The 121896-nt window shown below is 42.9% G+C and overlaps 1 protein-coding gene and 1 non-coding gene across 6 annotated transcripts; one reads left to right on the forward strand and one right to left on the reverse strand.

Moving 5' to 3' along the window:
* The first annotated feature begins 15103 nt into the window (after nt 1–15103).
* PRICKLE1 (prickle planar cell polarity protein 1) lies at nt 15104–110826 on the forward strand. Of its 5 annotated transcripts, none has more exons than XM_087814715.1 (8): nt 15104–15207; nt 100339–100522; nt 102164–102277; nt 102955–103092; nt 103709–103912; nt 105229–105415; nt 106218–107081; nt 108918–110826. In XM_087814715.1, exons 2-8 carry the CDS (start codon nt 100391–100393, stop codon nt 109784–109786), a joined length of 2508 nt encoding a protein of 835 aa, XP_087670841.1. In that variant the 5' UTR covers nt 15104–15207; nt 100339–100390; the 3' UTR covers nt 109787–110826. The 5 variants fall into 5 exon arrangements, with proteins under 5 accessions (XP_087670841.1, XP_087670842.1, XP_087670844.1 ...); XM_087814716.1 differs by having other exon boundaries at nt 15118–15207; nt 100342–100522; XM_087814718.1 differs by lacking the exon at nt 15104–15207 and adding an exon at nt 90422–90468.
* Nucleotides 85316–85422, reverse strand: LOC148093873 (U6 spliceosomal RNA). The gene has a single exon (XR_015714176.1). It is a non-coding gene; the product is annotated as a U6 spliceosomal RNA (small nuclear RNA).
* Nucleotides 110827–121896: the final 11070 nt, after the last annotated feature.

Genomic DNA, 121896 nt, shown 5'->3' on the forward strand with positions numbered 1-121896 from the left:
CCATATTAAGTCATTGATACCACAAACCCTAGAACATTATTACCATTATTATCCCATTTTACAGATGAGGAAATGATGGGGAACTCAAGAAGTTAAAAATATTTTAGCTTTAGATATATAGTTAATAGGCTTAGTAATTAACACATGTAGAAAGCTATTGTTCCAGGAGCTGGAATGTATGACTGGACCTGCCCTGACTTCAGGAGGCCTGCAAGCAATTCCACCCTCGTGCCCCAGGAGGACTGCAAGTGACCAGGACAGTATCTGAGCTATTGTGCTCCAGGGAGAGAACGTCTGTGGCCCAGGATGCAGATAAAGAATCACCGGTCAGCAGATGAAGGGATGCTCGGAAAATCACCGGTCTGCAGTTTTTATCTGATTGACCTTTTCCCCTGAACTCCAAACCTCTTACCTACTTTCCCCTGAACTCCAACCCCCTCACCTACTTTCTCCTGACTCCAAACCATTTACTTACACTTTTCTTCTTACATAAAGGGTCAGCTGGAGATGAGATGTAAGCCCCCCTTTTTAGGTTACATAGCCCACCATCTTCTCAGACCACCGGCCATGAAGATTCAACCTGTCTCTACACATTGGTCCCGGTAGGGACACGCAGCACGAACACTGACTTTTCTGTTTCAGGAACAGACAGAACTGGGGTTTAAATGAGGGCAGTGTGACTGCTGATCCCACGCTTTATAAGTACTATGGCCTGTTGCCTCTGCTATTAGTAGCTACCAAACAGGGCTCAGTTAGTCGTCTTCCCTTCACTTTGAACAAATACAGTTTTAGAAAATAGAAATCCTTTTACAAATTCACCCTAAGAAAATAATGGATGAACACAAAGAGTTCACTAAAGAATGCTCATCACTCCTTAAGGACGCTTATAAAATTTTTTTTTAAATGCTAATGTCCAACAAATGTATCATATAGCCACAGAATAATGGTTGCAAAATAATATTAAATTATTTTGTTCATTATGAGAAATGTTCGTTATGTATTAACTGAAAAGCAACTTTCATGGGGTGGGGAGGGACCAGAGAATACATTTTTTGTGCTTTTCTAAATTTTTCAAAAATTTTATACTTGAACATGTTCTTTCAGTACAAGAACAATAGAAAGGGAAGTTATCAAAACACTACTCCTTTTTAAATGGCCTACTCATCTCTGTTTACTCATATATTTTTCCTTGTGGAATAATACTTCTATTAACAAAGATAAAGCATTCCAACCATACATTGCGTTCTCGGAAGATTAATGACCACAGGTGGACAAATATAGACTCGACTCAGGCATTTGCAGTGTCTCCCAGTTTGTCTCCAAAAGGGTGCCTCCTCCAGGAAGCCCCTCTCACCAAGTTAGTTGTTTTTCTCAGCAGGGTCTTACCCATCCCTCCTCTCTGAGGAAACAAGAGGGCCGCTGGACTGTGTGTTTCTCAAATGGACAGGTGGAGCATCTGGTTCCTTACTACTTAAAACAATGCAATGAAAACATTGGTCTTTAGTGTGGAACAGAGCTAAAGAACGGGTTGCCGGAATGATGTTAATTTAAAGGCCGTCCTGCCACGGTTCTGAAATCAGACTTCATTTTATCCGAATTTAACTGGAAATCTCATCAGCATTCTTCCGACTACAACTACAAATGCTGCCCTTTTGGTTAGAGAGCCCCATAGCGCACTAACCTATAAAACAGATAAATTCCGGGACGCGTTTCTCCATCACAAAAGAAGATGCTTTGCTTTACAAAAGATTGACCTCAGAGCTTTTTTAATATATGGACCCCTGTGAACAGCTGTTTGTTTCTTTACAGGTCATTAACTATTTGGCTGAAAGATGAATTGAGGCCAAGGTGGGCTCCAGAGCCAGTGCCACTCGGCACTAGAGGTCAATTAAACTTGGAAACTGAGCTTTCTGGTGCAGGACCCCACCCTCTTTTTCCTGCCCTGTGTCTGGGAAGGAACTGCTAGGGAGCCAAGAAAAGACAGGCAGATTAGCAAGACTAATTTTAGTATACTTCTGAGAAAGCTACAATGGGTTTACATGTCTGGGGGAGGAGGAAAGGGAGAGGAAGAGCGGGGAAGGAGGGGGCTCCCCGCAGACCTCAGTGGGAGGCCTGTCCCTCAGCCTGGAGAGGTGGCTGGGGCTTTGTTGCTCGCGGCAGGATGCGGTGGGAGGAACTGTGAATTACAGATCCCTGTCAATGCCGGCTCTGCTCCTGCAGCTTTGGGCCAAGGGCTCTTGTTCTGCAGATTAAGAACACGCCCTAAAACATGCCTTCTCTGGAAGGGCCCTAAGGAAGATCTGTCCTGCGGGCTGTTGAACCTCTACTTTAATAACAAGCCCTGTTTTTTGTTTTTTGTTTTTAAGAAATCTGTACCTCCATTAACTGGATGGACCCAAAGACCATTCAAAGCAACAATAAGATGTACCCAGTTTATCTCATCTGATTCCCTCCGAATTCTATGCCCACAGCTTTCTCTTCAACAAACTACAGTCCTGGACCTCACAGTCTCTCAGCCCCCCCGCACCCCCGAAAAGCAGGCTGGTTTTAGGTTTAACTGCTCAAGCATTGCTTTCTGTTTCACTTAATGAAAAATTTCATTTTTCTGGCAATCATTGATCTGGTGTCAGTCCTTCATTCTACGGGCAATGATTTATGGCCAGATTGCATGATGTGCATTGATCCAAGGCGTTTAATTCTCCTTTACAGCATTTATTTTCCACTAGTCTAGGAACCAGAGCCACAGGATCCGCTCTCTGACAACCATAGCATCGTTTTTAATAGACCATACGGGAGTCTACCGTAACGCTCCTCTGATTTTAACTTGCACCTAGACTGTTTAGTACCAGCTTCAAATCCAAGGTGCCTGCTTGGGCCAACAAAAGATAAGGATCCCTTTCCTGCTGATTACAAGGTGCCGTGTTCACATTCCAGGAGTGGCCTCCCAAAGCAGTTGAACCTGTTGACCAGTTACTGCCGAGAACAGCTAAGTAGTAATTACGTCCAACCAAACTCAGCTCCTTGTTCAGAAGCACTGTCACATATGAACAATTTTATCCTAAAGATATCCCCATTTGGTTATACAAGGCTCCATTCTGGGGGTTGAATTATCTTGGAATCCAATCAGGTTGCAGCCCCATTCAAAACGAAACATGATTCAGAAGTGAAATTAAGATTTCTGTAGGGAGGAAATAAATAGGTTTTAGGTAACCTCTTCCTTCAAAATACTCTGCTTTTTTTTTAATGGAGGCCTTCAACTGAGTATTTCTTTAAATTCTTAAACAATGAAGAGCTCAGAAATTAGAAAATCCTCTATGTTGTCCACAGATTTTACTGAGTTTATTGTCCTTTGTGTAGGTATCCTTTTGACAAATTTTTTTAAGAGCTTATGATTCCCCTCTTTTCAAAAAACAACACCACCCCCAAAAAACTTGATCCTTGAAGGCTTTGTAAATTGTCATATTTCCTACCTTATTTTGGCAGCTAAAATGTATATAGTACCTGGCGAGGAACACTGGGTGCCAGGAGAAGGGCTGAGAAGGAGACTTTTTTTTGTATGTATTTCTTACCTTTTGGATTTTGAAACTTATGCATGTATTACCTATCCAAAAATGTATAAATTTTAGTAAGACAGCACAGTGGCAACTTAGAAGACTGTCCTTTGTTCTGCTATTATTATTCCCCTCCCTGTTTTTGGTGAGAATCCCAAGGTTGCTTTGATTTGTTTATTTTTATAATACCCTTATTTGGAAAAATTTAAGTTAGCAACCCTATGCCATCCATCTCCACTCTATACATCTTGACTTTTGTCTTCTAGTCTAGGTTTAAGGTTTTGACTTACTGAATCAGTTGCCTCAGATTCTTCATGGAATTAAACTAGGTATAAATATGCAAATACAAACACACACAGAGTCACACACACACCCCAATCTTAGTGCTGAAAGGTCCCTGGGAAGCTCTTGTTCCCATCCCCTGACCTGACAAATGAGGGAGTCAGGTCAGGGAGGATTCCTACCGTCCCCTGTTACTGCTGGACCTGGACCCAGACCCAGGTCTCCATAATTCCCAGCCCAATGCCCTTTCCATTAACATCGAAAATACATTTTAAATCAACACTTTCTAAAAGGTATTGCATACCATTTGGAATCAACTAATCATTGCAAAAGGGATCTCCAAGAACTAATATTCACCTTTATAGAAAAATGATCCCAAATATATGTATTTTATTTATTAGCAGTGCTATTTATATTCAGCAACTTGTGTTACTCTGAGGAAAAAGGACATTAGTGTAGTCAGTTTCTGTTCTGCTGGTTTCTTCCTCCCCATCGTCATAAACTAAAATATACACCACTTAGCACAGCATGCGGGGTCCTTTAGATTTCCACTTTCCAGCCTCGGCTTTCAGCTCGTTCCTCTCCACCGTACCTAACTACTTCTGGGTTCCTGAGCATGCCATTTCCTCTCGTGTTTTCATGTGTCTGCCCAGCTGCACCCTCCACCAGGGACATCTCTCTTCCACCAAAGCCACCCCTCCCCCCATATCTCTTTGGTAAAGACTCAGTGTCACCTCCTCGAAAACACTCACCTGGCCTCACAGACATCATTAGCTGTTCCTTCCTCTAGTTTCCCACTAACACTTTGGAGATGTCTCTTCCAGCATTTGTCTCACAGTTGGGTGAATATTTATGACATTTGTTTCCCTAATAAGACCGTGAACTCTAGAGCAGGCCAGCTCTTTTTCATAATTCTCTCCCCCTTGTCTACCTAGCATTATGCACAGCATATAATAGGTGATCAATCAGTATTCTCAAAAGGAAAGAAGGGACAGAGGGAGGAAGGGAGGCCGTCATTTGGGATACAGAAAGAAAAAAGCCCTGCTGTCCTGGCTGGTGTAGCTCAGTTGGTTGGGTGCACTGAAAGGTTGCCGGTTCTATTTCCAGTCAGAGCACGTGTCCAGTTCGTGGGCTCAGTCCCTGGTAGGAGGTGTGCAGGAGGCAACCCAGTTGATGTTTTTCTCTCTCTCCCTCTCTCTAAAAATCAATAAAAATATTTTTTAAAAAAAGAAAAGAAAAAAAGCCCTCCTGCATATGCCCTTTGGATTGTAGTCTAAGTAAAGAACATTTGCCCCGAGGCTAGTGGCCCAGAAATAGCTGCTTAAAAAGAACCTTTACAGAAAACAGTGCATCGTGGGCCTTGGGTAAGAAGGGAGCAGGCCCGCTCTTCGCTGCCTCCGTCTCTTTATATCCAGGCACATGCCTGGGGCCCTGCACCGAGGCGGAGGAGCACGCCTGTTAGCCTTCAGCTCTGAGTGACATGCAGGACGCCTGGCGCTGTGCTTACATGATGGTTATTATACACAGAGTGAGGGAGCAGTGACTTTGCAGCCCCTGTGTGATGTAGGCCACCAACTCATTTTACCACCTGGTCCCTAGTCTCCTGAACTTAATGACACCAGTTTCTCCAACAGGGAAGGAACAGAAGAAGAAAGTCAAGTCTGACGGCCGAGTTCTAATCCCCACTGTGCCATGTGACCATGAGCATATTATTTTCCTCTTTCTTTTCATTTCCGCCTCTATAAAATGAGATGTTTGCACTGATGGCCTCCCACAGCTCTTCTTGATCTGAAAACTATGATCTTGCGTCCGAGCCCATTGAAGATCCGGGGTTACACACTTAGTCGGTGGAAGAGTAGTCGATCAATATTTATTGCATTCAGATGATGAGCGGGCACAGTACCAAGTACAGCGGCATATGTGAGGGACATAAAGAAGTCTCAGAGTTGACCCCTGCCCTCAAAGGGCTGGCAATCTAATCAGAGCGTTAAAACACGCAAAGTATGACAGATATTATCAGGACAGATGTATACAAAGTGCCAGATGAGGGGGAGAGATGGTAAAACTTTGATATGTTAGCAAACCTCAGTCCTCACAAAATAGGGAGAGAATGAACCACTGGAACACCGTCAATAGTACATCTTTACGATGCTCATAAATCGGTGAATAATCTACGGTTTTCTGTGAGACATTTTAAATCAATTTCAGCTTCAAATTTAAAAAGAGAGAAAAACGCAGTCCTCCAGTATTAACTACCAAGACCCTAATAAAAATAATGCCAATAACAGCAAGAGTAACAAGAAGCTGCCAAGGGCTGGTCACCGAGTCCATCGATGGGCATTGGGACTATGAAAAGTGGGATGACTTAGATCTGTTTTCAAGGACTTAGCCCGACAGACCGCCTCATTCGAGGGGCGGGGGAGGTAGTGTGGGTGCGTCCTGCTGCGGTTGTGACCCGAGTTCGTTTCCTCCGGCCGCGCTTGAGAGTTACCCTCCTTCCTCTGCGGGCCCTCCTCACGCCCTTCATCACACACCCCCTGATGCCCGCAGAGCGAGTCAGGAGGAAAGACACCAACATCCCACTGCAGGCGCCCTTCTCTCAGGCCCCGCCGGCGGGACTGCCCGCCCCCTCTACCCTGTTTAATGAGATACTATGAGAACTAGAGCTGCTTACAGGCTGCTCCAATTTCAGGTCCGACGAGTGTTCGTCCAACGTGCAAGGCCGAGCCTCGCAGGAGCACCGGCTGGATCTCAGCGCCTTGGGATCTCGCCGTACATTCGGGGGAAATGCACTCCTGATTCTTCGAGTTCATTTTCAGCTCCTTATCTGTGAGCTGGGTTGGGTTTTTTCTGCTTTTTGGTGTGGTTTTTTTTTTTCTCATATTGAATTATTCTGCTCTGGTGGCTGAAATAGCACTTTTTCACAAGAGTGGGTTGTAACTGAAACTCTAGGAACAGGATGAAGCGTGCAGATGCACACAGCTCCCGAACTTCTTCTGTTTGTCCATGAGGCTCCTTCCACTTCATTAGAAAGCTAAGTGAAAAGAGAACCCTGTCAGATAACTAATCCTGAAAAATTAAAATATTACCATCTGATTATAGTGCCAACCTCCCACTTGCCTTTTAACCCAATGGGAGTTAGTAACCTAATCTCCTTGGTACATTTTGTGTCACCCAATCCCATCACGAGTGACACATAGCTTTGCTAATGCTTTAGGACAGTAATGCAGGGGAGAGTGTGCTCTAGCCACAAGGTCAGCACATTCACATAAAGGGCTAATTTCTAGGCCCATCCACGGCTCTCACTGACCAGAAAACCACATCCTGGGGGAGGGTGCAGCCCCGGGGGCCGGTTCCCAGGGGATCAGGAAGGCTGCTCCAAGCCGCCCCCACCCCTTCCTACCTTGTGACCGCCTGTCTGGATTTTCAGAGTTGCTAAGCAAAAAGCAACAGTTTCCTTTTCTTCTTTTCCTGCTCATGAAATGGCACGTAGCCACCCTTTCACTAGGTTCCCTTCCTGTCTTCAACTCCAGAAGAAAATGGACTATAAACCTGGCAGTCTCTCCTTGAAAGCTGTTCCTTTCTTGTACTTGCAGCCCATAACCACACTATTGAGCGTGTAATTTTTTTTCGTATGCTTGCTTGAGCTTTGTTTTATTTTAATGCCCCACAAATCCTGGGCTCAGGGCGGCAGTTGGGTCATGGGGTGGGAGTATGACTAGGAGTTATGGAATTATTTAAGCTCTGACGTCTGGGAACTTCTGCACCAGCCAAAGCACTCGCGAGGGGCAGAGCTAACGCAGACGGTGCGGGTCATACCTGGGGATATTTATGGGACACCATGGGCTTTCTATAGGAGATCTTGGAGCCTGGGGCCAAAGGAATAAGCAGCCTTCTGAAGCAGGTAGTGCTCCTTTTCATCAAAAGGAGAGAAAATGTAGTAAAATCTAAGATCTAGAGTTTGAGAGGCAGAGGGCTGATTTTAGTCTTCCTTCAGCGGTTCATCTGCATGTCCCTGAGTTCCTTTCAGATGAAAAAAAAAAAGAGAGAAAATAAAGCACCCTTTAACCCAGGATATTTCCAGAAAGGGCATTAGAAACCATCATGTCACTCTCTTCAGCTGTCAAAGGGAATAAATTAGTCTTGGGCATGTGCACATTGCCAAAGAAGATCTGAAATAAAGTCAATACGGTTAATAGCTGTGAGCAGAAAGGACATTGTTTTTTGTGTTTTTTTTCTTTCTCTTTTTTTCTAGGACTCAGATATGTGCCATAGATAGTATCTGGTTTGAAGTATAAATGAGGAAGCCAAAATCAGAGAACCAAAACAAACAAAGCACCCAGCCCCACCAGTCTGGAATGGGAGGTCTGGAATTAATCTTGTTCCCTGATGTTGGGTGTCTCCATGGCTCCTGCACACAGCAGCTGTGCCCCTATCGCGTACAGACATCACTGGATCTCACCCTGCCTTCCAGTTTGGCCACTGGGACTCTGGTCCCCACCTGACCCTCAGCTCCTTTGGTTAAATGCTGACAACCTGACACTCCCTCTTCCCGGGAGCTTACACCCTGCCCCTAAACCCTAATGGCTGCTTCGCCTGGCCCACTGCCTCCCGCCTATGGCTGTCTCTACTGCCCAAATGTCTGCCCCTGAGCTCTCCAGACGTGCACCGCGCTAGCCTTGGCTGGGTCACATTCTCACATGGGCTGGCCAGTCCTCCCTTCATCCACCTCACTCCTTTCTCGCTGGCAGCCCTCCTTTGAAGCCCCAGTGGTCATTTATCATTCTATATATATCAGCATCTACTCTGGTCCAGTCCCCATGCAAGGCACTGGAGTCACCACCGTGAATTGGGCAGCACTCTGCCCTCGAGGAGCAGACTAGCCGAAGAGCCAACAAATCAGTTATTACAAAAATTGCTGTGACAAAGGGATGGACCCTGACCTTCCTCTACTCACCTTTGTAATGGCCTTCAATTCTCACATATGTCCTAGGCAGGCTCAGTTTTCACAAGAAGTGATCAGTTTGGCTCAGTTGACTGTTAAAATATTCAGTAATTCATTTTTTCATGAGCAACATGGAATAGCTGAGTATTACCCAGAAATTATGATTTCAAAATCACTGCTGGCCAAACTCCCAAAAGCCAGATGCACATTACTCATGGCGGACTGACTGCCTGAAGGCCATGCAGATCAGCCAGTCCGCCTTATAGAGCTACACTAAACTGCTGAGCCCTCCTGAGGTCCCCAAGGCCCTCTGAGGGCCTCCATCAAACCTCTTACCTTAGGGGTTTGATGGCGCTCTTAGGGCTCTAAGGAACGCAGTTTGCTCTGGACAGTCTAAAACTTCACAGAAGAGGTTAGGTACCACTCTCTTCTGGAAATACTTCCTTTCTTTGAAGTCTTCCACAGCACTTTCTTCCTCGCTCCTTTCTGTCTATCAATTTGGCTACTTCTTTGTCCATTTTGAAGGCTACTTTCTCTTGTCATCTCAAACTGAACTCACCACACCATCTTTTTCTTTTTTTTAAATATATCTTTATTGATTTCAGAGAGAGGAAAGGAGAGGGAGAGAGAGAGAAACATCAATGATGAGAGAGTCATTGATCGAGCCCACAACCCAGGCATGTGCCCTGGCCAGGAATCGAACCCCAATCACCTGGATCCCAGGTGGACGCTCAACGGCTGAGCCACACCCGGCCGGGCTCACCACACCATCTTCTCACACTGAACCTGACCCTGCTTTTAAACTTATTTATGATGCAGCCTCTGTCCATCTCTCCAGGCTCATCCAAGCCCCCACTACCACTCTGCCCTTGCTCCCCATACTGCACACTCACCTCCTCACACGCGAGTGCACGCACACACACGCATACATCTTTCCCTAGGTTAGCTCATCTTTCACGCGCCTCCTCTCACGGGAAGCCTTCCCTGCCTGACTCCACCTCTGTCCCCTCCAACCATGTGGCTTGCCCCTGCTATGCAGTACCAGGGCACTCCGGACTGCTTCCTTTACTGTAATTGTCGTACACACTGTGAAGTGCCTGTCACAAAGTGAAGTGAATTAAACTGCTCCTTCTGAAAAACAAATTTTCTGAAAAGCGAATCGAGATATGCTCCGAGAAACAGCCCAAGAACCACACTGCTGTGTCCTGGGTAAGGATGTTGTCGAGGATGTTCTCATCATTTTTCTAGAGCCTTCTTCATGATGACCCAGGGACGGGTGCTTCTTTATGCTCTTCCATTTAGCTAACAGTCGTACTTCTTCAAATAGAATTGTTTTTATCTTAGACACATTCTCAGTTGTGTAAGAATTATGTAAGCCTTGCTATATTGGCTGCTAGAAACAGGAAAGCTAAATTGAGGCCCACTCTTTATGGGATAAATTTTATGAATTTGTCTCATTTCTGCTTCACATTTCATACTGACTTTCAAATTACAGTTTCAGGTTAAATTTCGATATGTTCTTGTTGCATAATTGTAAGTGGACTTAAATCTTTTTTTGGAATAAGTTCAGGTATAATCAATCAAATAAACAAATGAAGTGATAAAGGACTAGAAAGCCAAACAGAGAAAAGTAGCATCTAAATGGGGAAGGGTTGTATCAGTCAGTATTCTTTAATTTGGAAGTCACTGAAACCTCTAACAGGCTTAAAATACAATAAGAACAAAATATTAATTTAATATGAAAATTTCAGTGGTAGTTTGTTTTTAGGTTGGGTTTGATCCAGGGGCTCAAAGAAGATCCAAAAGGGTAGAGACTTTGGTTTACTATTGGATTTCTGGCAGAGAGGTACATAAGTGCTCAATAAATATCACTTGGATTTACTGTTGTGAGATTTCTAAAAGTTCCTGCAAAATCCTCGGGACCTCATCTGGGTCACATGCCCATCCCTGAGTCAATCTTTTGATCAGGGGGATCCAGAGCTCTAATTTCCCAGGATTGGGTCACATGATCCTTAAATGCAAAATAAGGGATGTGTCTCCAAGGAAACCCATGACAGTGGGGGAAGGTGGTTCCCCAAAGGAAATCTGGGGCATTACAAAGAAGGAGAAACAGATGCCGGACAGACAAAACAACAAATAAGCACATCAATTAGACTATCAAGAGGGGGATGCTTGATTTGAATTATAAAGGATAAGAGAGAGCTAGCTAAGAGAGCAGTTATCAGTGGGTAACATTCTAGGTAAGTTCAAAGCACACAGCGATAGACTAGCTTGATGCTTTTGAAAAACTGTAAATAATTTATATGGTTAGAGCAAACAAGGGTGGGGAGTCATAGGAAAATAAATTAGATAGGCAGAATGCAAATGTGAGGCACCTTTTAGGCTAATCCAAGGAGGGTGCGTGCACTAGATCCAGAAAGCCTTGGGAAGCCCGTGTGAGATTTCCAGTAAGGGAACATGCCATAAGGCGAAGACTAAGCAGGTCATAACAAGGTCAAGACTGATTCACCCTGGAAACACTGAGCGGGGCTGAGTCTGCAGGTTGGGAACGGAGTCCCAGATGTGGGCAAACTAAGGAAACAGGGACAAAGCAAAGCCTAGGAATCAAACAGGCCTGGGACTCAAACAGGGCCTGCCACACCATCAGGTTCTTGCTTTTGTAAGTCCCAATCTTGTGGCCTAAACTGTTGTGGACTCTTCACCTTCATGTGAAAGTTCTCTTCAACAGCCAAGAGGCATTTACAGCATGACTAGGTTGGGTGTTGCACTCATTTGCTGGGGTTGCAATAACAAAGAACCACAGATTGAACCACAGAACTTCATTGTTTCACAGTTCTGGAGGCTAGAAGTCTGAGGTTCAGGCGTCAGCAAGGTTGGTTCCTTCTGAGGGCTGTAAGGAAGGAGGAAGGATCTGTTCCATGTCTCTGACTAGCTTCTGGTGGTTCCTTGGCTGGTAGACACATCACCCTGATCTCTACCTGTTCTTCCTGTGTGCGTGTCTATTTCCAAATGTCCCACCCCCTTTTTAAAAAATATGTTTTTATTGATTTCTGAAAGAGGAAGGGAGAGGGGGAGAGAGAGATAGAAACATCAATGATGAGAGAGTCACTGATCGGCTGCCTCCTGCACGCCCCCTACTGGGAATAAAGCCCAAAACCTGGGCATGGGAATCCAACAGTGACCTCCTGGTTTGTAAGTTGACAGTCAACCACTGAGGTTCCAAAAGTCCCCTTTTTATAAAGATCCCAGTCATATTGGATTAAGGCTTATCCTAGTGACCTCATTTTAACCTGATTACCTCTCTAAAGGCCTTATCTCCAAATAAGGTTAAATTCTGAGGTACCAGAGGAGATTTCGAGATATGAACCCTTGGAGGACACAATTCTTTTTTTAAAACAAGATACATTTGTTATAAAGGCCTTAAAGGAAAAGTAGACACTACCTAAGTGAATTCATTTATTTACAAAAGGTATGGTGCCATGTTGGTTTGTAAAGATTAAGAAAATAATACTGTTAATATAAAAGACCCAGAAGCAACCAGAAGTCCACAATGACGATTTTTATTTTTTTATTTTTTCAGATTAAATTTTAAAGTGGTTCTTTTCTAACTTGTAGGATTTCACATGGAGCCTAGTGTAGAGAAGGGTGGCTGTGAGATGATGTCTTATAAATTGTCACTATATAAACTTTCCACCTACAAGGTCTTTTCTGCACACCTAGCATTCAATTCTCCCAACAGTTCTCTGGGGTGAATATTATTATTTTCCCTTACAAATGAAGAAATTAAGCATCTCCTCAAGGCTAGCTTATTCTAGGCTACATTGGGTAAGTAGTGGGGCTGAGATTTCATTCAGACTGTTCTGGTCACGAATCACGATATGATGGTCACTAGTCATTTGGTCACTAGCCAAAGTCATTTTGTGAGAGTCCTGGCTGAAGACCAAGGGTCACATTTGCATTGAATCTGTAAGATGCTGCCCCCCAGTGCACCTGTCCAAAGAGGCAATAAGCCTCTTGTGGGAACACTGCGCATGCCCTAGAGTGCCCAACATGTTCGCTCCACGTATAATAGATGCTCATTAAACACAACCTTTGTGAAGTCACCACAGAGCTGTTTCTTCGGATATCAGTCTTACCACAAGAAAGTAGCACTTTCCACAATTAACAGAGACCTAAGTGCAGGAGCACCATCTTCTCCTCGGGAGCTCCTCCACACCTACCTCTGCCTGCTGCCAATGCTTCCTGGTCCCCTGGAGAGGACGCTCTCATAGAGATGGGCTGCGGGAACTGAGCGATGCCATCTTCCACTCCACACAGCTTGTTGGGAAACTGCTTTCACTGGAAGGTCCTGATTGGGACCAACAGATAGGCAGGCACCCAAAGATGCTAACAAGGAGAGTGGGGTTCTTTGCCCTTGCCCCTGAAAATAGCGCTTTTCACTGCCTCCGGGGCTGGAATAAATCACGTTGTCAGTCTTCATGGGCATTTCTGGAGTTTAGACGCTAAAAATGCACAGCTTAATGAAAGCATTTGTAACTCTGGCAAGATAGACAGACACAACTTACAAAGCAAACTCCAGTAAAATGCTGAGGCGCAAGACCAAGACAGCCTAGGATGTTTTGCCCAGATTCCCATCAGTCACAACCACCACTGAGCAAGTGGAGTTGTTTCAAAGGCAGCAGCTTTGTTTCCCCAGTAATCTGTGTTCAGTGGATTAGGAACTCAGACCCTGTTTCCAGAGGGGGAGAGTTTCTACCGAGCCGGGGAGATCTGCGTCAGAGCACAGCCCTGAGGCCAGACACTTCCCTAGATCTGTAGCCGATTGTCCTCCTTTTGCCTTTAGATGTTATTTCCGTACATCTTCTTTTTCATCTGCTCAGTTTCTGCTGAGAATTCCCTATTTCGCTCTCAATGAAAATCAAGGAGATGCGGCGCCCTGGGGGCGAGTGGGGTGGTAATAAATAAATAAATAAATAAATAAATAAATAAATAAATAAATCTGAAATTGGCAGTTTTGATTTTTCTTAAAAGAAAAAAACGGCCTGAATCAACACCCCCCCCCCATTCCCGGGCCCCCGCACATATATATACACACCTCCCCACCTTGCTGGAAGGAAAACCAGTCCCCGAGAGGGCTGCGGAAGGATGAGGGGCCAAGGAGCCCCAGCTCTGCAGAGCCTCTGTCCGGCTGGGGTTGGCGGCTGCGGGGGGCTCCGCAGCCTCGGCGGGAAACGGTGCCTGCGCCCCGAGGGGCTGCACTGACGCGGAGCGCGCACGAGCCTGAGGCTCTGAGGACACGCAGGTGTCGGGGCAGAACTTTGGCACCGGCTGCGTCCCGGCTTCGGGCGAACGTGCCCGAGGCCGGCTCTGGGGGTCGGGCAGGCTGGCAACACCGGGAGCAGCTTGACCGACGGAAGAAAGTGGCCGTCGTGGTGGAGGGAATACTCTGAGCAGCCCTTGAAGGGCGCCACGCTAACCTGGCCTGGCTCTGGCCCCCCGGGGGGGCTGAGGTGTTCCTGGACGTGAACGGGGCCGTCGAGGAGGGAAGGGCGCGGACCACAGGCTGAGCCCGCAGCTTCTTGCTCCGCAGGGCGACGGCCCAGCCTGCGCGGCTCCACCGATGGGCCCGAGTCCACGTGGGTCCCCAGCGAGGCCAGGCGCGCGGGAAGGAATCTGAGCGTTTAATTAACTACCCCCCACCCCAAAACACACTCACACCAGCCGAAGGAAAGGAGACTCAAGCAGGCAACCCCTAAACCGTTTGATCTGAGGAAATTGGCTTTCTCCCCCCCCCCCCCCCCCCCACGTCTTTCAATCCTTCAGGAGTGTTAGTTTAAAAAAAAAAAAAAAAAAAAGGCATAAAATCAGGGGCGGGGCCGAGGAGACGACCCAGCCGCACTTGAGAACCTGGGCTGCGCGGGGGTGACCTTCTAGCAGATAACCCGCCCCCTCAGCCCCGCCAGCCGCGCGCAGAGCCCGCGCTGCCCCGCGGCCGCAGCTCGCCCGCCCGCCTCGCGGGAGGAGCCCGGCCACCACCTCGCCTTCGGGGCCGAGCCCGGGTGCGCGTGGGCGCGCCGAGCGGCCCGGATCCCGGGGCGGCGTCCGCGCTCCGCGTTTTCGCTGCCGCCGGGGCCGGGCGGCCGAGGGCGGGGTGCGCGGCGGCGCGGCGGCGGGGCGCGGAGTCGGGGCGCAGTCCGCTCGCAGCCGGCTGCCAGCGCCGCGTCCCTCCAGCGGCCGCCGCCCGACAGCGCGCCCGGGACGTGCCAGCCCCGCGCCGCCTGGCTCACTTCCCCGAGGGCGCCGCGGCCGGCACGGCGACTTGCCGCGCTCTGGATGGTCCGCGCGCCGCCCGCCCGCGCCCACCCCTGACGCCGCGGCCCCCGCGCGGCCCCCAGGACCGTCCCCCGAGCTCTCCTTCCTCTGCGCGGGGTGAGTGGCCGCCGGGCTCCGGGTGGGCTCTGCGGAGAGAGGGGCTGCGGGCGCGGCGCTGGGGAGCGAGCCCCGCAGGGGCAGGGCCGGGCGCTCCGCTGTCCCCGCGGGGCGCCTGTGACACCTGGACTGGGTCGCTGTGACAGGACAGAAGGGAGAAGGTCGCGGTGGGTGCGGGGGGCCGTGTCGGCGGTGAAAGCAGATGCTGGGCTGCAGCGCCGGGAGGGCTGCGGAGAGGCTGCCCGCACGGCCCCGTTTGCTGCATCACAGCCAAGTCTCCCCTCGCTTCTCTGCTGCGTGGAGCCCCGCGCAGGGGCCCCAGAGTTGGGGCGATGCTGGCGCAGGGGGCCGGGGGCGCGTTGGCCGGCGTCCGCCGCTTAGGGTCGCCTGTCACCCACTGGCTTCGGGAGGGAGGGTGGCGGTGCTCCCCTCGGGCTCGGTCGGGGGAGAGGGCCGGTTGCTCTCCGGCTGGGGCGCAGCGGCTCCCCGCCCCCTGCCGCCCGGGCGCTGGTGTTTCCCGAATGTGGCACGTAGCTGGGGAAGAACGGGAGCGTCTTCCTTCCCGCGAGCAGGGAAAAGTTAAAGAAACTGGGCATGTTAATGATTAGCAGGACCGGGACTCGGGATGCAGCAGAAAGCTGTTACGTTTTCATTGCCCTCTAAGAAAAACAAACGGCGTCGCCGCGGACCGTGGGCAGCGCCGTGTTGTTTGGGGACTTGGGGGAAATTGCCCACAGATTGCCTTCGGGAGGGCGAAGCACTAGGTGTGGGGAGGGGGGGCGGCGGGCCGGCCCCGCACTGAGCTCAACCCCCCCCCCCCCCCCCGCACCCGAGGATTCGGAACCGAGCCAAGCTCGCTGGCTGGCGGGGCTCAAGGCGCAGAGCTGCAGCCAAGGCCGAGGTGAGGAGCGCGCGTGGGAACCTGCGTGCGGGAAGAGCACCTTGCCTCTGCGCAGGAGGGGACGCGCTGGCGCTGTAAAAAGCATGCGTGTGCGCGTGTGCGTGTCTGTCTGTCTGCCTTTCAGGGTGAACTTTAGGAAGGCCAAATTATACTCCCTGAGATGGTCTCTGTGCACGCCGGACAGCTCTGTCTACCTTCTCATTTTAATCAGCGCCTCAGAGGGCTGCGTCTGCAGCTGATGTTATATAATTGATGGGGTTCGCCATCAGGTATTTTTTTAATGGACTTGGGGAGTGAAAGGAACTTCCATCTGTCCCTTCAGACAGGCCCAAGGTGTCGATGGGCAAGGGTTGCTGTGTGCCCTGATCCGGCTCCAGATGTGTGAGCTCAGCTGTTGCCTGTCACTTAGGTGACAACTGGCTTTTCCCCACTAAGCCTTTGCTGTCTCCATTATCCTCAGTGAAGTGTCAGTGTTCAGCCGCCTTCTATTATCAAGAGTGGACTCCAGCCCCTTGGGAGACGGCAGCCTTGTTTGACCATCCCCAACAATGTGTCTGTTTTCAGAGTCTAGGAAGGAAAAAAATAAATAATCCCATGACAGCAAGATAGATACATTTTGAATTAAGCACCAACTTAATCCAAAGATTCTGCTTTAATCAAGACAGCTCTGGAAGGATGATGCAATATTTGTCAGGCCTTTTTCTCTGGAACAATATTTACTCCCACCAGGGGATTTTAAACTTAAACAGCAGCCATTTATCTTGCTGTCTGGTGGGACCCGGTTCAGTTTGCCTCCGATGTGGTCCTAGCCGAGGTGGCTGGGCTTGGCCTGGGACAGAAATCTGTCATTGTAGCCCAGCTGGGGCCTGAAGAAAGCAAAATACAGCACCTGCTGGTACCAGAGGGTTTCTAAATGCCATCAACTGGTGAGTCAGGAAACACAGAAGGAGATATTTTACAAGCTCTTCCAGAAATGTTTATACAAAGGATTTAAAGGTTAACAATGCATGTGCTCTACACATTAAAACTAAAAGGTGCTAGAAATAAGTGGACGTTACCCACAATTAAGAGTTAGCACACTTGATGATGAACTTGAAAATTCTGCTTTAATACATCATGGCTAACAGTAGTGACTCATTTTTGTGAATAAGCCCAGGGGGAGGGGGGGAGGAGAGGAGGGGGGGACTGGCTGGTACATAGAGGTAGTCATATTGATGTAAACTAATGGTTTTCCATCCTTAATTTGGTACCAATTACTGATTTTTCACTCTGTGAGCCTGTTGGTTCGTAGGTTTTTAAAAGAAATGTGATATATTTTACTAAAGTGACAGATTTAATTAGTTCTGCCAGCAAAACCAATGAAACTTTAAAAGTTTATCATGTTTTTATAATCAAGATCCATGGAACCACCGTTTTTTTCTATAATAAAGGAGGCTGTAATGAGTCAGCTTGGGTCATCCAAATAAAGTCTAATATCAGCCAGGGTGGAAAAATTCTTATAGGGTTAATAGCTAAACTATTAAATTAAGACTCAGATGTGGGTAAAAGTCTGGTGGTTCATACTATCCTCTCCTTTTGATAACTGAGAAGAAGAAAGAAAAAGTTAAAATTTGAAGTTTTTTAACTAAGGATTTTAAAATATAAGCTTAAATCTAAGTTTTAAAAAGTGACATTGTAAGATGATTTCTCTAAAATCTTTTGTAATGACTTAATAATAACAAAGAGTTGAGTATTATGAGCAACTGTTCATAATACTCATGGAATGGAACAAGAGTTTTAAAAATTATTTTCCAGTAATTAAGGAACTCTTTTAGTGGAGTTACCTATACCTATAGTTTGGGTTGTCCAACATTATGGGAAACTATCTTCAGGAAAGATTATCATTGCCAGTATTCTAGTTACTGGGTTTAATTTCCTCATTAAAGTCATTTATAAAGAGTAAATTTTTCCTTTTACACAGGAAAGTAACTTTAAAAATAAAAGTGGTTCTCTTTGGGGATAGAAATGTTGACGATGTCACTTAACCAGGATAGAGGCCTTCCTCTTAGAAAAATAGCTCGCTCTTGTGTCCCCTTCATTGTATATAAAATAATATCAATTATTGAGCTCTTATTAATGTGAGAATATTCAACTTGCTTAAATCCAGGTGTAATTATTCCACAATAAAGAGGAGCTAGGAAAGTGAATGAGCTACATTTCTTGGTTGGTTGGTTGGTTGGTGTATCAGTGAACCATTACTGCTTTGTCTTGTGGTCACAGAATAAAACATGACCCTATTTCACACTAATATCTTTAGAAAGTTGGTGTGAGCAAACGAGTTGGGAGAGGAAACTACAATAGTCCGGGTGCCAAGCGGTGCACTGGTGCAGTTCCTCGAAACCTCAGGCAGCACATGGAGCCAGGGCTCCCAAAGTGCCAGGGACTGAGATGACATCAGGGAAATTGCATCAGCTCCCACTTCTGGACTTATCGATAGACACATGTTAAGTGTAGCCCCTCAGCTCCCCCAGTAACCAGTATCCACATGTTGTTTATGGCCCTGCTGCAGTGAAGTCAAGGACATTAACTACATGTGTGTTGGTGAGGCAGCACTTGGGAGCAGTGGAAAAAGCCTGGCCTGGCTTTGCGTAGGGATCCACCTACACCTTCGTTTCCCCCACTCCCCTCTCTGCCGAAGGAGAGACGGTGGGAAGAGACATGCTTTACAAGTTGGAGCACGCTGATGTCATGACACTTCTGGCGCGGAGATACGACAGAATAATCAGATCACTTTCCTGCGTGCCAGAATGACACGATTTTTCCAAGAACCATTCCCAGGCCAGTGGTCCACCAGTGCTGACTCTTTCCAGTTCCTAGGGGGGATCAAACCTCTCCACGAGAATGTAATAATTCTTCCCGAGTCTCGGTTTTGTGCACGTTTTAAACTAAACTCTAAATGCATTTTAGTCACTTTTGAAGGGACCTCTCTCAATAGGAACAAGAATGATTGCCCAGCCTGAACTGATTAGACCCTTTCGGGTTCATTTCCCTATAAAGAGAGATTTTAAATTTCAAATAAAAATGATAACATCAGCAAGGCAGAAGCAAATGTAAACATTTTTGAACTTAGAGCAGCAGCTGTCATTTACCTTTACTTAACTTTGTTCCCACCTGTCCCTAAGTTTGGTCCTAAGTGATCCTAAAATACAACCGACCAATTAAACTGAAGTTGCATTTTTCGCACTGGTAGATCTGGGGTAAACTCTTGGGAGAGATGCCTTTCGTTTCTGGTGGATTACACTCCAAGAGGAAAAAAAACCGAGTTGTGTTATTTCAGTTGTTCTAGCGCTGAAGTCATGTGCTCCTTTCTAAGAGTTTTGTCCCAATTGCTGATTTATAGCACCCACCAGCTTTTACTGTGTGTGTGCTTCTCTCCGTTTCCTTCTTTTGTCTTTGGGTCCCTGGAAAGAAAGATTTGTCAATAATACAGTGAAAATATTGCAGTCAGATGCAGGCCTGTAAGTAGACTCCTCCGTGCAGTGTGCTCTCACTCAGCTGCCCTTCTTTTATCTGAGGCTCAGATCCCACAGCTTGGCAATTATGGTCTTTGACTTCGGTAACAATTCTGTTTGAAATGTTTCCAATTACACACAATATTGGCGGCATGTAGCAGCTGCATGCCAAAAAGCATTTCGAAGTATGTTCCAAGAATCAGGCTGTGATTGCTTTTAATTTAAATAAAGGCTATTTGGTTTCCTGTGAAGTTTTTTATAACCACCTTCACACCACACCCTCCATTTTTGTTACCTTTAAAAAAAAAAAAAAGTCTGATAGAAAGTAGCCACCATGTGATACGGTATTGGCCCCCAGTTTCTAGAATGGCTCTTTGCTTTGAGCAGACAAAACTGAACTGTTCAATAAAGGAAACTTGAAAAAAACATTGTACAGCAGTTTGGATTTCCCCAAAGGAGGAAAGGTTATCTGATAGCATATTATAAGTAGCCAATGTTTTCAAGTTTTTCTCCCTCCTTTTTTAGAGATCTGTCATAATAATTATCTTTATCTTTGTAGATCACTGCAGATTATCTGGTATACTGTCTTTCCTTCAAATTCCTCTGGTTTTCTTTTTGTGAGCCTATGAACATGTGTTTAAAACTCATGAAAGGGTAGAGAGAGGTCAATAAGAATATTCTTAAAATGGGAGATAGGGGGAACCAAACCCCCAAGATTTGCCCCCTTTGTAGGCTTGAAATCCCTGAACACTGAAACCTTTTAAAATGGTCGTGGTTTAAATCTTTTAATAGCTACCAGATATACTTGACTTATTAAATCTGAAAATAAGAAAATATACACTCTCAAGACTTGGAGTGAAGGAATTGGTTACAGGACTGGGGGTTTTCTGTTTCCAGGATGGTTTGTTGGCCCATTTGAAACATAACACCTAGAGCTAGAGGCTATCCAATAGCAAGGTGCTAAGATGGTCCTAATTAAGGTGTTTTCACATAGGCTCTTTCAATCCTGGCAAAAACATTCAATAGAATATAGTGCTTCTTTGGGTTGAACAGTAGTTGACTTGCATAAATGCCAACATCTCTTCTGGCATTTTTGGAACTCCTCCATCGTGTAATAAATAGTGCTGTATAATCCAAATTTGTAAATGCCATGTTTCATGTAGCCCCTGTAGAGACAGCTGAAATTAACCCAGGCTGCAGGGATCATTGAGATCCTGGAGGTTAGGTTACTGCCTAGATCCAAAGAACTACCACTAATGAACCGTAGTGGAGGCCTTTGATCAAATCTAGGAGGAGGTGTGAGGCTGGCCTTAGTATAGCAGTGTACTGTGAAGCAGTGCCCACCAACCACTGCTTAGACATTTCCTTTATCCTTGGAAACTGTCTTTGAATTAAGCAAACCTTCTTAGAGGAAATTTGCTCAGCTCAAGGTAAAATGAGGTTTATGTTGCTTTACCAGCTGAGCACCCCAGCCTGCCAGACACCCGCCCCACACAGGCCCATTGCTATAGTGACAAAACCCACAGTAACTATGGTTGAAATAGAATGTCTATTAAAACCCTTTTCTATATTGGCCAGCTCCTCTGCCCTCATTAAAATGCTGTCTTCTGGATACACACAGACGCTCTCAAGTTCTCTCTCTCTCTCTGTCTCTCGGGCACACACACACACCACTCTTTCTGTCTAATAATAGTAAACTGACTTAAACCATGTTATAATTTCACCAAAGGTATGTATACTTCTTTTTTCGCTTATCTCACTGATAAGCAAATAATATGGTAATCTTCTGAAGAAACTCATAACTCGTTAACTGTAATTCAAATTTCCAACTCTTACATACTTGAATAATTGAAGTTCCTTAGTTAGGATCTGAAAAGGGGCTAGAGAGAGTGGCATTCGTCTTGCTTTACAACATGCCTTCCAAACAATGTAGGGCATGGCTGGATTTTATGCAAGAAGACCGCTTAGTGCTCTAGTGTTGAAATACTTGTTATAATGTGTGTCAAAAGAGACGGCATTTTAAATTCTTCTGTGACTGTGTAATTAATAAGTATGTTCAGTGCTTGAAGTATATGCATATTACATAATTTCTAGCAAGAGATAAAGTGAGGTCTGAAGTGCATTAGAGAGTCACAGATGTTTCTTGTAAGGAAATACATATGCTCCAGAGGAATTTTGAACTGCTTTCCGATGCTTAGCTTTGTTCATTGCGAGGGTCACATGAATAATTTCATTGAGTTGCCGTAGTTCTTATTTACACAAGCCTTGAGAAAGGAGCCCGAGTGATAAATAAGCTGCCCCCCCTCACCTAGCTCTGTAATGCTTTAGCCTTTTATGTTTTTGTGACTGTGGAGGAAGGGAATGAAATATACAGAGAAGATGTTTGTGTTTAACTAACTTAATCATATATGTTCCCTTTGTGGGCCTTCTATAAGCTTAAACAGCTTGGCAGGCTAATGGCCAAAAACACATCCTCCAATGCTGCCAAACGTGTCAAAAGCAGACCAGGCTCTCTGCATATTGAGGTACTGGGAACGGATTTTTTTAACCTTTTGAATTTAAAGGAATAAACCAGAAAAAAATCACACTCTTCGTTTCCCCTCCTTACCCACAGAAACCAAAATTATTATTCACTGCCGTGCCGAAATGAGACATTGATAGGAATAACGATATTTGTGTGGGAGTGTTTTAAACTAGCTTGACTTGGCTGGTTAGGCAGGAAGCAGCCTGGTTACTACGGTATATGACGGCTCTTTCTTTGTTATGTATATGTTTGTGTTGCCTGTAGACGCTGGCTTTTTAACTTTGGTTCCGTAATTTTTGGCCCAGTACTTGTCCATTTATCCTGTTTCTGGTTTGAGCAGAGATTCAAGAATAGACAGTAGTGATGTGGTATAATAAATAGTACAGAAAAAGGCCGTTTTGCTATAGTCTTTTTCTGAAAATCCGAAAACTTGGACTTGAATGTAATAGCTGTGTGATTTCGCGTCGGCCTCTCAGCTTCTCTGGGCCTCGGTTTCCTCATGTATAGAGTGAGGGAATTAGGCTAGATCAGTGCATATTAGCCAAAGGTTTGAATTGTAGACACATATAGAGCTTTTTCAAAATGCAAATAAGCAGAGGCAGTGGGTTTGGGGTGGGGCCTTGCAAATTTAAATTGAAAGAGTTCCTCAGGTAATTTGATGCACTGAAGAGCCACTAAAATAGATAATCTCTAAGATTGCCTTCCAGTCCTAAAATGTTATATGTACTTCTAATCTTATAGGCTGAATGCTCGCCTGCCCTCCTCCCTCCTTCCCTCCCTGCCTTCCTTCCTCCCTCCTTCCTTCCCCTTCTCTCCTTTCTTTCTCTTTAGTTCATTTGTTCATTCATTCATTCATTCATTCTAACAGCTATGTTCATCCCTAATGCTTCTGTTAAAATATTTTAGATAACGACTGGCTGATGTGGCTCAGTGGTTGAGCGTCAACCCATGAACCTGGGGGTCACAGTTCGATTCCTGTCAGGGCACATGCCTGGGTTCCGGGCTCGATCCCCGGTAGGGGCCGTGCAGGAGGCACCCGATGGATGATTTTCTCTCATCATTGATGTTTCTGTCTCTCTCGCCCTCTCCCTTCCTCTCTCTAAAATCAACAAAAACTTATTTTTTAAAAATTATAGATACCATTTTAGCCCAGCTCTAGGAAGATCCTTGTTCTGCTCCTGTGAGCAGATGGTAATTACTGTGAGGGAGGAACTGTGTTTGTTCACCTTTGGGTACCCACCGCCTTACACAATGCCTGACACATAGTAGACACTAACATCTACAAGAGAGCCCCAAAAGCAGGGAACTTTTTGAAAATGTAAAGTTAGTTATGTTTTCTAATAATATGCTCAATATTTTTTTTTGTCAACCTCCAGATACCTTTTAGGTAAAGTGCCTCTGAATTGAAAACAACAGGTATAATTGTTCATCTGGAAAACAACATTAGAAATACATTATTTTTCTTATGTTTCCAGACTTTTGAGATACTCTATGGTTTATTGATTGTATTTTTTTTTTCAGATTAATAGTTGCTTTACATTTGGAGGTACGTTACCTGAAAAGATAGCTAATAGCTAGAGGTTTACAAAAAAAAAAAGATAGTAAGCATATCAAACATATTATATGAAAGTATAATTAATATACTGTTGAAAAATAACTTATCCTACGAAAAACATAGTTTGCTCTATGTTTCCTTACCTTTTGGGCTCCTGAATTTGTTGAATGAATGAATGTCCAGTTTTCTGTTGTCATCTTAAAGTGTGTCCATTTTAGAAATAGACCCAGCCACATCACCATAAAGGTTTTCAAAGCTTATCTGACAAATTTGCAACTTTATTATAATTTTAAGTCTTATTTTTTAATATTTTGAATTGCAATGATAAAGAATTTTCAATAGCTCTTTACTGTTAATGAAAGTTTCTTAATAAGTGTGTGTGTGTTTGTGTGTGTGTGCGCATGAGTGTGATTAAGCCCTTTGTCATTTTCAGCAACACAAAGGCCAATTTCCGTTTTTTGGGGGTTGGTGAGGCAATCTTACACTAGTTAATTATAAATTATTTTTTATAGCCAGCATTTTGTTGATCCTTCTACAGTCAGGATTCAACATCATATCTTTCATGCCATATAAAATGCTTTAAAACAGTTCCTATCCATACCATCCAGAGGATCATTTCCACAGTGCATGTGTAGGTTTTTTTGTTCTAGATAAGTTAGTTCAGAGAGTCTCAATAAAATATAAGCACACTCAGTTTTTCTCATGATAGCTATGATATATCTGAAAGTTTTTATAGAGCATTGAAAAATTCTGTTGCAGTTTTGTAGAAATTAAGAGGGTTTGTTGTCCATTGTGTTTCTCTGATTTTTCTTCTTCAGTCTTTGAAATTTTGGGTTATTTCCTATCTTTATCCCTTATTACCATTACTGTAGAGCATAAAAAGACTAAATAAAAAGAACTTAAACTGGCCCTGGCTTGTGTGGCTCGGTTGAGTGTCGTTCTGTGCACCAAGAGGTCACCGATTTGATTCCCAGTCGGGGCACTGGCCCAGGTTGTTGCAGGTTCAACTGATCAGTGCTTCTGTCTCACACCGATATTTCTCTCTCCCCCACAACTCCCTCTCCCTCTCCCCCTCCCCTTCTCCTTCTCCCTCTCTCCCCCTCTCTTTCCCGTTCCTCTCCCTATCCCTTCCTCTCTCTCAAAAAAAAAAAAAAAAAAAAATTTTTAAAAACAACAACAAAAAGAACTTAAACCAGTCAATATTACTACTGGTTGTGTCCTACATAGTACAAAGTAAAGGAGAAATTTGATACTTATCTAGTTTATTTGATTTTTTGTTGTTGTTGTATGTGCCATTCTTGGAAGGGGGGCGGGTTATTTTTAATTAAAAGAAGAACCTTAAAAACCCACCATTCTAAAACCTGGATAGCTGTCCAGTTTCCTTTTAGCTTCTTCACTGTGCAGGCATGGCCAGTAGCAAAGTCTGTTAGCTTTAAGCATTATTGTTTATCGTGTATGCCCATTGCCAAATCAAATAATCAGGGCCTCAGAGTAGAAATTTCTACCTGACTTATCTACTTATGTTGTTTGCACAAGGTAACTGGAAAATTCTCTCTTTTGGATATGTGAAGAGATACCGTGAGGAATTTTAGTTAGGAAAAAAGATTAAGTCATATATTCAAGGTTTAAGGGTCATTGGAGATAAATCGAGAGCTGGTTCAAGTATTGTATAAAGCCGTATTATTTGTACATTTCACTTCCCTGAAATTTACAGCTGATCTCCCTGTTTGTGCTAGACTTCAAGCTAATGCAAAAGGACACTGTAGGTTTTTCCAGTAGGCTCATGGCTCACTCCAGCCTTTTGGGTCTCTGCTGAAGTCATCTGATATCAGGTAGGCCTTCCCTGTCACCCCATATAAAATAGCACCCCTGCCTTTCCTCAGACACCACACAGCATTCCTGAAACCCTTTAACCTGCTCCTCCATAGCATGTGTTATCTGACAGGTATTTACTTATGTAACTGTCTGTTCCATGAAGAAGTCTGTAAGCCCTCTTGTCTACTGCTTTATCCCTAGTCTTAGAATATGCCTGACACATAGTAGGTGCTTAATAAATGTCTGCAAAATAAATTACTACAGCTATATAGGAATCTAGCTATGCTTCTAATTGGAGCACCCCCTCCCCAATCTAATAATATGTAGTGCTAAGCAAGTTAGAGAGTTTTAAGCTTATATTCTCATTCTTATAACAGGACTATAAATTAGCAGATGGCCACCCTCATTTTAAACAGTAAGCATTTGTGGACCATTTTAATGTTATATGTAAAAATAAAGACAAATAGAAACCGGTATTCTGTTTTTACCTAAGCGAAAATTTCCAGAATAGAGATTTTTGTTGTTGTTTTTGGGGGGAGTTTGTGGGATTTATTTATTTATTTTTTTGCAACGAGAGTAAAGCTTCTGAGCTGTTTCCCCCCTTATCTGAATAAAGCCGGAGAAACATGCTAGAATATGAGGAAAGAGACTGATAAATAAATACCCCTCTCCCTACTCTCCACCACAAAGTGATCAATGAAATGTAATCATATAGCAAACTGATGCCATATTAATAGAAGATAGAATATTTGCAACAGGAAGCTGTGTGACTTTCTAACGTACCCTACACTACTTGGTAACCTTTAAAAAAATAGAGGCAAGATCATAAGACAGCCTTGTGATGTTGCTCTGCATGTTAAAACAGAGTCGAGCCTTTCACTCAAGAAATCCTGAGTTAAAGGCCTGGCCGGGTAGCTCAGTCAGTTAGAGCATTGTCCTGATACACCAAGGCTGTGGGTCCAACCCCTGTCAGGGCACATACAAGAACCAACCAATGAAGGCACGAATCAGTGGAACAACAAATTGATGTCTCTCTCTCTCTCCCTCTCTCTCTCCCTTCCCCTTCCTCTCTCTTTAAAATCAATAACTAAAAAATTGCAGCGAGCTTTCCTATTAAGGAGCTAAGCCCACTTATTAGCCAGAAATTATCATGTTTTTACTCAGAGGTTCTTTATTAAAAATAAGACTAATACCTCTGGAGTACACAAAGCACTTTCAGATTCCTCTCATTTGCCTACACTGCATTTTGTGTGGAGGTCTCACCAAGGTTATCCCCGATTTACTGATGAAGAAGCTGCCTGTCAGTTCAAGTTGCAGCTTCCTAAGGAGTTTTGGTTTGGCAGTTCCTAAATAAACTAACATTTGCTGTTATGTTTTTAGAAAGAAAAAAGAAAAGAAAGAGAGGGAGACCCTGGCTGGTGTGGCTCAATTGGTTGAGCTTTGTCTCCTGCACAGAAAGGTTGCCAGTTTGATTCCCTGTCAGGGCACATGCCCCAGGTTGCAGGCTCCATCCCCAGTAGGGGATGTGCAGGAGGCAACCAATCTCTGTTTCTCTCTCTCTTTCCCTTCCTCTCTCAAGTCAATAAAAACATTTTTTTTTTTTTTTTTAAGAGAGGGGAAATAAGCAAGCCCTTGTAACTGATATAAAACTGTGTAATGATGTTTTATTGTTTTGCAAATATTACTGTGTACGTTTGTTCTAAATTAAATGCTTTTAGATAACCTCGCCTACTAACTGACTTGCATGTATCTTGGATAAGTCATTAAATTTTCTGGACTTTTTACCCACTGCAGGCCCCAGTTTCTTCAGTTATAAAGTGAGGGACTTGATGAATTTTTAGGCTCAATATTTCCTAATTCTAAAATACTCTACTGGATTTGGAGACTATAACTTCAGGGGGATATATAATAAATTGGAGCTGATATTTTTTATTATTAATTATCACTACCTCAGTATCTGACTAGAATTATTTAATGATCTACTCAAAATTATTTATATTACCCAGGTGCAACTTTAAAAAATGGTCTCTTTATTCATGATTTGGTGTGGCCAATTTAAAATTCAACAATAGCTGTATTTTAAAGACTTAAGAGAATATACACTTTCCCTTACCAGAAGTCTGTCTTAATAGGTTACATTACAGTTTAACATGAGGAGCTAAAAAAAAAAATACAGTAATATTAAGAGCAAATTATTAATCTGATGTAGTTACAACAATGGCATACTTATGTTCAGTCTAAAACTTACAAATGTGAGGTCCATGTTTATGCATAGGAAATATGGAAGATTTTTAAAGTAGAACTCAAGTATGTTCACTCACTCATGTAATCAATAGCAATTGTAACTTTGTGTAAAATGTGTGTGTTCATTGACCAAATTGGAATTAATTTGGGGAGCTTTAGAGAGAGTTTGCTGGAAAAGAAAAATACCTCAACGTCCATTTTAGTTACATTCCTAGTATTTTTTTTAAAACTGTAATAATATTCTTATCTCCCCCACTCTCCAAATAAAAGCTGGTGTACATACCCAATAAATGGTGAAACTCTCTCTCTATTATCCTTAAATGCTACATATTGGCATATGTCTCCATACCTACTCGGGTGTTCCAGTTTTTGCAGCACTGTGATTAATTAAATCACTAACTTTCTAGCAAATTCTCAGGACCTTGGATCTTACTCACATTCTAATTGAGTTGAGCCTGAAGCCACAAGCGGCCCACCTTGAAGTATTAGAGCATCTGTCTCACATCTAAGAAGATGGAGTGTGTGAGCGGTTGAGGTGAACACAGCAGTGGGCCGTGGCACATCCCTTGCAGGTTCCTAAGGGACCGAGGTGCTGTTCCAATAGGAAGGACTGTATAAATGTGACATTAATAATCACCAGTTTGAATCTGGGTCACTTCAGCCATGACTCAGAGATCAAACGCTATCAGATGGTAATGAGTGTGTGAAAGTACTGCAGGAAGACATTCCATTCCTTAATGACGCCTCTGTGGGCCTCCTCGGTGACTGTTAGAGGGTGGAATCGAGGTAAAGCTGCACTGCATGCCCCTCAGTCTGGAGGAGAGCCCGCCAGGTTCCAGTTGGCACACTTCTGCAGAGATGCTTTAGGAACCATTCACGGTGGCTTCTGTTGTTGTAGCCGTTTAAGTGGATATTCAGAACCTTTCATCTTCTCTCTCCTTTCCTGACCATTTATTCACTTCAAAGTGATGGCAGCTCTTTGGCATAGTGTCTGCTGTCTTTTCTCTTCCTGCAAAGTAAGGAGAAATTGCACTTAACAAATAAATGCGTGTTAACCATTTCATGTTAAATGTTCCTGGTCTTGTTTCAGTTTGGGGATGTCATTTTCATTTCGACGCGCCTTTATGGAGCCCCTGTGGTTTGCCAGGCCCTGTGTTAGGCTCTGGGAATACAGATGTTAAAGAAAAGAGGTCCATGTCGGGAAAGAGCTCACCGTTTTGTGGGGAAGGAGGCATGTAAGCGCTCACTTGCAAAATATTGTGGTAGAGGCAGGAATAGAGAAATGTACTAGATCTAACAGTGTCACAAAGGCAGAAGTCATTTGATATGTGTGGATTGTTGAGGAAGGCTTCCAAGAGGAGGAGATGATTGAGCTGGGTATTAACTACTGAAAGTAGTTGACCAAGCCCTTAACTTGGAGAATGAATGACCCCGTGTTAGCAGAAAGAAAAGTGCGGGCAAAGGCAGGAAACGTGAGACAAGCATGATGCTCAGTGCATTGCAAGACTTTCTATTTGGCTTTAAGATTAATTATGCTCTTAGTCATGGACTTACTGCCACCTTCATAGAGCTTCAGTTTCAGTCAGAAGGTAGATATGAATTTTGACAACTTTAACTGTGATTCTGTCTTTTTTATGTGGTTGACTTTAAACTTCTGAGTAAGTACTCCCTGTTCTCCCCCTTAAATGTTGCCTCTACCTGGCCAGCCTGCCAGGTATTTACACTTGTGTCCTCTTATTGTTATGGTGACACAAATAAATTTATTTACTCTTCAGTTTCACTGCCAGGTTTCACTTTTGGCCTCAAGTGTTTAGACAACATTGTATAATGAGTGTTATACTTTTATGACATTTGCTTTAGTACTGTAGGAGCTTTCCATGAAAGCTAATGGTTGGAAAAAAGAAGCGTGAATGTCACCAAGTGGCTCCCATATGTGTTTTATTGTGTTGGTGTATCAGTTTTGTTTTTGTGAAAACTTTTGTTAAGCTTAAAAAAACCTTACCAAGCATAAATAGCAGACAATAGAAAATGAACTATTTTCTTCATTCCCTGATTGTTATTTCTTGAACTCCTGTTTTAAAAACTATGATTCAGCTGGAAAAAAAAGCTATAGCAATATAATTTTAAAATATTGTACTTTTAAAAGCAAATCATGTATGTTTGTTTTTCAAAGCTATACTCAGTTTTTCCGTTGGAAGGCTCCCCTGTGGTTCAATATGTGGTTCTTCAATGTGGTGATATTAAAATCGTGATTTAACATCTTTGGGAGTTTCTGCCGTCTAATTGTTCATTGAGCAATCAGTACGTTTTCAGGCAGTCTGGCGTGTGATAAATATTTTGCAGCATATGTGGCTGAACATGCCAATTTCAAAGGGCTTTACAAGCTTTAATTAATTTTCACAACCACCAGATGCACTCTGCTCTATTAATGGGAAGTCCACAGACAGTACAGTGCAGACTGTAGCTCGGATTCTCCCAGCAAAGTAGTTTGCAAACTTTTTTGGGGTACCTCACCACTTTTCTCAAACACATTATTATCTGGAACCCCAGCATGGAAAGTAGGACTGCTCTTGTTGGGAGGCAGAAGAGGCTGGGGCTGTCCGATTTACTGAAATAAAAAAAACCCACAAGATGCAAAATTTGAATTTCAGATAAACAATACTTTCTAGTAGAAGTGTGTTTCAAATATTACAAGTCCCTAAACAAATTCTGAAGTTCAGATTTAACTGGGCATCCCGTGTCTACCTGGCAACTCAAAGCTCCTGCCTGTAGCCCCACCATCAGCCATGCGGGGGGGGTCCCTGATTCTTTGAACACAGTTTGAAATCCACAGATAGGAGAAATCTATACAGCTGCTGAGAGAGAACTAATAATACAGAATAGTATCCCTTCCTCGGCTGTGTTAGAGAATCTCTATGATCATGCATCCATCGCTGCACATGAAAATTTCAAGGAACGGTTGCCTTTCTTTGCCTTTCTTGTTTCTTAGGGTGAAATACTTTAGTCTCCCAATCTTTGGGAGCCATGTTTGTTAAGTCACCTATTCATAAAAGTCATTTAACTCCTGTGAGTAAGGAGGACTGATGGTGTAATCAGAATTTCAAGCTGCCAAATAGAGTCCATATGCCTAAAGAGAAAAATGGGTAGGAGCTTATGAGTGTGAGCCTGAAGCAACCCAGGGGAAAGATGTCTCACATGGCTTATTCTTGTCTTTTGGTCTAGTTGGCATGGACATGTTTTAGTGACCCTGGCTTGATGGCAACACCCATTAAAGTAATTGGGTTACTTTGCTCCAGTATTTTAAAGCAGTCCTTGGCTATCACTCTCATTTCTCAAACCAGCTCATCCATGGAGTCTTACTTCTTCAGCCATTCAAGTTCTCAGTGTAACTGAGTATAGTCTGATTAGCAGTCAGAAGCTGTTACGTTTATTTAGGGTGAAACAGTGCGCTGGTACTCAAGGGACTCCCAGATTAACTGATGAAAAATATACAAGAAACTGAGGACTCTCTTCTGGATCTGTGGAAACCCAGGTGCTTTGGGTTTGATGCCCTGGGTACTTCCCTATAGTTTTATATTTGTGAAATGTTAGGAGTGGTTTATTTCATGGTAGTTAAATTAGGAATGGGTATGATTTTATTCTTTGTCCCTTTTTCAATTTTTCCAAAATTTTTGCTCTAATGTGTTACTTAAAAATCAGAAAAACAAGTATTAGTAATATACAGAGTGGGGCAAAAGTAGGTTTACAGTTGTGAGTGCGTAAAACAGAGTTTATTCTTGTATTATAATTTAGTAATTATAGTATTATTTTCATACAAACAGCTGTAAACCTACTTTTGCCCCACACTGTATTGTAAACATTTTTTAGAGGGAATAAAAGCTTATAAACAATGTTTCCATTTTTAAGTGTTCCAAAGCATAGATCATCCAGGATTTAGATAATAATTTTTTAATTTGCAAAGGTTTACATATCTTTGAAGGTTAATTCTAATGTGAAACCTACCCAAATTGTTTGCACTTAAAATTTATCTCTCATTCATTCATGCATTTGTCTGTTCATTCAACAATACTTATTAGAGAAACATAATGTAGACATACTCCTATATATCACAAGAAAGGCGGCGGCAGGTGGAAGAAGGAAAGGGAGACCCAAAGATGGGACCCATCATGTCCATCCTTCAGGACTTGACGACCTCGTGGGGCGGCTGGGGATGTGCTCCTACAGGTCATCTGAAATGGGGAGGAAAGGTGATTGGCCTCAAGTAGCAAATGAGCTCACTCATGTTCAGGAGGTTGTGTGTCACCGTCAGTACCCGAAGATTACCCCCCCCCCCAAGTCCGGTTCATACTCTTGCACCATAAAAATAAGTGCAATCTCCCAGCCCAGGAGCTGGATCTGCAAAGCCATCAGAATCCCTAGTTGTTTCTACACAGGAGGCCTGGGACCCAGGATCTGCTTCTCACTGCTGACTTCAGATACAGGCTGGATTTGTGCTGGGTAGTTTCATCCTGCCCTAGGCTGGTTTCGGGGATTTTGCTTTTAATGAACTATATAAGCTACAGGGACATTTTCTTTTTTCTATTAGCGTCTTTTTTGAATTCTCATGGAGCAAGAAATAGCCCATAATTTTTTATTCTTAGAATACCTCTTCATAAAAATCTTTTACTGGTCTTTTTATGACTCTGAAGCTCATATGAATCTGTAATATGGAAAAGCCCAAAATATTTGTATTTTTTCTTTTAAAATATTAACACGTGCACAAAATTACCCATTCATTATGTTTACCTCCTTTTCACAGTTCAGATAGGCTACATTTTACTCTGCATTTCTCAGTGACTGATGAAGGTGGAATTTAACAGGCAATTTGAGGGGATTTGCATGATAAAGCTTAGGAAATTAAAGGTTTTGTATTTGGTAAGGGAACTTTTGAGGTTAAGGTTAAATTCACACAGACTATTGCATATTAAATTAACTCAGTTATTGTTGGCATTAATATGTAAATGTTTGTGAAAATAATCTCCCAAGTATACAAAATAGTTGCTTTAAAATAAAGCGAAATATTTTCTTCTTTAACTATATGCATTAAAGTTTATATAATAATTTTTGAGAACTTACTAAATATGGAATTTTTCACCTCTTAAAATGCACATTTGGATTTGGAAATCCACAGAAATAAATAGGGAAGAACTTTTAAAGTCTTTTATTTTTCTTATGAATCAACTAGGTGTTTTTTAGAAAGAAAAAATATGAGTCCCTTTTGGAATTGCCTAATTGTAATTCTGGGAGCTGTTGAAATCAAACAAATGTCTTGATCAGTTGAGCTGCCAGATGGAATTTTATCTCAAACCAGTACAACTTCTTTCATACTTTAGGACTCCTGTGATTTTTATCATGAAATCACGTCATACCCGATTTGGAAGGCAGCCACTTAAGCGTGGAATATGACAATTGTTTAACAGTGCATAGTAAAACTTTCATAATTTATGACTCATGGAAGGGAACAGGATCCAGTTGAAACTTCCAGGGTAATTCAGGTAGGTGGACATAACCACCCAGGTGTCTTGAAACTATTCCAGTTTAAATTGGCTAATGAGCTCATAAGGCTGAGGCCTCCCTCCTTTGCTGGTTTACTTGTCCATTAGCTCAGTGCCACCAACATCCTGCTGGGACATTGATTTCGCTTTGATTCACAGAGGAATGCCTTGGGTCACACAGTGGCTGTCTGGTCTATGCAGGTTGTCCTCCGCGGGACTCCGATTTCAGAATCTGGGTTCAGCAGATGACCTCATCTCTCAGCCGTACCACCCAGAGCAGAATGTCCAGTGCCACGTTGTTCATCTTAAACGAGAACCTTGGTGGAGTGCTGTGGTCCCGTTATCGATCCGTCTGTCCCAGGAATGACATCACCACCAAAGAGTTAATTTGTCTTGTTTTGAGGGTCATGTTTAATTGCATAGGTCAGCGAAGGATGACAAATGACTGCTTTTTACTTTTCTTCAAGTCTGTGTCTCACTTTTTCTCTGAGACTGCTGAACAATACAGTCAGTTTCCTTAATCAGCACAGCTGGTACCTTAAGAATGACATACAAGCAGAAAAAAGTTATTGCTATCTAAAATCTGAGCTAACCAGCCCAGAAAGCTAAATCCAGCACACACTTAAATGAACCTGCTCACAGAAAGCCTCCTGAGTCCAACGGGCGCTAGATGGCAGTCTTAAACAAACTTGAAATGACCTTTCCTCTCGTAAAGCAAATGGATTCTCTAAAAGCAGTCAGTTTTGTTCCGGATGAACTTGGAATTGAACTCCTCTTCCTAAAAATTGCAAATCTAAGGGCACTATGAAGTTTATATTGCCTTACAGAATTTTATTTTAACTAAAATAATTCCATACATGCTTTAAAGGACCATTGCTGAACTGATTTATGAGTTATTTTCATGCCTATTTTAACTTTACATTTAAAATGTTGTCCGAAAGCTTTTTTTAGATTTTAAAAACTAGAAAGACTGATGGTGGAAAATTATGCAGCTGTTAAAAATAAAGATACAGAGGTAAGTCGTATGCAAAGCTATTCAGGATATATTTAAGTAGGAAAGGTAGATTATAAAATAGTAAGTGGGGTGTGATCATTCTCTGGAGAGAACAGTATATGCCTGTGTTAGTGTTTGTATGTCTGTGTTGATCACCAGAGATGGGATTATGGATTTTTTTACTTTCTGCTTATTATTTTTCTACCAAAAACTTTATTTCTTCTGCAATACAATAGATTTTCTAAATGCACACAATAGAGTTAAATTGTCTTCCTGATCTAAGATGAGCTTCTTGGAAATACTGTCATTTCCTTTTTTCCATCAGGTATATTTGCCACGTGACTTTGTAGGCTTCCCCTTGTTATATATTGTTATTTACACTGTGGGATTTTTGTCATTTAAAATAATGCAAAAAGTGTTCCTCATGTTCCAAAGTATGGTGAAAACAGATACTACACCTGTCAGCAAATTCTATACAGATCTCAAGGATGATTTATATGTTTAATTAACTTATTTGTTTTAGTTTCATCTCCAGGTGGGTGCTTTTTGGACCAGATTCCATTCACAATGAATACTTATTAAACACCAAATATGAGCAAATCACAAATTATAAATATTGGGTTTTAAGGTTAGAGGTGAAGTTTTGTAGGGGTTATAACCAGTTTATCTTTGTGTTGTTTCTCATCTGTGTGTGTGTGTGTGTGTGTTTAAAGATGAATGCATGACCCAACTAAAGATAATAAATAACCCTTATACTTCTTACCTACCTTCTGTCTTGGACCTTGATGTCATGTGGAGTTAATGTTTTTTGTAAGATGAAGAAAAGTGTGATTAAAAATAATTGAAGTTTTGTTTTTTTTTTCCATTTACAACAACAATACACCAAAAATTAATTCCATTTGGGAAATATTCAGAAACAATCTGGCAAAACTGAAAATTTCTATACCAGACTGTATCCCAGTAACTTTTATAAAGAAAGCTAGTCAAGGGCCATTCCGCTTAGGAGGGGTCAGCGCAGACTTTGGAGACATTAAAGATTATGCAGATAAAGAGTGCATCCTACCCTTAATAGAATGCCTGGCACAGGATGTGTACCCAACATACAGTCTATTTGTTATCAGTTGTGTCCATCAGGAGCATTTTTAGTATATGACAGATCACTTGGATAGACAATCTGTATATATTTGATTTTAAAGGCTTTAGAGAAGAGTTTTAGTCTAAATCTGCTGGACATTTCATGATGTTGATTCCCCACAAGGACAGTTACTTCCATTGCAGATACTTATTTAAAATAGTAATAATAATCTCTCTGCCCCTCACCTACAGAAATTAGAACAGTAGGGAGATTCGCTCACCCTTTGGCAAGGGGGATGGCAGGTGTAGTTGCCCGGCTCCTTCAGCCTCGGGCCTCCATCACACGCTGAAGACAATCTAATTCACCGCTTTTTATTTTCTCCTCCGAACCCTGAACTTTGAGGTCCTTGAGGAGAGTAACTGTGGGCTACTCATGTCTCTATTTTTTAAACAAATAGAAACCAAGTAATATGGGCTTTAACCTTTTTTACTTGAGTAAATAAAGGTTTCTCAATGAGGAGCAGAGTTTGGTACACCAGATCTTGATGAGTATCAACCCCGGTGACAGTCACTGTTCGTTCCTATGTCTCTGGCGCCTGGCTGAAGACAGCACAGAATGTTTGATGAGTAGAAAGAAAGGGATGGGTTGGGGCTCGGGGTTCTTAAACCTAATTAAAGCTCCAGAGCTGCAGATTGCTTGTACAAGCACATCCTCATTTAATCCCGGTAACAAACTGTGGGTCGATTGTAAATGAAGAAGCAGGTTCCCAATGGTTGAGAGAATCGCTCTGGGTCAGTGGCTAAATGGCAGCACCATTAGCATCCAGGTCTTCTCACGCAAGTCCAGTGCACTCTGCCCCAGTTTGCTTAGATCAGCTCTTAGAGACGCGGGTCATACAGTCGCCTCCCCCCTCCAGCCCCTCAGTTTGCCATTGACTGTCCTCAAACTTCTACATCTATCCTTCTGGGTTAGTAGCTTCAGAAACCACCTAGCTATCCAAACTGGACACGTGGACATTATCCTTAACTCTTCTTTTTCACATTCAGCCAGAAGTCCCATCTGATTTACCTCCTAGACAGTTCTGGGACCAGCCATCCTCTTGCCTCCAAGGCTCTGTCTTGTATCTTAGTTCACTGATCCACCAGCTGGGCCTCTGGCCCGCAGCCTTGCCCCCTTCACACGCAGAGTGATCGATCTGAAATGCAGACTGTGCTCCCCCTATGAGCCCTCCATGGCCCCTCAAGCAGCTTCCTCTAGCCTCTCCCTTGCCTTTAGCCATCTGGCAACACAGGCCAGATTGGAGTATCCCACATAGCGTGTTTAAACGGTCTCTTTCCAGGGCAGAGCCACATTCTCCCCCGCCCCATCCCCTGTGCCATTCCGGCCAAGGCCTTGCAAGGGGATATAGAAGCCACAGAATCAGACTCTAAAAAGCAAGAGACTTGGAAAAAAAACTTCCCAGAGGGTAGTTGTCATTTGTCCATCAGTTCCTTTAGCTGAGTCCTCCACCACCCTCTCCTCACGAGCCTCTGGGATCCTGAGGTCAGAGCTGGTTTAAAAAGAGAGAAAAAAAAGAAGCTAGGGAAATTGGCTATGGGTGAACAGCAAGGGGGGCGGGGAGCAGTCGTAAACAAGCGCACACAACAAATGGGTAAAACTGCAGCAGTGGCCAAGCCCCCCCGCCGCTGTGGTTGTTGGGGGGGTGAGCCCATAACAAAGACTTCCTTCTTGTTTACCTCCTCCCTGCCCCTGTGCCCTCTAAGGACCCCATCGTCAATTGAGTGCTGTTTTCTTTAATGCCAGTTCATCATAGTCTTTATGACCTTTGAAAAAGTACCACTTTGGGGATGGGAAGCAGTTTTGAGGTGGGTCAGTTGCTCCCCTGTCCCTGTTCAGCTCCCCTTTCCCCAAAACACATCCCCTTCTAGACAGTACTTCCTGAAGTCTCTCGGTTCTTAAGGTGACCCCAGACCCTCCCTTCCACCCAATAGGTGTCCCCTCTCTACAACTTGCCTTGGCTGACTAGAGTTTGGAGGATCCCCACTTTGAACCTTTCACAGCTGATGGCCATCCTCAGGCATCACCAACAGGCCTGTGCTGCTGGCCAGATGTTTGCTTGACACAGAGACAGCTGCTGATCCCAGATGTCTGCTGATCCCAATGGCAACTCAGATTGCAGTGATTCTGGGAACCCCAATTTAAATATTAATATTTGTATTTTTCCTCAATGATACTGACTCAGATATTTATGAATAATAATTTTAAACATGTAAATATCTGTGTTAACTCTTTTTAGGATTCTTTGTTTACTTTCTGTCTGCCAGTGCAAATGTTCTTGCCCCAAATACAATGTATTTAAATAAATGCAAATGTAATGCAGTTTAATCCTTTTAGCAGTAATTGAATTATTGTTCCTTATTGCCCAGTGCCAGTGAGCTCTATAGCTGGATACATTACAGTAAATGGATCCTTTTGCTTTGTTTACATTCCACTAGGTCTTTGGAATCCAAATGATTCTGCAATTGGGGAAAAAAATTTAAATCCTCTTACAGCTAACCCTTTCAAGGATATTTCTTTGAATACTTCAGTGCAGTTTAGAAAATGTTTGTACCTGTAGGTTTTAAAATAGGACCTTGAGAAAGACTTCATTGGCATTTTGGAAAGGGACATTTTTCATAGTGGGGGAAGGGTGGCGTGATAAGTCCAATTTTCTTGATGTTATTTCACATTAGAATTGCTCCGTGTTTGCAGTGACTACATCCTGGTTTATGGCCATAGTGCCAACATAATTATTAATTGCACTCTAAAAGTGTCCTGTTTTGTATGATAAATTATGTGTTCTCCCAATCTATATTTATTTTTCAAACAATTGATCAGAATATTTGTTTGTCTGTAATGAAGTCTTGCAAAGAAATGAAAAAGTATATATATTGGCCTTTTCAAAACTCCAGTATTTGTGTAATTTGAGAAAAAAGCTAGTCAGTATGCTTACTCATCCTGCTTGAACTTGGCTTACCACAGGCAAGTTTCTTTTTGTGACAGTAACTTAGCTCTTTATCTTCCAGAGCCATGAAATTGTTCCAAAAAGCAACTTAAAAATTTTAATCAAGTCTGCTGGAATTGGAATGCAGGCTATGTCTTTTTTGGTGACCTAATGTTTCTGGGCAGTAATCCCCATCAACTGTCTTTGCAGTAAAGTTTCTTCCACCTTTATATAATTTATATAATTTATTGTTTCTCATTTCCTTTTGTGATTTAGGGAATTGAAGTCATTCTTCCTATGAGAATGTTTACCTCTCTTCTCCACATTATGAACTTGATATTGAAATTTCACCTTTGTGCATCTGCCTGCAGGTCTTTTGTCTTGCTTTTTGGTTCTATCTGTTATCACATCCTTATATCTTCTGGTTTTTCTTACATTTATTCATTTCTCATTTCTTTCATTTCTAGTTCTAATTTTTTTATTTCTTATTTATTTTTAAGATATCTTCCAGAGGTGCTTTATTTCAGAATTTGCTGTAGTTAATACTTTACCAGCTGATTTCAAGGCCATTTCAAGTACTTATTCTTAACTTCGCAACTTATTCTTAACTTCCTTTAGTTGTAATATGTAAATAATATAATTTGAGGCTGCTTTTTAAAAAATGTTAATATCTTCTACATCCTCAAATTGAATTTCACTGCCTTTTACACACACTTGTGAGGCTTACCTCCTGCTCCTAATCTTTCCCTTTGTAATACTACTATGTTAGCAAATACACTTTAATTTTCTAATACAATAAATGAGATAAGGTATCTTTTCCTTTTAATTGATTTGAAAATGGGTGAGACATTACATTGTCACCTGTTTACCTTGGAGCAGCCATAAGATGGTAGATCAGTGATTGTGACAGATTCCCAGACTGCGATTTTGAATTAGTAATAGACCTTGGCCATTGTTAGAGATGAGTTTTCATAGTTATTGTATGTAAGCATTGAATCGTTATCTTTAAAATTGGACATCTAAAGTGGAAAATAAGATAAATTTCATTTTACACTCTGATAGTCTTTAGTGAGGATTTGTAACATATGTATTAGCCTGCAGTTGAAAACTATTTGGGGCTTCTAAAAATATGACCTTTAAATTGAAACCACACTAGTTCATTAATTCTTGGACAGAATAGAGTTAACCTTCTACTGTAAGTAACTTATTTGAAAACACATATCCACAGAAGATAGATGCCATCAGTAAGCTATTCTATGACTAAGTGTTACAAAAGCTGTAAGTTCAATGGTGTAGGGAAAAAAATAGTATTCAGGAGAAAAATTTGGGTGGAGTAACAGGAAAGCTTAGTAGAAGAAAGGTCAGAGAAATGATGGGAGTGGTTTGAATGTTCTTTCTTAAGGAAAAAATGCCTTTGTCTGCTTGAGACTTTTCTATTGTGTTATTCTTATTTTTTTTTTACTGGATCTTTTCCTCACAAACACACACAAAAGTGGAACAGAATAAAGGTTGTTACTAAATATATAGTCCCATTGTTGGCTCAGTATCCACCATCTTGCTAGACAGATGACAGTTTATTATTAGTGGTAGGTATTTGAAGGATGTTGGTTTGATAAAGTATAACCCCAGAGTCACTTCCCGAACATGATCTTCCTAATATCTTCAGACTGGTTCTGAGGCTTATCTCTTTCTAATCTTGTCTGGCAATGTGACAAATGCCTTGGGGAAGTGGGAAGGATATAACCTGTCTTCAGAGATTTATAGCATTTCAGGCACCACAAATCCTGTAAGACATTTTTGTTCTTTTGGGAGCTAGGGCTGCATTAATATTTTTTTATATTAATAACATGAGTTAGCAGTATTATTACTGGCTAGCAATAATAGTGCATGTGTTTTTTGCATGAAGATGGTGCCTTTGACCTGCCAAGATTTGGGCATTTTTTCCTCAGAATCAGCTGCACATCCGTTCTTGCCTTCCCTTCCCTGTGAACTGTGGTAGCCACGTGTGAGATGACTGTCCAGGGCTGGGGATGCTGGCTTATGCCATGGCAAAGCACAGCTGGGACTAAACAAGTGTCTAGTCCGGCAGAGAATATAGAAATAATCAATGCTTGGACCTAGCCGGTTTGGCTCAGTAGTTAGAGTGTTGGCTTGTGGATTGAAGGGTCCTGGGTTCGATTCCAGCCAAGGGCATGTACCTCGGTTGCAGGCTCCATCCCTGGTCCCGGTGCGTTTGGGAGGCAACCAATCTCGATGTTTCTCTCACATTGGTGTATGTGTGTGTCTCTCTCTCGCACACATACTGTCTTCCATTCTGTCTGAAAAGCAATAGAAAAAATATCCTCAGGTGAGGATTTAAATTAAAAAAAAAAAGAGAAATAATCAGTGCTTGTGTTTAATGGAAAATTTGATCACATGCTCTCCCCCTCATTCTCTGTCTCTGACATTATTTCTGCACTATCCAACAAATAGTCCCAGACAAGATAAATGGTATAAATAAGTTTGAACTCTGGGTTTGAATGACTACATGTTGAAAGATTTCCTATTTATCTCTGGTCTCTAAAAATTGAACTCTCCACTTAACGTTTGAGGAACTGGTTCCTGTTTGTTTCTTGTGCAGTGTGTGTGGAACTGTGGGTTAGCACATTCATTTTGCGAAGTGGTGTTTAGGGAACATGGATAAAATTGTTTTATTTGCCTACTATTTGTATATTGTAGAAAATCCTTCAGCACAGGCTCCAAACTTCACACCTGGAATATAGCTTCCCTGCTGTGGGAACTTGAAAAAGACTTTTAATTATGGTCAGTCAAACCAGCTAGAAGCAATACCAGAGCCAAAGGCAGGTCAGTTACTTATATCTAAGGAGAGAGAGACCAGGATGTATCCTTTCATACAGAAAGTCTTACATAGGTTTTACTTTGGTTCATTTTAATTAGGAAGGTGCATTTAAGTGTCTTAACATCAAAATAACTCTTCTGAATATAAGATCTCTGACAGCTCATCTGGATTATATAAATTAAGGTTATTTTGAAACAGTTTGACATGGGGTATGATGGCAGTGACATGGAAGAAAAATATATTTTTGTAGGAGTTTTGATACATGTTTAGCATTTCACAGAGGCCTGAACTCATTGTCCCTTGATTTTCTTTCTGGAAGTAGAAGTGCTGTTTTTTCAAAATGCTTACTGCTCCCAATTGCTTAATTTTCTACAGAAATGCACCCTCTGCACTGCAGCCTAAAAGCTAGAACGTCTCTGGGGGATGTAGCCAATAATATGGTAATAATACCTATGTGTGGTGTCTGATGGGTACTACTAGACTTACCAGGGTGATCACTTCTTAATTTACATACAAATGTCTAATCACGGCATTGTACGCCTAAAACTAACATAGTATTGTATGTCAACTGAAATTGAAAGATAAAAAAATATTTTTAAACAGAGAATTTATTTTATAAAAGCTAGGGATTCTCACAAATGAAAAAAATATATATAATCAATCATGCAATTCAGTACACACGGTTCACTGTCAGTTTTTGGTGTTTTGTGTGTGTTTTTAATTTCCTGCCTGTTAGCTGGGTATTTGACTGGCTAAGAAAATGAACTAATTCAGTTTACTTGTGCTTCCAGCAGTGGCTTCTGCCTCCTCGATGCAGCTCCCTTGGCTGTGGTTCATACCATATCAACCATATATATCAGCTCTGGCTCCTCTCTGGGAAAATGAAGTTCTTTAAAGGAAAATAAGGTCATAAAAGCCGAGCAATAGCACTTTATTACTTTCTGTAAGAAGACTTTAACAACAGAGTGTTTCTTTGTAGCTTAGGGACCCAAAGGCAGCAGCAGCCGCGCTTGCCCCGGAGCCTGGGGTCCAGCGCCCACTCCTGGCTGGCATCTGCTGGGTGAAGCTCTGGGTGGAGCTGGCTGGGGACCCAGACAAGCAGCGTCCTGTTGGAGGCCTTCACTGCATTTTCCACAACAGCATCGGAATTCTCCTAAGGCAGTTTCACATCTGGAATTTTAAAGAAAGTTTGCCCTTCAATAAAATGGCAGTAAATCTTAGGAAACATTGTGCCTTTTTTTTGGTCTTAATTAACCTGGCATTTCTCTACTAAACCATTAACAAATTATTGGTTGTTCCCTCCCTCCCTTTTTTACCCTTAATGGTAATAATGGACAAAGAGGAGGATTATGAAACACTCTTTTGTGTGTTCCTTTTGAATTAAGGTGGCATAAATATATCGTAGACTATCTTACTTTTCTTACCTAAGAATACGTATGCATTGATCTGAGGCATAAATATTACATTTTATGTATGCATAATAGCATCATTTTATTATGACGATGTAGAGTGTGATTAAACAATATTGAAATACAGTTCTGATGGGCAGCTTGTGTGTGACACATCTTTATTCAGTCTGTAGAGACACTTCCTGGGAAGCCCGATTTGGAGGCTGTCATCACTACAATATGCCAATTACTAAGTGAAGTATCTCTAAGAGCCAATTTTAATGACTCCAGCCTGCTATTAGAATAGTCTAATCAAATTCTGAAAGCGACAGTTTCTTATTTGAAAATGTCAAAACTGTTCACTTTTTGATTGAAAAAATTGTGATGATTTTGAGATGAGGATCTTAGCGTGTGTTTGAGGAACCTTTTTTATAGGTTAAAAAAACACACCTTTGCATGGAGACATAAAGCAGTCATGAAACCTAGGATTTTTTCGATTTGCCAGTTTTATAAAAACAAGATGACTCCCACAGAAGCCTCAGAATTGGAATAACTCAAGTGTTCCATGAATGGTGCATGACTGATAGCGTAAGGATGGAGCCAGCCCTGCCAACTCCCAAAGCAACTTTTAAACAGACGGACACGGACATCTTTAAAATAGAGCATTTGCAAAAAGGGAGAGAGAATGGCATGTGAATTGTTGATATAAAATCTGAAGTTCTGTTTGCTGTTGATTACTAATTAGCCTCCCACTTTTAAAGGAAGTATGCAGGTAGGTGTGTGGTGCAAACTAGAGCTCCCTCGTCTCTTCTTCTGCTGGACAGAGAGACCTGAGCTACTTGAGTTTGCAAGTTATTTAGAATTTGAAATGCATGTTCCCAGACAAACAATGTGACCAGTTACAGTTCACTTCTTCCTTCATCTTTTTAAATTTGTTTTGGTTAATCCTCACACAAGAACATTTTTCCCCATGATTTTTAGAGAGAGTGGAGGGAGGGGGAGAGAGAGAGAGAAACATCCATGTGAGAGAGTCACATCAATTGGTTTCCTTCCACACTCCACCAGGGCTGGGGATTGAACTACAACCCAGGTATGTGCCCATGACCGGGAATCAAACTCGAGACCCTTCGGTGCTTGGGCCAATGCTCTAACCATGGAGCAGCACTGGCCAGGGCGTTCCTTCATCCAGTTAACAAACACTTACTGAGTTGCTCCTCAGCTCAGGCACTGTTCCCAGGCCTGCCCACAAAACATTAAAGCAGAATGCATGACTTGAATAAATGGACTTTATTTAGAAAGCATTCAACCGCTGTCTTGAACCCTCTTCCAGGCTTAGCTTGGTACAGCGAGGACAAGGTTCCTGTCACTGAGTAGCACCCAGCCGTCACCACTCGGGTGGGAATCAATGGCCTGTTATAGTCTGTGTCCAGCCCTGAGCCCTGAGCCCTGAGCCCTTTGAAGGCAGGGCAGCATCTCCTTCTGGCCTGGGTCCTGGCACATGGCAAGCACTCCAAAAGATTTGTTGAACAACTATCTACACTATCCATTTGAATCCCTCTTTGAAGCCCATAATGCCTTTGTATATTGTAGAAAATTAAGAAGTCAGGATGGACGGTACAGACTTCTTGACTAATTGTAGAGCCCATTCGCTCAGTTGTTTAATAAAGGCTTATTGAGGCCTGACTCTGTGCCAGACAGACTTTGGCTCCGAATAAAGGTCAAGGTGCAGAAGCGCAGACCTGGAGCCAGACTGCATGTGTTTGGATCCTGGCTCCAGCATTTACTTGCTGCATGACCTCAGGCAGGTCATTTACCCTCTTCTGTAAAGTGGAGGTAATCACAGCTCCTCTCTTAGAGGGTTGTTGTAAGGATTAAATTAATTGCTTTATATATATAGTGTTTAGGCCCTCTGTGGGTATTAGTTGTTACTCTTGTGGCTGTGGTGTTGGTAGTTATTCTAAGGAGCAAAGACAAGCATGTTGTGAGATGAATGAAGCTGGACAGGGAGGAATTGCCAGGGCTCCCAGTTTGGAAGCCATTGGAACCTGTTAGGCTGAGGTACAGTGGTGAGGGGGGAGACTGTCGGTAGCTTTTTGCCTCTGCCAAGGCCAGAGAACCTCCTTCAGTGAATTCAACAAGCAATTGCTTAAGGCACGCTTGTAAGTGGCCACTTAAATATAATCAATAGGGCTTTATGTCTGAATCACAGAAAAGAATATGGATTGTATTCAGGAACTGAGTGGGCTGGCAAATGTTTGCTTACCTTCAAAGTGGAATTAAAAGATACATAATATTACAGACCTGCCTTCAGGCTATTTGTAAAGAAAATCAAATTTGGTGATTAAATACTGAAAGGTGTAATTCTTTTTACTCTCTGACCCCTTAGTACAATGGAAGGTTTATATTCGCTGGGAACAGGAGTAAGGTTATTGCTAATTCTATGCAACCAAGCAGCATATAAAGAAAATGTATATAGAAATAATAGTCATTCTAGGAGGCCTCTAGAGGGATGCTTTTACAAGCTGTTCTTTAATAAGTAACCTTTATTTTTATTGTTAAAATATTTAGAATGTATTAAAACTTACAAATATCTATTTGTTATATTGGAAAATTGTGTTAAATCATATAATGAGAAAATTTTCAACCCTGAGCTTTTGTATCATCTGAAATGTCACAAAACCCTGAAAAAATAATTATTTTCAGGGTTTTGTTATTTAAAAAAAATTAATTATGTGTATGTAGCCCTCAGGTAAATATATATTGTGAAATATTTTAAATTTTAGAGGTGAGAATAAGAAAAGCAAAGAAAAGAAACATTGCTGAACAGATTTTATACTCCCACGTGAAGATTATTGTTTTCCGCATATTTGAATACAATACTACTGTTTAATAAAAAAAAATTGGAGCTAGCCCTAGCCAGGTTTGCTCAGAGGTTAGAACGTGGGCCCGTGGACTCAGGGTCCTGGGTGTGATTCTGGCCAAGGGCAGGGACCTTGGTTGCAGGCTCAATCCCCGGCCCTGGTTGAGGTGTGTGTGGGAGGTAACCAGTCAATGTGTCTCACATCGATGTTTCTCCCTCCCTCTCTCTCCCTTCCACCCTTTCTGAAAAGCAATGGAAAAAATATCCCCTAGTGAGGATTAATTAAAAAAAAAAAAAAAATGGGGGCTAAGTTTATTCTATTGTCCTCTGTATTCTAACAAAGTATGCATTCTAAAAGTTTGAAGATTTTTTTAACTACACCAAAGCGATACTTATAAATGGACCATCCCGCTTAAGTATGTCTAGTTCCTCCATTGAATAGCTTGTGAACTGTTAAGAAGTCTAAAAGGCATAGGTAGATGTCATCTCTACCTTTGGAACACATCAGTGTCCTATTCCAGACTTTAAAAAAACAAGTATTAGGGACATAAATTTCCATGGTTTTCTTGGAAATCATGTCTTTCTCCAGTTTTGAGAATCTTTAGAGTGCTTTGTTTCATTCTAAAAGTTTCCATTGAAAAATTATGAGTTATTTTACTTTTTTTGCTCATTTGTATTTTCTAATTTCTTTGCAATAAGAATGATAGGTACTGTGTCATGAGCGCTTACCACGTGCAAGGCTTCCATGAATGTTTCTCTTAACATTCCTAATAATAAGCAAAATGAATTCAGTTCCAAGGCCCTGTGTAGTGGTAGCTTATTTAATGCTTACCACAACTTGATGGATACTTTTATTACCCCCGTTTTTCAAAGGAGGAAACTGAGGCAGAGGCTCAGTGATTTGCCCCAGGCCACTGGAGGTAAGTGGCAGAACCAGGCTTCAACCCAGGTGGTCTAATTGTGCAACCCCTCTCTTAATGGCTGTGCTCTGGCATCTTTCACTCCATCACATTCCAGTTGCCTGATACTGTCTGTATTGTGCAGATGAGGAAACTGGAGCTGAGAGGGGTTAAGGCACTTGCCAGAGGCGACATAGCTGGAAGACGGTGGAGCTGGAGAAACACCCAAGTCCTCCTGATTCTAGAGCCCGTGTGCTTTTCAGTAACATAATACAATGGACATATTTGTTTGAAAAGCTTTTTTTGAAAAAAAAAAAAAGAAAGAAACTGAGGGTAGCATATAAATATTCCTAGTCTAAGACACCACTTCTCTGTTTGCCAGAAATTTTGTTGTGTTTGCTCTGCTTTAAAACAGGGTGTTCATATACATTCCTGATAGAACTCCTGCTTGTTACTACTGCCCACAGCTGCCTAAGCCCAATTCTTCACTTCCTCCCTCAATTCCCTTTTAAAAGAAGAGAGAGAATGCCTTCTTCCAGGCAGTGGTGATCCCCTCAGGGACTGATGGTTCCCAAGACCTTTGTGCCAGTTCCTACAATGCAGTTGGCCATAATGATAAGAATAAAAATAATAATATAAATCACATTTGTGGGGCACCTTCTCTGTTTCAGGCCCTGGATTAAGCACTTATCATACGTTGTCTTATGTGATTTTCACAGCCCTCTGTGGTAGACACTATCATTTTCTCCATTTCACAGAAGTAGAAAATAAGATATAATGATATTAAGTAACTTTCTTTTTTTTAAATATATTTTTACTGATTTCAGAGAGAGAGAGAGGAAGGGAGAGGGAGAGAGGTAGAAACATCAGTGATGAGAGAGTCATTGATCGGCTGCCTCCTGCACGCCCCCTGACTGGGAATCAAACCGCTGAGCCACACCGGCTGGGCTTAAGTAACTTTCTTGAATGTATATGGGTAGTGAATGGCTCATAGAGATTTCAGTCAGTATCTGTCGTACTTTATAAAACCCATCTTCTTAGCCCCCCATGCCATTCTGTAGGTTAGGGACCACGGTCATCACCAGCTAACAGTATAGAATTAGAGTAGGGGTTTTTGGTGGGCTGGGGAGGTGCGGATCAGTTGCTTCTTACTATCTGGTTTTAAAAATTCATACTTCTTCATGATGCTGATTCAGGACTGCACAGCCTCTGTCTGTGAAATGAATTGGGCTGTGGCGTTGGACCCATCCACACCCAGTCCCCTGGCTTCTCTTGCGGAGGGAGGGTGTCCAAATAAACATCACCGCCTCCGTTAGGCCACACACAGAGAGGCAGCCCGCTCTGAGCTGCTGGCCCAGCGTCTGTGTTTCTCTTTCCTCCGCTCCCTTCCTTCATTTATTTGCCGCCAGACAGAGATGGCACCCTTACGCTTTACAGGCTGATCAGTATTTACTGCCAGTCAGGAGACGTTAACTCTTCCCATTTTGTAGGCCGCTGTGTAACAAAAGCTGCCTGTTTTGGGGGGCCCTTTCCATCTGCTAGCAGACCTGCCATCGGAATTACCAGGAGCTTTGAGAGATGGCCAGTTCAAAGGAATTTTGTTTGGAGCACTCCCAGCTGTCTTCCTGTTTGTTAGGCAAGGAAAATAACCCTCCTACACACAGGTATGAGACCCAGAAGGCGGATATGTGGTTCTAGTAGACATTTATTTCTCCATCTTTATTTTCTTTCTCATGATCCCCTCAACATTCTGATGTGTGATCACAACCATCTGTACAATTATAGTTATTTAACCTCCTGTAAGTTTAAAATTGAAGGTTGCATAGGTGCACATTAACAGGGGTGGTGCTGATAAATAAAAAATAGAGGCAGCTGATCACAACAGCATTTTAAAAGTAATGAATGCGATTGGCTTTAATTATAAAAGAAATACATATGTCTAGCAGGTTTCCTCAATAAGACTCTCTTGTGCTGACTGTGGCACATTTTTCCTCAAATAATTGCAGAGCTCAGCTTTATCATTAAGCAGATGGTTTCTATTAATTCCCAAGGAAAGTAAATGATTGCAATTAACTAAAATACTCAAAACTTGAGGATTTTAGAGTTCAGTCCTACCACTTCAGACATGAAACTGTGTCACCCTTTTTTAGAGAGATGCAAAGAAGAGGAACCCTTTTGACAATTTCATATTTCCCACTTTATAAGGGAGCTTTGACAGTAATTTTGAGAGTCCTCAAAGCTAAGTTAGTGCTAAATCCCTTTTGCCTGGCTCGCACTCAGTTGTGGATTTTGTCTCTGTTTTTGTTGTTTTGGGAATGCAAAGAGGGAATACAAATTTGAGTTCCTGCTGAAAGAGTTCAAATACTCTGTAAATTCAGGTAGTACCATACAGGTTATTTCTTTTAAACAAATGCTGCTTTGCCTCTTTGCCCTGTTGTACAACATCTGTGAGACTATTTCATTGGCATTTCCAAAGAAAAGATAGACTAATGGAGAATATCCCCATGCAAGTCCACCCCTCCAATGAAATAAACTAATGTCTGCAAGTGGATTTCTTCAAACATGTTGATTTTAACCAAATAATATCAATCCATCTCTTCTTCATTTTAAAGTTTAGTCATTTGCTCAACAAATTTTTTCGGGTGGGCTACAGCGTGTGAGACGCCAGAGCTGGAAGGAAAAGGGATTTTGTCCCTGGTTTCAGGGACCTTACGAAGTGGGTGCAAAGAGACATTGTAAACAGTCCCAGTTCTATGAGCCACGTGGATGGGACACCTCAGCATATGAGCAGATGTCAAGGGTCAGAGCAGAGACAGTGCTTGAGCTGAGGCTGGAAGGATGACTAGAAGTTTCCCAAGCTGTCAGCATGGTGGGGAGGGAAGAGTGTGTACAAGGCATGGAGGCCCCAAAGCAGGGTAGGTTCAGGGACCTCTCAGGTAATTAGATGTTGCCATGATGCAAATTTCCAGGGAAGAGTGTTGGAAGCTCAGGTCAGACTGGCCGGCTGGGGCCAGATAATAATGCCCTTGTGTGCCTTGCAGAAGAGGAGTTAAGATTTTATCCAGTACATGGTACTCTCTGTGGCAGCAGTCTGGAGAATATTTAGGTTAGAGGAGGTGAGACCATACTGGGGAAATAAGTGAACAGTCCATTGCAAAATCCAGGGAAGAGCGAGAAGTCCGTGGTGACTTGCAGGTTTCTGGTTTAGGCAACTGTCGGGAGGAGGCAGGAGCGTTCTGTGAGATAGGGAACGTGGAAGGAGAAAGTAAAGGCTGCCGTTGAGTCATTTAGGCGTTCCGAGGTCCGAGAGCACAAAGGAGACGTATGGCTTTGAGTCACAATGGCCCTACCCTGAGAACTCTGCATCTGACTCATGAAACTGTGTCAAGATAAGCTTAACAAGAGATGTTTTAGCCTTAGTTTCCCCTGTGTCTCTCAAACTTTTCATCTGTATTCACGCAAACCCCTTTGGTGTGGCCTCTGCTGAAGCTCGTTGGATGTATGCTCTTACCCCTGACCACGCTTCAGCAGTACTGCTGGACGCCCCACAGGCCTGAGCACACTGGGGAGTGAGGAACGCTGGGGTGGGTGCAGATTGCTAACTCATGTTATTCCTAATACTTTTTTTTTTTTTTTAATATACCTTTATTGATTTCAGAGAGAGGAAAGGAGAGGGAGAGAGAGAGAGAGAAACATCAATGATGAGGGAGTCATTGATCGTTTGTTCTAGCTTCCTGTGGGGAGAGGTGACCTTTATCTAGAAAGCTGGAAGCCACGTGAGTTCTCTCCTCACACCAAACCACAGAACCTTCTGAGACTCAGGTTTGCATCTTTATCAGTGTAAATCGCACATTCTTTCCACCAGCAATAACCACCTCTACCTTCCTCTCCTCCTCTCTGAAGACTGACCAGTAAGGCCCAGCTCAGATTTCACCTCCACACCTCCTGAAAGTGAGCCAGCCCTTGCTCCTGGGAACTTGTCCTTTTGCATCCCTTATTTGCCACTTAGCTCACGCTGCCTTGTGTAGTTAGCTGTTCTGGTGTGCATGGATGCCTTATACTCCTAGATTGAACTCTCCTCATGGGAGACCTGTCCTTGTCTTCTATGTTATGCTTATGCTTAGGAAGCACATATTTTGGTGCCAATATATTAGGGGAATTTAAAGATATAGGATATCTTTTTTCTACTGCATATACTGTGAATGTTTAGCTTGATTTTCCTCTCTTATAAATTAAAATTTTCAGTTATAGACATAATATTATTAATCTGAGAACCTTGGAAGTGGGCTTATACAGTACCTAACTTTTAATAATAATAGCTCATATTATTTGAGCATCATGAGTGTTATCCCAATCAATCTTTAAAAGTAACATCATGAATTAGTTGTATTTTCTCCATTTGATAGATGGGAAAACTGAGCCTTAGAGAAGATAAGTAACCTGTCCAGAGACACACAGCTGTGAAGCAGTAAAGCTGGGTTCGGCGTCAACTCCAAGTCCTAGAGTTTTATCTATTGCATGTGCAACAGGCTCTTGTACATTTGTTACATTACATCATCTGCCCAAGGACTTTCTGGATACCTGTTGTTAGCCTCGTTTACAGATGATTAAATCTGTCTCCCAACTCTTGCTCTTTAGACCAACCACTTCCTTTTATTAGCACTTGCTAGGAAGATGCCTCAGGTGAAGGTTTGAAGTAGCTCATTTCTAAGACCCTTCCCATTCTAAGATTCTGTGTAATAAAAGATACATATATATGGGAAATAACATTGCATGGATAGAAATTATTCCAGCTGCAGAAAGTGACTTCCAGTTTGTTCTAGATTGCTCCTACATGTGAGAATACATGAATACTGGGAACCTGCAGCTAATTACAGGACACAAAAACAAAACTCAGGGTGTGTTTTGTCAGAGCTATTAACAAGTAATCAAAATGGCTGGTTTGAATTTCTCTCTTTTCCCTTCTTGTAAAATAGTTGAAATACAATGAAAGCGAAAGGCCCAGAGACCAGACAACCACCACCACCACCACCACACAAAGAAATAGAGTTCTTGGGAAAGTCACAAAACTATGTAATCCACCCAATAAACTTAAGCATTTTATTGCCTTGTTAGAAAAGTTGATGCTCATTTAAGTTGGCTTGAGAAGTTCTTGAGTACTGAATGGAAGATTCCCACTTTAAGAGGTTCCCAGTGGGGAGGAATTTAATTCTTTCACCAGTTTGCCTCATACATTCCTGAACACTGGGTAGTATAGTGTCAGCAGCAAGTCAGGTGAAAAGTTCCTTCCATTATCTGAATCTGTTTTCATTTAACTTTTATTAATGTCCACTACTCCCATTTTGTCTCTATATAACATAATTTTGTCTGTGATTGATTACTAGTCCATTTCAAATTTATGTGTACTGTGATTTAATTAACTTTACCCTTAAGCAGTGTGTTTTGAGACATATTAATGAGGTGGGAGTCTTCTCAGAGTATTCATAATTTATACTTTTTTTTGGCTTGGCATCAAACTTTGAAATTCTGCAAGGCAAAGAGCTGAATTCCGAGCCTACGTGACTCCAAGGAAGGTCTCCCATATATTTTTTAGGCATGTTTGCTCATCACTGTTTAGAAAAGGTTACTTTCTTACATATAAATTACTATTTTCTCTGCAGCTGATGGAGAATTTACTTGAAAAAAATCTTTGAGCTGCAGAGACTTTTTTTACTGAGTCGTTCAAATTAGTTCCATGACAGTCTTTTTAAAAAATAATGTTGGATTTTAATGTGTTGAATTTTAATGTTTTTCAAGAGCCCAGTGAAACAGGTTACAAATAAGTGATTTAATGTATGCGACTTTGAGAGATTATGTATTTCTCCTACATTCTGCTCGGTGCCCCCTTGCTATGAGAAGCTGCAGAATTGGCCTGGCTTTATTGTGTCATTCATCCAATGGCATTCAACAAGTATTTCTAAGGCCCACTCTGTGCTAGCTGCTCTCAGAATTCTGTGTGATAGCCCTAGGAGTTCATACCCATTTCTGCTCTACACCAAGACATAGGAAGAGCAGCTAAACCTCACCTACTGTAACAGGAAGTCAGAGGTGATAACTGCACTTTTAAAATCTAGTGTAATAGTTGTGCCTATTTAGCAATATGGAGATAAGTATCAGAAGAAATAACTACAAAAGTTAAAAGTGGTTGACCGGTGGCCAAATGACTGCTGTTCCTGTGGCAAGCCTTTTAGCAGTGTTTTTTCTCTTAGAAACATTTGCATGTATCTTACTTTGATAAAATAAAATAAAAAATTGTAAAACATAACCGATTTTACCAGATGGTTATTCTTAGAGTTCTGGGTAGATATTGAATCCAGATGGAACTCTCCTGTCCTGAAAAGGGAAAGGGCCGCCACCTTCACTCGGCATGTGGCGGGAAGAGCCGCGGACCTAGAGTCATATCCATGAAGTGGGGCATGGCAGCGGGAAGATTTTGTCTCACCAGAGTCCCGGCCCAAACAATGAATGTTGTAGGAGGATTTTAATTGGTGAAATCTGGTAGACTACATAGCATGAAAATTAGCTACAAAATTCACAAGGTTGTTGAGGAACAGGGTATCAACACAGTGCCAAAAAATATCATATACTACCCATTAGTAAAGAATAAATTAATACCTTATAAAAGAGAAATCTAGTGCTCACCAGCTTAACCAGGGGATCGCTCCTAAGTTCAGTAGTAGCTGGACAATGATATTTCTTGATGTGAAGCAATATGAAGTACGTATCACCAATGAAATCTTTCCGAGAATGTTTAACCTGAATCCATTCAGGCCTTACATACACAGTTTACAGGAAATGGAAGGGCTACCAGCATATGTAAAAAGACAATGTAAAGAAACAACCAAATCCAGAATGTGGGCCCTTCTACAACGCAACTGTCCTGACTCTTTAAAAGTCAGTGCCATTTGAAAAAAAAGAAATGGAAACACTATTCTAGACTAAAAAGACTGACGAGACCTAGTGACTCAATGCAGTGTGCAACCTTGATTGGATCCTGGTTAGGAGGGGAAGAAAAGCTGCATTAAAACATCTTTTAAACAGATTGAAATTTTGAATATAGCTTAAATATTTGATATTATGAAAAAATTCTATAAAAACCCAACTTTATCATCTTACTTGTTTTGACAGCATAGAAAAATAGAACCAAAGGCCGCAAGAGCCATATTTTGGTGAAATCGAGCACTGTCACAACCAGGTTCTTGGGGCTTCCCTCTGACCACACTCTGCGCCCCGTCCCCCCCCCCCCGGCCCCCCCAATGACATGGGTGTAGCTTCCAGCTCTGACACTTACTGGATTGCTGATATTTCCTGGGCAAACCATCTTCCTCTCAGAGATTCATTTTCTTGCTAAGATAAAATAACTCCACCACTCTCATGAGGATTGTGTCCAAGTGAGTTCTAGGCTGACTTTGTAAGTGGGAAAGTGCTGTGCGAATGGGAAGCCTCAAGCATATTTTTCTTCCTTGCTCCAGGCTCCCCATACCCCGTGGAGGGGAGTATTGATTTTCTGTTGTTGACTAGCACTGTCACGAGCATCTTAAACCTGAACGTTCTCCTGTCAGAGAAAGGTCAGCCTGATGTAGGGAATGTGCACATCTAACCCCTTCTCACCTGATGGTGCTGATACCCTTTGGGAATATGACTAGCCTTTGCCATGGCTGCTGGGACCACTGTCTCTTGTCCCCAACCAGGAAAATGGTTCTGGCTCTCCTCAGTGAGTTTTGTGCTCCTTGAGAGGAGAGGAGTTGGCACAATTCTGGTGTAGGCACCAAACCAACTAGATAATTAAGGACAAAAATAACCTCTTTTTGACCCAAATAAGTCAAAAATTTTCTCTATACAATATAAATTATACATTTAGTTGCCAACTCCTACTTTGTTCTGGGCTATCTGGACCCCACTTCAGCACCTCCATGACTTAAAGTTCATCCAGAAGAGCGCATCTTATGTTGTTGACGATATGTGGATATGAATGTAGTTCTTGAAATTATACTTCATTGTCTTTGAATCATTTTATCTCTGAATGGGGTTTATAGAGCAATCCAGGTGAGCAGATAACATACTTGTGTTGTGGGGTGTTTTTTGTTTGTTTGTTTGTTTAATATATCTTTATTGTCTTCAGAGAGAGGAAGGGAGAGGAAGAGACAGAGAGAGAAACATCAATGATGAGAGAGTCATTGATCTTCTGCAGCCCGCAACCCGGGCATGTGCCCTGACCGGGAATCGAACCCCGATCTCCTGGATCCTAGGTCGACGCTCAACCGCTGAGCCACGCCCGGCTGGGGATGTTGTGTTTTTTAAAAATCCCCAAATACCTCTTTTATTTCTTTCTTAAATACACATTTTGTGTATCTTAAGGGAAGATTTCTAAATACAGAGTAAAAGGTCTTGGTTGGGTAAAGAAAAACATTTCATGGCCACTGAGCTATGATAAATTCCTTTCAACATTCATTTAAAGCTTACTGTGTGCTAAGTCCTTGTTTATTGTGGTAGGTGTCAGACATGAGTGGACATTTAGTGCTCTGAACAACCTTACTCTTATTCCCATTTCCCAGATGCAGAAACTGAGTCTTAAAGAGACAGCTAATTTTCCTAAGGCCAACATGACGAGGAAGCTGGGTGGAGAACTTGTATGCAGGCGGTGACCCAGACTCAGGCTCTCAGTCATCATCACAATGCTGCCACCTCTCTGTCGGCAGTTTACTCTCCTCCTGTGTGTGTGTGTGTGGGGGGGGGGGGTCTGTGATTTAGCTCCCCTCTCCAAAATGAAGTGGGAGTTTGAGGAATCTAAGCACAAACTTTTATTGGCTTAGGTTATGTAGCATAAATAAAACTATTGCTTTAGCTCGTGAAATATTTCTATCTTTTAATGTGTCAAACAAGATCTTAAAACCAGGGAGGTTAATGATGTACACACAGTATAATTCCTGATTAACTTGCCCCGGTGGAATGATACTGTGTTGTAGTATCTTCTCGCACAGGCTGGAATGCCAACTGGAAGAGAGATCGAATACTCTTCTCTAGGACGTTGGGTTGTAATTGAGAGGCGCTGTTCCACTGCCTCTTTAACTTTCTCTGAAGTCCAAAATCAAAACCAGAACTCTAGCATGCTTGACATTTCTTTCAGTCTAGTGCATTAATAAAACTTTTTTTTTTTCTTGGGATACATTTAGGAAGGCACAAAGGGCTCTTACTTCTTTAAAAACTTAATGCATAAATATGTGACTCTTAAAGAGAAAAATGACTGACCTTTTCAACTTAACAGCAAAGTTCTTAATAACTGATTAAAAATAGTAATCCCTGAAATTTCTAGAAAAATGAGAATGCTTATAAAAAGCCATGATAAAAATTGTAGAGGTATCTGCTCATACCACAACTGTTAGCTGTCCCATTAAAAAAAGGTTGCTCTGTATTTTCAGGGTAGATTGTAAGGTCTTAATAATATAAAGACACAGATAAAATTTCTGATTGTATTATTTTTATGAATATTTTAATCATTTTCTAAACTTAAGACACAGCTTGGATATTCCATTTGTTTGTCCTTTCAGGAGACCATTTAGCATTCCTTCAGCTATTAAATAAACATATATTTTCTCTCAATTATTTATTAAATTATTTGAAGCATATATGCTTTGATGAAATTTACAATTCCTTTTAAAGCCATTAAATAAAATTAATTCCCATGTGTTTTCTTGACGTTGATAGTGCAGCTGCTTTTATCTCACTTTTGGGAAATCAAAACCAATAAATGGTAGCCTTAAAGATCTGATGTCTTTTAAAAGGGAAAAAAAAATGTGTTTATATGTAACATTGCAGCAGTTAGCACCAAATGTAATGCACTCATAGGAAAACTCACTACCCGTGTGCTCCCACACTGTGCAGTCCATGATGAAGGATGTAATGATTAAAATTAGTAAGAAGTGTCTCTGTCTTAAGCAGCTTAATATCTAACTGGGAAGACAAAATTTATACACATTAAACTATCAGGGCACTGAACCTTGCAGTATTATCTACAGTATTGAGCTAGAATCTCAGACCAGGAGCAGTTCTATTGCTTGGAGCTCATTAGGATTGTAGAGTCTCAGGCCCCAGCTCTGACCTCCTCTATCAGAATCAGCATTTCCAAACGATCCCCGGTGAATACCGTGCATATTAAAGTTAGAGAAATGCTGAGCTAGAGTAATGCAAGCCATGTGTTGTAGACCCCAGAGCACTGTCCAATAGACTTTCTGCAGCGGTAGAAATTGTCTATTTTATTTGCTGTCTCATATGAGTGCTACTAGCTTATGTGGCTGTTGAACACTTGAAATGTAGGTAGTACAGTTGAGGAACTGAATTTTTAATTCTGAATCTAAATTTAAATAGCCATATGGGGCTAGTGGCTACCATATTGAACAGAGCAGGAAAAGAAACAGCACTGGATCGAGAATCAAGAGATTTAACACTGTTTCAGCACAGACACTCACTGTGTGGACCATCTCGGGGAAGTATTTTTAACCTCTTTGTGCCTCCCTGTTGTCATCAGTAGATGATGGGTTGAGTTAGATTATCTCATAGTTATATTTTAATATTACTGTTCCAAGACTGCTTGTGTTGAAAGAAAGCTTCTTTGAACAACAGTCTTGACTTGCCATTTTAAGAGTATATTCTGGAGCCCTGGCCGCGTAGCTCAGTTGGTCAAGGTTGTGGGTTCGATCTCTGGTCAAGGCACATAAAAGAAGCAACCAATGAATACATAAATAAGTGAAACAACAAATTGATGTTTCTCTCTCTCTAAACAATAAATAATAATAAAATAAATTATTAAAAATAAAGAGTATATACTGGGCAGAGTCACCAAGGTAGAAAGGAATAAAAGATAGATTTACTAGGCAGTGGTTCCACGAAGGAGAAGAGCATAGTTTGATAATCAGCACGTATAAAATATTCAGGAAACATCCTGTTCCTCACTATATCCCAAGGCCTAGGTCGCTCTTTGGCACCGAGTGGGCACTCACTAGATGTTCGTTGCATGAATGGATCAGTGTGACGGTTAGATGAATGCTCAGCTAACCAGACAGACTTGGTATTCAGGTTCGTTTGATTTGGTCTGTGTTACCAGGTTTTGTTTTATTCCAAGGTGGGTTTTTTTAATGTTTTTATTGACTTTTAGAAAGAGAGGAGGGGAGAGGCAGAGGGAGAAAGTTGCCAAAGAAAAGTTGTTTTTACCAGAAAAAAGGAAAATACACGTGAGGAAGACAAACCCCATAGATTTCCACTGCAGCATGCCGTGTGCACTTCTTCCTCCCTCCTCCATGGTTTAGACGCAAGTGAACTTGATCTTTAGTGTCCATAAGATAGGTTATACTCTAGAAACATAAATCTCAGTTTCTTTGTTGTTGTTTCCTGGTATCTTCTTTCAAAAAACTGTTCCTTTCCTCATAACTCTGGGACAATGGACATCAGGGCGGGTGCAAAACTTGGAAGGAGAGGCAGTGCACCAAAGAGGGTAAGAATCCTGATTCTAGTGTCAGTTACTGGCTCTGCCCTTCACCAGTCATGTCACCGTAGACTAGTGACTCACCTCTCAGGTGGTTACATTACCCACCTCAAAGAGCTGCTGAAAGGAATTAGTGCATTATTAAGTATAAAGCTCTTAGCATGTGCCTGGCATATCAAAAATGCTTTCTACATTTTATCTCTTGCTATTGTTGTTAATAATAATAATAATAAAAAGGCATGGCTTACACACTATTTCCAGCCTCTGTGCTAGATTCCCACAGGCTAGTAGAGTTCCCTCCCTTTCCATGGTAGCCAACAGTGGACTCATGCATTCCCCTGAGCCCCCATCCCCCTGTGTTAGTACATGCACCTCTGCAGGAAGGCACCTCTTCCCTCTGGCTACCTCTCACCCATGGGGTCTCATCAGCAGTGGGTTTTCCCATTGTCAATGAAGGGACCTTTCCTGACCACCCCTCCCCCCCAAGTCTTCATCTGTTATTTTTTTCATAGCACCTTTTTCTTTTTCTTTATTATCCGTGCCACCATCTGTGACTATCTGTATACTTTTTTAAAAAATGTGCTCTCCCGGCCAGCATGGCTCAGCGGTTGAGCATTGACCTAGGATCCAGGAGATTGAGGTTCGATTCCCGGTCAGGGCACATGCCTGGGTTGCGGGCTCGGTCCCCAGTCGGGGGCGTGCAGGAGGCAGCCAGTCAATGACTCTCATCACTGATGTTTCTCTCTCCCCCTCTTGCTTCCTCTCTCTGAAATCAATAAAGATATATTTAAAAAAAATAAAAAATGTGCTCATTGATCTTGAGAGAGAGGAAGGGAGAGGGACAGAGAGAAAGCGAGAGAGGAACATAGATGGGGCTCAAACCCGCAGCGTAGGCATGTACCCTGACCGGGAATCAAACCGTCAGCTTTTCCGTGCATGGGACGATGCTAGACCAAGTGAGCCACACCATTTATCTATGTATTTGTGCTGTTTTGTGTGGTTCTCCTACTAACTGTAAGCTCCTACTTAATGCAACTAGCAAAATCTCAGTAAATATTTCTCAATAAAATAATGTCAGAAGTTTTCTGGCCCTGCTTCAGCTGTCGGTCACAGGAACGTTGCTGAGGACACAGTGAGGAGTGATAACAGCTGGGCAGTTCAGGGCTGGCGGTGGGTGGATACCGAGAGACGCCGAGGAGGAGACGTGGGCTGACTCTGTCCTCACAAGCCTTTGGGGGGTGGGCAGCTGTGTAGGTGCAACTTGGGGAGAGGGTCGGCACAGTAAGATCTCTGCCACGTGAAGGGGGTGCCATGCGTACAACATTTCAGTTTAGTCTCACTTTTTCAAAGTGGATTTTGTCTGTATTTAACATCTTTGCCAATTTTTTGTGTTTTCTCTTTCGTGTGTGTGGTTTGGGGGTACAAGGAGCTGTTACGGTCACATTGCCTATTTATTATACAGATCCCCAAGTACTTTTAATGAAAACTTTATAAATAATGGCTATTTATAATTGTTGTCTAGACTTAAAAACAGTTATTTAACAGGCAATGAAATAATTTACTTGCAGTTCTTATACTGTAATTACACATACCGCATTTAAGGGACCAGTGTTAGGGCTCATGCTGAAAATATAAGCCTTTTTCATAGTGGTGAATTATCCTCTGTGGACAATGAAATTTGTATCCACTAGTATGAAATACAGAACAAGGACAGCTACAGTCACTTTTCAAGGATCAGATTATTAGAGTTGAGTGTCTAAGGTCATCATAAATCTAATCAGTGCTGATTGGAGAATATTAACATAGTCGTGTATTAACTTCAAAATAATACAAGTTTATTGTCAAACATTTAGAAAGTACAGAAAAGAAAATAAGAAAAAGAACTATAATCCTGCTTCCCAGAGTAACACCGGAGACATTTTAGTATGTGCCCTTCTACGCTTTCTTTCTCCTGTTCATGAATATTTAAAGCATACAATTAGAATCATATTGTACATGTCATATAATCTTTTTAAATTTTAATATAAGATTAATGATTTTCTACATCTAAACATTGTCTGTGGCTGCTCTGTTCAATACTGTAACCACTAGCAACATGGGCTGCTGAGCACTAGGATGGTGGCCAGTTGGAACTGAGATGTGCTATCAATACAAAAACACACTCATTCAGAAGGCAATGCAAAAAGAGTAAAATATCTCATTATTAATTTTTATATTGACTACGTGTTGAAGTATTTCAAGTATATTGGGTTAAATAAAATGTTAATAAAATTAATTTCACTCTTTTTTAATGTGCCTACTGGAAAAGTTAAGATTAGAAATGTCCCTCACATTCTATTTCTGTTGGACAGCGCTGGTCTACAGCATCATTTTGTAGCTGCATAATTGATTACATGAACAGAGAACCAATTCTTAACCAACTCCATCTTGCTAAATCTTCAAGATGCTTCTTACTTTTCAGTATTAAAAATTACTCTCTGAACACTCTGTACATAAATCTTTTTGCACATCTCTGATGTTTCCTTAGGATTTACTGCCAGAAGTGGAATTGCTGGGAGAATGGAAAATTTTCAATGAGTAATGCTAAAAAGAAAGAAATGAAAAATAATGTGTTTTCTTCTCTTCATTCGTTCTCCTTATAGAGAAAGACACCCTTCCTTTCATTAGCAATTGCTTATTTTACATTGAATCAAAAACACCATGTCACTATATTCAAATAAATTAAAATTAGCTGTGACAGAGTTGTAGTTGATGAAAAGCCTGCTCTGAAAGCTCATGATTTATGTGAATTGGAAAGTATTAAGGGTTAGAACTTAGCATTAGTTTTCCTCCTGCATTAAAACGCATATACTTTAGGTTATTGATTGTAGATATTCATGAAATGGGAAAGATTAACAATATATAAATTTTTAAATCTTCCTGATTTATCTTTGTAATACTGCATGGTGGGCAAGGGGAAGGGGTTATGAGTTTAAAAGATCATTTATCAGAGTTCCAGAGTATTTTATCTATTATTTGTATAAAGGTATAACCTAACACTGTTTTAACACTATTTATTGTTATGCGATAAAAACAAAGCCTTAGGATATTTAGCAATGAGGCATATATTCATTGAACAAGGCTGTACTTTTCTTGTAATCTTAATTTTATCAAATACACTGAGTTTTTGCATCACATGCCCAGTGTAAAACCTTTCTTTCTTACATAGGATTTTTGTATTTTGTACTTTAGTATCTTGGGGATCCTTAGGGGAAATAACTGGAACCTTTAGGAGTTGCTGAACTATCTTTCATATACCCTGGGTAGTATTAAAGAAATTTGACTCAAGAAATAGAACTTATGTTCGACTAGGCAATTTAGTATTATTGAGGATTTATTGGACTAAATAGTGACTTGAATATAATTTAGGGGAATGATTCATGGCATTTCTAACATATAAAATGAAGAGTCTGCTTCTCTGTCAGTGTTTTATTTAAAATAATGAATTATATTGTCTACCAATGGAAGAAGAAATAAAATCCATCATTTAATCCACTTGGCAAATTCTTCCTTTTTCCTAACTTTGGACCTAAAGATTTCGAAGAATCAGCCCTCCCCCCACAAGGCAGAAAACGCCAAGCTGGATTTTTTGCCTTATGAGTGAGGGGAGAAAAGTGGACTGATTTTTATAGACTAGCATTCAGAACTACAAAAGAAAAGAAGCTTTACTTCCCAAAGACAATGCTATATGAGGCTCTACCATCTAGACATTTTGGATTATTATTTAGTTGCTTTGTTTTATCTTCCCTTCCTAGTAGGTAATCATTTGAAATAAAAATATTTACAAAGCTCTTTTATTTTTCATTTGCAGTAAACTTTCCCCATCTTTGCAATCTGATTGCAAAAGAGAGTTTCTCCATTGACTTAAAAGTGTGTCTTCGGTGAACACTCTCTTTTATATTCTTCATGGCCTGTCTTTCAGATCATGCGCGTGAGAGTCTAACCTGTCTACTAGTGTGCGGTAATTTTCAGTTCTAGGTCAGCTATAGCAGCAATGGATCTGGGATGGCCTGCCTTCGGTAAGAATCACATTTTTATCCTATGGTAGCATTTAAAAAAAAAAAGGCCAATATTTTATTTCATATAAACAAGTAGCAAAGTAGAAACACTTTTATCTTACTTTTACTCTAGCTTAACTCTGTATCTCCAGGTGTGTAGACAAGCAGCTGCCATTTTGCCTATTAGAAATATAAAAAGATATTTTAGAGACCATTCATTTTTATTTCTTTTAACTTCTGAATATAATTAATATCATAATTTAATTCCATATTAATCCTTTGCTATCTGAGGACTGTCATGCAGTGGTGACATAAACGTTCCATAGAAACAGGTTTAATTGAGTAATTAAGACTGCAGAAAATGCTTCCAGGGAAATATTTTGATTACATATAAAATCAAAGTAAAATATCTAGTTTCGAAGAACTAGGTGTTTTTCCTAAATTACAAAAAAAAAAAAGTTTTTAAAAATCTGCCAACATTTACTTGAGTGTAATTTGTAAGTGTTTCCATGTGTAATACCACAAAGCAGAAAGTCTAAATCTGACACGTCTATTCATTTAAAAAAAGAGTAGAGGAGGAGAGGCTGTTTTTAAGAGAGGCTCTCCTTAGTAGGTGTACTTTAGAGGCAGAGAGTCATCTACGTGAAGATTTATTCGAGATGTACAAGGACTATTTTCTAACGATGAAGATGGAGAAGAAGCTGTGCAGTCCTTTAAAAATTTTAAATAGCACAGCTCATTCACAGGTTTATTGGAAAGCTTACACATATGTATTAGGTAATTGGTTATTTCTTGATTTCATCACATATTCAATGGGTTTTTTTAGAAAAGGACTTTACTTTTTTTTAGAGCAGTTTTATGTTCACAGCACAATTGACAGGAAGGTATAGAGATTTCCCACAGACTCCGTGTCCCCACACATGTATAATCTTCCCCATCATCAACATGCCCCGCCAAAGTGATACATTTGTTACAGTTGATGAATCTCCAGTGACTCATCATAATCACCCAAAGTCCATAGTTTACATTAGGGTTCACTCTTGATGTTATACGTTCTATGAGTTTAGACAGATGTATAATGACATGTATCCATCATTATTGCATCATACAGAATAGTCTCACTACCCTAAAAATCTTTTGTGTTCTGCCTTTCATCCTTCCTCCCCACCCCAGGTAACCACTGATCTTTTACCGTCTCCATAGTTTTGCCTTTTTTGGACTGTCATATATTTGGAATCATACAGGATGCAGCCTTTTCAGACTGTCTTCTTTCACTTAGTAATGCGCGCTTAAGGTTCCTTTCTGTTGTTTCATGGCTTCATAGCTCTTTTTTTTTTTAAGAGCTGAATACTACTCCATTTTCTGGATATACCACAGTTTATTTATCCATTTATCTACTGAAGGACATCTTGGTTGCTTCAAGTTTTGGCAATTACGAGTAAAGCCACTTTTAACATTTGCATGCGTGATTTTGCACTTACACTCTGTGCTTCTGAGCTGCGCGGCGCCTCCCACTACTCTAGGCAGGAGAATGCCCAGCTCTGTCCTCATTTCTAGTGGGAATTCCCACCACATTCTTGCACCATGTATTACCACTCATCTCTTCAGTTCCAGTTTAGATGTCATCTGTGAAGCTTCTCTGAATTCTCCAAACTTCATATCTCCATTTGTATGACATACTGCATCAGCTTATAATTGTGCCTCTTCGTACCAGATTATAAACTGTTCAAATACGAAGCTATTTTTAAAACTATTTTTGTCACTTCGGATCTAGAAAAGTGCCAAGAAATACATGTGAATGAATCTCTGGCCTGAGCTCTTGCCTACCTATTCCACTGACTGAGCGCAGCCCGGGGCAGAGGTTTCATTAACATAGAGCCACCTTAGCTTCGCACTATTTGCATTGGTATTTTAAAATCCTAGAGCACTGATGTGTGGTTCCAAACACCCAAGATCATTCTATTTTAAACAGTGCTCTACATCACCTTCTTGGGAAGAGGCAGTCATCCCCTCCTTGTCCTTTGTAATGGACTTTGGTCCATTGATAATAATCCCATTAAGCATCTGCTGAGCACTTACATGTGGCAGGCATGGTGCTTTGTATGTGTTATTTTCATTGCCCACGTCGACAACACTGATGTACAGGTGCGAGCACTGCCCCTGTTTTGGAGACTAGGAAGTGGAGGCACAGCTGGGGAGTGGCAAAGCTGCCATGTGAGCCAGGTTTCTGTGACTCTAGAACCCATGTTCTTGACCACAATGCCTCACTGTCTTCCAAATGTCTGTTTTAAAAACAACCATAACTGAGTAGAAGAATTTTAAGATAAATGTACAAATGTAAACAATGATAATTACCAACAATTTTTACTCAATGGTTTAACTTTGGTCCATTTATTATTTCAAGAAAGCTTTAAATACTATTAGATTAATAGAAAAATTATGAAAAATAGTCAAGGTTATGTAGCTAAAATTCAGGCACTTTCACTTTCTGGTTCTTTGTTTTTCTGTAACATGCAGTGCTTCAGAATAGCACTGATTTTCAGAATCAGATACTCTACAAAACATTTCGTAGAGCTGCTGTATGGTAGATGCGCTTGCTGTTTCAAATTACCTATGTTGCATAGGCTATTTTAATGAAAATAAAATTAGCTTAAAGATAGGAAGTGCCTTTGATTAGCTCAGTAAAGCCATGGTTAATTCAATTAAAATGTTAAAATATATTTCAGAGGAAAAAATGCTTAGGGTCATAAATTAATTCAACACAGTTGTACCTCTTACTATTTACCTGGGAACCAGTACTGTGTTTGGAACTTTGAAGATAAATGTTATTGCCCAGCGGCGTGGCTCAGCATTTGAGCATTGACCTATGATCCAGGAGATCGAGGTTCCATTCGTGGTCAGGGCACGTGCCCAGGTTTCGGGCTTGATCTCCAGCAGGGGACATGCAGGAGGCGGCCGATCAGTGACTCTCATCATTGATGTTTCTATCTCTCTCTCCCTCTCCCTTTCTCTCTCTGAAATCAATAAAAATATATAAAAAACAAAAAAAAGATAAACGTTATTTACAAAATGCCTAGTTAATAAATAAAAAAAAAAAATGCTTCAGAATGCTGTGTTGGACATCAAAGATCTTTATCCTGAACTTTGTGGTTGACAAAGTTTCATTTCATTTAAGTATGGGATAGGAGAGTCTTACTGGGTAATTTTTCATACAGATAAGAGTTGCAGGTTTATCCAGATCACCTGTTTTGACTGTGTTTATCAATGTATTTCCACCTGTACTACATAATGTGACCCCAGATTTTCACCTTTTAGTACACCCAAAGGGCTCATGTTCATAGCTGGACATTCCGTGAGCCATTGTAACACTCTGTGAATGACATGCAAGTGGAAATTCATTGCTTCTACCAGTTTCTTGTTTGAGGACCCAAGAGAGCTGGTTAATATCAACCTGTTGTTTCAAACAAGGTTGGGAACAAATGCACTAGTGTGAAAAATAGTTGGTTGAAATATTTGTCAGGTGACCTCCTTGTAAAGTAGCCATGAAAAGACCAACTTTCCTGTATCTTGTTCAAAATTCAGGGGTTGTCCCCTGCATAAATTGGGCGAGAGGGAAATAAAGAAAATGCGCATCTTGTTAACCTTTAAAATGCAGAATTCCAGGGTTAAAGGGGACTTTAAAAAAACCACCTGGGGAGGGGAATGGGTCAGTGGGGAAAAGGGGGACATCCATAATATTTTGAACAATAAAAAATAAACCCCAAACTTCTTTTAGAAATTACAACTAACATGGACTGCTTGGGACATGGGTAGACTTTACATTTACATGGCAAGGATCAGGTGGGTGGAGAGGCATAAAACTTGCTTCCTTCGTAAGAGCTCACTGAAAATTTCTAGAGCCCTTAATAGCAAGTTTAAGTATCGTATTAACTTGAAAATGATTTTCCCAGTTTCTTCTTTTAAACAAAGATTTTACTTGCTCATGGGAAAAAACAAAACTTTGTCCAGCCACCAAAGTAATAAAACTCACTTGATGCAGTGTGGGTTTTCCGTGGCAAGATGCCACCTGGAGTGCCAAGGACGGGAGCATTAATACGACCAGGTCCAAATCCTGCCACGTGTACACAGCTCTCATTTTCAAAAATTTAGGGCATTTTTTGACCACATGTTATGTTTATTAAAACATGACACATTTTCAGATAAATGCACTTTCCCTTGGCACATGAGGTGCTAATTCTGTGGCCTGTGCTGGGATATAATTTAGAAACCAGATTTACAATATACCAGTCTCGCAAATATCAAGGCCCGATACAGCCTGAATTAGTTAGCTGAGAAAACAATAATCAGGAAAACTTGCCGTGCTTCGATCTGGTTCTGTTGCAAATGGACTCTAGTCATTTAATTCCATGTTATTCTAGTTGTATAAGCAAAGTAGAAAATGGCATTTCTAAAAACCCCTGATTTCACTTGAAGTAGTTAGGCAACTAAAACCAAATTGGGTTGTTCGGAGGGTAACTGTCACTCTTCATTGTTGGAGATACGGATTTTATAGGCAACGTTCTGGATGCCAGGAGAAATGGGGCAGATTGTCAGAAGACCATTTCTTTTGAATTTTAGCTGGTTAGTTAATTTCTACTGTTAACCACTTTTAACTATATCCGGTTCATAACCATTTTGAAATTGAATTACATTTTAATTTTGAAGGTATTTCCCTTCATCCATTAGCTATGTAATTAGTAAAGAAATATAATGTTCCTCAAAATGAGGTTTAAGGATTTTTGCCATCGCTTTTTCTTTTTACTTTAAATTATATAATCCATATTTATGTTAATACAACATAAGTTGCCTAGATAGATTATAAAAGGTATATTTTTAACACATTTAAGCCTTCCATCAGCAGATGTAAGCATACACTTTCATATGATGACATTATATCTGATTCAAATTATGCACATATTGGAATTTCTTTGAAGGTTACATTCAGATTTGTAATACCCCACTATATTGTTAACCAACCAAATTCAATCAACAGTGTGATCCTCTGCCTAAATTAAAGAACTTTTTAAAAAATGGTTTATTGATTTTTTTTAAGAGAAAGAGGAAGGGGGAGAGGGAGAGAGAGAGAAACACCAATGTGAGATAGAAACATCCATCAGCTGCCTCCTGCACGCCCCTTACCAGGCACCCAGCCGGCAACCCTGGCATGTGCCCTTGACCGGGAATTGAACCAGCAGCCTCCTGGTGCCCGGGAGTAGGCCCAACCAACTGAGCCACACTGGCCAGTGCAAAGAACTTTCTTTTAAAAAGAACCTTTTGACTCGAAAGTGTATTGTTAGGTTAATGTAGAAAACACATAAATTAAAATGGAGCCTCAATCAATTATAACAATAGAAAGACTATCTGGCGTTGTCCTGTTCACAGTTCTCCCCACTGTGCTGAGTGCTTTTCATGCATCATCTCTTTCAATCTTCATCACAACTTGAAGGAAATTTTACATTTCTGTTGTATAGCTGAGAGAGAACCAAATGACTCCCACCTCAGGAAGTTAGTTAATTAGAAGAGTCAGCATTCAGACTCAGGGCTGTCCTGCTGCGGAGTCCACTGTCTGTTGACATTTTTCTCACGTACATTGTCCATCAAGGTCCTGCTGCTTTCTTTTCCACATTTTAGGTTATGTTGGAAAAGCATGGAGAGAGGTTGCCAGTGTGGCTGGAGATCCCATAGTCCTCTCTTACTTCCATGACTCCAGGTCCACCGTATAGGTCTGGTGACTCATAGATACAGGGTGCCCTTATCATTTGTCACCTAAACCTGGACACTGGAGAGGGTGAAAGAGGGTGCTGTCAATTTTTTTACCTCAAAGGAGGTACAAACTAAGGTTTTCCAGAGCAAATGGGGTATGTGGTTTCCTACTCAGGCGGTGGTTGCAGGGAGGGCGTGCCCCGTGAGAACTGGGGGAGGGCTTGTGTGGGTGAGGTACCCCAGACTGGCTGCTGCTGATGGGGAGAGGAAGACTGAGAACTTCTGCTTTAGACCAGTGTTTCTGAATTTCCCTAAAGCTTATGCCTGTGTTGCTAAACACATAGGTCTTCCTTTAAAGTTGTTTAAATCACTAAATAAAGTAAACATTGGGTTAAAACACTCAAAGCCAAGAGTCAGAGTTCTGCTTTATTTTCAAGCCGCCCAACGTGGGCCCGGCCCTTTCGGCCCCCCTTCCTAGAGGTGCTCCCTCCCCTGCCCCACCGCTGACCTGGAATGGTGGAGAGCAGTGTCGTGTGAAGGTTCATCAGCTGTCGACTGATCACAAGAACAGGCCGTGTCACCAGGTGTAGGGATGCTGTCCCGTTACCACGACCGCCACTGACCAGTGTTCAGTCAGAGAGGGGTGGAGTGGGTCAAGCTCGTTAACCACAAAGGTCTGAAGTATCTCTTCTGTTTGGTAAAAGTCTAAAGCTAATGCTAAAAATTTAGTCAATGCCTTTTAATCATGCAGTGGAAACAATAGTTTGGTTCCCCAAATAATGCTATTTAAGAATGTGTCATCTTGCCCCAACCGGTGTGGCTAAGTGGTTAGAGCTTCAGCCCATGCACGGATGGGTCAAGGGTTCGATTCCCAGTCAAGGGCACATACCTGGGTTGCAGGTTCGGGAGGCAACCAATCGATGTGTCTCTTTCACATCAGTGTTTCTCCTTCCCTCCCTCCCTCCTTCCCTTCCACTCTCTCTCTGAAAAGCAATGGAAAATATGTCCTCAGGATTAACAATAACAACAACAAAAAAGAACATGTCATCTTTAAGATATTTTTCAGGCCCGGCCGGGTATGGCTCAGCGGTTGAGCGTCGACCTAGGATCCAGGAGATCGGGGTTCGATTCCCGGCCGGGGCACATGCCCAGGTTGTGGGCTCGATCAATGACTCTCTCATCATTGATGTTTTTCTCTCTCTCTCTCCCTCTCCTTTCCTCTCTCTGAAATCAATAAAGATATATTAAAAAAAAAAAAAAAGAAAAAAGATATTTTTCAGTAGTAAAGATAATAGTGATTACTAACTGAGGGTTATGTGCCATGAGTGAGAAATAATGCAACCCTCTTGCAACATTTCAGGTCTGACTCTCCCAAGTAAAGAGAGGACTGTCAGTTATGAAGCCATGGTGCGTTTCACGCAGGCGTGGTGCTCTGTGTGAGTTATCACTCTTATTGCCGTATCAACGCTATGATGTAGGCGCTGTTGTTGCCCCCATTTCAGAGAGTAGGACATAGAGGCACAGGGAGGTGGTACAGCTAGTGAGTGGCAAAGCCGCCATGTGAACCAAGACTCCAAGATTATCTTGTAAATAAGTACAATTTACAATTTTTCAGAAGGGTAGAGGGATAATATTGCTAACTTTTTGAGAAATGTAAGATGTATTACTCCTGCCTCAATCAGTAGATAGATACCACCAAATAAATTTCAAGATCGTTTAGTTGGACACTAATATTGAGTACAGTTCAGTTTTGAATAAAAATGGGATTTAAGTGTATCTTATAACTTTAATATAATTGAATTCAACAGTGTTGTAGTTTTAAAATTGGAAGACAGATGCAAGGACAAATATAAAAAATTAAGGACCACTGAACTATTTTTAACACTTTCAAATAAAGTTGGCAGCTGTTGTTAGTGTCGGAACTTAAATAACCATTGCTTCGTTAAAAAATAAATCCACGACATATGGATTTCAACATGTTGTATGTTTATTGTTTGTACTTATTAGGGAAAGACACTGCAGTTGGAAAAATGAGAAATTCTCCAGGGTATGAAAAATCATCCTTGTTAGCAGGCAAACGATCATCGTGTTATCAAGATATCTGTCCTCAAATATGCCCGATGCTATTAATTTAGATAACTTGTTCATTAAAACCAGTTTTCTTGCTGATGGGATGAAGGCATTGCCTTAGGTAGTATCAGCCATGTAATATGTCAGCAGGTTTGCCAACCACGAAAGGGTACACGAGGCAGAGTGAGGGTAGACGTTAATAGATGATGCGTTCAAATAGAAAAAGAAATCCAAGCAATGACATCTCTGTGCTACCTAGGGACGTGGAGATAAATGGTAAAAGGATCAGGAAAGAGGTGAATGTGGTTGCCTTTGGGAAGCAGAAAAGGGGTGAAGCAGGGGCTGCTATTTTTCAAAACCAGTCTTCCAAAATCATTTGACTTTTAAATTATGTGCTTGTGTCATTTCAGTGAAATTAAATTTTACAAAGAAATTTGAAAAAATGAAATAGGCCAGGATGGGCACTTTGTTCTTGTTTTGGTTTGGTAATGTGGATCTTTCAATTTGACAAGCCCTTTGACAATGCAAAATAGATTGTTCAGATTTCATTTTACTCATCGGCTCTTGAGTTTCCCAAGGTGTTTCTGTGGTCTGCATACCATAGCGAAATCATTCTTTTGTAACAATAATTAAGCTGTATTTGTATAACTGTTTCTTATGGGAACACTGACAAAAGATTCCGATAGAAGGTGATGATCTTTCTTCTGAGCTAAGAAAGCTATCTGGGGGGGGGGGGGGGGGGGGGGGAGTGTTAATCGTTTCCCAGCACATGCAGAGGGAAATATGAAATGCAGAAAATAAAAGGTTCTTAAATCCCAGAATAGAAGACATAGTTTCAGTTGCTGCAACCTGAAACTAATTGCTTTTATTAGGTCATTAATGTTTCATGATTTGGGGATATATTTGTATACCGTACAACTGTTGGACTATTTTATTGCAATGATGATGCCTCGAAGGATTTTAAAAAGCAACAAATGTATTTTGGAATGGTTATAGTCTTGGTTGGGTCTGCTGTGTGTACTAAATTGAATAGCTTCCTAATATACAAGGAGATTGTACCCATGTTTTATTGTATAATAATTTTTAAAAAGAGACACACTAATGCTTTGAGAGAGAGGGGACAAAGGTGAGAAAAGCACTGAAGATATGTAAATACAGGGAGTGGATAGTGAGTGACTTAGAGGCAAAGAGCAGCTCTTACTCATCTGTACACCCCATTGTTCAGTATAGTTTCTTCTATCCATTTATGAGGCAGATATTAACAGCACCTATTATATACCAGGTTCTAGAGCTACGTCAGTGAACAAAATTGATAGGAATCCTTGCCTTCATGGAGCTTATATTCCAGTCATGTGAGGGGCGGGGACAGAGACAGAGGCCAAATAAAATGATTGTGTAAAATCATACGTAGTCTGTCAGCTGGGGGTAGGTGCTCTGAAAACTCAAGAACAGGAGGTGAGGCGTGTGGGGCAGAGAGAGGGCAGGAGATGCAATTTTAAGTAGGGCGGACACACAGTAGGCACACTGAAATGCTTGTTGAAATTGTTTTGGGACGAAACCAATTTGTCTGCCTCTCTGAGAACTTTGAACTGTTGATTTGGTTTAGTAGTAGGACCATCCTGTTGGGCATTCAAGCACGTGATTGGGGTTGAAGCAAAAACAGGAACCTGGAAAAAACAAAACAAAACAAAACAAGGTTGCTTAAGTAGCACAGTCCCAGTGGGGGTAGAGGGATGGCATCAAGGAGAGTCGGATACAGATGCTAGCTTCCCAGACCTCACAGCCTTGTTGGTCCTTAGCAAGGCCACCAAGCTCTTTGTAAAGTACAAAGGATTCCCTGTAATAATGGGAGGCTGTTTGCTTGTTTTTAAAACACCCTTGATACCCTGGAATGTACAAAGCCCAGGCTTTGAGAAATAAGAAAACCTTACAACTTAACCTTTGATCCAGAAGAGACCAAGCTGTTCTTCGTTGGGCCCCCTGCTTCCAGTACCCGGGTGCCTGGGTTTCTTTGAAATGATATCATTTTTACATGTCTCTAATACGTATCTCCAAGAAAGGGCCGGGGCACCTCAAAGGTAAGCTTTTCAGTCATTTTCACAGATGTTGTATTTCTCTGCCCCTTCACCTGTGGAACCTGATTTGGGAAAGCTGGTATTTGTTTTTGATTTTGGGAGAAGTTAAACAAGGCCAACAGATCAGAGCCCTCACCACGGGGCCAGACCCTCCGAGGGAAGCCAGTACATTCTTTTCTTTCACCCTCCTACCTGTAGGCTAGTGTAGTCTTTTATTCTTATTTTTATCCACATCTGCAAAATTCATGTGGCCACCTGCAGATTATTCTGGGCTGTGTGCAGACATACTTCTCGCGCGCCCTCTGTCTCTGTCTCTCTAATTATGTGCTGAGGATGGGCCCCGAAGCTGGGCTTCCATTCCCCCGCAGCTTCCTCGTAATGAGACGCTGTCTTGAGAACACAGTGTTTAGAGTAGATGGTGTTTAAACTGAAGGCTCCCCCTGGCTGTATTGGTGAGGCTGGGAGCCCTTGTCTGCGCTGTGGGCGCAGTGCCCTTGACTCTCCCCGGCCTTTGTTGCGGGCTGAGCCGTTGGAACTCGCGTGTGTAAACATCGCAGCGAGGGGCGAACCCGGGGCATCCTCTGTGCGTGCTGCTTCTTTTGAAGTGTCTGGGGATTGTACCATTGTCATGCCAGTGGGAAGCATCCTTTGTTTTACAATGCAAGGCTCTGAAGAGCCTGCTGATAAGACTAGGGGCCCTGGTGCGAAACTGACCCTTTGAACTAGGAAGGATCTTTTAAGATAAGCAAGCCTTGGCATTTTTATCACACAACTTTTTTATTAGAGCTCTTAACAGAGCAGGTTACTGTCCTGGGTTGGTGTCGTTGCTAGGCACGTAAATAAAGGTGTTTGGTGTTTTGTTTTTAAAGCTGTTCAGTATTAACGCAGATGTGGGCCACGGGCTCCTTCTTTACAAAGATAAAAACGTTCCACTCTTGCCCATCTCAGTAAAGATTGGGGAGGGAAATAGTATCAATCTGGGGGCATCCTTTATTTACTTATAAAAAGAGATTAATTATACCCGGAACGAAATGCAAATGGAGCGCTAAGACTTTTTCAAGAAAATGTTATGCTTTCCGACTGAAAAATGATCTTGATCTTTCAGACCAAATGGCATGAGTCATTTCTTGGGAAAGGTCACTGGTAGAACAGGAAGTAGAAAAATAGGATAAATGGTGGTCATTTTATAATTGACATTTTAATATCCCGAGTGTTCCACATCTCGGGTATTCTTGTAATATTAATTGCGTTCATCCGTCAGCCCTTCAGTCACTCAGCAAAGCTTCGTCAGCCTTTGCCAGCGACGGGCGCTGGGTGGGCTCTCAGGCGCGGCCCTGAGCAGGCTGCCTTGCCCCCCACCCTCTCGAGGCTTCCAGCCCCGCAGACGTCAAACGGGTAATTAAGGTGAACAGAACCTGGCAGGGAAGTGACAGGTGCTGGGAGGGTTTTTTCTGGACTGTGCTTTAAGGGAAGAATTTCATTTTCGTTGTTCAGCAGTTCTTCGAGAGCTTCCATGTTTTCCGTTTGCGTTTCCTTTCCAGCTTTTCCTTCGTGTTAGCCTAAGTGCATCTCTAGATGGTTTCCCCAAAATAGAATTTTCCACTTCAGACTAAGGAGCTGCAGATGAGGTGGAGAGTTTCCGGCACATGCCTGGGAACTTTCATTTGAAGCTTTCTACCATTTAAACCCCAAAGCAAGCGACAAAAAGGGTTGGAGTGGCTGCTCAGCGTCTCAGGCCCAGGGCGGTCCGTGGGCTTCTGTGTAAGAGCAGGGCCCAGCGCCGGCCGGCAGCCGCGCTCACAGGGAATCAATGCGATGGTCTGTCACCACTCTGGGGGTCGCCACAAGTTCTAGAATAGCCTTCTGTTTAAAGCGGCCCCTGTGTATACAGCTGGCCTCTGTTCCTAGAGTTTCTAGACTAAAGAAATCAGAGAGTTATAGGATTTCACAGCCAAGAGGCCTTAGAGATCACCTACCATTCTGTGGATGAAAAATGGAGGCCTAGACGGTCGAGGTCCTCCAGCCACTAAGCAGAAGCAGAACCACAGTGACAAGCCCTGCCCTCCCCTCTGTCTGAGGCTCAAGTGGAACACCACAGCCACCGGGGACCCCGAAAGCACACCCCACTTGACCTCTGCATCACCCCTTTCCCTTTGCGCTGCTTTCGGTACCTCTCTGCCCGTCTATGTTTGAAGCCAGGCAATTTGGAGATAACTTCCCATGAGTTTGACTAAAGCAGATTTCTCCCCCTGTTGTTTTCGCTTTCAACAAACACATAAATAAAGAATAAAGCTATTTAGCATAGCTCTCTCAATAATAAATAAATAAAGCGCTCAAGAATAAAGCTCTTTATGCGACAGTTCTTTATCAATGAGTTCCGTTGATGAATTTTAACGCATCTAAATTGGTATATGTTGTATACGTATGTCTACAACTGTTGAGCCCAGACCAATAAAGGTTATCCTGAAAACTGCAGTAGGGATTTACAGATTTATTACCATTTGCCTTGTTTTTTCTTTTTCCAAACAGAAGCTCATTTGTGGGAATTACATTACACATAATGTTCAGGCATACTTCAATATTAAGTCAAAAAAGTTCAAGGTAATGGCACAGGATATTCTAACAGGAAAGTATGTTGTGCTAAGATTATTGCCATATAATAAAGTTCATAGTGCCCTTAAGCAGGAGAGTATGGGGGATGCTTTATAAAAATACTTAGTCAAGGGCCAACATCCCACCCCCTGTCCTTTCCAGTTCCCTCCTTCCTCCTCCTCAGAGCCACATTCTGCACACTTTGCATTTCCATTATCACTATTACAAAAGAAGGATTGTTGTGTTTTTCATGATTTTTTTAAATGCAAAAGTAGTGTACCCAATCATCGTTAAAATATATTTTCACTTTTGTAAAACCCAAAGGTGACAAATTGATGGGTTAATTCAAATGAGATGAACATAATTGCATTTCATATCCTGATAAAAATCACAGGGGAGCAGGAGTCGTAATTGTATCCTACTATGTATCCTCAGATATGTATTTACCTTGTTCTCTGGCTAATGAGGAAAAATTAATACTGTCAATACTGTGATTCAGCTCAGTGATAAGTTCATGTATCATCCTTCACGTGACCTGCCACGGTCGCCTTCTATTTCTCTGCATTAAATCAACACAGATGTGCCGGCTTCGGAAGCGTCCGTCAACGTCTCGTGGACTCTGCTGCTGCTAGGATGCAGCCTTCACTGATGGTGTGGTGGGGATGGGAGGTTAGCTCTTCCTCACACTAATATAACAGCTCAAGAAAAGTTCCCGCATGCAATGAAGCAAGTCAGAAGTCTGAGCAAGAGAAAAGCTAGAAGACTGGTGCAAGAAGCAAGGAAAAATACTGCCGCACAGAACAGCCAGGGGTACAGTTGGGAACCAATTTGCTGGTTGTCCCTTTGGGGCAAATAGCAAGCTGTAGGATAGGGGAAATCTTTTCTATCCGCTGCCAAGACATGACTCTCCCAGTGAATTAGAGTCTGTTCCGTTCAAAAAGGTTCAAACACCTCATCTTGTGGCTGCAAGGACTGTGTCATTTATTGTTTTCCTGCTTTGTCTACACAACTTGATCTGCTTATGTATTTTCAGTAGATACCCCCCTGTCCCCCCAAAGGACATGTGATCTGCCTGCTCTGTGTCCATGTGCTGGGACACTAATGAACATTCAGAACTCAGGAGACAGCAGCCGCCCAGCAGCCTTGAAGTTTCCACAGGAGGGCAGCAGTTCATGGGCATCAGTGGGAGCAGCACTGGCCTCGAAAGCCTCACGAATGTGCAGTGTGTGCATGGGGGGGGGGGTCGAAATTGCAGGAGTTGTGCATAATTAAAATCAGGCATTGCATACCCTCAAATAATGGGTTTAAACATTAGATATGAATTGGCTTTAATTTCTAAATTTCTCATTTCATGTTTTTTTAAACCATTCTACAAATATCTATGAGAAACCATAGTTTTCAAAGGTTTTGTGGATTAAAACCAGCACCACAAGCCACACCAAAAGAAGTTTCACCTAACACTTGAGAAAGACACCTTTACTAAGGTGGGTTAAATCCCTAAAATGACATTTAGTCTCTTAGAACATTTCATGAAAGAGACCTGAAATTCCCTCGTCGGTGACTGCTTTCTGAGCAAGACTGAAGATTTGCACTGTGCAGGTAGAGCTTTGCATTGACTCAACTACTCAGTGAAAACTTTAAATATCTCCACTTTCTCATTCCACAAATTTACCATTGTCTTAGGAAAACTGGTTACTAAAGAGAATGGTATCCTAAACCCAGTTACAAATTGCAGTCACCTGGGGAGACAGTATGACATGCAAATTCCTGGGTCCTACCTGAAATCAAAATCTCTAGGGCTACCATCCAGGCATCCGCATAGTTGAAAGCTTTCTAGGTGATATCCAGTCAGCTCAGTGGTAATTGCCTTTCATCACCATTTATATAGAAAACCTAATCCCCATCCATATCTAACAGCAAATACTCTTGCCCCGTTCTACAAGTAGAATTTTAAAAATCTGTTCAGGAGTCATTTTTGGAGTATCCGTGCGAGACCAAACAATTCCACCTTCACTGGGAGCTACTGGCCTGCAGCCCACAAAACACACACACCCCAATAAATCCATCTGTCTTCATGGAGACATGGGCAGGGCCGGCCCTTGGCAGCCGTGTTGGGTCCTAACCACCAAACTGGGAGGTGGTCATTTTTTTAACCTCACAGACTTGAGGAGCCACAAGGAAAGAAACATCAAGGGTTAACCAGGACAAAGACAAACAGAAAGAGCGGAGAATGGTGCCTAGACTTCAGAAGGCTACCTCTTCTCAGTCAAAGTCATTTTCTGAAGCTCAGCTACATTCCTGCCCTGTGTTGCCTGAGACACCTCTGAATCCTTCCAGTAAATTATCCCTTCCCACTCTTTTTCTCCTTAAATTAGTTTGGTTTCTGTTACTTACAGCCATGGAGCCCTAACTAATACAGACCTCATTCAGTATTTCCAACACAGCCGAGCTTGCATCAAAATAGCTCCCTGAAGTCCCTACCGCGCTTGGATGCCACCAAAAGAGAGAAGCAGCCCGTCTGTGGAATCAGTGTGAGTGACTCTCATTCCATTCAGATTTTCTGCCCACTAAGTGTGCTTTTTTTGGAGGCAGGTGCCCTTTTGTTCCCTGCCAGAATATTCTCCTTAAAGACACTTGAATTATAACTAAGCAATTTTCCTGTACTCTGCCCACCAAATTTCCCTGAACAAGGAGTTTCCTTTCCTGGCACCACTCCCGGGACTCCTGTCCAGGAGAGGCGCCTCTGAGCTGACTCGGCTGTGTTTGCAGAAATCTGTGTTCAACTTTCACCACCCTCTGCTTTTTAAGTGCCCTTGTATCTTATTATGTAGGCTTTTCCTAGGACCCCACTTTGCTTCGCATCTCATTTCCCTTTTCAGTAAGCTGTCAGCAGAATGGATACTTCAGGGTGATTATTATGTAGAATTCCTAAAATCTGCGTATAATTTTTGTAAGGAAGTGGGTTTTTGTTTCTGTTTTTTCTTTGTTGTTTTTTTGCCACAGACTCAGAAGTTAAAATAGATGTTTGTCTAAAACTTCTTTTTACCAAGAATCCTGTTTGTCATATAATTAAATAATCAGAACCCCCTTTTGAATTAAATGCAGATTGATGATGGGAGGACCCAAGGGAGGTGATTTGTGGAGGTTGCAGAAATCTCACACTTGACCCAGCCTTAGGGGAGGAAGAGGATGTGGGGATAAATCAGATTCCCACAGCTAAGAATTACCCCAGCAGCTGGGAATATTCTCATGTCTATTGATTTGGGGTGAGGCATAAAGAAAGAAAATGGAGTCACTATAGCCCCCATTTCCATTTCCTACGACCATGAGACCCAGAAGAAAGATTAGCTTGCATAATTTCTGTTACTTTTTACTTATTTTGGCTGGTGTAGTGCTTTCCTTAGAACAGATACTGAAGTCATCGGCTCTTAATTGTTTTGTGTGTACGTGTTGCGTTCAAGAGCTAGAAATGGGGCATCTCTTGCGATGGTTTTGTAAGCTCTGTATTGTGATAGTCTATTTTGGGAAAATTCCAGGGATTTTAGTGTGTCTTAATTTCTTTACTACCCAGCACTCCAAAGAATCCATCCCCTTGTGTCAAATGAGTGTGAGGGAAGTCTGGACATGCTCATCCCAGGTGGGAGTCACTAAGCCCAGGACTTTACTAGATAAGTAACAGGTGTGAAGTGTTGTCTAAGGGCTCTTCTGTTTGACAGCTGAATTGAGCCATAAAATTTCTGAGTAATTTATGCAAGTCTGTGGAAGCCCAGATATAGATTGTTAATCCAAGGTTCAGAATGTACTAGTATTGATTTCACAATGAAATCCTTAATTTTTTTTATTGTGTCTCTTATCTTTGGCCTCGGTGAAAAATATTCAGATTTCCAAGTAAATTTTGTAAACTGTTGTCCATGGTCTTAACAACTTCACTTTGCTTTTAAGTAAAGTCAGAGTTTATCATAATCGTATGTTTCCATTCATATTTAAAAATATTACAAGAGAGCTAGGACTGGAGTTAAGAGACCTTTAAAATATCTTTAATTCCACTGACCTGCTAAGTTTGCATACTGTTCATGTAAGCTGGATTTTTCCTCCTCAAAAAAAAGAAAAGCAAAGCAGCATGTGGTTTGTTACATTCATTGCTCTTCTTAGCCTGTTTTGCATTAGGAGGTTATGGAAACCTAAGACTGAAAGCTCCATAAAGAAAGCCTTACGGCAAAGGAAAGAAATAGAAAAAAAGAGACATCTGAAACTTGGCCCCTTTTCCCCATCTGCCCTACAAATACATTGCAGTGTAAAATGTGGGTCCTTGATAGTTGGAAGGAGAAAGGAGCAGAAAAGCAAATAATTTTTTAAAAATCATATCTATTAAGCATCTTGGTTAAGTAGTCTCTATATTTCCCCTTTAAGAACATCTAAAACATAGAACCTTCTGGAACAAAACTAAACTGTAAATGCCCACTCATTCCCAGGCCATTCTGTAAATTTACTGTGGGTTCCTCCTCTACTCCAAATAAAAATTGCCGCAGGCATCTACCCACTGAGGGCCAAGCTGCCATACCTGTTGGCAGGCTTCTAGGAGTAACGTGGCAGAGGCCCCAGCCCGTTTTCTCCTAATTTCTCCTGGAAACGTCACCGGTGATGGGGCAGTGATGATTTTCCTCACAGTGCACAGAAGATCTGCAGTCTAGACAGCGCGCTAGTGGTCATCTTCAATTCTCTTCCCCCCTTATCCTAATACAAATTAAATTTGTTGCTACGTAGCATCAGCGTAATAATGCCTAGATGTTCCTATCATAGGCTTTCAAGGATCCCAAATACTTATGTGTGATCATCACATTTATTCTCGCTAAGAACTCTTTTAATTAGGCGTAAGAAACAGTGACCAGCATTTAAAATTTTTTTTTATTTTTGTAGATTTTAATTCTGGAAAAAAATAGAAGCTGCACTTCATGAAAGGTATTCTCAGGGAGTAGACACCTGCATGCTTGAGAAAGTCATTTTAAAGGTTCTTGGAAGGACAAGGTAATGGTCATGTGTGTTGCCTGTGTCAGTTTGTCTTCCTCTTTTATCTTCTGAGTGGTGGCTCCATTGGAAGACTATGTCTAATCATATCATTGGATTCTTTAAATAAAAAACACAAAAAAACTTTAACTCTTCAGATCCTGAAAGCATGATGTGTCATAAAACTGTTTCCTAATGATACTTTCAGCCTTCACTAAATTTCTCCCCCAACCGAAACATACTTTCCCAAAAGGTAGCGGAAGCGTTTCAGAGATTCCTGGAATCTTGTTAGAACCTATTGAAAGAGAAGCTAAAACCTTCAGAACTGGTTGCTCATGGAAATGTGTGGTTTGTGGTGTCAGCAACAATGCAGTCGGTGGTCTTAAATTGGAACTAGGGTTGGTGTTGAGTAAAAACGTTTGCCCTTCAGTAGGAAGCAGATTGTCTTCACAAGCTCATGTGACATAATATGACTGCCCTAATCATTTGAGCTCATCTGCCAGAAATTTTTGTTAGGGGACATACTGGCCATTAGAATGGCTCAGAAATGCTGCCAGACAGATTATTAGTTCTATTGTCTTCTTTTTTCATCTGCTGCAATTCAACTGAAGGACCTTAGTTAAAAATATATATAATAATATATATATTTATTATATATTATATAATGTATATATTATAGTAATAATACATATCATATATATAATATATAAATATATATAATATATAAAAAATATATAATAATAACATTATGGCTCTGGGAGTTTAGCTGTAATCAATTTTGTCTGACAAGTTTATTAATGGCTGCATTACTTCAGTGCCTTTGCCTTCAGGATGTCATGTGAGATGTGTTTGGTAGAATAGGTTGCCCAGGGACTATAAACGGAACCATTCTCATGATTTGTCCTTCATTCAGCACATTCAGCCTTTAAGTTGAGGAGGTGATGGTTGGGCTGCTGAACCCATCCGAGAGTGACACCATATTTGAGTAAGAGCTTAGTACGCCCTGATACTGTTAATGACTTAACAGGCAACAGAGCAACTATTATATATAAATGATCCCCAGATACAGGCTGGTTTTGTTGTATTTGGACAATAAAATGATTTTGCAGCTATAGAATTTAAAATGTTTCAGTGAACTGCTTTATAGCTCAGTGTCTCATTCGTCTGAGGGTCCCCAGGGTTGGGGTGGGGGGTGTCCAGCTCCTTGGAGCTGCCCTGCTCTTTAGTCCTAGAGAACAAAATATTGTCGTTAATCCCCTAAGGGAGACTTCACTTCCACCTAAAATAATATGGTATTTAGAACTTCTAGGATTATGCTATTTCCTGTTGATGTTGCTGAGGGACAAGCTGGGGAAAGCAAAGCATTTTGTTTTGCCACTTGTAAGAAGCTCTGCTTTAAAAGCAGATGACAGTGGTTTAGAACTTTAGGCTTTGATGTCAGCCCAGGTTTTGAATCCAGGCTCTTACACTAATTAGCTCATGATTACATGGTTGAACAACTTACCTTACTTTTCTCATATAAGATCTACCTTATGTTGTTATATAAGAATTTTTAAAATATGTACAGGATTTAGCATAATGCCTAGCATACAAGTGATTCATAAGTTATATCTGCTATAATAATAATAAAAGAGGTTCATTTGGTGTTATTGTGTTCTTAGTATATAGCACCAAAGAAAATGAAGAAACATCACACTACATATCCAAAAAGACACACAATTCTAATACTCACTTGACTCCCCCTTCTGTACTGATTCCCCCACTGTCCTTTTGTCAGTGCAGATGCCTTGAAAGGAAGACCCTTTACCAGGTACTCAAGGAATGCCCTAAGGGAGTGCTTTCTTTCCCTAAAGGGTGCTAAGGATGTTCTCCAGACCCACTCAGACTCCTTTTATCTCTGAGAGCTACATCCCCAGGGCCCTTTTCAGAGGAAGCACACCCAGGTTTTGCTTTGAAAACCCTTGTTTCCTTCTCTTTCTATACCAGCCCCTTCCTCCTTTGCCCAGAGATTCTATTTTGTCTCTGACTAACCGAACTTCCAGTTTCACTATTGCACCCACTCTAAGGCTGATGTTATACATCTCCTATTACTTTCATTTATGTTCATCTTGAAAAGTATTCTTCAGGGTGGTCTACAACAGGCCATTAAAGACTTGGCTGTGTCTTACAGGTCTGGGTTATAGCAGTATAAGTGGGTGCTGGATCGAACAGTTCTGCATATGGAACTGTTACAGCTCATGCCACTTCAGGGTGTGGTACTTATGTGGCCGACTGGAGGAGAGTCCACTCCTATAATCCTGGCCTCTGCACCTTACTTACCAAAATTAACCAGATTTAAACAGTCTTCTCCATCAAGTCATCTTTATTATGCTCAGTGCTGTGATTAACAGAAGGGGACAGTTGTTGCTCTCAAGAAGCATCCAATCTAGAGACAAGGATAACATACTTGAAATTATGAGCTGACCCCTCAAGAGAGGGTATCATATTTGTTGTGGGCTGTGTCAACCCAGCAGTTCAGCATCACTGTTTTCACCCAGAATAGCTAGATTCTGAACTATTTGGGATGGGCTTGGCAGAAGGAGCATGGAAGCATCTGGGAAAGCTCTTTGAGGGAGCTAGAAACACAAGGAGCCTATTTCTTAAGAGTGTATCTCTTCTCTACACTCATAGTAACCAAAATAGAGGACTTTAGCCCATCCTTCTTGGTGTAGCTGCTGAATGTAAAAGTTGAGCCCTGGGGTTGTCCCAAAGCTGTGTCCACAGAGGAAGAGAATCCCATTGACTCCAGTTAATAGGATTTCTGGTTGGAAAAGAAAATAAGCAATCGTTTTGGTGGAGGGACTAGCCTGAGTTAAACTGGAGTCTTGGGACTAGTGGAGGGTCCTGGCGAAGTGGATGGTGCAGCATAGAAGCCCTCGGTCTATAATAGGGCTTCAGGAGACATTTCCTGGACCCATCCTGAATTAAGTCTTGAAGTAAGAGTTAGCCCGGCAAAATAAAGTGAGTGGTTTGACAGCTCCACGTAGATGAAACAGCACAATAAGGCAAAGTGGTGATGAAACAGTATGATATGGTTGGAAACCACCAGTTCCAGAGCCAAAAGTGACGCATGACAAGGGATGGAGCTGGAGCTGGAGCTGGAGAGACCAGTAGGGGCCTGAAATGGAGGGCCTTCACTGCAGAGCCTTAATTTTATCCCATGGAGGTGTTGGGAAGACTGTGAAAAAGGGATTTTAAATTGGGAGGATGGCATAGTCAGATGTGTGGTGGTCAAGTGAAGGAGAAAGAATGTAGAGATGAGAAGACCCAAGGAGACGAGTTAAGCTGCTGTAGCACCCCAGGGTGGGGAAGACAGGTGGCTGCAGTCATTGGGGTAGGGAGGGGAGATACAGAGTCAACAGAGAAAAGTCATAGGGTGCAAAGATCTGATAAGTAACTGAATGAGGGTAGACAAGGAGGGCACCTTGAGTGAAGGAAACATCTGTGATGATAATTGTCTGGCATACTGGGTGGTACCACGAACAGACTGGGAATAGAGGAGGAAGGAGAATATTGGTTTGGAGGTGGGTGGAGAGCATGATTTAGAAATGTGAGCCTTCTAAAGAGGGTTCCAGTTAGCCAATTAGTGTGAGTTCACAGCAGATCTTATCAGCCAAAAAGAACAGGTCACCTAAGTGATAAATTTGATGAGATTCCTTTAAATATGAAAACTGGGAAATTGACCCTCAAGTCAGTTGATTCACTTTTTTAAAAAATCCAAATAAAAATAAAGGAAAAAAACAATCAATGGACTTATAATGAAGATATAAATAGGAGTGCTTAGTTTGTGTGAGGTCTGAGACAGGTTCTGGGGAAGATCAAATGGGACCAAAAACCATCTTCACCACTCAACAAGTATTTACTGAGAATGCACTATGTACCAGGCAGAGTGCCTAATGCACCTGGCCTGTGTGTCTCTGCACTTGGGGTAGATCACAAAACAAAGCAGACATGATCCCTGCCCTTAGCCCCTCTATAATTCAGTGACACTCAGTGTTGAAGAGATGAGAGCTGCAAGCATGAAGGGGAGAGGAGATAGGAAGACTGACATATCAAAAGACTGTTACTCATCTAGAATTATGTGACTCAAGGCCGACAGAACAATTTGAATTCCAAATCTTGGCCCTGACACAATCTAATTAAAGCTTGTAAACCAGTCTCCACTACAAAAATCACCTCCTTGAAGTTCCCACGGTCGCAGAAAGGGACTTGGGATCTTAGATAAGATAAAGAAATGTTATGGAAAGCTTTGCTGGCCTTTTTCTTTCTGGCAGGAGGCTTTTGGCTGCCTGACATAATTCTTGGCTGACACCTCTCTAAGAGCACCTTGATTAGTTACAGCACACAGTAACAGTGTTAAAAGCTGGCGTGCCTTCGTGGGCACAGATTTTCCCGAGTGGGGAACAACCATCGTAGGTGGTGGAGAGTCGAAGGAGCATAACAAAGTAGAGGTGAGCAAAATAGCTCTGAACATGTAGATCATGAAGTAGTGAATACTGTATGATTTTAAAACTTAAGACAGAGCAATATTTATTATTTAATGTTTTGTATAAAACACTAACTGCTAGATTGTAGACTCTTACCTGACATGGTAGCTTTCCAATGCCATTTTGATCTCTCTCGGGTTCTTCCACGTAGGTCACCTTCCAACCTGAAAGTCATGCGCCTGTTTCTTGTATAATGATGGACCCTGAGCTCTTTTACACTAGAGAACATAAAAACTTTGTTTTAAATACTGATTTTAAATATCAACAGGTAAGTGGACTTGAGCTTAGAAATGAAAACCCTTCAGATTACCTTGAGTTTGTCTCCTGTGGACAGTGAAAAATATTTGCGGTTTCAAGCGAGAGCTCACATCGGGGCCGAGCTGTTGGTTGTCTTTCAAGGAAACTATGGGAATGATGATGACTCATTGAGGAACGTCAGCACCCCATCTGCCACTCCCCACCCCCCACCGTACACACCGGGCTCCACGAGTCAGGTTTATTTGCCCTCAGACACACTGACTTGTCTTTTCTGCCCTTGTCATCTCGGCTCTTCCATCTGGCTGCCCTGCACTGTTCACCTCCCTCTAATTAGGGCATAGATACAGTCATGTCACTCTTTGCTTAAACTCCTGTGGCTCCCCACAGCCCGTAGGAGAGTTTAGAGGTCCTGGCATGTGCAGCCATCCACAGCCTGGCACTGCCCTCCTCTGGGCACTGTCTCTGGTCGCTCCGTCCTGTCTCCCAGTCCCCCCATCACACGGCCGTGGGTTTGCTGACAGCTGTCACTCTCTTCGCCATCAGGCTTCGATTGGCTCCACCTGGACGAAGCCCTGTTTTCTATCCCAACTCCCTTAATTTCCCATATCACCTATTTCTAATCTAGAGAGGTTCCAGCTTAAATGTCACCCCTCCTTCACACTTCCTTGACCTTCACCTTCTAACCAGAACTGATTGATCGACACTTCCCATTATTCCTGTATTAGAACTTTAGCCGCACCTCAACTGCTGTATAATATCAGGGTATCATTGTTATGCATTTTGGAAAATAAAATCACTTACTTCTCCACTCATTTTGCATATATATATTTATTTTTTTTTAATTTATTTTTATTGTTGAAAGTATCACAGGTGTCCCATTTTCCCCCCATTGACCCCCTCCACCTGGCTCCCACTCCCTCCCCAGGCCTTCACCCCGTTATTGACTGTGTCCATGGGTTATGCATATATGGATATAACTTCTTCGGTTAATCTCTTCCCACCCTCCCCCCCTTCCCTTTCCCTCTGAAATATGGTCGACTGTTGCCTGCGTCAGTGTCTCTGGACCTATTTAGTTCATCAGGTTCTTTTGTTCACTAGCTTCTTAAAGAAGACCCTTTAACATTTCCTGTAGCGCTGGTCTGGTGGTGGTGAACTCCTTTAGCTTTTCCTTATCTGTGAAGCTCAGAAGTATGGAACGCTTCACGAATTTGCCTGTCATCCTTGCACAGGGGCCATGCTAATCTTCTCTGTATTGTTCTAATTTTAGTATATGTGCTGCCCAAGCGAGCACTCATCTTGTATATTTTTCTAAGCTTTCTTTTTGGAATAAATCAAGATATAAGTAGAACATGAAATTTAGAATAGGAAGTCCTTAGTTAAGGGGAGGGTCTCGGTGTAACAGTGCTGTCCTCCAACAGATATCTTTTGACTCAACTGAAGAATCTAGTAATGAACCAATGGATGGGTACATGAAGCATCAGTTGGAGCAGCTTCTGTTCCAGTCTCTCTGGCTCCATGAGATGTGGGACTGGTGACACCACCCCCTTCTCAAGTATTGTAAATAAATGCGGCAGAGATGTCGCTCTTCAAGTTTGAAACGGGGATGAAGGTAGCTGGGAGAGGAATTGTGTACTTACGTATTTTCCCATATCAACTAATACTTAAATCAGGAATGTCATTCTTCCTAACTTTTCTTCCCTATATTAATGTTATAGTTTACTGTTTGAAAACTATTTATAAAAGTCTTATATGATCATTATAAAATAAAAAGGTTAGGCTGGCTTGTGTGGCTCAGGGGTTGAGCATCAACCTGTGATCCAGGAGATTGAGGTTCAATTCCCAGTCAGGGCACACGCAGGGGGCGTGCAGGAGGCAGCCGATCAATGACTCTCTCCTCATTGATGTTTGTCTCTCTCTCCCTCTCCCTTCCACTCTCTGAAATCAGTAAAGATATATTTATTTTAAAAAAGGTTATAAATGATGTGAAAATATGAAAATGCATTTATTTTGTAAATATAAATTCAAAAGTAATAGTTTCCTATAATCTGCCTTCCCCTAGAAACCATATTAATAGTTTACAATTTATATTCCCCTAAATAGTTTTCCTATATGTATACTAGCCTGTATGTTATTAGTTATAACAATGTGATCATACTATATATTTTGCATCTTAATATAGCTTGGATATCTTTTCATGTATAGATTTCCCAATGTTTATTGGAAGACTTATTCTTCATTTCTTAACGTTCTGGCAGTTTTTCAGTAGTGTAGTCTTAAGAATGTTTGTGTTAAGCCACTGACCTCTACAGGAGTTGAGAAAGTTAAAGAACTCAAGGTCAGGACGCTGGAACATTTAATTATCTGCCCATGAAAAGTAAAAACAGTTCATGGATGGGGACAGGGTATATCGAAATAGTTGGGACAGGGGTGTGAGGTGAGCGGAGATGGCTGTTGACTGATAGTAGAAGTTATAACCCTGAACAAGTGTCAGGTGAAACGACCTGATCCCATATTCTCCCACCCAGCTTGGGCTGTAGACTAAACACAGCACGGCCACAAACACCTACGTGACATCAGTGTCATAACCAGCTATTGAGTTTGAAGACTCAGAAAATATTAGAACTGGTGCAGCCTCTGGCAGCATCCAGTTTCCGGTGGAAGAGCCTGAAGGCCACTTGGAAGAATGGGGGATGGGAGGAGAAGGTAGCTGTGGGAAGGGTCTTCCAGAAACCAACCCAGAGCTTCAACAGAGCAGTCTCACTTTCATCTGTTTCTGTATTAAGATTACTACTATTTCAGCTGAGATACGAATTGTGTTTCCTCCTCAGAAGTTCTAACCATTGACCTAGCCCATTTCAGTTTTAGAAATGAAAAAAAAAAAAACACAAAAAACAAACCCACCCCAAACCACTAATACCTTAGAGGAGTTATTTCTCCCAGTGTCACAGAGCTAGTAATTGACAGAAAATAGACATTTAAGTCTCCTAACTCTAAATCCATTGCATCAGGGGACTCTAAAGGGAAGATTTGCCTCACTCGGAGGAGGTGGGAGTGGGGGGAGGGGACATTGGCTGGGAGGATTGGAGCAGTAAATCTAAAGAGGGATTGGGTGTAGAAAATGCTCAAGAACCAGTACTCTCTAATCACATTGCTTTAAATATAATCAAAGGGGAAAGAAAGTAATTGGAGACCTAGAGCAACAGCAACCTATTATAAAACACCATAATGCCTGTTAACTCCTGGAAGAGCTGATACCTGCCTGAGGGCCCTTCCCTGGGGGTGCATACAGACTCTCGGATAATGGTAACTAGAAATTGCAAATGTTCAGCAACCCGCAGGGTGTAGGGCCCAATCTGAGGTACAACAGAAATGTTTAAACTTAACAAAAAAAGAAAAGTATTTACATAAACTGTCAGTGGTAACAAATTCGGTAACAAGCATGAAAATTATTACGATTAGTCCTCTGGATCTCATTTTTTTATCTGGACAAGATGTAGGTTGTTGGTAACTCTAAAGTTGTATGATTTTGTGATTTAAAAACATTTTTTTTAAAGCCATTTTAATTAGAAATTACATCCTACATACAGGTGTGATTTGCACTTCTTAGTCACTTGTCTCTACATAGTGAGAACGGCCCAAGGTCAGGACAACCAGACTGCTGTCCTAGACTATGGCCTCACAGAACACTAAAGCTGTCACCCTTCTTGCCATTTATATATGCTGATTCCCTCTCAGACATAGGGAGTGAGATGTCATTCGATGAACATTAGAGCACTTGATCTCTCTTTGCTATTAAGAAACTTAATGACATCCAATCATTTAAATAGACTCTAGATTTCTGGCAGTTAGTTACAAATCTTTCCAAATGTCCAAGACCAAGAGCAACTCTGACTCTTAAAACTAAAAAGCAGGTCTGTTTTGCACATGAAAAAACAGGCATGGAGTAGAAAGGACCTCAAGGTCACTACATACAGAATCACAGGAGAACCAAGGAATGAATAGCACCGAGGTTTGCTCTATATTTTGTACTTTATCTCTTTCTTCCAGACCCAATAGAGCTGGCTGGCATTTGACAAACAAACGCCCTTGGCATTTTTCTGTCTTTCTATCACAGTCTCCTCCCATAGGACGTTACAGTTCAGTCTGGGTTTAGATTAGAAACTGAGTTACTTGTACAGGTGTGGAATAGCAGTGAGGGCCTGAGCAGTATGTCCAAAAATCATTCATTTAACTCATGTTAATTGAACTTGTCTGCTACGTGCCCGGCATGATTTTAGGTGCTGAGAGTACAGGAGTGAGTCTTCAAAGTCCCCACCTTCTAGCAGAGGAGAGAGACAGCAAGCAAAGCTAAATTCTATGAAGATAAATAAGGACAAGAGGGAGGGGTGATATTTGGGATTGAGGGGATTGGAGAAAGCCTCTCTGAGGAGGGGACAGTAGAGCAGAGCCCAGGATGGGGTGAGGGAACCAAGTCCTGTGAATTTCTGGGCTTCCTTTCCCAGCCTCCCTTCAAGTGTGATCTGCAAGCAATGAATATTCCCACCTGGCTGAAACAAAAAGGCACTGGTGGGGGTCCTTGCTGTCCATCCTGTAAATTCACCCTTGAAAAAACAATGCCTCTCGGACCAAACTATATAGGCTGTTGCATTCAGATTGAACATTAGTTGGAAGCTTTTAACTGTCTCCCAGCTGCTTCATCACTAAAAATAGTTACAAAAGCAATAAAGCTGACAGTGGTTGTTGAAAATGTAACAAACAGTGTTTGTAAGTGAGTTAGAGGAAGCACACTTGCAATGGCTGGCATTTAATAGTGCTAAGTGTTGCTATGGTTTGTAGTTGGGAAGACTCCTTGGCCTTGGCTACTGTGCGTAGTTCTCCTTTAAAAGCTGTTTCAAACAGGATCCACCTGGCTTAAAGCATTGCCTGGCTGATCCTTCCTTTATCATAATGACATGACAGTTTAGGGTTTGATTTAAATCAGCAACTGATTGCCCGTTTGTCCAACAGATACTGCCAGTTGATGACTTCCCCGAGGAAGCCCAAACAGAATGAAATAGGAAAAAGGAAATCAAACCCAGGTATTCATGGTTAATTTCACAGCTCCACAAAGGGCCTTTGAAGTCCGCTCCCTGCCCTCCCACAAATCGCCACACAACCGGAAGGCTCGAGGAGCTCTATCTTAGAGCTGTTCGGGAGCTGTCTTCAAAACTAGAATCTAGACTGGGCAACAGAGAGTCAATCTGAATTTCAAATCCTGTTGTCTCATTCAGTGTCTCCAAACTAGCCTACCAGCAGAGCCACAACTTTTTTTTGGTCTCTGCCACTTTAAAAAAGTAACAAAACAACAAAACAACTTCTGGGCTGCCTTGCTTGGCAGCAGAGATAACAGAAATTGGCCAGAGTTATTTACTTGACTGCTCTGTTTATGGCAACTTGTTTGTGTATTTTTAAATCACAGTTACAATGGGCTATTGTTCACTTGTATACTGTAGAAACATATATGTTGCAAACCACTCCCAAGGAATCCTGGTAGTACAAGGATTTATTTTACCTAACCAAAAAAAAGTAGGATACGGAAGGAATTTGACCATTTTAAGGTGCTTTTTTTTTTTTTTTTTTTTGCTAGCCTTTATAAAATGGCAAAGCTCTTAAATATTGCCTCCTTGTTTCTCCATTCCCTTGGCATTTTATCACCATGTGATAAGGAGGCTGTTGCAGAAGTTAAAATTTGTAGTTAAGAAGAGATTCAGACCTCTGCTGCAGATACTAATCTGTCATTTCTTTCTGAGCTTGCTTTGAGGTTCTGTTTTTGCTTTTCTTGGCCCCTTCCGTGGACACCTAATGCCAAGCTTCACTTTCTCTTAGTGTACCTAGAAATAGCTCAGCAGCAAGATTAGCCTGAAGTACGGGGCGCGTTCTCGAGTTCTAATAAGGATATTCACTTAACCTACTTATAAAAGCTCTTATTCAGTACTGGATTAAGTGCATTCCCCCCGACCCCGCTCCTTTTCTTTTGTTGTTGTTTACTGATAAAAATAAATCTCCTGCGCTGAGCTGTAGGAATCACTTCGAAATGCAAGAAAAGTCCTGCGGGGAGAATTCATATGTTAATGAGCCCTTCGGAGGCAGAGCTCGGCTCGAAGTGCCGTTTGCTGACATCATTGTTATGGGCGGAGAGGAGGCGACGTCTTTAAGAGGTGGTTTTGCATATTCCCCCGGCGCCCTGTGGCCCGCGCGTGCACCTGCGGGAGGGGGGAGTTTACATAAGCGTCTCGGGGTGTCTGCCGCTCGGCCGCTCCACTCGCCCGGGCTCGCGGCCATGGAGCGCGCGGACGGGGTAGGTGCTGGAGCCGCGCGGCTGCCCGAGCGGGTGGGGAGCTTTTCGAGGAATAACGTGCTCCCGGGACCTCGTGGAGACCTGCCAGGGGCACGGTCAGCAGTGACAGTTCCTGGAAAGAGCGCGGCGGTGAGCTCGGGCTGGGCAGGCGCCTCCTGCGGAGCGGAGCGGAGCGGAGCGCGGGACCCGCCCGGCTGGCATCGCGCTCTGGGCGGCGCGCCCTGCGCTCGGCCGAGGGTGGGACCGGCAGGAAGCGAAATGGTTACTTTTTTTTTTTTTTTTTTTTTTTTTTTAATGCGGGCTCTGATTACTTTTGAAGATCGGTCCCAGGCGGTCTCCCAGAGTCGAGCAGAGACCGGGGTTTTTCTCTCCGCGGTGGAGGGTCCTGGGGAGACGGAGAGCTGGGGCGTGGGGGATGCGGTGGCCCGGACGAGGCGACTCTAACACGGGGAGCACAGTCAGCGACACCAGCGGGGACAGGGTCTCCGGGGAGCAGGAGGACCTTTTGCTGACCCCCCACGGTTGGTTGGCGGCTGCAGGGGTGAGAATCGCCGCGTTGCACCGAGCCTGGCTCGGCGAGGACGAGCGGGGGAGAGTGCGTCACGGGGGGCGGGGGCGACCCCCTCGCCCGCCGGGCGGGGCCCGCGCAGCGCCCAGACAGGGGGCGCGGCCCGCCGCGGCTTAAGGGGGGCCCTGCGCTCGCCGCGCCCTCTCCGCGGTCCCCGCCCTGCCGGGGTCTCCTCCGGAAATGGGTGGGCGAGGGTGACCTGGAGGGCGCCCAGCCCCGTTTTCCTTCGCGAGGAGCCGCGCTCCGGCCGCCGGCCTCGGCCAGTCGCAGAGCGGGGTGGGCGGCGAGTGCGCGCCGGGGGACTCGGGGACCCGCGGGCCGAGGGGGGAGCCCCGAGGGGCTGCGGGCCGCGCTCGACCCCGCTGCCCGCGCCCGCAGGTGGGAGCCGCTGCCTTGAGTCCCGGACTTGATGGCAGTCGGGCGGCGGGGACTGAGCGCCCAGGGCTGCAGGGGTGCGCGCGTCAGTGCGCGCCCACGGGGAGGGGGCTTCTCGTCGGAAGTTGGCGGACAGACGTGGGGCCCCTCGGGCACTCGGTGTCGCCGTCCAGCCGCGGACGGCGGGGCCCGTTCCAACAGAGCCCGTTCCTCTGTTGGAGGTGACGCTGCGCCGAGAGGCTGCGCAAGGCTTTCTTCTGGAGATGGGTAAGAGGGGTTCGGGGGTGACTCTATCCCCGGAGACCGGGGGACTTCTCGGTGGGTCTCGCGTCGGCGCCAGGGAGGGGTCGGCTCCCATGCGCTGGGTCTTGCGCGCGGCCTCTGGGTGCGGAGACCCGAGGAACCGCGAGCGGGCCGGGGGATGGATGCGACCCGCGGCCCCGCGCGCCCCCTGGCGGTTGGAGCCGCCACCGCCGCGCGGACCGTAGGGGTTGCGGGGCGCAGGGGGCGCTGACGCCCGCTCTAAAGTGCCCGCTGCTGCGGGCGTGGGGTTGGCCCCGCGGATCCGCCGCAGCCGCGACTGAATTTTCCCGAAGAAGGGTGACATCCTTTGCCTCCGGCTCCACTCCCGACCCCCTCTTTCAGAAGCTCGGGTGTTCACATTAATCTATGTCAGTATAAACCAGGCTATGTGTGGAATTTGTTTTTACAACTCGAGTCTTGTGACTTCTCAAACACTTTCTTGAAGTGTTTTCTCTGGAACCTTGTTTCAAATGAGCGCTGTAAGTTTCACAAAGGAGAGTGTTGTTCAGAAGCCAACAGGTGACAGGGTGAAACCTGAGTCTCTGTGTACATTGGAGTCAAGTCTGGCTGCCGTTTCCTTGGGCCGCGGTTGAAAATAGAAATTCAGAAAATCAATAGGAGACTGGAGCACGGTTTTGAGAAAAGACCTGCGTCCCCCATTATGGAACAAGAACGAGTTGGTTGGAACAGTGCCTTGCGTGGTGCGGTCGCACCACAGCGCGCTTTTTGTCTTTTGTCTTTATGCACAGGCTTCTCCAGCCAAATAACCTGACCCCAAAAGCGTCGCCCTGGCAAAGGACCGCGCTTTGTCATCATGTTTCCTCCTTTTGTTAAGCAGCCTGTCTTACTGTCGTGGAATGTATTTGTGCATGAAATTAGAATGCTTGGAAACCCTGCAGGGCCCACGTTTCCTCTTGGAAAAATGGATAGCTTCTTGGCAATTGGATAGTGCATGACAGGCCACTCAGTTGTTGGAAAAATGTGCAGGTTGGATGGAAGTTTACCTGGAAAATACAGAAAATGCCAAAGGGCACATGGCCTCATGCCACTAATTGCTAGTACAAAGTGGTTTTGCTAAAGGAATGTTTCGTAAGCAGTATCTTCAGATACCTTCGTTATGTTTTTATTTTTAATTTTTATATGGAAATATATTTACTTTTTATTTTGATTATCTGTACAGTTCATTGCAATATAAGTAAAATTGGATGAGGCTCTGCTGGCAATCACTTTTGTCTTTAGTAGGCTGCAGGGTGTGTGAAACTTGTTTAGTGTCTCTTTACTATGAAATCTAAATCCTGGTTGTAATCATTTTGCTAACCTATGGCTTTTATAGGTCTCTGGTTTGTTTTTTTTTAAGTTAAGGACATCATAAACAAGGAAATATGTGTCTCCATAAGGGTTACATTTTGTGTATTGAGAAGAGTGGAAGTGTTACAGGTTCTGCTCTACCAAATTAGTCTGTAGTTAAATTTAATTCACCTGCATATTTAGCCTAGACGTGGAGCTTGATTGGGTATGTGTGATCTGCACCTTCTTGTTAACAAGCAGTTTAACAAAGAAGTTAAGTAGTTTGTGGTCCACTGGATGGCACTTCGCAGCAGGGGACACCTAGGGAATGTTAGCCCTACTGACTTCACAAATCAGTATCTGTTCTGGTTTGTGGTGATCAAAGGATTTCTCACTCCCCTGGGCTTGTTCACTCGAGAAATACTTATTCATAGGGATCTTACCGTGCCAGGGCAGTCTTCACATAGGAACTAGAGGGGGATTACATTGGGAAAAGTATTTGCAATTAGGGGTATGACCTTAGACTTCATCGTGGCAGACACTGAAAATTATTTTGTGTTCTGGTCACGTGATTTTGATTTGGTGACTTGGTGCAAGAAAATGATGAATGATACAGCAACCAGACCAGAACTGATGTACAGTTACCACCTCAATCTGTGCCTGCTTGAATTCATTCTCCGCAACCCCCGCAAACCCGCACTCGCTGTCTGACTTGCCTGTGTACTGTTTCCATATTGGTACGTCAGTCACCTAAGACTCAAAACTGTCCTTGACCCTGTGTCTCCCTTTCCTATTGGTTCCTTTTACTCTCTCCCCAAGCCATGTGTAGGCTCTCTTGGTGGTAATAGGCTAACAGGCCCCTCCAGCTTCCCTTTCTCTTTCCAGACCATCACGATCCAGTTAACTTTCCTTAAGACCGGGAGTGGCACCCTCCTGCTCACATGCCTTTTGTCCCTTCCCGTTGCCTGGAGGGTTAAGTGCCAAGTCTTCCGCCCAGTAGGTACTACTTGTGAAAATGTTATTCAGTGCTGCTGTCGCCATCTATTGTTACTTTGGAAGAATCTGTCTTCCAGAGAATCTGTCAACTCTTGACTGCCTCTGGACCTTCTTAGACTGTGCTGACTTAATTACGCTTTTTAGGGAAAAATAGTAAAGGCTCAATTATATATATTTATGTCAAGGTCAATCAAAATAATAATCCTTAGCTAGTCCGGATGCAGCATATAGCTCATTAGAAAATAAATGGTCTCCAAATGACCAAAATAGCATCACAAAATAATAAGGCTACTTTTTAATTCGAATAGCACCTTCACTACTGTATGTAATCTCATTTAACCAGTGATTACTGGGCTTATGGGAGGAATGCCTAAGCCCTTGTCCACAGTGTAATTATTCTGTATACCTTTAGACATACTTTTTCACAGAATAATTGCCTAATTTACAGAATATTGAAAACAATAAATTTTAAAAGATTTGGAGGTTGTTGGTTGTGGGCAAATGGAAAAGGTTACTTAAGAAGAGACTCAAGTAGCAGAGATCCAACATCATGAGAGCAGGGAGAGGAGAACAACCTATAAAAATTTGTCAACCATCTTAGTGGGCTGTGCACTTCTGGACGACAGCTCTACATTGTGAGATAGCCCTTGGACCTGCCATGTATTCTAGTGGAGGAACAAACTAGGTTCTCAGGTCACACCCAGCTGGTGGCTGGTTGGAACTCCTGTGTCTTGAATCCTGAAGCCAGTATTCTTTCTCTTGTTCATTTTCTACTCAAAGTGAAAAAAAAAAAAATCAGCCAAAGGCTAAATCACATATAATTTACACACTTATCATCATTAAAGAAAGCAGGAGAAGGTATAATGGAATTTGGAAACATTCTCATCACAATGGGTACATTTTTGTTTTTTAAGTTCTGGCTTTTAATGGAATAGACGTCAGTTGCCTTCTTACAGTTCCCAGAACCATTCAATAAGGGCCTTTAAAGACTGATGAATGAATGAATGGAGCGAATGCATCTAGGCAGTAAACTTCATGAGAAACCTCTCATTACATCACCCTGTTGGATGAACAAAGCCATACTCTTAATTTGGGTAACAAGCGCTGCTTCACAGCCAAGCATATACTGGGTGCTTAGAGTTGTTGCTCTTCCTAAGACAACTGGAAAGACCTCTGGCATGCTCTGTAGACCATTATACATTGTGTGTGTGTATACGCGTGTGCGTGCTCACACATGTGCTGTGTGTACTGTGTTAGAGATTTTATGTAGAGATTGGTTAGAAGCTGACTTCAAGGGAGCTGGGAATGGTGGCCAATACTTGGGCAAAATTGCTCCACAGGAAGCTAGAGTCCTCCTGAACTCAAAAAAAAAAAAAATGATGAAACTCACATGTTCACATGTCAACATTCAGTCTTTTATTAACATGTTGTTCTTATTCCAGATGTCGCTGGTCAGCTTCAAGGAAATCTGTGTAGTCACAGTGGGAGTAACAATGCCAGTTGGTACACATCAATAGTAACTTTAATTCTTTATATTCATATAGTTTTTTCTTCTTTAAAACTCTTTCATGTCCTTAGACCACCTTTGGAAAGAAAATAGTTTCCACTTTGGAAGAGCCAGGCCCCAAGATGTTGGGTGGCCTGTCAAAGGCACAGAGACTTCAGGGCTGCATCGACTGAATGCCGAGAGCACTGGATTCCGTCCCTAAGCATGGCTCTATCCCTTGGGTCACATGCTCTCTTGACAATTATGACGATGGAGAAGTCATCCATCTGAGGGCTGTTTGTCTTTGAGTCTTTTTAAGTGGAAAGAAGTGGCTCTATTTTGAAGGGAGAAGGGAGAAAAAGGGCAAAGGAGGGCAATGGTTCCACTCTGCTATGAGACTGGCATGAGGTTACTCCTAGGATCATCCTTGTCTTTCTCAGAATAAACATCTGGTCCCTCTCTACCCAGCCTTGGGCTTCCTTCCCTCCCTGGTGTGTCCTCGCCCTGCAATTCTGTTTGTTATTCGTTTCTCCTTGACTCCTGAAGTTGGCTTTCAGTCTTCCCTTTAACACAGTGTCTGCAGACATCATAACCTGCTCAAATCTAATGCAGTTGCCTGCTCTTGTGCTTGACCTGAGTGCCGTCCTTGATGGTGGAGTCCTCGGGTCAGACTCTGGAACGTGAACAAACCCAACCCTGAAAACTTTTTTACTTCTTTCCCCTGCATTACAAGTCTTGTTTACATCCACAGTTACAAAGAGGTGGTGGAGAGGTGGGGCTCCTCCCGATTCATTTCCTTAACAGGGGCAGACCTGGTACAGAATTGGTTAACTCGTAGTTGTCACTCACGTGTGATTAAGCTCATTTAGCTTAGCACAGCATGTCAAGACCAGGACAATAAACCTGCCTCCCCATAATCGCAGAACATTGATAGTGTGAACCATTGGGGCTTTTTCTTCTATTTAGCTCCAGCACCCAACATGATGCCTTGCATGTTGTTTGTTTGTTCTTTAAATAAACACTTTCTAACCAGCTATGTCTAATTGAGCTGTGGTTGGGTAAGAGAATGTAAAAAATACACGCTTTCAAATGGTGTGTGTGTGTTCATGAGAGAGCAGGCGGAAGCGAATGGTAAGGCAACGAAGCAGAGTGGACGCAGTGGATGCATCTGGGTGAAGGCTGGATGGGCGTCGCTCACTCTCCTTGTAGCTTTTCTGAAGTTTGAAATGACATTGAAATAAAAATTATTTACAAAAATATATAAAATACAAAACAAAGGATAGGTACAGGACAGGGCCATCTAAGCGGTTCTGCAACACACACACACACTAACCTTGAAAAAATGTTTTACCCTTTATCATAACCCCATTTGTAAACCTGATTTGTGTCCCTCTTTCACGTGATTAACCTAACATTAAGAAACAACACCTGGGAAAGAAATTAATGGAATTTTTCTATCAGATTTTTAATTTACCTGTGGTTTCATGTTTGGCCTAAAAGGTGTTTGGGCAGACCAAACACAGTCATGTTTGCGTGTCATTAGGGAAGCCCTCATTGTGACCCAGAGCATAAGGAATGGTCAGGCTCCTCTTTCCCTTTTGTGCTCTCAAAGCAAGTACCATATAGTAATGTAAATGCCTACGTAGGGATATTTGTGAGATCATATTTTTACTAATCACTCGTATTATTTTAACCTTTTGCAAGCGCAAGAACCATGCTCAGCAGTTAGCTGCTTTCATATGATGCAATATCAGACAGTGATATTGAGAATATACTCTCTGGGTCTGCTGACAGGTTCAAGTAATTTAAAAAAAGAAAAAAAGTAAGAACCCCTATTCAAGTTTTTTTGTTATTAGGTAAAGAAAAACAGTAGCTAGTAGTCAAATGTATCTCTTATCACCTGGAAAGTAGAGGTCATGCTATATAACTTATTTTTTTAATGTTTATTTTTTGGTCAACTTTGAGAACTTGCTAATAAATGTAATGTTTTGTCATTGTATGTAACTATTCTCTGATGCAAAGGAAAAAGAGAGAGGCTTTCTCCAAAGAATCAACTCTGAAGCAACAACTCATGAAGCCATTGAATTTTTATAATCCTCTTAGCTTTCTTCTCCTTAAAAATGCCTTCTCTGGGCAAAGTGGACCGTCTCCCACTCCGTTTTGTTCTTTTGCATGGCCTGCAGTCAGTCACATGGCTCGTTGACCAAAGCAAAGGGAATTGGCGCAATCAGGTCCCACCTCCAGGAGGCAGTGTGGGGCTGTTGGGGGCTTAAGATCACAGGCCCAGTTCTAAGGGCACTGCGTGTTACCTGACTGACCTTGGACAGCCGACCTGGCAAATCACTCTGAGGCTGTCTCCTCTCTGTTAAACAAGATACACCCTGATTGGGTTGCTTGATATGTTGATTAAATGCCATAACACAGGTGAGGCCCAGACGACTATGCTAGCAGATGAAACTGAAAGCCGTGCCTATGATAAAATGACTGTCACTCAGGTCTTTCAGTTCCCTCCACACTGTCGAGGAATGAAGTCCTCAGTGTGGGTTGTGGAGAGGCTGGAAGGGATGTGTGGGAGTTGGAGGCTTGAGGTGTGGTGTGGTCACCACATCCAGATGATTGGGAGGTGGGCGGTTGTGGCCTTTGGTGCTAAAGTTGTCTTACCTTGATTAGGTGAGTCATTGACTGAACCTTTTTCACAAAAGGCTAATCAAGGAGTACAGCCAAAGGAACTCAGGTCTTCAGCAGTCTGCACCTAGGAAAATCCATGGTTTGCCTTAATTTGTGGCGTTTACTCTTGTTTTATAAGATCGTGCCATTTAATTTTTAAGTTCTTCTTAGTACTTGGGTTCTTAGTAGGTTTGTGCGGAGTAGGTAGGTACCTTAATGTCTCCCTCCTCAGCCAGATTTGTCAAGGGGCAGGTACGTGTGTTTCATGATTCGGGTTAAATTGCATTGAAGACACGCCTTTCCCTGGTGGAGGATTTTGAGTTACTAATTAAATTCTTAACCTCTAGCTCTCTTCCTTCGACATATGGGAGTTGTGGGTGTGTTTTTTTTAAAAAACAAAAGCGAAAGACTAAATCCAAGAAATGCTCTGTCATTAACACATTCTTTTTTATTGAGGGGTAAGAGCAATGCGCCTGTGTTTAGAAAGCCTTCCCTAAGTCAAGACGTGAATGAGTTGCACCTGTGTGAAATGATGACTTGTTTAAAAGGTCATAACCTCCCAGTGGTCGTGTAGGAAATGAGGTCATCTTTACTTTTTGTTCAGGGTGAATGAAAGTTAAATTTATTAGTTGGAATAATATCTACTGTGTGGTATCGCTCCTGCTGCTGTGTAAAGATCACAGCCATTGGACGTCTGGCCTGCCACTTGTGAACTGTTACTACTTTAATTTTTGTATGTCCTTTGATGTGTAAAAGAAAAACCGTAAGTTTTAATAATCATAGGTTTTAGTAGGTGACCTTTTCTAACATGATGAGTATTTAGAGTTGCATTGAGATAGTGACTGTCTTGGAAAATGACTGCCTCAGGCTGGAAGGGTTTAGGTTTTTCCTACTTGTTTAAGCAAACGGGAGTTTTTTAAGGCAGTGTAGTTTTTGGAAGTCTGATATGGCAGGCACGTAGTGTGCCTAGACTCTGGTTTTTATTTTAGCCATGTGACCTTGGGCAGGTCACTTAACTCCCCTGGGCCTTGTTTTCTCTAAAATTTGGGTTGGGCTAATTATAATTTTCTTTCTTTTTTTTTGGTAGAGGGAAAGGGGCAAGTATAAAAAGCTACGTCTGATTCTGAAAGTCTTGCACCTTTGTTTCTTCTCAGGGCCTTGGGATGAGGAATGATTTTTAAAAATCAGAAGACACTTATAAGGCACCTAAATGGTGAAGACAGAGTTCCCGGGTTGTAGGGCAGGGACTGCTACCTTGACACCGTTATAGGCCTTCATCTGAGGGGACTTCGTTCAGACCTGGATGTCTTTCTTCCTTTGCCCAACAGCAGGTGGATAGCACGCCACCCACAGTAGGTGCCGCGCGACGTTTCCGTGGATGCCTGCTAATAACGCAGTTCAGCTCTAATAGTGCTAATGATGCAGTTCAACACTATAGTCACCAGGGGGGTTTATTTTAACCTCATGCTTGGATTCAATTCAATTACTTTTTCTAATTCAATTACTTTTTTTTTGAAGGAACTCATTAATGAATGTCTGGCTGACTTCAGCTCATGGATAGTAAGGGCTTGCGGATTTAACGTGCTATATAAGGATTTAACTGTGCTATTTCTAGTCAGTGAGTAAACTAAGTTTAGGGTCTCTCAGAACTTTATTAGAAACCTGAAACCTAAGCAGTTTGGCCCAGAGGACCCACGCTGCATGCAGCGAACGGTGCCTCTGTGGGGAGAATAGATGAGGAAATGTGGGGAGTCCAGTGGGGTCTCCGGAGCCATTTTTTGTGGCACTTAGTGGGCAAGGCAGGAGGAGGTGCAATCCCCACACTTCACCTCATGGGACTTCACGGGGATTTCATTTGTGGGAAATTTAATCTGATGTGTCAGGCAAGGCAATTTTCTTGACCCTTTCCAATGAGTAATTGTGTAGAGAAGCACCTTTTAAGGGCAAAGGGAACTAAACTAATTTTGGTGGCATCTTCTGAAATGCTGAGCTGGAAAGGGGGCAATTTCTGAATTATGGGGCCCTGATCTTAAGTTTCTGGGGGCCGGGGGGCTGGGGCTGGTGAACTAGTAAATTGGGAACTTTCTGAGGGCCCAGCTGTGTGTAAACAAGCATCCAATAAAGGCTCTTGGAGGGTAAGAGCAATGCCTTCAGGTTCTTAATTTGTTTTTCCTTATATTGTCCACAGCAGGCATCGTTTGATGTCCTGTGACTGAGAAAATCAGCCTTGAAACTTTATTATGCCTTTGGAGATGGAGCCCAAAATGAGCAAGCTCGCCTTTGGGTGCCAGAGAAGTTCCACATCGGATGATGACTCTGGCTGTGCCTTGGAGGAGTATGCCTGGGTTCCCCCTGGACTTCGACCAGAGCAGGTAGGACCCTAGTCATCCGCGTTGTGTTTTTCAGTGAGATTTAAGATTTTTAAAGGAGTTTTAGAAATGTATAGAACATCACTGCCACACTGACATACCACGCTCCCCAGTCCTCACTCTCCTTTGGATGGTCTTACGGTTTTGCTTTTTAAGGTCATACTTAGTTTCTCAATGAAAGTTTTCTGTCCCTCTTGGACTCTTGGGTCCAGAAGCCCTAAAAGGATGCTCTAATGAATGAAATCCAGAGCACTGCATATGCACTCATTACGTGTATTTCTGATGAGTCCCTTTGCAGAAAATGAGAGGAATTTAACCTTTTGAAAAACTCAGTAACAACAGAAAGGTAATAAAAGAGGAAAGTTTCCATGCCAGCTCTCAGCCAGGTTCTGCTTTGGAAGAGAGGCAGTGCAGAGCTGTGAGAAACCATCTGCAGCGTCACTGCGCAGACATTTCACGTAAAAACCTGCCACCGCACAGTGTGCATTGAACATTAAAACTGAAGAGCTAATGTTGTGCTTTGTTAGTATTGTTATTTTAAGGAGGAGGAGAACACTCCATATGCCTTATTTTCCCAATGTCCTTATAATGATGAACTTGTTAAAAATTGCGGGAGATATTTATTATAAGGGCTGAGGCATAGTTTGAAATAACAGGTGCCCCCTGGGTGTGCAGTTGCTTGAGTTATGGTTGTTTCCGGTATGATGGGAGCTCTCTTGAGAATCGGGGCTCCTTATCCTTCTGGGGCCTAGCATTGTACCTTGCACACGTGTATCCGGTATTTATCACTGTAAAAGCTGCTGTAGCTGATACAGTGGGGAGAGGGTGGAGTGCTGCAGCGCCAGTTAGGAAAGCAATGTTTTGACAAACTGCTTATTAATAAAGAACCCCTTCTAGCAGCTTAGAGTGGGTAGGTTTTGTGAGATACTAAGATATTGCATTGGACAGGCCCCCAATTCCCAGTCTCCTATCTTTCTTTCTTGAGTCTTTTTCATTGTTTCTCAGCACAACAGTACTCGTTAAGGGATGCTCCTTTAAATATAACAGGAAAAAAAAAAATGAGTTCTCCTTTCCCGAATGAACCAGGCATAGCTCAGTGTGGCTCCCCTCCAGTTTCTTTGGGGAAATTGACTCCAGGTATTTAGAAAAGAACACCCAGAGAAGCAAAGAAAGCCGACGCTTGGAGAGAACCTGATAAGGGAGAGTTTACAGAGTGTAACAAAACAGCTTTTGTCTTTGTAACGTGTAAAATTCAGAGATCAAATTCCGTGTGTTTGTGTACTGGCTGGCCTGGGGACAGTGTCACACAGCCTGTGTGGCTGTTTGCAGCATTCACCCACGACTCTCTTGGCTGACCCTGGGGAGTTTGGCTGAGGGATCCTGGCGTTAAATGTGCATATTTTATGGTGTGTAATTTATGATGGCCCTAATTGTCACTACAAATTACATTCCTGAAGAGCAATCTAGCAGCTGGATGCCAGCTATCTGAAGGTTTGCAGTTCTGCTGAGTTGGCTCAGCTGGTCTTCTCATTAACACAAGAGGCCAAGCCTTATCCCCATAGGGAAAGGTAACTTTTTAACATGGATATAAGTTAAAGATGTTCACTTTCTGTATGCTCATGTTCTTCTCTCTCCATCTCTTAGATCCAGCTCTATTTTGCTTGCTTACCAGAGGAGAAGGTTCCATATGTTAACAGCCCTGGAGAGAAACATCGAATTAAACAGCTTTTGTACCAGTTGCCACCACATGATAATGAGGTAAAAAAAAACAACAACACCACAACACACACAACAACAGGAAGAGAGCTAAGAAAATAAACACTAAGCATTGAGATGTCCCCCATAAACCCCAGCTCCTCACTGGCTGCAGCTGTCTTCTGCCTTTCTTCAGTTAAAATTTGGCCAGAGAATACAGCTTTCCATTCTTTGAGAGAGAAAAGGGTGTCAGTGCAATAAACTTAACACAAGTTGGTTTTTATAGTGTTTGCAGCCACCCACTGATGATCAGGAGCCTGCAGGTTGCTGAGATCGCCCCGCCCCTTCATCCCGACTCAATGCTTTGTGGTAGTTCAGGCCCGCAGTTGAGTCATTGAGTCGAGTGCCTGTAGAATGTAGAGCAGAAGTGGCAATTAACAAGTTTAAACCTTTTGTTAGAAAGGTTAATGTCTCACATATTTTTAGAGTCTCTGCTGATAGTTTAAATTAAACATTTCATATTAAAAAAAAAAAAGTGTTCTTTTAAATTGCTTTTCCCTTTTGCTAGAGGCTGTAAGGTTTGGTGTCAGTGAAAAGTATGGTGTTATTTCTCAACCGGGGCTTCGTGGGGGCAGGCCATCTAAGCGTGCTCTTTGTTTCCTGAAACTCTGAGCCTGGGAGTTAAGCGTTGGTGCGGGGACTGTGCTCAGTGTGGTGCTCCTGTCCCCTTCCCCTCGAAGGTGCGGTATTGCCAGTCTCTGAGCGAAGAGGAGAAGAAGGAACTGCAGGTGTTCAGCGCCCAGCGGAAGAAGGAAGCCCTGGGGCGAGGAACGATTAAGCTGCTGTCCAGAGCGGTCATGCACGCCGTGTGCGAGCAGGTAGCCCTTTCTAGATTGAGCGGCCGTGGCGGTGATGTGGGAGGAGTGACGGGGGGGGTGGAGAGGGGGGCGGAGGGGTGACAGGGCTAGCACATGTGTGGGCCCTGAAGGCCTCCAAAAACATAAACGAAAGAAAGGCAGCCTAGCTTTTTATTAAATGGGGATTCAGGTTTATAACTGGCTACATTGCCAGGTATGATGGGGGAGCCCGTCTGCCCTTAGGTGGGCATCGGGTGAAATCCTGCTCTTCTTAGGATCCTGCTATGTTGGGAGGTGCTAGGGTAAGCCTAGTGTTAGAAAAAGGCAGACATATTGAAGACATTCGGGTCCTTACTGGCCGCTTGTGGTGTAGGAAACGCATCCAGCAGGAGGCTGGCTCAGGAAAACCACTCCTAATGTGGGTCAGACGAACCCATTCTTAGAAACAGTCTAGTGTGGAAGTCTATCTGAGGCACGTTCATTTCAGCTGAGACTCACACGTAATCCAGCATTAAGAAGCTACTTATTCACGGGAGGGGGCAAAAGGAAAGCTTTCCTGACAAATTTGGGGCTTAGCGGCAAGTGGCAGAGGCCGAGAATCCAGTCGTTGGAGAAGGATCGTTCTTTCTGTTTTCAGTGTGGGTTGAAGATAAACGGAGGTGAGATCGCGGTGTTTGCCTCACGGGCGGGCCCTGGCGTGTGCTGGCACCCATCCTGTTTTGTCTGCTTCACGTGTAACGAGCTGCTGGTCGACCTCATCTATTTTTATCAGGATGGAAAAATTCACTGTGGCAGGCACCATGCTGAACTGCTCAAACCACGGTGTTCAGCATGTGATGAGGTAAAAAAGTTCGTCCCTTCACACTGGAAAAAATGAGCTTCCCGTAAGCCAATATTCCACTGTTCACATCTAAGCAAAATAGAAATATCTCCTGCTCTTGCTTTGTTTTGTGTATTTTTAAGATAACGCTGTACATTCATGCAATGGAAGAAGTTGTAGCTAATAGAGGGTGGACCACAGGTGTCTAAGTGGGAGGTTCTCGATGCATGGTAAGGGGAAAAAACAAATTGCAAGAAGGGTACACAGCAGGTGATCGTATTTTTGTTAAGGGAACAAACCAGGGTTGTATGCATATTTGTTGACATCCAGAAACAGATGGAAAGACATACACTAAGTGAACAGCGGTTACCTTTGGGCAAGTGGGAAGGGATGGTAGTGTGAACGGAATATTTTTTCCTAAGCTTTTTGTCTTAAAAAAGTAATGTTAGATTGACAGAAGAGTTGGAGGTGTTAGAGTTCCTATATACCCTTCTCCCAGATTTCCCTGTTGTTAACATCTTACAAGTCAGTATATGCATCGAAACTAAGATAACTAAGAGAAGTTAACATTGCTGTTATACCATTAACTAAACTCTACACTTCATTTAGTTTTCCGGTTTTTCTACTAATGTGTCTTTTCTATTCTAAGATCCAGTCCAGGGTACTTCGTTGCATTTATTATTTTTTCCTCCTGAGTCTCCTTTACTCCGTGACAGTGACTGTTCAGTTTTTACTTTTATACATTTGTTTATTTTTTTAAAGTTTTTTTCAGTGATGTGTGGTATTCAAAAATTTTTTTGAATCCAAAAATTTCTTAAACTTAAGTCTTTAAGCTGGAGATAGCCAGCAGGTCAGACGAAGCAGTGGCTGTACAAGTGTTGCTCGCACAGGCCAGCGTCTAGATTGCTATACCTGTTGACTCCACAGACATTTTTACGAGTTTTCTATTAAAACACAGACCACTAAATTATTTCTATGTTAATGTCTTCTTTGCCAGATTATGCCAATAAAATTCGATCGGGAGCAAAATAATGACCAAATTAATTATCTCCAATGAAGAAATCTGTTTCGATTTTTTTTTTTTCCAATTACAGTTGACATTCAGTATTATATTAGTTTCAGGTGTACAGCATAGTGGTTCAACATTTATAACGTTTAAACAAGCACTTAGTCTCTCTTTTTTCACGTTTCCAATTACCGCTCTTGTTTTATGACTAAAGAACGTTAGATGAAAGCTTGAGGCTGTAAGAAACAAGGTTAGCTATCTAAGCGACTTGGCCTTTGAAATAGCTCACAATGATTTTCTGTCATCCTCTGGTTTCATATTGCTTTTAAAGATAATTTTTGCTGATGAGTGCACGGAAGCCGAGGGCCGCCACTGGCACATGAAGCACTTCTGCTGCCTGGAGTGTGAGACGGTCCTGGGAGGGCAGAGGTACATCATGAAGGATGGCCGCCCCTTCTGCTGTGGCTGCTTCGAGTCTCTGTATGCGGAGTACTGCGAGACCTGTGGCGAGCATATCGGTGAGTCCATAGCCTGGCCTGTCTGCTCGGCCATGTTCCCATAAGTCTGTTTATGTTTGCCCACAGTCATCTTTTAAATTGAGGTATAGTTTTACATACAGGGAAATGTACAGATCTTAAGTATTTCAATTTGATGAGTTTTGACAAATCAGTATGTAGTTAATTCTCATTATATGAGGGATTTGTATTCTCCAAAGTCTCTGACTTATCGAAGACCAAGCTGTTGCTCCTAGAGGATATACAGGGATAGGTTCCTACCAGCCCCCGGGCACATATATTGTTGGTTCATTAACATTGAACTCACAGTTAATGAGCTGTAACTTGGCCTGAGTAAAGGTTATCTGATACATGTATTTTTTCTGTAAGGCACATCACAGCCCCCTTGCACTTAGGATCACTAGACAGCACTATGTTTGGGGGTCATTTAAGTAGCAAAAGCAACAAAAAGCACAAAAATCTAAGGAAAACAGGGTACTAAATAGACCACAATCCTGCCACTTGTTGAAAGCACGAGAGCTGGAACAAAAGGCAGTGTCACCTTGTTTGACTTCACCTGGGAACATGTGTGTCTGTCAACTCACATTTTTTACCACTCTGCACATGTCTGCAAGTGACCTTGAAAACCCTGCCAAGTATTGATTTGGGGGTTTCAAATAAATTTTAGCAGGTAGGCAAATTTGTAAATATAGATTTTGTGTGACATACAACCCTATCAAGAACCATTTCCATCACCCCTTTTTCCATTTCCTTTGCCTTTGTTTCGAGGTTGAACTATAGCCTGTTCTATCCCTTTTTAAAACAGGTGTCGACCATGCCCAGATGACCTATGATGGGCAGCACTGGCACGCGACAGAAGCCTGCTTCTCTTGTGCCCAGTGCAAAGCCTCTCTGCTAGGGTGTCCCTTCCTTCCCAAACAAGGTCAGATTTACTGCTCGAAAACATGCAGCCTTGGTGAAGACGTCCATGCCTCTGATTCCTCAGACTCCGCGTTTCAGTCTGCTCGCTCCAGGGACTCCAGAAGAAGTGTCCGGATGGGCAAAAGCAGCCGGTCAGCAGATCAGTGTAGACAGTCTCTCCTCTTGTCCCCTGCTCTAAACTACAAGTTTCCGGGCCTTTCAGGCAATGCCGACGATACCCTTTCTCGGAAATTGGATGATCTGAGTCTCTCCAGGCAGGGAGCAGGTTTTGTCAATGAAGACTTTTGGAAAGGCCGAGTAGAGCACGAAACCCCAGAAGACCCTGAAGAGTGGGCCGAGCATGAAGATTATATGACACAGCTCCTCCTCAAGTTTGGTGATAAAAGCCTCTTTCAGCAGCAGCCCAATGAGATAGATATTCGAGCCAGTGAGCATTGGATATCTGATAACATGGTTAAAAATAAGACCGAATTAAAGCAAAATAACCAGAGCCTCGCAAGTAAAAAATACCAATCTGATATGTATTGGGCACAGTCACAAGATGGACTGGGAGATTCTGCGTATGGCAGCCACCCAGGCCCGGCAAGCAGCAGGAGGCTCCAGGAGCTGGACCTGGACCATGGGGCTTCGGGATACAATCATGATCAAACACAGTGGTATGAAGATTCCCTAGAGTGTTTGTCAGACTTGAAACCAGAGCAGAGCGTTCGGGATTCTATGGATTCTCTGGCTTTGTCTAACATCACAGGTATGTAATCTAGGGATTATGTGGTATTTGAAAAAAGAGCCACTAAAAAGTCTGCTCTGAAAATTACAGTTCAACACTGGTAGGGGCTGTGCTAATTAAAACCGTAGACCAGGGAAGGAAGGAGTTTTTGTCCAGTGCCAAACACTGTATAGCAAAACAACTGTGCAAATGTGTGTGCGTGTGTGTGTGTGTATGTATACATATATAACATATTCTTAATATGATCTTTTTGAATAGGTATTATTGCCCTTAAAGAGGAAGAAGTTGGTGTATTTTGATAATGGAGTCTGCATCTGTGTTTGAAAGATACTGTACTTGATTGTGCTGTATGAATTTCAAGTTATTAAAATCAGCCTGCATACTTGTTAAGCTCATGACATATTTTTGTATGTACCTGCATTGCCCTGTGGCAACAGATAGCTCAAAAATAGCTGAATACTTTTTACCCAGGTTATAAAGTAATATGTAATATTTTCAAAGCACATTCATATCAGTTATTCACATTTTTATCCTTAAAATGACCCTGAGCTGTATAGAGTAGATATTATTGCATTTTCTAAATGAGGAAACTTGAATTACCAGAGGCTAAATGCCTAACTTTAGGGGTTTTTAAAGGCAAATATTTGCAATAATTGTCTTCGCATGCAAAAATATTGCTGTTACACGGCTGGTTTTAATCGTCAAACTCATGACATCCAGTCCTTTCATAGAGGTGATGTTTCTGTCACGTAGACAGGAAAGCCTTTAGCGGTTGCCTGCTGCAGGGCCGACCCTCACCGGCTGCTGCGGCAAGGGGGGGGGGCATGTAGGACAGTGTCCCTCCTGGTCTCTGTGGGACTTTTCAAAGGGGAGTTGAGGAATGGTAGGTGAGACTAAATTATTGATCCCCTCCTGTTTTCTAGGTCCTATGTTAGGCGTTGAACATTTATCCAAAAAATAGGCATCATTGGGTACACAGTGTCAGGGCTGGAGGTTCCTTGACAGTGCAGGCTGGAAAGCAGGCTCCCTTTAGCAAGTAGGAAGAAGGGGGGAACCCGCTGGACAACAGTCCACACCAGTGCTTCCTGTCGCCCGGCTGTAGGCATTTAGCCTCACTTGCCTGGGCCCTGTTAAGAACGGGAGGACAGTATCAGTCTGGGGAAAAGTTTCAGAGTAAGATTAATCCGGAAGCAGCATGCTGTTTTACGGGTTGAAGGGTAAGAAGACTGGTTAGGGGTTGGCAGACTTCTTTAAGGGGCTAGATGGGGCTTCGGGGGCCACACCATCTCTGCCGCAGCTCCTCAGCTCTGCCACTGTAGAAAGCACCGCAGGTAATGGGTAAGCGAGTAGGTGTGGCCCTGCTGCAGTGAAAGCCTGTGCCCAGTAGGCTGCGGGCGCTGTGGCCCTGGGGCGGTGCTCTGCTGACCGCTGCCTCGGGGTAAGAGGACAATGAGCGTGGCCATGAGGATGCAAAGGAAGGGACTGCTGGGAGAGATGCCCCAGCGAGGCGGTCTGGCTTAAACGGATTGAGAGGCAGGATTCTAACGGGAATGAATTAATGGTGAGACTTTCATGAAGCGCTGTTAAGTTGCCCATGTTCGTGCCATGTGCTGTCATGTTTGGCTCCGGAACCACCGGACTCCTAGGAGAGGTTAGGCCCCTTGGGTCGGTAATGACATTCATACCTCCCCTCTCCCTCTCTCTCTCGGCCTGTGGTTTTTCCTTCGTGGGTGTTAATCAGATACCGAAATTTAGGAGGATCTCCTTTGGAATGCTTCCTTTCAGTAGCTTGTTTGCGGTGATTGTCGGAACACCGAGGTTATTGAGAATCACACCTCGCCTTGGGTTTTCTTGCAGGGGCTTCGGTGGATGGAGAAAGCAAGCCGAGGCCGTCCTTGTATTGTCTGCAAAACTTCGAGGAGATGGAGGCGGAGGACTGTGAGAAAATGAGCAACATGGGGACCCTGAACTCGTCCATGCTGCACCGGAGCGCGGAGTCCCTCAAGAGCCTCAGCTCCGAGCTGTGCCCGGAGAAGACCATGGCCGAGGAGAAGCCGGCGCACCTGCCCGCGCTGCGGAGGTCCAAGTCTCAGTCCAGACCCCAGCAGGTCAAGTTTTCGGATGACGTCATCGACCGCGGCAGCCACGACCCGCTGGAGGTCCGGCAGCCGCCCCTGAGCGAGAGGACGCGCAGACGGGCGTACCCCGCGGACGAGCGGGGGTCGCGGCCGCACCACCACCGGCGCCGCCGCAGCAGGAAGTCCCGCTCCGACAACGCCCTGAACCTCGTGGCCGAGAGGAAGCACGCGCCGCACGACCGGCTGCGGCTCTACGCGCCCGAGACCTACGAGAAGTTCATCCAGAGCCAGAGCGCGCGCGAGATCCGGGCGTACGTGCAGGGCGCCGAGCTCCCCGGGCGCTGCGCGCGCGCCGCCGGCTACGCGCGCCAGCCGAGCCCGGGCCTGCCGCGCTTCCTCGGCCTCTTCGCCGACGACGGCGACTCCTGGTGCTCCTCGTCCTCCTCCTCCTCCTCCTCCGACTCGGAAGAAGAGGGCTATTTTCTCGGACAGCCCATTCCTCAGCCGCGGCCGCAGAGGTACGCCTACTACGCGGACGACCTGGTTTCCAGCCCGGCCTCTGCGCTCCCCACGCCTCCGTTCGGTCCGGGGACAGCCAAATCCAAGAAGAAAAAGGGACACAAGGGCAAAAACTGTATTATTTCTTAACGCGGTAGCTGTGGAGATCATGTTTCGGTTTCCGCCATGAACCACCTGGAATCCTTTTTTTCTTTCATAGGGAAGTTGCTTAAAATAGTTTAAAAGTGCTTTGCCCATGTAAATGAGCCTCTCCCCCTCCCCGCCACCCCACACACTGCTGTTTACAGTGTCCGATTAACATTCAGAAGGTGGGACTGCTCCCGTGCCCCCTCCTCGGATGGTGCCGGTCAGGTGCATTGCGGTTCTCCATAGCTGCTTGGGTCTCCAGGCCGCAGGAGAAGCCGTGAGAAACTGTCGCGAGGAGATCGGATGGGGGCTGGGGTGGGTGTTGATTTTAGACAGCGGAGGACTTTGGCCGCCTCTGTGAAGCAATAGCGTTGGTGGTTGGTCGTCTGCGCCAGGTTGGCCCCGCCCCGAGCGGTGCGTCTTGGCGCACGGAGGGCTCGGAGTCACACTGACCCAGCCAGCACTGTGCCCCCCATCCCACCAGGCCCCCTCCCCCTTGCAGCCCCTCTTTAGCCAGGTAAACATTGTACTATTGTATTAGCTCCAGCTACAGATTGAAAACAAAAAAAAACAAAACAAAAAAACAACTTTGCTATTTATAATGTAGTATTTCATAGACTTTAAGTGTATCCCTAATTTAACGGTGCAAATATTAATGTACATAATGTACAGTTCAGATTTTAAAGCTGATATTTTTATATCCCTGAATTGCAAGATGTTTGTTACACTGCAGTGCTAGATTTGTTAGGGAACCAGAAACAGCATTTATGGATGAAACGATTGCTTGTATTTTAGTCAGGGTTTATAAGTTTAGATGGTCAAATTTATATTGCCTAGTGATGAAAAGTTCCATTTTTTTTTTTCTTCCCAATATTCAAAAGGCTCTGTATGCATGGTGGGGCTATGTAAATACTCTCTGAAACTATGGCCCTATTAATCTTACAAGTGTTATTTATGGGTCAAGCAATGTAAACTGTATAAATGTAAAAACAAACAAAAAACCCATATAGACCCCTGGAATATATGGTAAAAACAAGTAGGAACTGTTTGGGTGGATGTTTTTTTTTCCCCACTTGGGGATGGTGTGTGCGGGGGGAGGTGGGGGACTTTCCCATTTTTAGCAGGGTGGTGATTATCTCATGGGAAGAGACCGTAACTACAAGGATCTGCTTTTTTGTGGCAGAGGACTTTGTAGATTTATTATTTGGAGAGAGGTTATTCCTTTTCATCCCTCCCTTCCAGCTAATTTGTTGGCTTTTAGCAGCAATTTTGAAAACCGGGCCTTCTGATTATGTTTTTCTTTTAAAATCTTTAAATTAGAGGATGTTGTACCACTGACTACTTCAGCTTAATATGAGGTTCTATTTCCAGGGAAAATTATCTTGGGTTTGAACTAATGAGCTGATCTTCTGGTATGTGCCATTCTTGCACATACGTTTGCGTCCTAACTAAGGTCCTAGTGGTATTTTCGACCTTTCGGAAGGTATTTAACAAACAATAAATAATAAACTACCTACCTTTCTGAACACAAATGCTTGCAGACATATCCAGGCAACTTCCACTTTGCTCCTGTGTTCAGGCATGGGTCATGCTGCTGTTCCTCTCCCATTAGCAGATCAGCATCTGACTCTTGCACGTCCGCGGCCCGTTAGTAGGTGGGAAATAGGACTTGTGGCTCAGAGGCACAGCTGTTCATATATACTGGAATGGGAAAAAGCTGCTAGGCCTTGGGAAGAAGTGACATGAATCCAGTAGGCATACCGGTGGTCGATAGCATCCCCTGGACACGTCCCCTGGTTTCAGCAGGGTCTTGTATCTGGGCTAGACAGAGCCCCTTCAGAAACGCACCACAGTGAGAGCTCTTTACTCAGTAACTCTGTCAGCTCCCTGGTCTGACTAATTTAAAAACATCAGCAATGAAAAGGAAATGCATGTACTTGGCAAAAGAAATTCAAACATCAAGCAAAGTTTCCCCTAATCTTTGAAAAGAGTAGTTCCTCAGTTCCTGTCCCCAAAAGTAACGTTATTATTTCCAGTGTATCCTTCAGCTGTTTAAGCGTATTTACACAACTATACCTCTTTTAAAACACTAGCAAACTATACACACTGATATTTGCTTTTTTCACTTTATATGTGGACATTTCAAATTGGTGCATGTAGATCTACCTCATTCTTTCAATGACTGCATAATATTCCACTTTTAGATATACTGTAACTCACTTAACCTTGGTGATGAATTGAATTTCTTTGACACCTTGCCCTGCACTGACTCATGTGCTCATCAATTCTGAACAGCATAGTTACTGGGACAGAGGTTATACATTTAAAATTTTTGATGGATAGCAACAATTTTCCTCCAAAAGAAATTATACTGATTTACATTTATACTCTCAGTGTATGAGAGTCCTTATTCCATCACAGTCTCACATGGCATAGTAATAACTTTCTTGATTTTGAAAACCTATTTGGAACCTAATGATGCAAAGAGTGAGCATCTTTTTTTAAAATAATCCTCACCTGAGGATATTTTTCCCCATTGTTTTTTTTAGAAAGAGTGGGAGGGGGAGAGAAAGAAACCCCAATTGGTTGTCTTTCGAATGCCCCTTCATGGGGGCCGAGCCTGCAGCCGAGGTACTTGCCCTTGGCTGGACTCGAACTCAGGACCCTTCCATCCACAGGCTGGCGCTCTAACCACTGAGCAAAACCGGCTAGGGCGTAGGCATCCTTTTAGAAAAGAATATTGCTATCTGTTGCTTATAAAGGATAGATAACATCATAAACAGGTGATTCTTAGCCCGGGGAAATGCAGGTATAAACTGAGGTCACTGCCCTCAGTGGTTTTCAAATCAGTCTCAAAAGAGTAGTTGCTTTTGCTGCTTCTCACGCTACTCATCTTTTCCTTTGCTTTTTTAAGGGTGAGATTGCCAAAGGCTCAAGGAAATGCAGAAATGTTGACTCACAATAATTTAACCTTTAAAGCTTATCTACCAAAGAAGAAAGGGAAGCCACTGCCTTGCAGTTCTTTAAAGAATTGGCAAGAAAATAAAGCATAGTTGCTAAAAGATGTACATAGATTTAGTTAACAAGAGTGCAAAATATGTGGTCAGTCAGTAAACGCTAAAATTTGGTCCCAAGATAAATAACCAGGTGTTAAAACACCACCTCCAAACTCTGTGGGTGAAGCAGAATCCTAATGGTTGCATTCTCCTCACTCCAGACCAAACTGGAGAACATTTTGCTTAAGACCCACGGGAGATGCCAATAAAATGACAACAGGAAAACTGGTGTGTGCTTCCTGCCAGTGAGTTGGCTCTGACTCCTGGGGACCCTACGAATGGGTGATGTCTACAAGATCCTGTCCGCAACAGCCTGCTCAGCTCTGTAGACTCGTGCCTCTGGCTTCTTTTATGGAGTCAGTCCATCTCATATTGGTCTTTTCCTGCTGCTTTCTATTTTTCTCAGCATTATTGTCTCTTACAAAGAACCCTGCCTTCTCATGATGTGCCCGAAGTAGGACAGCTTCAGTTTTGCCATTTTTGCCTCCAGCGACGTTTCACGCTTAATTTGCTGTAGGACCCACTTGTTCGTCTTTGTGGCAGTTTAGGGTATGCGCAGACATCTAACACTAAATTCCAAATGCATCCATCTTTTTTCCTTCACTGTCCAACTCTCGCATCCGTACGTGGTCATTGAAACTGTGAGGGTGTGGATGACCGTAGGCTTGGTCTCTAATAGCGCATCTTTGTTCTTAGTGGTCTTTCCTAATCCTTCCACTGCCCTTTGGAGACTCAGCCTTCTCGTGATTTCTCAGCTGCAGCCTCCATGTGAAGTAATGACTGAGCCAAGATAAGCAACATCTTTAACAATTCCAGTGTCCTCATCGTCCGTGTTAAAGTTGTGTGCTTCTTCTGTAGTCATGATTTTTATCTTCTTGCTGTTCAAATGCAGTCCTGCTTTGGTACTTTTTTTCATTTTTATCAAAAGTTTCAAATTATTGCTACTTTCTGCCAGTAAGTGCTGTCATCTGCATATATTGTTTATATTTCTTCCACCAATTTTCACTTCCTCCTCCGAATCTAGCCCAGTTTTTCGTTTGATACGTTCTCTGTGGAGGTTAAACAAGTAGGGAAGTAAAATGCTCCCTTATCTGACACTTTTGCTTCTAGGAAACCATCTGTCTTTCCATATTCTGTCCTGACAGTGGCTTCCTGTCCACAGTAGAGAGCACACACCAGGACAGTCCTGCTGAGGTACGCCCGCTCCTCAGTGCCATCCACAGCTTTGCATGATCGACAGTCAAAGGCTTTACCGTAGTCTATGAAATACAGACTAACTTCACATTCTTTGGAGCACTCCTTTTAGCTCTCATTAAAAGGTAATGATTCATTTTGTGTTTGCATTTGCTGTTCTCATTCCCGAGTTAAGTAATAAGTTCCAGAAGTGAAAGGTGATATTATTTGCTGTCTAACACTTACACTTTACACATGAATCTTGGGCCTTCTTAAAAGGGTAGTAGTGGTGGAATGGGCACCCATGACTGCTAGGTTTACACGTGTGGCACACATCCCTGCCCACCTTGGTCTTTGGGTGATGGGACGTGGAAGTGTTGGTGTGGACCTATTTCAGGAGTGCCCAGTACAGGCATTACTGACATACTGTGGGCACACTTCGGTTTACTGAGCTTCTTTTCTAATAGACACTTGACTACTGCCATGGAAAGGAGGACCAGGTGGCTAGACCTTCAGATTGTTTAAGAGAAATTGGGGATTTGAATTTTCGTGAAATATCCCAGCTTTAAAATACTTGCAACTAATTCAAACATTTTTGAAACACCGAACAAAATGAGCCTGCCATCAGCAAGACTCCAACGCATGGGTTATAAATTCAGTGGCCTGAAGCTGATTCCCCTAAACCTTAGAGCTGTCTAGGGGAGGCACAACTAATTACTCTTATTTTTAAAAATATGTTTTTATTGATTTTAGAGAGGAAGGGAAAGGGAGAGAGAGAAACATCGGTCAGTTGCCTCTCATATGCACCTAGACCGAGGATTGAACCTGCAACCTAGGTATATGCCTTGACTGGGAATTGAACTGGTGACCTTTCAGTGCACGGGTGATGCTTAACCAGTTGAGCCACACCAGCCAGGGCCTAATTATTATTTATAGAAATACATAGGACCTTTTTGGACACAAGAAAAATTAATGGAATAAAAAAAAATTACACTTAATCTGATCAATTCAATGTAACAGTTATAAAAATCTATTTTAATTTGTCAAATGAGGAAATTGCCAATTGCCTGGTTGGATTTTCCAGCTATTCTTTGGACCTGTTTAAAAGCAGAAGGCATGCTCCTGTCCAGTCCACAGGGCGGCCTGCAGTCTCTCACACGCATTAGGAAGGCTTCCAGGTAAACTGGGCCAAGGAGAAATAAGCAGGAGCAAACAGTTATGCACCTCTGAGCTCACATGTTGCCAAGGTCATAAAATCCTGAACTTTTCTGGAGGACTAAAGTTTAAGGGTGGTTTTCACAAAAGTGTGGAGGAAAAGATACTCGGTAAATACAGACTTGGTGACAGGCTTAGAGCCAATTTATTCTTTTGGAACAGACCTGTTAGAATTCCCATTTTAGGGATCAATTTTAGCCTCAACTTTTCTTTTTGCAAAGGAAATTTCACAGGAGAGTTGGTGCTGTTATGCCGACGTTGGAAGTCACTTGCAGCACATTTTCTGGGAGCGTTTGATTCCGGACAACTTAGTACCATTAAGAATATGAAACCAGTTCTCTTAAATGCTAATAACTTGTTCCAGCATTTTCATATAAATAAACCAAGCAAATGACATTGGAAAAAATGGTTACCAGGCTAATATAAACCCACCACAAAGTTGATCTTGGAGTGCTGCGAAGCATACTGGACTCCAGGAGTCAGGAGATCTGGGTTAGGAGACTCACCTCTCATTAACGAGCAGGTTAAGTGCTCTGACCCAGTTTCCACTTCTGTAAAGTGAGAGTGCCAGACCATCTCCAAGGCTTCCTTCCAGCTTCAGTATTCTGTGGAGACTGGACTGAAATTTTCAGGTCAGAAAAGCCTTCCCACTCAGCATGGTGTCGCTTCCCTTTTTTTGACTCTCATTTACCAACATATCTGTCTGGCCAGGATTCCAGACAACATGATCCCTCCAAAGACCATGGCTAATGGGAGCTGGAAACTCTAAAGAGAGTGCTTTCTGATATTAATGCTTGGGATTCTGAGTGAGCAAGAGGTTACATGACATCGTGAGCAAGTTTGGAGATTATCTCCCGCAGGATGTATATGCTCAGGCTGGCTTTGCTTAATTAGACGGTCTGAAGATTGCAGAATTGTGTGAAAGGTAACATACTGTCCTCCCTCGTGTTATTTCTCCCTAGTTACCGGGATGAAAAGATTTTTTTTTCTACATCTCAGAGGACTGCTATTGGCAGCAACCTTAGTTTGGAATCTCTGAACATGTTGTAAGCAAAGCTGAAAAGGTGTTAACTATATTTAATTAATGTTGGTTCCTAGAATAGGAGAGTTGAATTACCAGGTTCATTCCACTTAAATGGCTCTTCTCAAACACCACTAGGGGTCCAGGTGCAGCACCCAAAGGGCTGAGTCCTGAGCTGCACTGGCCATGGGGCTGTGACCCCACATGCTACTTGCCCCTTAACAACTACCCCTTATGAACCTCAAAGGTGTTTTCTAAAACAGCGCCAAAGCAGAAGTCATAGGAACCAATACGGAAGGTAGTAGCAACTGAAGATAAAGTGACCAAGTTTTTCCGCCTTTTCCAAGAACACTGAGTTTAGAGCTGAAAGATTTGAGTCCATTTCTGGCTCTGCCACTTCCAGCTGTCTGACCTTAGGCAAGTTATAACTTCTCTTGCCCTTGAATGTAAAATGAGAATAAAATCCCCATCGGCTTATTACATGGGAAAATGTTTGTGAATCAGAAAACACTAGAATGTGGTCCTAACCTTGTTCAGATAGTGAAATAACTGAAAAACATGGTGCTTCTCAGAATCCTATATTTAGTGTCTTAAACTTGAAATACATGTTAAGCTACATCCAATAGGGTACACTAGATTCTACTCTAGAAGTAGAATACAAAGTTTTAAAAATGGGAAATTTCTGCCAAAGTGGGACTAGTCCCACACCCCTACCCCCACCTTAGCAGTTAAGGATGTCTTCCCTTCACCAGCATTCCCACCTCAGGACAGAGGCAGGGCATGGAGGCCACAGCCATCAAGCTGCCCCAGGGCATGAGATGCTGAGAGAGCTCCGTCTCTCCTCTTAGACCCTGGGGTGGATGAGGTTGCTCCTGTTGTAAAGAAAAGGTGATTCTTACACAAGACCACCTCTCAATTGAGTAAGCCCTGCAGTGATCCTACCGCCACCCACGGTGACATCCTTGGCCTGTACTGGTGGGAGACGACTTGGCTGTGCTGATGGACTGCGTCATCTTCCGCTCCTTCCCTGGCCTGGCCCCTCATCCCCTACAGCCCCATCCCCTCTCCTGGCTTCAGAAGCCTTCCCCACCTTCCCCACCAGACAAGCTCAGGCTGTGGGCAGTGAAGGGCATCTGGGATCTGGTGCCAGGGAGGAGCGCAGTGGGCTGGAGCTTGGCTGACTTGAAGGTGTGGCAGACACCAGCCAGTGTCTTTCTCAGGAGTCTGATCACGAAGGATGGACCCTGCACTTGGAGGATGCAGGGACAGTCATTGGGTCCTCTTCGTTTCTCCAGGTAGCTTGCCCAGCCTCATCCTCTCAGGGAACCCTCAGTCCTCAAAGACAGTGGCAGGGTCTCAGCCAGAGCGCTCGTGAGTGGGAATGCCAGCAGGTGACCCCAGAAACGGGGCCCTGGGCCAAGGGGAGCTTTCCCTTAGGATGCAGTCCTGACAGTCACATGGCCAGTTGGCCAGGGCAGCTCTGCCCCCTCCTCCCCACCTTGTATGTGTCATAACCAGGAAACATGATAGCACATGGGTAACCTAGGCAGTGGAGGGATACCTCAGACATTCTCCTGCAGCAAGTATCTGTATATGCTGCGCTTATTTTGCATGTTCTTGAGTGTTTATATTTCAAAAAACCTCTACCGTTTCACATATACACACACACATAAATCAGAAAGACAGTTTAAAACCTTATACAATTTTAGTGATAATGTTCTATCATGAGAAAACCATTAATCTGTGGGAGCGGAGCTCAAAAACAGCATGCTATAGAATCAAGCTGTCGCTACTGCTATGCAGATGTTCATGAGGCTTTAATGATATCTCTCATCAAGTGACATTTCAAATACAACTTGAAAGCCACTCAGTGGGCTGGCAAAGCCTTTTATATACTCAGTCCCCATTACTGCAAGATCAGTTATTACAATGGAAATGTGGGACTGGCGCAGCCATCCAAGGGCAACCCCAGTGAAGCTAACCCTATCATTTATATGAATTTGAGTAAAACTGAGCTGCCAACAAGAAACCAATCATGTAGCCTAAACAATAAAGACATTGATCTTTCATGCAACAGTTCAATACACCATGCGGTGGTCACACATAGGATCCTCCCATCTTATACTCTCCAATCAAGGCTTGGTTGCTATTGCTACCATTTTGGGAAGGGATAAAAGAGAGCATAGAGGAGGCATATCCATTGTCCTAAGGGTCCCAGACCAGAAGTAGCAGTACTTCCACTCAAATTCCATACGAAAGAACTTAAGTCTAACTTGGTCACACCTCAGTCTAACTGTAAAGGGAACATAGTAAATGTTCCTAATGAGGCAGTTACGTGACTCAATTTTGACTCCATTACCATGGAAAAAGGAGAGAATATATTCTAATACCTTAGTTACTAGTCCCCCTTTTTTTGTATCATTGAATTGGGTAACATCAGTAGTGATCTCAAGAGAACTGACAGGAAGGAGATGATAAATGTACTGTGCATAACCCACAAACCTTGGTGTGGCAAGCAGAGAGTGGCTCCAGGTGCCAGCCTCAGCGGTGTCACAGCCGCACAGCCACCTGAGTGGCTGGTGGCCCGCAACACTGAAGACTGTCCACAGGGAATACTTTAGGGATGACCAGACCACTGTCTCCAAAGTCTTTGCCAAAGAACTGTCAGAGTCTTGGAGTTTAGGATCTCTGGCAGGTAACTGAAATGAAGCTGAAACCATTACATATTTTGGCTGTGTAGCAGAGTCCTTTCTTAAGGGGATCTGGCCTCCCTTTCCTTCAAGAGGATCTGGGTCTACAAACTGGCTCAGGGCTAGGAAGTGGCTGAGGGTGTGTGAGAAGTCAACATTTTTGGCGAGAATAAATTCAAAAGTCTAATGAAAAAAATAAACTGATGAACAAAACAGATCCAGAGAAATGGAAACATGCAACAGACTGATGTATTTCAGAAGGAAGGGAGGGAAGAGATTAATCAAAGAACTTAGATGCACATATGCATAGCCCATGGGCAAACAATAGTGTGGTGAAGGCCTGGGGAAGGGGCCGGAGCAGGGTGGAGGGAGCCAAGGGGGCAAAAAAGGGGACATCTGTAATACTTCCAACAATAAAGTTTAAACCTACTTTTAAAAAATTTAACAATAAAATAATTCTGAATCATAAAAAAAATACAAAAGTAATATTTTCAAAAGATGGAAAGGAGGGAGGAAACAAGACGGCAGCGAAGGTAACAGCTGCACCCGCCGCCTCCCGCAACCACATCACAATTACAACTAAAATACAGAACCACCATCCCTCAGAGCCTCCTGAGATCCAGCTGAACAGAAGCCCCACAACCAGGGAGCTGAAGAAGCACTGAGACCGGGAGGGGGGCGGAGACGCGGGCGGGTCGGGGCTGAATCACGGAGACGCGGCCGCGGGCCCACACCCAGTGCCGAGGTTGAAACCCGGGAGGGAATCTCAGCAGAGGGGGTTTCCCGGAGGAGTGAGGGGTCCCAGTCCCACAGCAGGCCCCCAGCCCAGGGCTCCAGGGCTGGAAGAGACGTCCCCACAACTCCGGGCTGTGAAACCAGCGGGGACTGTGGCTGAGGGTCACACAGGCTTCAGGAGCCCCAGCAGCTCCTCTTAAAGGGCCCGCGCACGGACTCACTCGGACGCTCCCTCTGAGCCCAGCGCCGGGCAGCAGCCTGAAAGGACCCGGGACACTCAGGGAGGAACTAATCTGCCTGAAATCCAGGCGAGAGCTGAAGGGGCGGCTTCCTCCCAGGCAGAAGGGCTGGCAGAGGCCATGGCTCCTTTGGCGAGTCCTCCCCGCACACGGCCCGCAGGCAGGCGCCATGTTTGAATCGCCAGCACCTGACTCACGCCTTTGGCCCCGCCCCGTGATTCCCAGAGGCCCCGCCCTCCCCACCTGCAGCTCATCCAGGCCATTTCCAGGGGCTTTTCTGTGCAGGTGGCCTCTCGAGCCTCAGGCTTAGGACTTTCCTAAAACCTCTCAAACAAGCAGCAGGGTGCCCCATACAGCTTGATAAGGGGCCCCAGGCCTGGCACTAGCGGCAGCTGCATTGGCTCATAGCTTGGCCTCTCTTGGACACCTCCAAGCCCAGCACAAGTAGCAGCCAACTACGGTTTGCTGTGTAGCTCATGCTGGGTGGCCCTGGGCAAGCACTGGCACAGGCTGACTTTGCACCTCCCGGGAGGCCTCAGAGACAGTGCACCTGGTGGTCAGACTCGACCACACTGGATCACAACCCTACCACAGCCACGAGTGACACACTCAAGGGGCAAACTTGGTGAACACCAAAGCACCACTGAAGTAAATCCTGCTCCATGGGGGTGTCTCCAGCATAGCAGCTCTCTGGCTATAGTTGCAGCTGGTCCTCACAGCTGATTGGTCTGGGGGTCAGTTCCTCCCAGGGACGCCAACAGCAACCAAGGCTCAACCACAACAGGACAGTGCACACAGCCCACACAGGGGAGCACCTAGAAGGCCCAGCTCAGGTGACTGGGGAGGCTAAGCCACTGGACCCTACAGGACACCTACTACACAAAGCCACTCTACAAATGCCAGGAGACAAAGCAGCTCTACCTAATACATAGAAACAAACACCTGGAAGCAGCCAAAATGCGGAGGCAAAGAAACATGTCACAAAGGAAAGAACAGAAGAAATCTCTAGACAAGGAACTAAATGAAATAGATCCAAGCAAGCTAACAGATACAGAGTTCAGAATAATGGTTATAAGGATGCTCGAGGATATTACTAAGAGTATGATGAAAATAATTGAGAAAATCAATGACATAATAAAGTACCAATTTGAAATGAAGGCTACACGAAGTGAAATGAAGAATAATTTACAGGGAATCAACAGCAGAGGACGCTGAGAATCAAATCAGCAATTTAGAACATGAAGAAACAAAAAACACCCAACCAGAATAACAAAAAGAAAAAAGAATCCAGAAATATGAAGATAGCATAAGGAGCCTCTGAGACAACTTCAAGAGGGTCAACATTCATGTTATTGGGGTACCAGGGGAGGAAAGAGTAAGAAATTGAAAACCTATTTGAAAAAATTATTACAGAAAACTTCCCCTACCTGGGGAAAGAAATAGACTTACAAGTCCAGGAAGCACAGAGGGTCCCAAACAAGAGGAACCCAAAGAGGATCACAGCAAGACACATCATAATTAAAATGCCAAAGGTTAAAGACAAAGAGAGAATCTTAAAAGCAGCATGAGAAAAACAATTAGTTACCTATAAGGAAGCACCCATAGGACTGTCAGCTGATTTCTCAACAGAAACTTTGCAGGCCAGAAGGGAGTGGCAAGAAATATTCAAAGTGATGAAAAACATAGAACTACAACCAAGATTGCTCTACCCAGCAAAGCTATCATTCAGAATTGAAGGTCAGATGAAGAGCTTCATAGGTAAAGAAAAGCTAAAGGAGTTCATCACCACCAAACCAGCACTATAGGAAATGTTGAAGGGTCTTCTTGAACAAGAAGCTAATGAACAAAAGAATCTGATGAACTAAATAGATCCAGAGACATTGATGCATGCAACAGATGATCATATTTCAGAGGGAAAAGGGAAGGGGGGGTGGAGGGTGGGAAGAGATTAACCAAAGAAGTTATATGTATATATGCATAACCC

This window comes from Miniopterus natalensis, chromosome 2 (genome assembly GCF_054644295.1).
Source record: "Miniopterus natalensis isolate mMinNat1 chromosome 2, mMinNat1.hap1, whole genome shotgun sequence".
Classification (NCBI taxonomy): Eukaryota; Metazoa; Chordata; class Mammalia; order Chiroptera; family Miniopteridae; genus Miniopterus; species Miniopterus natalensis.

Excerpts from the sequence above, each read along its gene's own strand:
- PRICKLE1 (XM_087814715.1), top strand. The coding sequence starts at position 100,391 with ATGCCTTTGGAGATGGAGCCCAAAATGAGCAAGCTCGCCTTTGGGTGC. Across the intron at positions 105,416-106,217 it reads GACCTGTGGCGAGCATATCG|GTGTCGACCATGCCCAGATG; the intron begins GTGAGTCCATAG and ends TTTTTAAAACAG. Across the intron at positions 107,082-108,917 it reads GGCTTTGTCTAACATCACAG|GGGCTTCGGTGGATGGAGAA; the intron begins GTATGTAATCTA and ends GTTTTCTTGCAG.